This window comes from Gossypium hirsutum, chromosome A13 (genome assembly GCF_007990345.1).
Source record: "Gossypium hirsutum isolate 1008001.06 chromosome A13, Gossypium_hirsutum_v2.1, whole genome shotgun sequence".
NCBI classification, from domain to species: domain Eukaryota; kingdom Viridiplantae; phylum Streptophyta; class Magnoliopsida; order Malvales; family Malvaceae; genus Gossypium; species Gossypium hirsutum.
The window spans coordinates 111055210-111196271 of NC_053436.1; the positions used below are offsets into that span (position 1 = coordinate 111055210).

The 141062-nt window shown below is 30.8% G+C and overlaps 19 protein-coding genes, 1 long non-coding RNA gene and 1 other non-coding gene across 28 annotated transcripts; 10 read left to right on the top strand and 11 right to left on the bottom strand.

The window, feature by feature from the left end:
• Positions 1–963: 963 nt before the first annotated feature.
• LOC107932118 (40S ribosomal protein S15a-1) lies at positions 964–3423 on the top strand. 2 transcript variants are annotated; one of them, XM_016864098.2, is made up of 4 exons: positions 964–1117; positions 1873–2023; positions 2123–2283; positions 3182–3423. In XM_016864098.2, the coding sequence occupies exons 2-4, from the start codon at positions 1891–1893 to the stop codon at positions 3278–3280; spliced, it is 393 nt and encodes a 130-aa protein (XP_016719587.2). In that variant the 5' UTR covers positions 964–1117; positions 1873–1890; the 3' UTR covers positions 3281–3423. The 2 variants fall into 2 exon arrangements, with proteins under 2 accessions (XP_016719587.2, XP_040941888.1); XM_041085954.1 differs by having other exon boundaries at positions 1008–1117; positions 1870–2023.
• Positions 3424–4393: 970 nt separating this feature from the next.
• LOC121212690 (ras-related protein RABE1c) lies at positions 4394–7694 on the top strand. Its single transcript, XM_041085955.1, has 9 exons — positions 4394–4567; positions 4661–4782; positions 5285–5357; positions 5451–5551; positions 6441–6506; positions 6666–6763; positions 6960–7022; positions 7108–7200; positions 7279–7694. Exons 2-9 carry the CDS (start codon positions 4710–4712, stop codon positions 7357–7359), a joined length of 648 nt encoding a protein of 215 aa, XP_040941889.1. The 5' UTR covers positions 4394–4567; positions 4661–4709; the 3' UTR covers positions 7360–7694.
• A 2801-nt stretch (positions 7695–10495) lies between these two features.
• Positions 10496–11232, bottom strand: LOC107931921 (zinc finger protein ZAT12). The gene has a single exon (XM_016863917.2). The coding sequence runs from the start codon at positions 11138–11140 to the stop codon at positions 10631–10633; it is 510 nt and encodes a 169-aa protein (XP_016719406.2). The 5' UTR covers positions 11141–11232; the 3' UTR covers positions 10496–10630.
• A 10239-nt stretch (positions 11233–21471) lies between these two features.
• Positions 21472–23523, top strand: LOC121212691 (transcription factor MYB59). Its single transcript, XM_041085956.1, has 3 exons — positions 21472–21929; positions 22089–22218; positions 22819–23523. The coding sequence occupies exons 1-3, from the start codon at positions 21806–21808 to the stop codon at positions 23315–23317; spliced, it is 753 nt and encodes a 250-aa protein (XP_040941890.1). The 5' UTR covers positions 21472–21805; the 3' UTR covers positions 23318–23523.
• A 2846-nt stretch (positions 23524–26369) lies between these two features.
• Positions 26370–28208, bottom strand: LOC121212692 (probable aquaporin TIP1-2). Its single transcript, XM_041085958.1, has 3 exons — positions 27890–28208; positions 27539–27789; positions 26370–26940 (listed from the first exon to the last, which is right to left on the bottom strand). Exons 1-3 carry the CDS (start codon positions 28020–28022, stop codon positions 26566–26568), a joined length of 759 nt encoding a protein of 252 aa, XP_040941892.1. The 5' UTR covers positions 28023–28208; the 3' UTR covers positions 26370–26565.
• A 20799-nt stretch (positions 28209–49007) lies between these two features.
• LOC107931698 (uncharacterized) lies at positions 49008–50479 on the top strand. The gene is made up of 2 exons (XM_016863663.2): positions 49008–49199; positions 49519–50479. The coding sequence occupies exons 1-2, from the start codon at positions 49164–49166 to the stop codon at positions 50251–50253; spliced, it is 771 nt and encodes a 256-aa protein (XP_016719152.2). The 5' UTR covers positions 49008–49163; the 3' UTR covers positions 50254–50479.
• A 294-nt stretch (positions 50480–50773) lies between these two features.
• On the bottom strand, positions 50774–53355 carry LOC107948927 (uncharacterized). The gene is made up of 3 exons (XR_005907930.1): positions 53287–53355; positions 53035–53196; positions 50774–51827 (listed from the first exon to the last, which is right to left on the bottom strand). It is a non-coding gene; the product is annotated as an uncharacterized lncRNA (long non-coding RNA).
• An 870-nt stretch (positions 53356–54225) lies between these two features.
• Positions 54226–56227, top strand: LOC107931607 (pentatricopeptide repeat-containing protein At1g07740, mitochondrial). Its single transcript, XM_016863577.2, has one exon. The coding sequence runs from the start codon at positions 54362–54364 to the stop codon at positions 55757–55759; it is 1398 nt and encodes a 465-aa protein (XP_016719066.2). The 5' UTR covers positions 54226–54361; the 3' UTR covers positions 55760–56227.
• Positions 56228–57855: 1628 nt separating this feature from the next.
• LOC121212693 (probable NOT transcription complex subunit VIP2) lies at positions 57856–63242 on the bottom strand. 3 transcript variants are annotated; one of them, XM_041085961.1, is made up of 15 exons: positions 62987–63240; positions 62135–62245; positions 61505–61613; positions 61250–61428; positions 60689–61070; positions 60350–60360; positions 60148–60193; positions 59960–60055; positions 59601–59689; positions 59256–59441; positions 58624–59046; positions 58495–58547; positions 58362–58403; positions 58133–58277; positions 57856–58030 (listed from the first exon to the last, which is right to left on the bottom strand). In XM_041085961.1, the coding sequence occupies exons 2-15, from the start codon at positions 62150–62152 to the stop codon at positions 57971–57973; spliced, it is 1839 nt and encodes a 612-aa protein (XP_040941895.1). In that variant the 5' UTR covers positions 62153–62245; positions 62987–63240; the 3' UTR covers positions 57856–57970. The 3 variants fall into 3 exon arrangements, with proteins under 3 accessions (XP_040941895.1, XP_040941893.1, XP_040941894.1); XM_041085959.1 differs by having other exon boundaries at positions 60148–60360; positions 62987–63242; XM_041085960.1 differs by having other exon boundaries at positions 59331–59441; positions 60148–60360; positions 62987–63239.
• On the top strand, positions 61505–61585 carry LOC121213011 (small nucleolar RNA snoR35). Its single transcript, XR_005908380.1, has one exon. It is a non-coding gene; the product is annotated as a small nucleolar RNA snoR35 (small nucleolar RNA).
• Positions 63243–64609: 1367 nt separating the features above from the next.
• On the bottom strand, positions 64610–65463 carry LOC107931332 (histone H4). Its single transcript, XM_016863238.2, has one exon. The coding sequence runs from the start codon at positions 65153–65155 to the stop codon at positions 64844–64846; it is 312 nt and encodes a 103-aa protein (XP_016718727.1). The 5' UTR covers positions 65156–65463; the 3' UTR covers positions 64610–64843.
• A 947-nt stretch (positions 65464–66410) lies between these two features.
• LOC121212694 (probable serine/threonine-protein kinase PBL5) lies at positions 66411–69472 on the bottom strand. The gene is made up of 5 exons (XM_041085963.1): positions 69149–69472; positions 68466–68710; positions 68147–68336; positions 67669–68060; positions 66411–67120 (listed from the first exon to the last, which is right to left on the bottom strand). The coding sequence occupies exons 1-5, from the start codon at positions 69279–69281 to the stop codon at positions 66821–66823; spliced, it is 1260 nt and encodes a 419-aa protein (XP_040941897.1). The 5' UTR covers positions 69282–69472; the 3' UTR covers positions 66411–66820.
• Positions 69473–83107: 13635 nt separating this feature from the next.
• On the bottom strand, positions 83108–90493 carry LOC121212695 (uncharacterized). Of its 2 annotated transcripts, none has more exons than XM_041085964.1 (14): positions 90339–90493; positions 89604–89702; positions 89317–89444; positions 89070–89223; positions 88873–88982; positions 88559–88642; positions 88414–88462; positions 88213–88304; positions 87413–87545; positions 87061–87143; positions 85464–86986; positions 84995–85102; positions 84170–84909; positions 83108–83689 (listed from the first exon to the last, which is right to left on the bottom strand). In XM_041085964.1, exons 2-13 carry the CDS (start codon positions 89694–89696, stop codon positions 84347–84349), a joined length of 3120 nt encoding a protein of 1039 aa, XP_040941898.1. In that variant the 5' UTR covers positions 89697–89702; positions 90339–90493; the 3' UTR covers positions 83108–83689; positions 84170–84346. The 2 variants fall into 2 exon arrangements, with proteins under 2 accessions (XP_040941898.1, XP_040941899.1); XM_041085965.1 differs by having other exon boundaries at positions 83108–83711.
• A 4819-nt stretch (positions 90494–95312) lies between these two features.
• LOC121212696 (L-ascorbate peroxidase 2, cytosolic) lies at positions 95313–98849 on the top strand. The gene is made up of 10 exons (XM_041085966.1): positions 95313–95465; positions 95552–95681; positions 95780–95954; positions 96071–96136; positions 97108–97156; positions 97344–97429; positions 97538–97617; positions 98003–98105; positions 98328–98386; positions 98565–98849. Exons 2-10 carry the CDS (start codon positions 95554–95556, stop codon positions 98578–98580), a joined length of 762 nt encoding a protein of 253 aa, XP_040941900.1. The 5' UTR covers positions 95313–95465; positions 95552–95553; the 3' UTR covers positions 98581–98849.
• A 7865-nt stretch (positions 98850–106714) lies between these two features.
• On the bottom strand, positions 106715–112487 carry LOC107936065 (serrate RNA effector molecule). The gene is made up of 13 exons (XM_041085967.1): positions 111919–112487; positions 111021–111133; positions 110222–110279; positions 109986–110060; positions 109830–109904; positions 109706–109753; positions 109471–109539; positions 108587–109384; positions 108447–108495; positions 108072–108349; positions 107814–107993; positions 107168–107303; positions 106715–107080 (listed from the first exon to the last, which is right to left on the bottom strand). The coding sequence occupies exons 1-12, from the start codon at positions 112329–112331 to the stop codon at positions 107243–107245; spliced, it is 2217 nt and encodes a 738-aa protein (XP_040941901.1). The 5' UTR covers positions 112332–112487; the 3' UTR covers positions 106715–107080; positions 107168–107242.
• Positions 112488–115916: 3429 nt separating this feature from the next.
• Positions 115917–119349, bottom strand: LOC107931022 (protein ETHYLENE INSENSITIVE 3). The gene is made up of 2 exons (XM_016862833.2): positions 119097–119349; positions 115917–118238 (listed from the first exon to the last, which is right to left on the bottom strand). The coding sequence occupies exon 2, from the start codon at positions 118092–118094 to the stop codon at positions 116304–116306; it is 1791 nt and encodes a 596-aa protein (XP_016718322.1). The 5' UTR covers positions 118095–118238; positions 119097–119349; the 3' UTR covers positions 115917–116303.
• Positions 119350–121762: 2413 nt separating this feature from the next.
• LOC107930733 (ABSCISIC ACID-INSENSITIVE 5-like protein 2) lies at positions 121763–123960 on the top strand. 4 transcript variants are annotated; one of them, XM_016862482.2, is made up of 4 exons: positions 121763–122015; positions 122465–123304; positions 123401–123472; positions 123584–123960. In XM_016862482.2, the coding sequence occupies exons 2-4, from the start codon at positions 122540–122542 to the stop codon at positions 123659–123661; spliced, it is 915 nt and encodes a 304-aa protein (XP_016717971.1). In that variant the 5' UTR covers positions 121763–122015; positions 122465–122539; the 3' UTR covers positions 123662–123960. The 4 variants fall into 4 exon arrangements, with proteins under 4 accessions (XP_016717971.1, XP_016718043.1, XP_040941902.1 ...); XM_016862554.2 differs by having other exon boundaries at positions 121779–122015; positions 122510–123304; XM_016862622.2 differs by having other exon boundaries at positions 121795–122015; positions 122487–123304.
• LOC107930928 (oligoribonuclease) lies at positions 123927–125993 on the bottom strand. The gene is made up of 8 exons (XM_041085969.1): positions 125739–125993; positions 125451–125567; positions 125236–125312; positions 124914–124995; positions 124753–124808; positions 124517–124603; positions 124293–124383; positions 123927–124181 (listed from the first exon to the last, which is right to left on the bottom strand). The coding sequence occupies exons 1-8, from the start codon at positions 125854–125856 to the stop codon at positions 124060–124062; spliced, it is 750 nt and encodes a 249-aa protein (XP_040941903.1). The 5' UTR covers positions 125857–125993; the 3' UTR covers positions 123927–124059.
• A 1395-nt stretch (positions 125994–127388) lies between these two features.
• LOC107930504 (yrdC domain-containing protein, mitochondrial) lies at positions 127389–130088 on the top strand. Its single transcript, XM_016862200.2, has 5 exons — positions 127389–127541; positions 127809–128043; positions 129159–129334; positions 129434–129725; positions 129815–130088. The coding sequence occupies exons 1-5, from the start codon at positions 127478–127480 to the stop codon at positions 129870–129872; spliced, it is 825 nt and encodes a 274-aa protein (XP_016717689.1). The 5' UTR covers positions 127389–127477; the 3' UTR covers positions 129873–130088.
• A 918-nt stretch (positions 130089–131006) lies between these two features.
• Positions 131007–131824, bottom strand: LOC107930650 (60S ribosomal protein L12-3). The gene has a single exon (XM_016862380.2). It carries the CDS (start codon positions 131694–131696, stop codon positions 131196–131198), a length of 501 nt encoding a protein of 166 aa, XP_016717869.1. The 5' UTR covers positions 131697–131824; the 3' UTR covers positions 131007–131195.
• A 1400-nt stretch (positions 131825–133224) lies between these two features.
• LOC107930409 (uncharacterized) lies at positions 133225–134302 on the top strand. The gene has a single exon (XM_016862107.2). It carries the CDS (start codon positions 133357–133359, stop codon positions 133861–133863), a length of 507 nt encoding a protein of 168 aa, XP_016717596.1. The 5' UTR covers positions 133225–133356; the 3' UTR covers positions 133864–134302.
• Positions 134303–141062: the final 6760 nt, after the last annotated feature.

A 141062-nucleotide genomic window follows, 5' to 3' on the forward strand; every position in this document is an offset into this window, starting at 1 on the left:
TGAGATAATACCATTTATTGCTCAAATTGTTGGAAGTGATACCGATTGCCCCTATAGTCTCATATATTATTTTTTAGTAGGTCTACCAAGTGGTCTCCTCTTATTAGTGAACTTGATATCAAGCCTAAGGGTGTTCAAAATTCGATTAAAACCAGATCAATTGACTGAACCGATCTAATTCGATTAATTGATCGGTTAACTAATCCAATTCGATCGAAGGTTGGTTAATGAATTTTTGGAAGTTCAGTTATCGGTTAATTCGATTCAAAGTCGAGTAATTAACTGGACTTAATAATTAATAATATAAATTACATGTAGTTTAAATTCGGTTTATTCGGTTAATTACTCGATTTAACATTATCAACTTATTTTTGTATATATGTTTTATACCAGTTTTAACAAAAAAAAACATATAAATTTCGGTTAATTCGGTTAACCGACTGAATTAATCGAAATATTTCAATTTTGTTATTTTTCTAAAAAAAAATTCGATTCAATTACCAATTGAAAGATTAAAATTTTTTAATTAATTCGATTAACCAATTTATTAACCGTTCAAACACTTCTAATCGATTCTATTCATTCTTCCATACCACCTAACAACCACTTTTAGTGTGTGTTTTTTATCAATAAACGCTAACCCACAAACTACTTTAAGGGCTCCCCATGTCAGCCTTATTGTTGAATTCTAAAATTTCAAGGCTTTTTATTTGATAAGATATAAAAGGGTTAATATAAAATTTGGCCATTGAATTTAATAATTAAGTTTATTTAGTCTTTAAAATTAGATTTTGTTAAGATTTAATAATGTAACACAATTTTAAAATGCTAATCAAAATTTTACATTTTTCTGAATTTAGGGACCAAAAGGGACCTAATTGTCAAATTTAAATTACCAAAGTGGATACTAAAGTTAAAATAGACCCTGTGTAAAATGGATGGATGGACAATTAAATCCGATCCATTGGGCATTTTCCGGCCCAAGGGGCTTTTTTCGTAATTGCGAACTCAAAGCTTTAGTGAGCCCTTAAAAAGCCGAAAAATCCCTAGCTCTCCTTTACGTATCTCAACACGTCTTTGAGCAAAACCCTTAAGCTGCCGCCATTTTTGCTTTCAGGTAAACATTCATGTTACTCTCAAATTTAGATCCGAATTAGTTCTTCAAGCTTCATCGTTGTTATTAAATTGATACCTATTCTGATATGTAACTTTTGTATTGACTTTTTTATTCATTCCTGTACGTTTGATTTTAATAAATCATAAATTTATACGTTTATTTGTAATTTATCTTGCCATTTTGTATGTTATTGATCTATTGCATGCGAGAATGAAATTGAAAGAATTTTTGAGAATATAGGTAAGTCTAGAAATCGATCGGTTCTATATGTTATGAATGGCATATAAGGCTAGCATAAAGTGACGTAGAATAGTTGTTAATTTCCTGCAAAAAGATATGGATTTTGGTTGTAACTGTGTTTTTCCTTTACTGCTTGAATAAGATTTTGGGATAGTGGGGAATCAATGTTTGCTTGAAAGATAATGCAAGTAACTAATGCTTTATTTATCCAAGCTGTGCTTTGGGAACATATATTTGAAGGTTTTGGTTTGGATTTCATTCGGTATGAAATTCTGAGAAAGTTACGCATACAATATATGTAAATTAGTTAAAAATTGATATGACTATACATGTGAAAGAGGAAAAATTTTCAAATTCACTATTAAATAGGAACCGAATGAGTTTATGAAATTGAGAGATAATTATGAAGATTACATTTATACATGCTTTTGAAATCCAGTTCGATGATTATTTAGTGTATGTTTAACTGTAAATGCTTATTTGTTATATATTTATGTTCATTGTAAAATCAGCAGCAGCTTGCATTTGAAAAGATGGTGAGGGTCAGTGTTTTAAACGATGCACTTAAGAGCATGTACAATGCGGAGAAGAGGGGCAAACGACAGGTCATGATTAGGCCTTCCTCGAAAGTGATCATCAAGTTCCTTTTGGTTATGCAGAAGCACGGTTTGTTGACTATATGCTCTGAATGCTTATTTAGTAAAGCATGAGTTACTTCCTCATAACTATATATGTTTACTCTTCTTTTTTCTATTGCCATTGCAGGTTACATCGGAGAATTTGAGTATGTTGATGACCACAGGTCTGGCAAAATTGTGGTTGAACTTAACGGGAGGCTCAACAAGTGTGGGGTGATTAGTCCTCGTTTTGATGTCGGAGTCAAAGAGATTGAGGGTTGGACTGCTAGGCTACTTCCTTCTAGACAAGTAAGCTAAAAATTGTTTTGATGTTTATTCATTGTGTATTATTAGTTATGCTTTGGTAAGAGCAATAAATTTCCATCTTAAGAAAGGAAGTAAATACATTTGACGGTGCTTAAATTTTCAGTTTTGCCAGTGAGAACTAAATTTCTATTTATAGTAATAAAATTATATAATAGGCAGTAATTGACAACTTTATTTAGCATTATTTATCTTGTTTTGTGTCATGTTGAGTGGTATGTCCTGTCCTATTTACTCATGGTCCAGGTATGGGTGTAATTGAGCTAAGCTGAGCTCAAGATATAAGAAGCTCGAATTTGACTTGTAATTTGAGGCTCAAAGTTCGGGTTAATCTCGATCCAGTTTTGGTTTCCTTTTTAAAGCTCAAGCTTGATTTGAGAAGAAGATTGATTTGCCCAAGCTTGATTCGAGAAAAAGTTTTGGTCACTTGTATTTGTTGCACTTGATAACTTGAGGAACTTTTTCCTACTTGATCTCTGAACTTTTTTTTGGACCATTAGTGTCTAAACTTGACAACTTTTCCCAATTTGATCCTTGAACTTGGATTCTAATAAGTTGTGACAAGTTCAAGCTTGATTTGAGTAAAAGGATTGAATTGCTTAAGCTTGGTTTGATTAAATCAAGTATTCGGTCACTCGTATGTTGCACTTGATAACTTGAGCAACTTTTTCCATCTTGGTCTCTAAACATTTTTTTGTTCCATTAGTTTCCTAAATTTGACAATTTTTCCCAATTTGATCCTTGACCTTGGATTCCATTAAGTTGTGACAAGTTCAAGGACCACAGTGGGAAATTTTGCCAGGTTCGGTACTAAATGTTCATATATTCCAACTAAGAATGCTATCTTATGGTATTTGTGTGTAAATGTTTTTGTTTATTGCAGTTTGGATATATTGTGCTAACCACATCTGCTGGCATCATGGACCATGAAGAAGCTAGAAGAAAGAATGTTGGTGGGAAAGTACTTGGTTTTTTCTACTGAGTCAAATTTTTGATATTTTTCTTTTTTTAATTTCACTCGATGTAGAACTTGGTACTTTACTACAATTTTAATTTTGTATTGGGAATTATAATTAAGTTTTTGGTTATAATGTTTGAGATTATGAATTGTTGGTTTGCCTTAAATTCTTTTTTAAACTTTTCTTTCTCTTTTCCCTTTTCTTCTTTCTCTTTTTCTTATTTTTTCTTCTTCTTCCAAGTAAAAAGAAAATAAATAAAAAAGAAATTGTTGAAAAAAATAGGGAATAGTGAAATTTGACGTAAATTTTTGTATGAAATGATGGTATGACGTGTTATATTAGTTTTTTATTACATTGCAGTTAACGAGTTAATAATATTAGTTATTGTAACTTTTTAAAAATTTTAGATCAATATGTGTTCAATTAAGTTATTTATTTTAAAATTTTTAGAATTTAATCGGTGGTTAGTTGATTAGTTGTACAGTTTGATTAAGTAAGTTGTAAAAAAATTATAAAAAACAAAAATAAAAAAATTGGTTAAATTGTATTGATTTTTTAATTTAGTCCATATTGGTTCATTAATTAACCGAATCGATACAAAACATTATGATTTACCTTTATATTTAATTTTATGGTTCAGTTCATATTCTTTTGCTTAAATTCATTAAACTAACTTTTGCTGTTTCTAAAATATTAAGTGAAAATATGCATATTATAATGTTATATCAAATTATTATTTTTATCCATTACTCACACACATAAAAGCTTCACCAATAAATTTAATTGTTGTTGTTTGTGTTAATATCGAAATTTTAAAATTCCAAAAGTATAAAGACTAAAAATGATCTAATTAAAAAATATGAACTAAATTTATAATTTTTGTATAGTAAATGACTAATAGCAGAATTTAATTAATTAGATCTAACAGCTATTATTTGTTTCAGGCTGAAATTTTTATTTGTTTTGACAGTGAAATTTTAAATTTTAAAAATTATAAAGACTAAAATTACTTATTTCGAAAAGTATAAATTAAAGTTGACCAAATTAAAGAATTAAATTTACAACTTATCCATAGTACAGGGACTAATAGGAGAATTTGACTAAAATAAAAAGGGTACGAAGTAATGAAGAGAGAGCGGGATACTGCGCATATTTCATCTTTACGATTAAAAAATGAAGAAAACAATCGTAAAATAGATAAAAAAAAAAATTGCAAATTATAATCGCAATGGCCTTTTAAGATTTGACTTTTTGGAGACCCCTCTTTCGTTCAAGTTTTTCAAAAGATCTTCATCTCAATCTCCGATCCGGTAATTATTTTTAACTTATTTAATTTAATTACGTGGATTCAATTTGTAAATGTGAACTTTTTCGATTCTGATTTTTTTAAATTATGTATTCAGATTCGAGAGGTTTTTCATTGTTTTTTTTTTTTGGTGAAATTCGTCGTCAATGGCTGCTCCACCAGCAAGAGCTAGAGCTGATTATGATTACCTCATAAAACTTCTTTTGATCGGCGACAGCGGTTTGTTGATCTCTAAAACCTGCTGAATTTTCTTAACCCTCTTGTTTAAGATTTGTTTTCCAGCATTTACGCGAAACGAGTTGCGATGCAAGTGAATTTAGTTCAAATATTTATTTCTAAGATTTGTATTTTTTTAATGAGATTAATTTAATAGGTTTTGAGAGCCAAAAGAACGTTGAAGAAGCAAAATTTTGGGAGCATTTATTGGTTAATTTAATTGTCTGTAGGTTTTACTAAATATGATTAAGTATAGGAGTGGCAATTAGCTCAATCTACTTTAATTTTGGTAAATTATGGTAATTTCAAGCTGATAATTTGATGATTTCGTAATTTTTAATTAGTCTGCATTCTAGATTTGGCCCTAAAATATATTTCATTTTCAATAAATGTTTTGTTTACTAGTTTTGTTTTTACGTTAAAATTTTGATGCCTTCATAATTTGATATGCATTGGAAGCTTTGCTCGAAGGACTTCATTGGTTTCTGTTATTTTACAAATGTAGGTGTTGGTAAGAGTTGCCTTCTTTTGCGGTTCTCGGATGGTTCCTTCACTACCAGTTTTATCACCACCATTGGGTGCGGATTTTTTCAAATGGAACCCATGTTTGTTGTTTATTCTATCTAGATGAGGTTTCCCAACTTTAATGATGTATTTCTTCCATTTTGCAGTATTGATTTTAAGATAAGAACCATTGAGCTTGATGGTAAGCGAATTAAGCTCCAAATTTGGGATACAGCTGGGCAGGAGAGGTTTCGGACAATCACGACTGGTGAGTACAGGGAAAAATTTGTTACGGTGTCAAACTTATGAAATGATTAACAAACTTACGAAATGATTAAAGCATTGTGATCCTATGTGATTGGTAATGCATTGCATTATGACTGAGAAATTACCTCGAACAGTTCCATCGACAGCCGTTTACTGCCTTGACCTGTGGTTTTTATTAGCCTTCCATGTATGGTATACTCTTTGGTTAGCTTTCATTTTCCCGGTATTTTAAATTAGAGAGGCTGCTAAAAAGGTTGCCTTATAAGCATGGCCATTTCAAGCGTGAATGCAAATGGTTACAGGGCTACTGCCTGGAAACCTGTTCTAACTTCATGTGAGCTTTTTCACCATTGTATGCTATGCAACTTTGGGTAAAAGTATCATGGAGACCTTTATACTAAGAGTAAGATTGAATTTTACCCCCTTTACTAAAAAAATAAGCAAATTAGTCCCAATACATTAGTCCCAATCCATTTCTACTATTAAAAAGTGGCATAGCTAACAGAATAACTAGACAGTTACATATGACGTATATCTCATGTCGATGTACAAGAACCAGTTTTTAACAGTAGAAATAGATAGAACTTTTAACAGAAAGACCAATTTGCTCTTTGGTCCAAATTGGTCTAACGTAGAGGGATTAATTTTCCTATCTTTTGAGTAGAAGAAACAAAATGCGATCTAACTCTTAATACAAGTGCCTCGATAGTACATTTACCTGTAACTTTGCCATCTGGGCATATCTGTTTCAAAATGTAAATTTCTCTTATCAACTTGATATTCGGTGACCTAAATCTTCTTTGGTCCAGACTTGAAAATCAATATATCCCATATTTTGCTGTCCTCCAAACGGTCTCCCTTTATACATCTCTTTCTTGTTCTTTCAACAGCTTATTATCGTGGAGCCATGGGAATCTTGCTCGTATATGATGTCACAGATGAATCATCCTTCAACAGTAAATCCCTTGTTTTCTTGCTTTCTGATTCTATTTCTTTGTTGTTTCACCGTACTTTTTAACTTGCTTTTCATAGTTGGTTTTCTTGTTTGTTAGTCTCGATTTATTCATCTTTTAAAGATTCAGGCTACACTTAATGAGTGGCATCTCTCCTTGCAGATATTAGGAATTGGATTCGGAACATCGAGCAGCATGCATCGGATAATGTTAACAAGATATTGGTAGGGAACAAGGCAGACATGGATGAAAGCAAAAGGGTATGCAGCTCCCAACAAGATTTCAATCGATAATGTCTGTGATTCTATACTCATTTAGTATGCTTGCTTTTTGCCGAGAATCCAAAACAAAGTTTTCTATTATTCAAAACCACTGATTCTAAACCTCCTCTCCTTTCATTTTATGAATGTATGCATTGATTTTCTGATCTTACTCTACATTCTTCTCCTTTCTAAGGCTGTGCCTACCTCAAAGGGACAAGCACTCGCTGATGAGTACGGAATCAAATTTTTTGAAACCGTAAGCAATGCTTGCCAATTCTGATTGCTTTTCGAATTCAAGATTTACTGTGTTTATGTATTCTAAAAGAAACCGTGTCAAGCAGAGTGCAAAGACAAATCTAAATGTGGAGGAAGTTTTCTTTTCGATAGCGAAGGACATAAAGCAAAGACTCGCTGATAGTGACACTAAGGCTGAGGTATTCAAATTGCTCTTATGATTATAAAACCGTACCTATTTTGCAATTACTTGAAAAACGTTTTCCTATCATTTACAGCCTTCGACGATCAAGATCAATCAACCTGACGCTGCAGGCGGAGCTGGTCAAGCTGCACAAAAATTGGGATGTTGCGGTTAAACCTAAGATGACCAAATTCGGTTAAAAAAGGGGTAAATATTTGATCTTAGACTTCCATTAAAACAAAAAGGAAAAAAAGGGGAGGAGGTGAAGAAACTAATCTCATTGACTGCATGATGGGTGCTTGTGTTTTACTTCATGTTTTAGTGTGTGAAATATAGTATTTTCCTATAATTTGATAGTTTTTCTTATTGGTAAAGTCACAAAGCTGTTTAAAATGTGACAATAGGTATGTAATTTCAATATTTGCAATTTTTTTAGCTTTCTTCTTGAACTTCCCTTGATTATGGATACGATCCTCGAACATCAAATTTTAAGCTCGAGACATAAGCGAACTACTTGAGTTCTAGCTTAATTATTAAGCTTGTTTATAAATATTTGCACTTAAGCTCGATTAAGTTTGTTCATATTCAAACTTGAGTTTGATTGAACAATTTTTAAACTCGAGCTTTGGCTCAAGACATAATCGAGCTACTTAAGTTCAAGTTTGATTAAATTCATTCATATTCAAGTTTGAGCATTTTCATACTTAAAAAGTTTTTTTTTATTTAATAAGAGTTAAAGTGTAATTTTATAATATAAAAATATTTTTAAATGGAAACCTAGATTAGGTTGGTGAGTAGTTCTGATCGAGTATATCGATAGCTTAAGTTTAATTAGATAATTACTAAATTAGATTAATTTTTTTTTAAAGTTAATCGAATTCAAATAATTTACTAACACTCTAAATCATTACTCGAGAATACTCTTATATATTACTAGATATTACTAGATTTAGCTCTATATAAAAGAAGTCATAAATTATCAAGGCTATAAAGCTATTTGACATTGAGTTGGAGGATAAATTATGTATGGGTTATTTTTAAATTTATTTTTGCGTAAATATTTTTATTTAGGTCTTTTTTCAGAATTATTATGATTTGACTTCAGATATATTTGGACCAATTCAATTGTACTATATAATACTTAAGTCTAGTTATAATCGATTTGGATATACATTACTTGTAATTACATTTATAAACTTAAAAATCTTAAACTAAAAATAATTACATTTAAAAAGCATAATATATCATTAAGTATCCAACCTAGACAGCTTTTTTCTTATGCGGTACTTACATTTCTTTTTTTCAATGTGATACTTATATTTGTCAAAAGTTATACATTTTAGTTCTCAAATGTAACGATGTTGACTTTTTAGTGTTTAATTCAAGTTTTGAGGTTGTTTTGATAGAGTTAATTGCTACTATTAATAGATTTTATTTTCATAATTTTATTAATAGAATAAACCTAGTATTGATTTTGAATTTCTTTATGGTTAATTTGTTGAACACAATATGATGGATGTGATTTTTTTTCCCGATTTTTAAGGTTGATTTGATGAAAGTTAATTATTAATATTATTAGTTAATTGTAAATTTTCATTCAATCAATCCTAAAATTCAAATTAAACACTAAAAACTCAATATTGTTAATTACCTTTAGCTACAAAAATGTATTACTTTCGAAAAATACAAGTACCACATTGAAAAAAAAACATAGTACCACATTGAAAAAAAAAATAGGTTCAATATTTAAAAAAAAAAGTGTCAGACTATCAATGAGGCATTGGCAATGTTGGTAAAGATTAAGGTCTTGGACCTCACCGTATGCATATATTCTGGTTTAAGTTTTACCACGTGTGGGCTCTATTTGAATATATTTCGGTTATTAGTTCATTCTCTTGTGCATGTAATAGTTTGATTATGGTCATAATTGTATGAATTTATTGATTATAATTGTAATTTCATTTATGCATTGTACGAATGTAATGATTATAATTGTAATTTTATTTATGCATTGTATTAGTTCAGTCTAATTATAATTATCCAAATGTATTACTTGTAATTGTAAATTGTACTTGTACATAAAAAATATATATCAAATTCATACACCAAATAATATTGTGTTTAAGGGTGTAATTGAGTCAAGCCGAAACCGAATACTAAAAACCTCGAGTTCTACTCAATAATTAAGCTCATGACTAATAAAATGTATTAAGGGCGATAGTATAATTTAGTAATATAAAAAATTAAAATACATATTAAAAATGAGAATCCCGATAAAGCAAACAAGCGGTTCAACTTGAGTATTATTAAGCTCAAATTTAGCTTGATTGATAGCCGAAGCTTAGCTTAAAAATTACAAAACCAGATTCAATTTTTTTACGAATCAAAATTTTATAACTTACGAGCATTGGTGTCTCATTTACATTCCGAATTGTATTAAGCAAATTCCAACCTACTTTTTAGCTTGTTCAACCGATCCGTACCAATTCTGGATTTAATGTCATTTTTCGGACTGGTGTCTTAGATTCTCGATCCAACTAGTCCAATTAATTGATCCGTTCCCGTTCAAACATCATTGCATACACCAAATATTAAACAATGATTTTAGAATCGAATCTATAATTGAACCTGTCATACCATCGATTTATTAATTTAACCAATTCAATTAATCTAATTAAAAATAAAAATTCAATTAATCCATCTCTACATATTTATAATATAAATAATCTGAACGGTATTGATCAAATTCAAACATAATTCATATTAATCCAATTTCAAACCTACTAACTACATGAATAGATGGTGTGCTACTCCCGCTATCTTATTTACACATTGTTGTTGTCACCTAATTTCAACCACCCCAACACACACACAATACCACGTCTTAAGTTACTTTATTGTAAGACCACACGTTTTCCTTTCAAGGTGGTATCTCTGCATTTTTTCTCATAAAATATGTCTTCACAAAATTCCTTTTGTTGAGGCTCACCGGTTTATATATTGTTGTTAAAAAGCTTCATAAATATTTTCTCGATAATTTATACTTTTCTTATCAGTGTATGAACAGTTATTTCTTTGAGCATAAGGTTTAGGTTCGACTTCTATAAAAAAATAAAATGGAGCACCTACCATCGTGTCTTTATAGACAAGAGCTACGAGATCACCCCTTTCATTATAGGATGACGGAAAGATAGTGCCAATCCAACCTTCTTTTTCATGCTTTTCCGAGAGGTGCAGATAAGATTTTCTTTTTTTAAAAACAAATTTAAATTGTTAAAAATTTAAGAATTAAGACAATTATAAAGAAAATATATCAATAGCAAAATGGTTTCTTTACAAAGGTATAAATATATATTCCTCTATAAACTAATATAAAAAGAATCAATCATGTTTATAATATGAACCCCATGATTTACACAATCAAAAAACAAATGAAACAAATGTTCCTATATGAACAAATGAACAACCGGCGGCATCCGTGGCGGCGCCGCGGCCTTCTCTAACTTCAAGTCCAAATCAATTCCACAAGGCGCCAATTTCAGATCAAGGCACAAACCACCATCATTATCAGCGTCATCGCCGTTCAATTTCTCCGTCACCGGCCGAGTCACCACCATTCCTTCATTCGAAACAACTCTATGTTTCCTCATATGACCTCCAAGAGCTTGACCGATCGGAAATTCGAGTCCACAAATCGAACACTCATGTGTTTTAGGCTTTTTAGGTGAAACCGGTAGATCCACGTCCGTAAACCTCGGTTTTTTGTGGCTAGCACGGTGGCCGCCGAGTGCTTGAAAAGATGAAAACCGTTTATCACACGTCTTGCATGCAAAAACTCCACGCTGATGAATAGTATTATGCTTTGGTGGATCGATTTGGCCAACTTTTGATAATAACATCAAACAATTCACCATTGCCATAGCTTCGATTTCTCTATCTTCTCTGTCTCTCTTCATTGTAAAAAAAACCCCTGAAAATCACTGATAAACCCTAAACCTGTGCTTTTTATTTAAACCCTAAAACTGGAAATTGGATGGTTTTTGAGGGTGATGGGTTTGTATGTGTATTTATAGGTAGGAGTTGGGTAGTGTGGTGCGTTAAAATGACGGATTTGTCGAAGCGATACTTGGTGGTTAAGGAAGTAAACGTGTTGGGTAATATTTGTAGATATGTAGATATTTGAAGGGTGAAATTGGAAGTTTATATGAGCCGTCATTTCAGCACGTTTGCGTCACCGCGTAGCGGAGCAAAAGTTGAGAAGCAGTCGAGAGAGGCAACTCAGAAGGAGCTGACAAATTCTAGACACTTTGACTTTAATTACTGTTTTCAGTGTTCACTTTCACCTCCCACCCGCGCCTTTCGCGCGTGTTACACTTTCCTTTATTTTTTCCTTAATGGCTTAATTTGAGCTCAATTTTGAGATATAACTAACGTACTCAGTGTAAAATTAAATTTGTTTATCAAATTTTATAAATTAATAATATAAATTAATAATATAAAAAATTAAATATATATAATGAGAAGGTTAGTAAGGCTTCTATATTCAACTTGAGATTACTAAGCTTAAATTTGACTTGATAATTATCAATTTGAGTTCAAGTTTTTTAAATCAAACTCAAATAGTTTGTGAGCACCAGTTTCTCGTTTGCACTTCCAAAATTACGTAACAATTTAATCATTGAATTATAACTGAAAACGATCTAGACTAAAATTCACGCTTGCACAATTGCACATGATAGAGATGGAAAGCCACACATGCTTAATTACATGTGATGAAACTTGAACTTGTATGCAGCAAGGCCTAAGGTACTAGCCTTTACCAAGAATGTCGATATTTTAATGGGTAAAATACATTAGTAGTCACCTAACTATGAAAAGTTACAAAATGATCATTCAATTATTAGTAAATTTATTTTTTCATCATCAAACTATGAAAAAAATACAAAATGATCACTTAACTATTCAAATTTGTCTTTTCTGAAAATAGAAACACCCAGGAATCAAGATAGTTGGGTATTAAAAAAAAAGATAAAATTAAATAATTAATTAATTATTTTATAAATTTTAATAGTTAAATAACCAAAAAAATTATTAATAATTGAATGATAAAAAAATATACTAATAATATTACTAACATGGTTTACCCTATTTTATTTCAAAAGTTAGAGTAGGACCCACGTAATCCATGGCGCGTGGGTGGTGTTGAACCAAATCCGGTGTGTGTTTTATGTGAAAGCACAGCAAAGAATTACTTAAGGCAAAATAAATAAATAAATAAATAGTTAGTTAATTAATTAATTAAGAGATAGGGACAGAAATTAGACTAGTAGTAGTAGTGGTTGTTCATTGTTGTACTCCAAAAAGGCTTATTACTTATTAGTAAATCAACGCGGTCTTCAATGGCGACTTTCCTATTTTCACACCTCTTTTTGCTTTTTTTCCTTTTTATTTTCTCCTTTTTTGGATTCTAGAATTTGACGCGTATATTATTATATTGATTTTAGTATTTATTTTATACACTATCAAGATCGTACATTTGAAAAATAAATAAATAAATGAATTCAAACAGTTGAATTAAAACTAAAGAAACTAAAATTTTAAAAAGTACCAAATATTTATTTTTTTAAAATTTAAAATTTTGATTAATCGAGTTGAAACGATTATATATAATGAATTTTATTTTTGACTCTTTTACAAAAAGTTTTTATTATTTTAAAATAGACAGTATAATTTTTGGTCATTGAATTTGACAGTTAGATCTATTTTGGTGCATGTATTTTTTTTATTACTTTGGCATTGAAATTTGGCAACTAAACTCGTTTTGATCCATGAACTTGAAAAATATAAAAGTTCAATGATGTTACACTCTAAGATCATACCACATCATCACCTGAAAATTTCCTAATTCTTCGATGGATTGCCCTGCAATAATACCTACAACTTCTCCCAGTTCAACCAGGTTATCATGTGTGGGGCTCCAACCATGACATAATCGATAAATCTAATATGTACTCCTACAAGTAAAGAGAGTTCGAATAGATATTGATTGTGTTTGAAAAGCTCTAAATCAATCGGCATGCCCAAGCCCAAGTCTAGTATATTTATTTCAATTGGCAATGCACCACGAACCCAAATATATATTGTCCTCTAATACACGACCAATTAATGTTTGGATAAAAATTCTTTTTGGAAACGTCATCTTTTGAGGACTCACAAAAATCCCTCGGGTGTGGTGCCACAATCAGTTCTACGTACAAAAGTGTGTTGAACTACTTCAACAAGTCTGCGTGTAATATATCCAGCATCTGATGTTTGTACAACAATATCCACAACCCTTTTTCAAGCTCCGTAGCAAGAAATGATATGTTCTGTTAAAGACGGTCATTCGTGTAAATTGCTTTGAATGGGTAAATCGATAATTTATCATTGGGAATCAATGTTCAAATAACCAGACCAGTAGTTGAACCGCTCAGACCACTTATTTTTTATTCAATCGGTTTGATCGACTCAACGATAAAACCAAGGATAACTAAAAAAATCAAAAAAAAATTTGTTAAACAGGTTCAACTATTGATTTTTGTTTCGATTTTTTATTTCTGAATAATTTTTCATTCAATAGATTCAATCCTTTTTTTTAGACCAATATACCAATAATTACTCAATTCATATTTTAAAAACACTAATCACATTATCAAATCTCCACAAAATCCGCAAAACAAAAACCAAAATAATTAATTGCTGAGGTAAGGAGCAATAATATAAGAGTAAGTGTAAACACGAGCTATTTCCTGTGCCGGCAAAAAGCCGAAAACCCAATATGCCATTCAGTCAACCAAACAATAATTACGGAAACAAATAAATAAAAGGTTTTCTTAACTTTACAGGTGATAAAATTCCACTCAACCGCTTCTGGATCAGTTGAATCAAATTTATTCGCCCATTTTTTTTGAATTTATTTATTGTTAATATTATTTTTATTATTATTACAAATTTCAACTTTCAAACTACATTATGTAACGTACGTAGTTTATCCAAATTATAGAACCTTCGTTATCTAGAATTTTAATCTAAACAAATATACATAAAGTAGCTGAGAAAATTAAACATTGCTTTTTTTTTCTTCAAAGATATAGATTTTCCTCTCATGAAAGTGATCTTTTGGATGATTCTCAAACCAAACCATATATTATGGTTTATATTTTATTGTGTAACTCTATTGATGAGTTTTGTTCGAGTTTAATATATTAGATTTATTTAAGATAAATATAATAGATTCGAGTTTAAATTTGTTGGGGATTGACTCGTATATATAACGAAATAGAAAAATAGAAACTATCAAATATATAAATTTTACGTGGAAAATTCTTTCGAAGAGGATAAAAATTACAGACAAATGACGCTTCGTCTATAAACTAAATGAGTAAACAAATAATAGTATAATATGGAGAAAATAAACATAAATGTACTAAGTATACGAACCCAAACCCCGAAAATAAAGTCTTAACTCTTATAAAGTTCTCTCAAAAGGGGTACAAAATTCTCTCTACAGTTACCACGAAAACTCTAACCAAAATTCATCTACAAATACATCTTGTCGTTCCCAAAAAGAAAGTCTTGTAGTACTACATCTTTAATTGCCTTTCAAAACAAGGATACAATGCTCGTTTAAATAAGTTAAAATTAAAGGGCTAAAACGATTAAAATATCACTGAAGTAATTAGAGTTCGACCGGGAAAAGGAGCCCTTTTTTGCTGTAAAATCTCGATTGTATTACTTGAAGAATATGTCACATCGTATTGACACAACGTCCCATGCATACTTGTCACAGCGTCGCCCTCTCCGTCAATTGGAGAACTCGTTGCATTGTGCCTATGTCGCCACTATCTTTGTTAAGTGCCTGCAAACTTTTCGATAAATACAAGGCACACCCCACAAAAGTAATTAATAATTAAAATGGTTAAATTATGCTATAAATCCATTTATTTTTCGTATATTTAGAATTTATTTATAATATTATCATATTAAAATCAGTCTATTTATTTCTTATATTTAAAAATGCAAGTCTAATTGTTAAATAGTTAAAACTCTTTTGTTAAATTTAGGTCTATTACAACATATTTTTTTTTTTGTTATATAACTACATTCCAGAATGCCACACAAACATAATAAAGGAGTTTTAATAGAGTTAACAATTGACATAAATTTTAAAATTTTTTAAAAAATAAAATAACTAAATTTCTAGAAATAAAAAAAAACTAAAGCTCGAAGGATATTTTAAACCTTGTAAATTTTTAAATTCAATTGTAAAATTCTCATCTATTACATAAAAAATTAGTAATTTATTGTTTTTAAAGCTTAACGCATCATTTGGGATTTGAATTTGATAAAAAACTTTCTAATGCGGTATATGTATTATTATTTTTGGTCTAACGTGGTACCTATATTTGACAAAAAATTATACATTTTGATACTTGAAGTTAACGATGTTATCTTTTTAGTGTATAATTTGGGTTTTTATGGTTGACATGATGAGAAAAGTCAAAGTAAAGGAAACGTGAGAAAAGAAAGAGTCGTGACAATAATGAAATATGTTAAATTTATAAAAGGTAAAATAGGAACATCAAGTTAAAAGTATATTACAAGCAAGACTAAATAGCCCATTCAATGGGGGTGTCTTCGGATGGCTATTACATCCTGTCTCGGAATAGAGCTCTCATTTCATTTGGCCTGAAATCTATTATTACAACAAACAAAATAGTGGTTTTTTGTGGGCCCATTGAATAGAACTAGAATGCATGGACTATTACATCTAACCGAACATGTTTTAGTAATTTAAATTTAATCAAATCAACTCTAAAATTTGAATACCTTTGATATTAAAATGTATAACTTTTATCAGTACCACATTGAAAAAAATATCAAACTCAGGTATCAAATAATACAATAAACCTATTTTTAAATAGTAAAATGAATTAGTGGGTCAATTTTGCCGTCCAACGGGCCCAAGTATTTGGACTTGGTAATCAATTACATGGCACCCATAACTATGCCGCTCTAATAGATTCTGGACCGTTCCTTAAAAAGGGAATGTTTCAAACAAAGTGTACACGTTTACGATCATGGCTCGGGTCAAATCGAATTCGGGTTGTGTTTATATACAACATCAATAAGTTAAATAGTTATTCAAGTCTAATTTAAAATGTAAGTTTAAATTCATTCGTATTTATAAATAGTTAACGTAAATAGAATTAGACTTACTCATATTATTTTCAATTTAAAAAAAAAATAAAAAATATTTATTTTATACAAATTTTCTGTTGTTATTTTTTTTTATGATCAAAATATTCTTCATATCTGTTTCACGGTCTATAAAGACTAAATTTTTTGGGGGTTTTTGATTAAGATTTAAAGGTGGTGTTGGGGAGTGGGCTAGCAAGGGTCTGCCCCTCTTAAAATGTGAAATTACACTTTTGATATTTTAAAATTAGCATATGGTAAAATTACACATTAGCCTCTAAAAATAATAAAATTTTAATTTAATTTTTTAAAAAATTATAAAAGTGTAAATTTTAAAATAGTGAAATTACATTTTGTCTCTCATATGTAACTTAATTCCGCTCAAAAAAATTATTTTCACCCTTGTTCGTGATTTTTCTTATCCCTCTAAAAAATATCATTTTTAGGGCTTGAACTCGCCTATTATTAAAATTTTAAACATAAATAACTAATCAAATCAAATCAAATCCTTATATACATATGTGTGGGTCAAGATGTAATATAAAAATATATAATACAATAATCTGTATATATAAAATAGCTTATCAAATCATACCCTTATATACAGAGAAATTTTTACGAGAGTGAAATTTGAATTTTATATTTTTACGAGAGTTAAAATATAATTTTACTATCATATTATCTTATGTTTTTATAGGTTTTAAAATTAAATTAAAATTTTAATATTTTAAAGGGGTCAAACTAATTTTATAAATTTTAGAGGGACTAAAGTATAAAATTTTTATTTTAAAGGATTAGGCTACTGATTAGGTACAAGTCCACGAGGAGTATATTTAATTTAAAATTGTTGTATATTTCTTAAAATCGTGCCTTCGTATTTATATCTAAATATTATTTATAAGCAAATTAAACATTTTATATCGTGAATTTTATCAATGAAGACATGCTCCACTACTATCACCACTATCACCAACATGCTTAAGTTGATGTAATAACCTTATCAAAAGACTTTATTTTCTTACAAATAGATTAGATTTTATAGTTTGTGAGAGCCCTACTTGGGATATAACCATAATATTTGAACCTAACACGGAAATTTTGAAGGTCATATTTAAACTAAATTCAAAAATTAATTTGATTAATCGAAATTTAAATTTAACCCGATTCGATTTGATTATAAAATGTTAATAAATTGAACCCGTTCAACTTATCTCGACAATAACTTAAAAAAATGTCTCGCACCTAAAATAGTTCGAACTAAGAATAACTTGAACTTGAGTGTCAAACACAAATAATATACTTGAGATAATCTAAGCCCAAAATGACTTGAACTGGAATATTCAACTACTAAACTCGAAATTTATGAACATGAGATGACCTAAAATTTTTAAATTTCGAATTGATTGACCTAAATTAACCTAGCTTAAAATCAGCTCAACCTGCCGATTGACGAACCTAGAAAACTTTAATCTGATTTCACTTTCACTCAAAGTTAAATTTATAAAAGTTTTAACATAATTAAAAAATTAATATAAAAATACCAACAAAAGCCTTGGTTTAATCGTAAAGTTGAAGAATGGGAAATTTTAAGATGTTAAACACGAGTTTTATTGTAGAAATCCTATCGAAATATATTTTTATTTTAATATGATTGTGATTTGTAATGATTGATTATTGGAACTAAATATATAAAAATATAAAAGGAATATTCCATTATTCTATTTAGATTCAAATCATTGTGAAAAAGTTTAAAATGAAATATCAACCAAAACCTAATAAAATTGGGTAATATGAAGGTGTAACTAATGCCTTCATATATTTTAAAATAGGGTAAAAGTAACGAGTTAAATAAAAGTTTAAAAGAGTTAATTGTACTATATATTTTTATATTTTAAAATATTTTAATTACATCCTTAAACTATTGATATTATATTAATTAAGTCCTCCCATTATTAAAATCATTAATTTAACAATTAAATGACACGTCAAATCGTATATAACATAATTTAAAATATTTTTTTAAAGAAAAATAAATTCGAAAAAAGAGAGAGAGCGTACGGTAAAGCTCTTGTAAAAGCTACAAAAATCTCAAAACTAATTTTTCCGCAATATTCATTTAAAAAAATCATTTTAAATTATGCCATATGAGATATAATGTCTAATTTAACGGTTAAATTAACGATTTTAGTAACAGAAAGACCTTGTTAATATAATCTCGATAGTTTAAGATGTAATTAGAAGATGTTTAAATTTATGGACTAATTTAAAATGAAAATTGTAATTTGAGGATGTGTATATGATTAACTCAATTTAAAATAATAAAAAAAATCCTTCATATCGATGTCTAAAGATACAAATGAATCAAACTTTAAAATTAAATATTAAATAAAACATTCTAATTTAAGTATAAAATCATGATGAGGACAAGATCTGTCTTCCTATTATTAGTACCTAATTAGTGTTTAATTAATTTGTTTTATAAATAAGGACAAAATGTTGGTGCTAATTTGTTTTATAAATAAGGACAAAATGTTTGAACTTTCCACAGTGCCACCAGTATATATTAAAATCTAGATTAGTAGATTAATTAATCCACATATTAAAATGAGACAGTGTGATCTAAGAAAATTTAATTAATTTTTAAAAAAAAATCTTATCTTTCGAATTATTTTATACTATCATGCCCATTTTCTCAGATGCCAAACACTTCTTGCAGGGGGTTTGTTGTGCTGCTTATAACTAAACAAATTAGATCAAATTACAACACTCTGCACAACTTTTTCTCGGGAAAATATATTAAAAAAATGACATAAAATGTGCCATTAGATTGTTTCAATTTTTTTTTAAAAAAATCAAAAGGATTTAAATAAAAATATTAGACTTAAAAAATATAATTAAGTAAAAAAATAGGGGTTAAACTCGGGTTTTAATAGTAAAAATTAAAGCTTAATTCTACTCATCTTGTTTTTAAAATTTAAAATAAATATTAAATAAAATATAAGCAAGAAGAGACAATCAAGAATTCTAAATATGAACAGTAAAACATATATAAAAATATAAAAAAAAATATAATTAATAAATATTAAATAAAAACATAAACTGATCAAAATATATTTGGATAATCATTTACAAATATGAATGAATTTATACATGATATTAATATTATGCATAGACCGAATTCATATTTGTCCTAACTCATATACACCTTTGATTTGAAACAAATATAAAAAATATATATGTATTAATACATTTTTTTAAAATGTATCATTCTTGAGATTTGACTTAAATTAAAGGGATATGAATTTTATAGTGGAGTGACCATAATTTTAGTGGTTTCCACATCATTAATGGTTAAATTATTCTTTATTTTGTTTTAAGTTTAATCTTAGACCATTCTCACTCCACTGCAACGGGCTCTTAATTAAATAACACAAAAAAATGTATTTAGTTATATAAAAATATATTTATAATTAAATTAAAATATCAATTAATAGACGTTCAATATTTTTTAATACACGATAAACGTCACACGTGATTTGTCTTCTCAGACACTCAACGACACTCTCGTTCTGTGAACTCATAATCTCTTTAGGTCGTTCCATAAACATGCTATTTGGGCTAGTTAGTTCAAGAATAGAATCACTCTATGAACCTATTAGAACTCTCGGTAGATCAGGATGAAGTCAGAAAATTTTGATAAGAGTTAAAATGTAATTTTACCATTGTATTAACTAATATCTTTATATATTTTTAAAGGACTAAATTAAAATCTTATAATTTTTAAGGGTTAAAGTATAATTTTACCATTACTAATTTATAATTTTATACATTATAAAAGATAAAAAAATAAAATTTTCAATTTTTGGAAAAACCGATCACCACTATTAACAGAGTTGAGAAACAAAACCCTTAAAAAAATAATATCGAACATATTGAAAATTGTACATAATGTAAGGGTCCCTCTCAACAATATTAAAATTAATTTATATAAAATATGTAATACTTTAAATACAATAATAATATGGAGAAAAAGTAGTATGAACACAATTTTATCAATTTCCTTCCATTTTTCTTTTCTATAAAATTAAGAACTTTGCAATACCCTAACTACTAAAGCACACCTAATGCCATGCTTAGTTGTCCCCAAAATCTTATTTAAATTAGATTAAAATTATAAATATCTAAATGAATTAATTGATTTTTAATATATAGTGTGACAAACAAGAACAAAGTAGAATATTGATATTTATATTTATCTATATTATATTTAAGCATTTTATTAAATTAGTGTCGCCATTTAATCACGTCATTAATTCAATCGTGAAATTATAAAAATTCCTTTTCAAATTATAATTAATATTATTATGGTGATGTTTTTATCTTTTCATACTTTTATATCATCTTCAAACAAAACGATTAAAAATTATAAATCTAAATATCAAACACGTTTTCAATAATATTAGGATGCAAGATAACGAATTTGCAAGTTTCCTAAAAAGAATTTTTCACCCACATAGTGAATATGACAAAATTTAATATATTAATCAAACATTTAACAATAATTTTTTTTTAATAATAAGATCCAACTCCCTCTTCCTAAAGAGTTACTTTGACATCAAAAGAGTGCCTTCACATATTCCATGCTTTTTGAAGACTTTTTTCCTATACTTTGCTTTTATTTTTCATAGGTACTCGTAAATGTAAAGATGGTGGGATCGATCACTAAATAACAATTTTAATATATATTTAAAATTTATTTTTGAGTTTTATTAGTTTGGGTCATATTTGATGAGCTTAGGCTAATAACTTATGTCAAAAAAAAAAATAAAAAAATAAATCTGATCTGAACCATTTTAAATAGTTCTTATTCTTGATTCAATAACATTTTTGAATGGTTTATTTAAAATTAGATTTAATATTTTTATCTAAACTAATATACTTTTTTGAGTTTTGATTCAATAGATTTAATTTTAGTAAGATTGATTCTACCTAATTTTAAAATCGAATTGAATTGGGCAAACTTTTCCAACGTTATTTTTCCATTTAGGAAACTTCACTCAACATTATTTAAAATCCAAGCAACATACTTTACTCAAAAGAGAAATCTAGTAACTTCCATTGCCATATTCCCCTACATCCAACCAAATAAACTCCTCAACTATTAACCAAAGCCCAAAAAGATTACAACCATAGATAAAATTAATTTTATTATAGTGCCTAATGACATCACTTCATGCTAAGCTTCCTATCACAAAGATGACCATCCCCACACATGAAAACCATACAATATATCATTCATATATATATATGTGAGTAGTGTAAGGCCTAAATCACCACATCAAATAGAGAAAAAAGAGAAAAAAAAAAGTGGGAAGATAACAAAAATGGAAATGGTGAAAGATGAAAGCTGCAGAAAAGGTCCATGGACAGAAAAAGAAGACATGGTTTTGGTGAACTTTGTGCACTTATTTGGGGACCGGCGATGGGATTTTATTGCCAAAGTTTCAGGTTTGATTTGAAGGTGTGGAGGGAGAACAAAAATTGATACCATATAATATAGGTAGGATTATATATATTTTGAAGCTTTTTTGTAGTTCTTTAATGGAGGTTTTTAGCTTTTAACCATATGAATATATGTGTATGTTGTGTTTTTGTTTTGTTTTGTAGGGTTGAACCGAACAGGGAAGAGTTGTAGGCTAAGATGGGTTAATTATTTGCACCCTGGTCTTAAAAGAGGGAAGATGACACCCCAAGAAGAAAAGCTCGTGCTTGAACTTCATGCTAAATGGGGCAATAGGTATAATTTGGTTTATTTCTGGTTTTAGTCCTTCAAATATGTTAAAATTTGGGATTTTATCTCGTTTTGTTTTGATTATGATGTTATTAGTAGGTTTTAGTTCTTCTACGATGAAAATTTGATCCCTTTTTGTTTTAATTTTACATAATTTGTTTTTATATTTTTTATGATGGTATTAGTAGGTTTAAATAGATAATATCATAATATTAACTATTCAATTTAATCTCCTTTTAGTCTCTTTGTTGAATAGAAAATTTCTATTTTGACCCCTCTTAAATGTTAAAAATATAATTTAAGCCATTTTGAGACAAAAAAATTAGTTTTGGTCCCCTAATTAAAAAAAATTCTCGCCCCCCATCATACAATTCTTGGCTTCACCCTTGAATTCCACACAAGCTAGACTGTAATAGCAACAACTAATGGTATTATTAGTTTAGAGCTATTAATAACATTATAAAATTAGAAAGATCAAATTATGTCAAATTAAATTAAAAAAGATTAAATCTCAAATTGCAACATCATATAGGGAGTAAAGAACAATTATACCTTATTGTTTCTCTTTGGGAAATTCTGGGTTCTGACCAGGGCTTATAATTGCAGGTGGTCGAGAATTGCTAGGAGATTACCAGGGCGTACGGACAACGAGATCAAGAACTATTGGAGAACTCATATGAGAAAAATGGCTCTAGAAAAGAAGCGATCCACGTCACCATCATCATCATCATCATCGACTGTCACTAGAGTCGATTCATTACCATCATCAGGTACTGGGAAGGTAAGTTTTTATGACACCGGTGGTCCAAAAATGGCGGTTTTCGATGATGTTAAGGGATACTCCATGGATGAAATATGGAAAGACATTGATATGTCTGAAGGAAACACAACGAAACTGCCTTCGTCTGAAAATTACAGTGAACAAGGTTGTTGTAATCACTTTTCTTGCCCTTCAATGGCTTCTTCTCCTCCATGGGATTTCAGTTGGGATTATTCATTGTGGAAGATGGATGATGATGATGAAGAAGAAGAAGAAGAAGAGAGAAAGGTGTTCATTGCAACAACTAATAATCAATTATTCAATTTATTTGTTCATAAACCCTAATAATTAAACCTCTAAAAAATGGGGTTCTCTCTAAGCTTATATATATATCATTGTTGTAGTTCATTTCCTAGTGTTTTTGTGTGTGTGGTTTAAGTCCTCATAGAGGAAAAAAGAGAGAGAGAGAATCCTTTGTTAAAAATCTCCCTTTGAGGTGATCACTTGTATAATTTTCATATGGATTCAATATGAATCACTAGTTTAATTTAGCTTTTTAGGTTCTAGTTGTTTTAATGTTGATGTTTTCGGGTCCAATTATTAATACGACTAAGTACAAGTTCATATCATTTTAATATTCTACTCACTTTAGGTTTAAATCATTTCGAGTCATTTTTAAAATCAGGGTTATTAATCAGAGGCAAATTTGAGAGAGGTCTAATGGAAATTTTGCCTTTTAGTCCCCTCATCAATATTATCGTTAGAAGTTAATATATGGTAAAATTGTACTTTCCTCAAATGAAAAATTTTCTGCTTAATCCCTTAAAAAAATTATTAAACTATAAGCTCATACATAATGAAATTATACTTTTAACCTCCCAAAATATATAATTTAATTCCAATCCTCCTTAAAAAACTTTCATTTCGCCTTTGTTACTAAATTTTTATAATCAAATTGATTTAAATTAAATTTGAATTCAAGCTGATTGGACAGATTTCAGAGTCGAGTCAAAACTCATAGATATAATTATGCTTAAAGAAGTTCTTGGTATAGAAAAAAAGAAGGTTGGATTCTTGATAGTTAGTTAAAGGTATGTACCATTGGTGAAGCTTCAATCATATAGTTCTAGTGAGAATTGATTCATTATAGCAAATAAAGAAAAAAAGAAAGAAAAAGGCAACCATTAGTGGATAGTGAAGTAAATGGGACAGGGTATGGTCACTAAAAAGCAAGTTAAAACAAGCATCAATTTGTAGGGTGCTTCCACCAATGTGGTAGAGCTTATGCTTTATGACTTGTGGTCCTTATTGTATTGCTATCATATATATAATGTATATATTCTTTATATTTATATTAATATTCCAGGTATTTTCGAAGATGAGTATAATATAAAGTAAAAAAAAAATTAAATATATACTTATGTTGAATATATATTCATAACAAAATTTCATCTAAATTCGAGTAACATAGTTGTAATCTACAATCATATGGTAAGTTATGTAAAAAGATAAATGAAACCTAGAAGCTCATGATATTAATTCAATCGTACACTTAAATATAATACAATATATATATATTATAACCAAAGTTAGTGGCATGTGACTTTTTATTCATAACTATTGGTATTTCTGACTCATTTTTAGTTGAATAAAGAAAAGCTTGAAAGTGTTATCAATTTGGTAGAGATATTAAGTGGACACAAGAAAGTAATACCTATGAAGGGCCACTATCATATTTCAACTAGTAGGACAACGACAAGTAATTTTATTTTTAAGATATTTTTTTTTATGTTCGTTATACGGTTTATAAAAATTATTTTTTTAAGTTTATAATTGTCATTTTCAATAATATTATCTCGAGAATTTAAACTTAAATTTTTTTAAAATTTTTTTCTTTAAAGTGTAATATATTGTAACATTACAAATAAATTTAACTAGTGACATGCCAATCATATAACAGGTATTCTGCACTAAATCTAGATCAAATGACAAAGTGGAATAAATTCAATAAAATCACCCCCACCCAAGGATTGAGGATACTTTTCAAAAGATTCTAGTTCTAATGCTTTTAAGTTTAAATATGATTTTTTTTATTTTTGAAAAAATATTCATTTTGTGGAGTATGTCTCGTATTTTGAATGAAACAAAGTCGACGTCTAGATAAGAAAGAGTCCGCATCCCAACGACACGACATACCATGTCCCGACGAGAAGAACCCATCGTTCCGACGAGCCAAACATGACGTCACGATGTGGCAACATGTTTCCCACTTAACCGGATTTCTTCTTCTAGTTAAATTCTGTTGTCTTTTCCTAGTATAGTTCTAATTATTCTAGAGATATGTTTTAGTTATATTTCTACATGAATTTCAGCCTATAAATACGCCTTTTAGCAACCCTAGATAGTTTAGAATAACTACAACAAAATTAAAAGAAAATTTATGAGAATTTTGGGAAAACTTTGTATTTCAAATTCGGAGTTTATTTGTTTCTCTATCTTGTACTCCTATTTCAATTTTTGTTATTTTTAGTGAAACTTTTTTTGAATATTTTTTCACCTAAATATTTATATCAAATTTTATCGATTTTCGTTCATTGCATAATTCGAATTCCAACAACACATTTGATATATATTTGGATGTTGCTATAAAGAAGTTGGCAGGTACCGTGATCACTTAATACTTTTATGGTCTAAAAAAGGAATATTTTTATTTGGCCCTCTCTAAATTTCTTATATAGCCTTAATTAGCCTCTCTATTTTAAAAAAGGAAAATTTATGTTTACCCCCCAAGAATTTTAAATTTTTTTTCTCTAAATACTAGCATTTTCTTAGAATAAAGTAAATACATATTTGATCCTTTTAAATTTTTATTTTGATCTGTGGGAAAATCTATAATTTGATATAATTAATACACTTAACCTTATACTCATACGAAAGAAAAATGAAACTAAACAAGTACAATGTTTTACTTTTAATACAAACTATAATTTGGATTATTTGAATAGTTAGGACCTTATGTAAATAAAGGTTAATATAGTATTTGATATTTAAGTTTGGCTTTAATATTCAATTTGGTACCTGAGTTTTTTTCAATTTGATATTGAGTTTGGGCCTAATGTTCAATTTAATACCTAAGCTTTTCTTTTGTCCCAATTAAGTACTTATATTTTTTTACTAAAACACATGTAAAATATTCATTCAGTCGTATGAAGTCATTCAATCTCGGTACCAAATCGAATATTGAAACTAAACTCATATATCAAATCGCATATTAACTCTATAAATATATAAAAGTTATAGTGGCATTGGCACTATAAACTATTAAACCTAATATGTTTTGTTTTTGTTTTTTTAATTATCAAAAGTAAATTAAATGCATTTTTTGAACAATTTCAAATGACTTAACAAAAACAAGAAGTTCATACCAATCAACAATTAAGCGAAAAAATACAAACAACTTGGAATTAAAAAAAGAAGCAGCAGCCAATAAACAATAATTAAAAGAAAAAAAAAACCAAATCGACCCACCCAAATTTCAACCCATTTTAATTGAAAACCACATAAGGACCTAAAAGAAAGTACTCCAAAATATTTTAAAAATCTGCACTAGGAACCTCTTCATATGTACTTGGGGCAATAAAGAAAACCTCGTATACAATGGCTGCAATGGCTGAGCCAATGAACGGACCAAGCCAATAGACCCAATGGTTGTCCCACGTCCAACTAACCACGGCCGGACCGAATGAGACCGCGGGGTTCATGGACGCACCGTCGAAGGCACCACCGGCTAAGATATTGGCACCCACGATGAAACCGATGGCAATGGGTGCAATGATGCCGATGTTGCCCTTCTTCGGGTCGACCGCTGTGGCGTAAACAGTGTAAACCAGGCCGAAGGTCATCACTATCTCGAAAACGACTGCGTTCCATGCTCCTACCCCGGATGATAAGGAAAATGCCGATGTTGTCTGCATCGTAACATGTCCGAAAAACAATTGAAATTTTTGTTAAACCGTGAAATGAAATTTTTTTTTCTAGGTCTACTATGCTAAAACTAGGTCCTTAGTCCACTTAATTTGATATGATTCAATACTTCTATTATTTATAATGCTTAAAGTAGTTGACGTGATTTAAAGGGAAAATAAATCCAATCATCATGCTAACCAAATGCTAAAAATCGAGATTTAATATTTCTACTTTAATTTAGCATAATTTAATCTTTCTATTTTTATAATACTATTAGATGGTCCAAATTTATAGCATTATATAATTTCTGTTGTTAAGATTATGTGATTCTTTTTACTGTTATTCGGTTAAAATGTCAGAATTACATGAAAATTTAATCAATCACATTCAACCGATAATACATATAAATTGAAAGTTTACGATTTATTTTTTCTTTTTAAAAATTTCACATTATTACTTTAACAACAACACTAACTTGTTATCGAATTAGATATACTAATTAACATAATAAAAGCATAAAGACAAAATTACGTCAAATTATAATAAAATTAAATCATAGAGGGACTAAAATTAGAGTTAGACCCTTTTTTGTAAACTTACCATTCCACCGGTTGAGAACTTGAGAAGGAAGCAAGCAACGACAGATCCAAGCAACTGAGCTATCCAATACAAAATACTCCTCACCAATGTAATGTGGCCACCCACGAAAGCACCGAACGTGACGGCGGGGTTTACGTGTCCGCCGGAAATGTTAGCCCCGATCGAAACCGCCACAAACAACGCCAAGGCGTGAGCCAATGCCGCAGCTACTAAACCCGCCGGTGTCGAGGAGCCATCGTCGGTCAACTTGTCTAAAAAAATCATACCGATAATGATACATACAAAATGCAACAAAAAAAATATATCAACTATGACATTTTTATCGATATAAAAAAAGTGTATGATACGTACTGAAAGCCATGCCCGAGCCTTCACCGGCGAAAACAAAAATAAGCACTGAAATGAACTCGGCTAAAGCAGCCTTGAGTGCATCAGCTTGGCCGGCTTCGGCCGGAGACCCGACTGCGATTCGAGAAATCGGCATTTTATTTTTATCAAAATAAAGTATTATCGAACTTTAAATTTTTTGCTTGCGTTATATCTCTTTTTGGTTGCTTCAGCTTTGTTACTGGTAGTGTTATATATATAGGGGGGTCTAATCAGTTTAATGCAACGAGTATGAACCGGGACGAACCGGGATATAAACCGGAGCAACCATTCTTTTGGTGACAATCACGCATGTAAATTGTTCGTTGAGGTAAGAATGGTAGGCGAAGGTCTCCAAATGGCTCACGTTTTGACACGCGGATGGTTGGTGTGGATTTGGATGGCCAATCAGAGGGTGGAGAATTTTTTGGATCACCGACTAACAGTGTGGCAGTGGGTCCCCCACCTCCCCGTGATGGTTTTAGCTTGGCCGTCACCGACCATTGAGTGTGGTCCATTCATTTCGGTCCGGCTCAAATTTAACTTAAATGATTTTTATTATGTATCTAAATTTAATTATAAAGATATTTTAATATTGATATTAAATTTTATTATTATTATTTTAAAATAATTAAACAAGTTATTTGGGTTGGTTAAGGTGAGTAGACTCGATTTCGAATTTTGAAAATTTTTAAAATCGACTTATGATTTAATTTAAGTCGTCAAGACTTTTATTCATACTTTGTTATAAATATTTCATTTAATTTTTATAAAAATTTAACCCTAGTATATAGCTTTTAAAAATATATTTTAGTAAAAATAACGTATTTTTCATTTCTATTTTATGGTCCATAAAGATTAACTTGTTCGAGATTCATAGATACCCCTCCCAATAATATTACCTCCAGAGTTTCAACTTTTAAATTATTTTTCTATTGTTTTTCAAAAAAATTAGATTTGCTTAAATCTAAGACTAAATTACAATAACATGACTTTATATATATATATATTAGTGTCATGAGTGAACTTGGCATAATTTCGGTAAATAAAATTACTAAAAAACTATCTTTTATTAAAGTAATAAATAAAATTATAATGGTATTTTTGCCTTTTCATATTTTATATAAAACAACTACAAGAACAAATGCATAGGAATTGAATCTAAGATTAATTAATTAATGTCTAAATTTTCATTTATATATGTTATAATAAATGTCGATAATGACAATAGAATAATCACAAAACAATAAGAAAAGAAAAATAAGAACACATACAAATTTTACGTGTGCAAACCCTTTCATGAAAAAACCACGAATACAAGAGAAAAAATTCACTAATGTTGAAAAACAAATGATACAAGAAGAGTTTTACTACATTTATTTAAGAGTTGAAAAACTTGTTCTAATCAAAGTTAAATAGTAGAAGTATAATTCTATACAGTCTCAACTTGTGCGGTATGGTTTGTACCGCGGAGGCTTCCTTAACCTTTCACCCCCACGAATCCCCTTATTTTATCACTGTATTTATTTTTTCAACAAGTATTAGAATTCGAATGATATAAACTCTAACAATATATATTTTTTAAATTATGACATAATCTAGTGTATATTTATATAATTTAATCTTAATATTTTTCTATTAATTGTTTTAATTAGGCTTCTTAATTATTAAAAGGGATTAGTTAAAAATAACTTATTAAAACTAATTGAAAAATAAGTAGGTACTAGTGGAAATGTGGGGTTGAGGATTTAAAATGGAATAAATAAATCATGAGTGGTTATTACATCAATATTTTTCCCACTCCAAGTAATATAATAGTTATATATTCAATAATTTTAAATTTTAATGTTCAAGATTATTGGTTTGTTATATCTTGCCCAATAATATAATTGAATCAATTTGCTATTTATTTAAACCATTGGATGCCATCACAATGTCAAAAATATATTAATAATTAAATGTGCATAAAAATATGTTTAAAATTATTTAATTTTAAATTGAGTTGATTGGGTTGGGTTAAGGATAAAAAATCATTCCTCGAGCTTGGTCCACGGATCAAGCTGGATAGATCATATGGCCCATAAATAGGTTTATTCAAAAAACTTAAATTAAATAATTTTGACATAACATAAAATACATGTAGAATAATGTAATCAGCACAACATGAATGGACGACATAATTAATAAATAAGTTTAATTTATCTATTATATTTTGTATGAAGTGTAGATGAATAAATTTTAAAAAATTTCGTCAACAGCTTTGATAGAATGTTATATGTTTTTGTATAATATAGTAGAAAATACATAAAAAAGTTAATATTGTATCATCGAGGGGAGGTTAATTTCAATGGGAGAAGTTTGCAGAATGTCATTCGTCGAGAACCGACAAATCCCTCAATGAATCAATGTTGTTCTTGGTGGGGGATTTTGTTTTCGAACTTTACCAAAAACTCAAGGCTTGAAGAGATGATGGGTTTACACAACTAAAATGCCTTGCTAACGCTTCAAATGAGGCATAAGTGTAAGTTGAGTACCACTTGGGCAATTTACTGTTCTTTCGAACATTCTAGCTCTCGATAAGATTAAAAGATAAAATTTCATCAAAGACAATATTGATCCATTAAAGGGTCTATCAGCTCTCAACAAACAGCATTTTACAAATTTCTTCTTGCAAAATTGACCCTCAACGCTTATAATTAGATTATTTTAAAAAATAATTAAATCAATGGTAGATAAAAAGAAAGTTGACTATGAAAATTGGGCTTCTATTTTAATGTGGTACAGTAATTTTGGAATAAAGCCCAATTACTCATTCTTTTGATTGCCAAAAGGCCCAATGATTTTTAGTTATCGAAATTATAACGTTCATATATTTTTTGGGGAAGAAAATCAAAAGAAATCTCTTATGATGAAAATTTTTAAATAATTTAAGTGATATTATTTTTAATAATATATTATTATTTAATTTGTAATTAAAAATAGTAGTAGAAATTATTACAAGCTATCGTTTTGATTAGTTTTATTGAAAGATTAAGTTATCCGTTTAAGCTTTGAGGTTGGTTTAATATTTTAAAATATTTGAATAAAAATATCAAATCTAAAAAATTAGTATGAGTAAAAAATTGAACCCATTTAAAATAAGAGTTATGTTCGAATTTTATTGTTCAAAGTCTGAACTCAATCTAACTCAATTTATTTCCGATTTTATAAAATGTGTTAAGTGCTTTGTATTTAGAAATTTAATAAAAAGAAATATACATATAATGGTAGTAATATATATAATTACAAATAATAAATAAAAAATAATATGCACTAACTAAATACAGATTGGACTAACTATTTATTAATATAAACGAGTTTAGACAAAATTTAAAGTTCATGTTTTGAATCAGGTTAGATTTAAGTAAATGATGTACTAAGTTCAAGTTTATGTATAATATTAATACTTTTTTTTTTGTTCAAGCCGCCTAGCTAAACTTTGAACCTAAATTTTGTTTAAACTCACCAAGTTAGCAGGACGATGCCAAAGGGTAGATCGGGGCTTGCCCCCTCCACAAAATTAGGGGTGTTCAATTGGTTAACCGACCCGAAATAACATTAACCGAATTAACCGACCCTTCAAAATTTTTAACCGTTAACCGAACCGAAATTTTTTCGGTTAATTTGGTCAGTTAACCGAATTAACCGAAAATTATATATTTCTTTTATTTTTGGCTAAAATAAGTATAAAATTAACCGAATTAACCGAATTAACTGAATTATTTGTATAAAATTATATGTTTTTAATTTTTATTTTTATTTTTAGATTTTTATTTTTATTTATTAAATTATTTGTAATTTTTATGATTAGGTTGGGTTGGGTACTTGGGTTAATCTATATTAGATTGGGTATTTGGGTTTATGTTGAATTGGGTTTAAATAAATAGTGGGTTATTTATATATTATAAATTTATTTATTAATATTTTCGGTTAAACCGAAAATATTCGGTTAACCGACCGGTTTCGAACCGAATTAACCGTTAACCAAAAAATTAAAAAATTATTAACCGATCCCGACTGAATTAATCCAGTTAACCGACCGATTAACCGAATTTGGTCCGTTAACCAAATTTTTTCGGTTTTACCCGAATTTTGCGCACCCCTACACAAAATGACAAATTATTATTTTAATCCCTTTAAAATTTTAAATTATAAGCTAGTTTAATGGAAAAAATACACTTTGGCCCTCCAAAGATGAAAAAAATTTCTAATTTAATTCCTTTAGAATTCTAAAATAACAAATATTTATAAAGATAAAATTATACTTTAATTTCTTTAAAATTTTATAATTTAACTTTAGCCACCCAAAGAACTTCTAGCTTTATCCCTACAAACTCAACTCGAACTTTGAATGTTAAAACTCAAACTTAACTTATATTTTAAATAAATTATTTTTTAAACCTCGTAATTTATCCAAAATCTCCGTAGTCCAAAAAATTTTCAAACTTAAATAAATAACACAATACTCAACTCATAAACAAACTTGCCTCCGGTTGCCTTCACATTTTAGTCAAAGGAAAGAACGCGTCTTAAAAGGGAAAAAGAATCATAATTCATTGCAATAATTTTGTTTGAAAGGCAAAAGATGAAACATTGGTTAATGACTTTCGTTGACCTAAAGATATCCCACCGCATCTAACACTTTGATAATATTAAATTTATCCATCAATATTTACATATTTTATTAATTTAACGTATATTTTTAACTAAATTTAGCTCTTAATTTTAAAAAAATTAATTTAAATAAAAAAAGTCAAATTATAGCTTTATTAACGAAAATACTGATTAAAATGTTAAACTTTTAATCATAACAACTTGCATAGTGATTTACATGTAAATATGACACAATAACATCATTAAAAATTAATATTTTAATCAATATTTCTATTAAAAAATAATTTAATTTTTTTAATAAATTAATAATTAAATTTAATTAAAAATAAGGATTAAATTAATAAAAAATATCAACATTAAAACTAAATTTGACATTATACTATCCCACTCGCATCTAACTTTTTCTTTCATAATGAGATCCAAAAAGATATTCTTTTTGTCTTTCTTTATAAAAAATAATAATTACTTAAATTTTATCTTTCACTTTCACCTCGTCTCATGCAAGCTATATACGTTTACTTTGAATTCCACATTTCTCATGTCATTTTCAAGTCATTAGAAAACAATGGGGAGACAATAATCCTCTCTCTTTTATGATTTTTTCAAGTTAGGAATAGTATTTTAGGAATAGTGTTTGGGTAAAGTACTCCCAATAATGATGGGTTAGATAGATTTTGATTCGTATATTTTGGATTAGACTGATCTTGAACAAATATTAAAGCTTACTATTATAAGGTTGAGTAAGAAAAATTGAAAATCGATTTGAATTGAAGTAGACGGATTATAGAATGTAAGTTAAAAAATCATAATTATTCGAAATTGAATTGAATTCTATTTTTCTATTTAATTTATAATTAATTTTAATTGTTTATGATATAAAAATAAACATTTTATATTTGAAATAGTGAAAATAAGTTAAAAGGTTCTATAAAAAAACACTTTTTAAAAAATATATCATATAAAAGTATTTGAGTATTTTTTATTTAATTAAAAAATTATTTTTTTAAGAAATATTTATGAAAAAGATACTTTGAAAATTTGCCAAATAATATCTAAAAGCTGAAAAATAAAAATTATTTTTTTCAAAATAAGTCTAAAAATCCAAGATCAAAATTTAATATCGAAAAAAAATAAGAAACAAATCAAATTACTATGGACAAATTGATAATTTTAAAAAACTCAATTAAACTAAACTGATATCACCTCTGTGTACTAATATTATACATAGCTCAGCATGAATCAACCCGACTTAACCTATGAATACTTTTAGGAAATAAGAATGATGTGCCAAATGGTAGTTGGTAGGGACTTCGGACTCCCCTAAAATGGAAAAAATTTCATTAAGATTTTCTAATTTTTTTAAAAATTTAAATTAGCATATGTAAAATTACACTTTAGCCCTCATTAAAAATGATAAAATTTTGATTTAACCCTTTAAAAATTACAAAGTTATAGGCTATTAAAATGGTGAAATTTTATTTTTACTACCGTAAAAATTACAGTTTGATTTTGCCCCCTAAAAGAATTCTTAGCTTTGCCCCTAGATTTAAGTCTTAGCTCGATTGGCATCGTTGCCAGTGCAGGAGGTCGTGGTTCGAGTGTACTAAAACGCATTATCATCCTATTTAAGAGTTAGAAGAGGGACTACAGGTAATTCTATGCATTGTGTCGTAAAGAGCATATAGTATAAGAATTTATAATGAGATTAATATAAAAATATATATTATAATTACTTATCATTAAGATTAATAAAAGTTTCCACCTTTCTATGAAGTAAATACTAATTTTTATTTTATTTAAAAGCTTATATTAAGAAAAATACCAATAGAAGACCAATGGGTATATTCTTATTGGATATCTTTCAGTCCAACCATAGTCACCAATATACTTTATATTTAGTTAAATCTGTAATGGAATTGGAATGTTCTTTGTGTTGACCAAATAGTGTTATTTAATTCCTCAGAAAATGTTATAAATTTGTCCTTTTTATTTATTTATTGTATTGTATGATATTAAAAAAAATGAAATTTAAGAACATCATGTGATAGTCTAATGGTCTAATGGTTAAGGGTGTTTATAGTTTTAAGTGTGGCTTAAGTTCGAGCCGTGCTAGTTGTGTTAGTTGTTTAGACTTTGCTATGTTATTCTAATTTATAAAAAAATGAGATTTGAATTTTAAATTTATTACATATAATTTTTTTAAAGGTATTGTGAGAGTTAATTGAACTAAAATTAGGTTCAAATTTGAGAATAGTAACTTTTTGGTACACTACTAAAATAGTCATTTTTTTGTTACCTCATTTTAGTCATTTATGTTTGAAATGTTACATTTTAGTCACTTTTATTATCGCGTTGTAACATTTTAATCATTTATGTTTGAAATGTTACATTTTAGTCACTTTTATTATTGCGTTGTAACATTTTAGTCACTGAGCGTTAATTTTCGTTAACGGTGTAATGATAAGCTGATGTGGCACATTAAATCATTATTTCAAACAAAAAAATTAGGCTAATTTATACAACTTGTTGACACCATTTTTTTTGGATGAAAACGGGGTCGACTTGGATTTTAAAAAAGAATGAAAACGGGAGTCGCCACCAATCCTTTTTTGACGAGGTGTGATCGGGTCACCTCAAAAAGTGGTTGTTTTTAATAAATGATTTAATTTTATTTAAACAACGATTTTGGTCTACGAAATTCAGAAAAATGAGTTCGGGAGTCGGTTACGCACGAGGAAGGATTAGCACCCTCGATACGCCCAAAATTGGTACCTAGTTGATTAATTAGTGTCTTAGTGTCGAAAATTGAAAATTTGAGGAGTTTTAAAAATACGATCCTTAAAAGAAACTCTGATAACGTGAATTGAAATATAAGATTCTCTTGTTCCGAAGGAATATCACATCCAGCACGTTAGGACACGATACTCTAAACCATCGAAACCAAGATCACCTTATAGTTTAATGAAACCACACTTTGAAGCTTTAAGAGGATATTTGGCTATTTAGTCGAACGAGAAATCGAAACTCAGCACGTTAGGGCACGTTTTCTCGATTTTCCAAACGCGAAATATTGCCTTATTTAGAAAAATTTCCTTTTGATGCTTGGTGTTAATGCTTGACAAAACAATAACGAATACGACAAGGTAAGCAAAGTAAAGTGAGTAACAACAATACAATAGGCAAAAATGAAATGACGAGGCGATTACATAAACAAAGCATACAAATAAATAAATAGAACTAACATTTTAGAAAAAGCACAAGTGTACATGGATAAATAAACAAACACCAAATAACAATGATGACGATAAATACAATTATGTAAAAATGTATATACATGTATAATTTTTAGCCATAAAATAAGAAACGCATATAAATTATAGAATATGAAAACATAGATAAATATATACATATATAAAAAAATCGGTAAGTATTATAAAAATAAAAATGTAAATATGTGTTTATATATATTTACAAATTGTGATAATATAAAATATATGTATGTGAATTATAAAATATGTGAAGTATACAAAAAGCATTTTTAAGAATATAAAGAATATATATAAGTATGTATATGATGTAAAATATGCATAAATATATGTAAGTATATAAAAATTATGAAATATGAAAAATATATTTAAGTATGTATAAGTACGTATATATACATATATGAATTAAGATGTATGTATTTATGCTTATACCTATGTATACATAAAAATATGAGATATAAAAATATAAAAAGTATATTTATAATAAATGAAAAGTATGTACGTAAATATATTATAAAAATGTATCAACAATTTGAAATTATGAATATTAAAATATTTTAATATAAATAATATATAAGATGATGACATATATATTTAGCGATATTAAGAATCCATATAACATACGTAGAACATATATAGTATATGCATACCTTAGAAATGATAAGAATGATAATAAAACTATTTTCTACACTACATAAATACATACACATATATATATAAACAACAGTATATACAATATAATATTAGAAAAATATATATAATAATGTAAAATATAACTAATAATAATAAAATATATACAATGATAATATATATAAAAGATATATGTATATATAATTATATAATATAATATTAAAATATAATAATACGACATAAAAAAACATGACACAAATAAAGTATAGTATTAAGGACACATATATAATACATGAAGAATATACATAATACTAAAATATTTAGGTAATATATGCGTATATTAAAAACTAGTAATAATATTACCGAGGTATATACAAATTTGTCAAGTATATATACGTATTATAAATATATAGATATATAACAAAACATAAACTAATAAAAAAAATAAAAAAAATAATAATAATGATAACATTGGAATATAAAAGAAACAAACATAAGATTAATAAAATATTAGAATAAAAATGAAATAAAAATATTAAATATGAAAATATATATATGTATACACGTACATAATAAAAATATATACTAATACATAATAATAATACTAATACTAATAATACTAATAATATAAAAATAACAAAGATATTTAATAAAGATATAAAAATAAACGAAAAAAAGGACTAAAATTGAATTAAAAACGAAGTTGTGGGGCAAATGTGAAAGGAAATGAAGAGAAATGGGCTTATTTGAGCGCGCACAAAACATAGGGGGACCGAAACAACAATTATTCCATTCCATTAAAACGCAGCACATTAGCGGGGACTAAATCAAAAAGCGCGAGAAATTATGGGGCCAAATTGGAAAAAAGAAAATGACTTAATTGCAAAACCCTGAAAAATCGGAAGGGCTGCGCGCATAAATATCCCATTCAAATGAGAACACGCGGATCCTCTAGCGGGTCGGGTCGGATGGGTCGAGCATGGTTAAAACGACGTCGTTTTGGGGCTTAAGTGTAGCCCCCAAAACGACGTCGTTTTGGAGGGCTATATAAGGCCTAAACTAACCAAAAAATCATTTGGGGAGAAGGAAAGAAAAAAAAAAGAGAGAGGGAAGAGAGAAGGGAGAGAGAAGGGAGGGGGGAAGGAAAATCCGGCCAGGGGGGGCCGGTCACCGGACGGCCACCGGAGGCTCGCCGGCGCCGGCGCCGGCCACCGTAAAAAAAATATTTTTTATTTTATTTTTATTTTTATTGTTTATATTATATTGTTATTTTTTATATTTTTTAGTATATATATATGGGAAAATAGAACAAAAGACAAAACAAGAATAGATTCACAACCACCTTAGGTTTCCGGTTCTGATTTTTTTGACTTGTTGATTTACTGATTTTTGGGTGTTCGAATCTCTGCCTTTCGATGTTAAGATTGTAGTATTTCGGATATCAATTGTTTGCTTTTGGTTAAGAAATTGAAAGAGAGAAGAAGAAAAAAAAAAGAAAAAAAAAGGGTCCCCTCAAAATACAACCGATTCTTCCCTTTGAAATCTCCAAAAAAAAACATCCAAATCCTCCCTCCGTTTACAATGACCATAGGGCTTTTATATAGCCCAAAATCCAAAAAAAAATACAAAGAATTTCATTTTTTGGTGTTTTTCTTTGCTGTCCTTTTTTGTCTTCTTTTGCAGGCATAGAGTGGTGGAGGCAAGTGGTGGCAAAGTTGGTGGTGACAGAGGCGGCAGCTGTAAAAGAGGACCTTAGGTGCGCCGCACCTAGGGTTAGGGTTACCTTTCTCTCTTTTCTTTATTTTCTGATTTGGGCTGAATTTTTTTATTGGGTTTGTGATTTTGGGCCTGTTGTATTTGGTTTGTTGGGTTTGGGTTGGTTATTGGGCTGATTGGGCTAGTGTGTTATTGGGTAGGTTAGTGAGGTTTTTGGGTTGTATTGGGTTTGGTTTAATTTTGTGATGGGTTGGGCAAATATTGGGCTATACACAACTGATCCTCATATTTTTTTTCGTTTTGAGCAATTTAAATTTTTTCTTTTATATTCTTTTACCTTTCCTTTTTTTTCTTTTTTCATTCTCTTCTGATTCTCCCTCTATTTTCCTCTCTTTTCCATTTCTTCTAAAGTAATTTTTCTATGTTTTTCATTTGTTAAAACTAGTTTTTATACTTTTATTTTTTAAAATAATTTAATTTTTTTGAGTGAGGCGAGTTTGTGGACTAATTTTAACAATTGGAAAACATAAAAAAAATTACATTAAAAGAAATGAAGAAGGGAGGGAAATAGAGGGAGAAGCAAAAGATAATGGAAAAAGAAAGAAATAAAAAGTTAAAAGAACATAAAAGAAAAAAATTGCTCAAAATAAAAAAATATAAGGATCAATTGTAAAATTCAACTTAAAATTTTCGTTTGAAATGATGATTTAACGTGCCACGTTTTACCGTTACATTGTTAATGATAATTAACGGCTCAATAACTAAAATGTTACAATGCGATAACGTAACTAACTAAAACATAACATATCAAACATAAATGATTAAAATTTAACCAGAAGCAAAAAAAAAAGATTATTTTGATTGTTTAACCATAACTTTTTAAAGTTAAAATTATATCAATAAATCCAATCAAAATGTTGAACTAAATAGTTAAATTAATTAATCAAGATAAATCCGGAGAAGAACCCACACGTAAATTTAAGGCGAAATCAGAAATTTTGCATGGGGTTCTTAAAATTTTGAAGGAAATGTCTTAAATAATTGTATTCAGTTATTCAAATAATTAAAAGATTTAAATTGAATGGTTAGTAATTAAGAGGGATCACTAATGAAAATTTCCCACTAGACCAAGGGATCAAGGTCCCCGACCTCTTGATTTTGTCTATGCATGACTCGAATTTAAGCCCTTAAAATCTCCCAACCTCAACATTGTCAAAATAATAATAATAATAATAATAAATTCTTTTTTAGAAAATGAAATATTTGGCAAATTAAAGAAAATCGGCCTTCGGTCTTTGGCTTTGCTTTGAAAAGTTAAAATAGTTCCAAACCATGATGGTGCACGAGGTTGGCTGATTTCTGACGCAGTGTTGGAAATTTCAGAAATTTCGAAGTTCCTTGTTTTCTTTTGGGGAGAATTAAGGATTTGTTGTCAGGGAAAGTGGGACTAAGACTTCGATTAGCATCACTTTTTTAAAATAATTTTGGTTCAAAAAAATTTTTGAGTAGAAGTTAAAAAAAAATTATTTTTATTTTTGACTAAAAAGATTTTTTTTGTAAAATATTTTTTTGTCCTTAAAAGTATTTTAAAAAAGTTTAAAAGCATCTTATTTAATATTATTTTATTTCAAAAATATCTTTTGTCTTAAAGTGTTTCTTAGAAGCAATACTAAACTGGTCCTAAATATCATATAACTATATGTAATTCAAATGCTACAAATCAATGATGAAGGTAAAGCGTCAAGAAGTGGTGTTGATCTCTGAAAAATAGTATATTTATTATTTAACTCATTAAAATTTTATAAATTTATATATTAGTATAATGATAAAATTATACTTTGACCCATTTAAAAAATTATGATTCATCTTTGGCTTAGAGTTATCCATGGGCTGGGTAATCCGACTAGGCCTGAAGGTCTGCGAAAATTGAGAGGGTTTGGACAAAAATATAAGCCTAAAATATGAGCTTGGATAAAAAACGAGGTCGACTCGAAAATTGGTAAGCTTTTTTTGGCCCAAGCCTGACTTTGGATACCTTAACAAAGTATCGGTACCTTTCACAAAAGTATAAATACCCTGCCTCGTATTGTTACCGTTTTAAGGTTTGATGTTTTGAAAATTAAAGAAAAATTGTCTGAGTATAGATACCCTCCCCAACGTATCGATCCCTTGTAACAAGTATTGATACATTTCTTGTTGTATCGATACTATAGGCTTTAATACGGGCAGAGTAGGTTCAGGCCTGGGTTTAGCATATATAACTTGGGTCGGGCTTGAGCAAAAATTTAAGCCCATTTTCGGGGCAAGCCAGGCTCAGGTCTACCAATTAAGCCTAGAATTTTGTTAGGGCTCGACTCGGTCTGACCTATGGACAAGTCTATTTTGGCTCCTATTAGAATGATTTTCTGATTTCATCCTCGCTTCAAATAGAGTATAAATCACAAATAATACATGTACAATCAACTTGAACTAAAATCAGAAAAATACGAAGCGTAATAGATTGAAAATTGAAATATGTCTGGACCTAGATTAAAAAATATATATATAATCTACACAAGACTTAAATTGAGATTAATCTAAAAGAGAACACACAAAATTCAGGCTAAGAAGTCAACTTTTGCCTACCCTACCAACGTAATTGTGTATTTAGTTTCATTTTTCTTCTTAGAAACCATTGTGATTTCAAGTAAACGTTGATTTATTTTTTTTCCACTAACCTCACCAACAAGGTATCCTTTGTACTATCATCTTCTTTTGTTCTCTTTAATTTGTCAAACAACTTTTTAAAGTTTTTTTTTGTGGGAAATCTTAGTGTAAAACACTTTTTTTTAATCATTTTGAGTTTAGATTTGTTTGAGATTTTCTATTTAGAGTTGATTTTAGAATTGAAATCATTTCGATTTTTAGTTGGCTGTGTTTGTTGGAACAAAGTCAGGAATATTTTTCTAGAAAGATTGATATTAAGTTATATATTTTTATAAGTGTTAAAATGTAATTTCACCACTTTTATAATTTCTTGGAAGATTAAAACATAATTTATAATTTATAAATTTTAAAAGCACTAAAACATAATTGTCCCATTTAAGGGAGTCGGGCTCCGACCTTCCCTCTCGCACATTAGTGTCATCATCCCTCCACATTCAAGCTAGATTTGAAATTTGAATTAATCCAATTAAAATTTTTGAATTTAAATCGGTAAAAATACTATGAAGGCACTTATGTTAGATGTTAGGTTATATTTTACCTATTTTACTGATAAAATAAGTAAATTAGTTCTTGTACGTTAAATGAAAAAATAAATTTATCATTTCAGTTAAATTTAAATCTATTTATATTATTAAAAATTAACATGGTTAACAGACATGTACCTTATTTCAACACATACTAATTTTTAATAATAAAATTAGATGAATAAAATTTCTAATAAAATGATCAGTTTATTTTTTGATCTCATGTATATATATATAAACAAATTCATATATTTTAAAATATATATAAATATAATTTAACGATATTATCGTAAATTTAGATCAAAGTTGATAGGGGTCTATACCCTATTGAACCAAGACAAATGCGGTTTGTGGACGGCAATTGAGGGCTGCAGCACTTTGGGCAGGGCCAACACACACAAGTCAAGTTTCATTGGTATGAAAACCTGAGGCACGTGCGACCTACCAATGGTTCTAAAGCCAAGTGTAAGGTAAACAATGGCACGAATGCTCGTTGTGTACGGTTTTTTCTTCATTTGTTCTACAGGTGTCGCGACGATCATGGCTCGCACATGATTACATGACCGGTACCCCCCCCATGTGCTGATTTGCACACGGTTGTTCCAAAAAACCCCCACCTTTTTATACGGAAAATAGACTTTTTTTTTCTCTTGTAATATGACATACAACATCATTTGGCTTAGCAAGCATTATGAAGCATATCGATCTAATTATAGTTGTTGAAATTTGAATTTTTTTAATTTGGTATAAATTTGCTATTATTTTTATAATGTTCTTAGTAGATAATGATAAAGCAATATTTAACCTTTGATTAATTAAAAATAATTTTTTAAAAATTATAAAAAATTATATTTTTTAAAAAAATCTAAAAAATATATAAAAAATTTTAAAAAATATATTGAATATTAATTTTGGGACATAAATTAATTAATTAATGATTTAAGTTTATCCTATTAAAATATTTATTTTATTTTACTTTAAAAAGGTTTTCAAATACGTATGGTTTCAAATTTATGTGCTTTAACATAGAATTAATTATGATGTAATAAGATTTTAATTTGACATGTTTAATTTTTTAGTTTAACTCGAACAATTTTACTCGATTCGACTCAAATTTTATTTCACTAGCCTCGATTCAAAAAAATTTCAAATCAAGTCAGGATGATAAAATATGATTCGTCAACTCAATTAACTCGAAATTTTTTCACTCGATTCAGTCGAACAATCACCCCCACTCGAACCCACATCCTCATATATTAACAACAATATTCATGCCATTCGAGCTAAGACTCAATCGATAATTTTTTTTACAACACTCATTTATTTTACACATTGTGGATATATTAATTAAAAAGAAAAACTAATAAGATATTCCCTATAGAAACTACAAAATTTCTAGAATGCGTGTTGACTTAAAAATAAAAACGTATCTGGAAATCCAAAATTTAAGTCACTAACTTTTTTGGGTGCTTCGCAGTACCAATTTACAAAATTTTTAAAAAAAAGAGGACCAGTTAATCATACTATTTTTAAAAATAATAATAAAACTAATTAGTTTTCTATTGGACAAAACATATGAACAAAAGTTAAGGAATAAAGTTGGGATATTATTATTAATAAATTGCCATTATTCGGTGATAGATTGATAGTCATTGAATTTTCGAGGTTTCCACATGATTGGGTCGACAGGTAAATTGGTTACCCGTTAGGACTAAAAAGAAAAAATATACTAATAGTAGTAGTAAAAGGGATAAATAGTAAAAGAGGGAGTTGGTCTCCACTTTATTGGACCGTTCTTCATTTAATTTTATATCATATATATATATAGGCCACTATTACCTCTCACAGGTTAAGCATTTAGGGTTTAATGCATTGCAATTTTTTTCCTTATCTTACGGCTTTTGCTTTTGTTATCCAAGTATAATTATAGCTTATTATATGCTAATTATTTTATATTACTCACTCAATACTTAAATAAAATAAAATAGCACTAAGTCATGTTACATTTTTAAGAGGAAAATTTGAAGTTGAACATTAAAAATAATATTATCGAGTGAGATAGTCATGAATCCTAAAACGATTAATATTTTAGTTTAAAAAATTAAAATGATAAATATTCAGGTTAACTGTCAGTGCAGTGGTAAATAATTAGTGTTGCTTAAATCTTTGTTGACATTAAGGGCGAAAGTAGGGAAAAAAATTAAGGGAGACAAAAGATAATTTCATTATTATACTAATTTAAAATTGTAAATTTTTTCAAAGCGACCATAGAACAAAATTTACCATTTTGTGTTGCGTAAATGAAAGGTATAGTTTCTTTCGCATTATATAAATATTATGTGACACGCACGACAGGTGAAATATTTTATGGAAACAAATATTTTTAAAAAATTATTTAATAATAATTATAAGTGAAGCAATAAAAAATTTGTATATAAATATTAATAAACATGTATTTAATTATTGGATTTGTGATTTTTAGTTGTTTTATTTAATAAATATATAAAAACATTATTATAATAAATTTAGCTATCATTTAAATGAAATGATATATTAATTTTTTTAATTGAGTTGGTACGTAGTTAACTCGTGACACTAATTTGATCGGATTTTTTTAATAATTATAAATTTTTAGAATTTTATATATCTTATTTTTATTTTATTTTTTGGTATTATGAAAATCATAGATTGGAGATAAAAAAATTCAAAATTCAAATATTTTTATATCAATTTTAAAAAAATGATTGCATAAACTAATGGAAAAGTCTAATTTGATTTTTAATTCAATTTATAAAGTCTCGTTTTGAGTAAAGCAAAATCTTTTGTTGACTTTTAGTTAATTAGTTAACTGATATATTTTATTTTTATTCACTTAATTATAAAAAATTTATGGTTTGATGCTAATTTTTATGATTTTTTCCTCATCCAATTATTAGATTTTGATGTGGTAATGTCGTGTTATTTATTAAATGTCTAACCGTACATTTTATGTAAAAAAAATAATTTTTAAGTATATTAATTAGTTAAAACGTAGTTTTATCATTTTATTAAGGGATAAATCTTAAAATTATACATGAATTTTGATTTGATTCAATTTTTGTAAATTATTAACACAATTATTGATATAATATCATTTTATGTTTATATATTGCATAATAATAATTATATTTATCTAATATAAAAATAAATTGATGCATTTATTTCTTTAAATGTGTATGATTACATCAAAATTAAAGTTTCAAGTATACATTTGAATCTCTATTAAAGTTTCACGTGTATAATTACTTCAAATTAAAGTTCATTTATAATTTTGAGATTTATCTCTTTTACTAATTAATATATAATTTCATAACTTTTAAATGGGGTAAACTATAAATTATTATATTTGGAAGCTAAAAGTAGATTATAATTTTTTAAGAGAAAATTGTAATTCTAGTTTATATTAACTTAATATTTTATAGTTTTAAAAGGACTAAACTATAAATTTATCATTTTGGGACAACCTTGACATTCATCCCGTAAGATATTTATTTAAATTCTGTATTCATATTTAAATTCGTATAAAAATTAAAAGTATGACACACAACATTGTCACCTTGTTATATTATATGATTTAGATGATAATGGTTATGTTTTAATTTAATTGGTATGAGTATTGTTGTGAATGTAGGAGGACGTGGGTTTGAGTGCGTTGGAGCGTATTATCCTCTCACTTATAGGTTGGGAAGAAGCTATGGATAGTTCTAGACATTATGTCAAAACGAGCAGATATTATTAGAATCTATAAAAATTATTAAAAAAAATTTACAATTGAATTGCTAAAATAATAATATAAAAACTAAAATTGCTTCATTAATCAAGAAGTTTTAATAACAAAAAATTCAAATTTATTAACCCAAGTTAGAAGATCACACCAAGGGTCAACTCATAACTCACACAAGTGACCAATTAATAAAGTTTAAGATTAAAGAATGAACTGAAAGTTCAAAACACAATCTCTCATACACTTTCACAAGTCATTAGGTTCATTGTATTAAGGATATACCTAATTTATTTATTTATTTATGCATTTTTTAAATATTTTGCATCTTTGTCTTAAACCAAGTGTAATTTAAAATTCATCATACCTCTTGTCTTCTTTTCAAATAAATAAATATATAAAATCTAAGTAATCCACATAAATAATATGAGAAGGGAGAATGGCTTAAATTTATTGTCCATTAACTTGAACCTCGTGAAGCTATCACTAAAACAGTGACGTTAAAGTAAATTAAAAATAATAATTATTTTATTAAATTATTAGTAAGTTTATGTTTTAGTCACTCTATTTTAAAAAGTTACAAAATGGTCACTATCAAAAGGTTTCATTTAAGTCACTTGGACGTTAAGTTTTTTTTTTAAAGTCCGACTAGCGAGTTCAAAGCGATTATTCAATGATCAGTATGGTTTCAAAGCGATTATTCAATGATCAGTATGGTTGATTAATACCTATCAACGAGTAGAAGAACATACCTTAAATCCAAGTTGATCTGATAGCCAGTGTCAGATATCGAATAAGAAAACTATTTGGATTTTGATTCACAATTTGTGACGTTTAAAACTGTTTTATTATACTTTTAATTAGTACAACCAGTGCAAAAAAAAAAGGCTATATAGCAACGTTTTTAACAGCTTAGTAACTTAAAATGAAATATTTTGAATTATTTAATAATTATTTTATAACTTTTTAAAATTAAATGACTAAAACATAAATTTACTAATATTTTAGTCACTTCTAAGTGACTTATGGCTAGTGGTTTTTTAGGGTATGGTGGTTTTGTACCTCAGTAAGTTTTCTTTTTACAAAGAAAGAAAACAGCAGCAGATTGAGTCCATACTACGACAGTCATCAAGCAAAATGATGAAAACCTCCTCCGGCGGAACAGAAAAAATCTGCAACCCGATACTTGGATTAAAAGCCAATGCAGGCATACCATCCGGCAGCCTATTACCCTCCACGAACACATGTGCAACCCTTACCTCCCATTGTCTTTGCAGTACTTCAGTAATTGAGCGTAGGATATCATGATGATGGATTACCTGAACACCGCTGCAGAGAAACTGAACAAGTTCAAGACAATCCACTTCAAGAATCACCTTTCTCATCCCCATATCCCAAGCTTCACACGGTCCATCAAAAAATAAAAAATAAAAAAAAATATTTCCTAAAAAAAATTGAGATGACATGTGAAAGAGTGCCGAAAACCTCTTTGTCATAATATGTGGATTTTCCTAAAAATAAAAAATAAAAAAAATAAATGGTGAAGTCATCAATGCATGTTCATTGACTGTAGAAACTAGGGTTCTCTTTTATGAGCTTGGATTTGCTTTTTTTGTACTTTAAACATAACAAAGAGAATAAAGAATATACACAAGGATTTGTGCCCTATTGCCATGATTTAGGTTAGAGTTAGATTGGAGTTTTTTTTTATATTTTTGAATTATTTAAAATAATTCGATTCAATTTTCAATTTTTAGGTTTTTTTGTATTTTTTTATGAAATTTTGAATATTATTTAAAAAATTCAAAATTTTTATTTAATATTTAAAAATAATAATTTTGTATTAATTTTTTGAAAATTATTTTTATATAGTATTTTAACTTATTTAACTAAAGTATAGTATAAAATTAATTATGCTCAATTTAGGTAACCGTAATTTTTAAACTTGTGAATCAATCTACTCAAAACACTATTATTCAATTTTTTATTTTTTAATTTTTTCCTATACCCTAAAATGGATCACTAGTTGATTTTGTATCGAGTTAATATATATTTTAGAATTTTGCGATTCATATTATTTGGGTTTATTAGTCGAATTTTTAAATATGATAATATCAAGTATAAATCATTTTAAATTACAAAATTCAAGTTATTTTAAATTTGGACTTACTTTTTTATTTAAATTAAGTTGGATCGAATCTGGATTAGAATTTTAAATCTCTCTTGGGTTTTTTTATTGAATCAAGTTGTAATTTTTTTTTAAGTCTAAACTTGAGTTTAATTGAATTTATATAAAGAATTTATCCACAACCGACCCTTCAACAGATATAATCATAATAAACTAAAAAAGGTAACAAAGAATCCTAATAAGATAAGAATGATCTAAAAAAAGGTAAGTAGTTATTTATTCTAAAATTAAGGGTAATATTAAGGAGTCAAAGATATTATTATCTCCATAATTTTAGCTATAAATTAGCAAAATATTCAAAATGATCCTTCTTTTCCTTTTAAATAAAGGTTTCTTCAAATATAGTGGTAAATCCTTTTGGAAATCATAAAATCCTAGTTTAAATAAAAATAAAAATTAAATAATTTTAAGGAGGATAATGTATTTCAACGCACTCAAACCTATATTCTCCTACATCGAAGATAATATTCCGAACAAAATAAAAGCAATTATAAAGTTTTCAGTTTCCTTGGGCAGTTCACAATGCAATCTAAGGACACTATCTCTAAGTAGATAATATAAAATAAATTGAGAAGCTTTTGAATCATCATTAATGGAAGAATATTTTTAAAAGAAAAATCAAGAAAAGTAGGCTTTAACCCATGTTCACATTATATCATATAAACTAAAAATATATTCAACTCATATTTTCCTCTCTTCTTTTATATTCGTGTTGTAATAAAACAACAACAATAGTATATCCCATCATAAACTCATTTGAGCTGTAAAAGATCATATTCATAATTTTGTTTTTTATATTTAAAAGTTTGAAGCATAAAAAAATAATGGGTAAATAAAATATTTTAAATTTAACTATAAGTATTTAAGAAGAATTTTATTGATGAAATTTATGAATATAATTTTAAAAATTATAATCTAAATTTAAAAAAAAAAAGAACACTAGAAGATATATCTTCATTAGTTTACCATAGTTTTAATAAAGTATTTAGAATTGGTGCTGAAAATAATGAAATTATTAAAAATGGGAAAATAAAAATTTATTTTATTACTTAAATTAGTGTTCTTAATAATAATAATAATAATAATAATAATAGGCACCGTTTCTGATGATTATTTAATGCTTCTTTGCTTTCACATAAACAAGGGCAAAACCGCGTTAACTTGAAAATAAATTTCCTTATATAAAATGCAATACAGAAGGAAAATCTTAATCATTGACCAACCCTTTAGAGGTAACTAAACTGAAAATAAAACAATAATAGTAATAATAATGTTTAATCATTGATCCCTAAACTATACCACTTTTCACAAGTAGGTACAAAAACCCTTTTTTACTCAAAAAGTGTAGGACATCAAATAAGAACAAGAAATGTGTAATATTCTTATTGGTTGGTATTGATGAAATTGATGTTATAGGTACTACTATAGACTTAAATGAAAACAATGTTAAAGTTTGAAGGCCAACTTTGTATTTAAACCTAATAATATTATAAAAGGAAAGAAAGAGAAATTCAATTTAAGAAAGAGACAAGAGTCCTGAAATAGTGGGAAGAGTTTAATGTAAAAATAAAAAAAGAAATGGGAATCTCATCAAAGTCTCTATATATATAAACATATATTTTTGGTAATTTGAAAAGTTTAAAGCTTTCCTTATTTCTATTTCATTGTGTGAGTGAGAAAAATAAATTCCTTTTTTATTTCTTGAGTTTATTTGTCTTTGTTCTATAAAATGAGAGACTAAAACATTCTTTGTTAACTACTCTCATAATTTTATTTTATTTTTTTTCACTCCTTTGCTTCATTGAAGAAAAAAAAAATGGAAGAATTGAGTTCATCATGGAATTATCAAGAGGTAAGTTTTTTTTAAATTTTTTTTTAATAATTCTTATTTCTATTCAAAGGTGTAATCTGGGTTTTTCTCATTATTCATATTTCAGTTCTTTTTTTTATCTAAATTCTTAATGTTTTTCATGATAATTTTTTTTGTATTAAGTAATAATTTCAAGTTTAAAATTCTGGGTGTTTCTTGTTTATTAAAAAAATTACTTTTTTAATGTATATTTTTGCTAAAAATGTTTATTCTTGTATGCACCATGCAATGCATCTTTTTGGGTTATTTCATGTTATAGTGTCAATGGTTAGTCACTATGTTCTATTTTTTTAATGAACAGGATTTTGATGAACTGAACTTGAAGCTTCAATACACAATAATGGAGCTTGAAACTGTCAAAATGGATGCAATTGAACAAACAAGGAAACACAATGAAGAAACAAAGCATTTGCTCAACCTTTTAGAACTTGCTTACAAAGAAAGAGATGAAGCCAAAAATCAATTACAAAATTTGATCAACAAATTAATACCCAGTTCTCAATTTGAAAACCCCATTTTTTTAACACCAAAACCCAACTCAACAAGCATCACTGAGTCAAACAGCTTATCAGACCCGTACCACCATCACAACAACCACAACCATGGCGATTCCTTCATTGACACAGTCACTTCACCTGATTTTTCAACCATTAAAATGGGTTTTTTGAACCAAACCAATGTGCCAAGTATTACCACTGTTGATGGCCTTACAAAAGGTAAAATTTTGCCTCAAAAAGGTAAGCTTTTACAGGCTGTAATGGAAGCTGGTCCTTTACTCGAAACACTACTTGTTGCTGGTTCTTTGCCTAATTGGAGGAACCCTCCACCTTTACAAGCTCTGAAATTCCCTACTGTTTCAATCAATGGTTGCACCAAATTAGCATCCCGAGACTATCCAAATAGAGCCGATATGGTTCAAAAAAGGTTTAACCATAGTTCACCATCTGTTTTAAACTTTGTAAGTTCAGGTTTTAGTGGTTCACAAGTGTTGAATACAAGTGGTGCTGTGAAGAGACAAAAGGTTACTATGACTTGATGAAATAAAGTTTTTTTTTTGTTTTGTGTAAAGATTTTTTGAGAATGATTTATAGTGTAAATTGGATACACCTTTTGTTTTTAGGTTTTAATTTTAATTGTGTAGCATAGTTATTTAAAATTGTTTTTTAATTTTTGGGTTATTGATTTTTTTTTCATACCAACATTGTGAGTGATGTTTTGGACAAGTAAATGGTCTTATAATGAATGGACTATGATCCAAGTAACATTATTTTTTTAGGTAAGTTTATGCTATGATTTGTTTTAATATTGAAAGCTTGAAATTTTAAAATATAGAGATTAATGCTCGAATTTGAAAACATGAACTAAAAATCAATTCACTACACAAGCGAAATATAAGAACTTATAGTAGAATTTGATCTTGTCAATTTACTATTTTCACTAATTTAACAGTATTTTCACAAATTTAACAGCTGTTTTCTTGGACTTTTGAAATTAAAAAATATTAGGATTAAGATTATTCCAAAGTTTATTTATCATTGCAAATGTGAGCTTCAAATACAATCTACTAATGCTATCAAAAAGTTAATACCCTCAATGTTCTTTAACTAGTGTCATGGCAGAAAAAAATTACAGCTACATATCACAAAGAATCCATTTTTGTAACCAAATTTGTTAACATCCATGCATTTGATCATTTTATACAAATATAAAAAAAAGTAACAAGGAAAAGATCGAATCAGGGTTACTGCCGACTAGCTTAGTTGATTTTGATTTTGTTTGCCACGTCTAAGGCATCGTAATCGGGAGTTAACCAGGTACGCCTTCTTTATAACATGAGGCGTGAATTACGAGAAAAAAAAAACACATCGTATGTATAAAGAGATGATATGAAGGTGACAACACATGGTCTCGAATAATAAGCAATCTGATAACAAGCCTACAAGGACCATATGACAAAAGGTTGTCCAGTTAATGTTTGCACAATCCATTTGTATGCAAACTTATGCAGAAACGATTGTACCACACCATTGTACATCCTGAGCTATAAAGTAAATGCAATTAGCTCGTGGAGCAAGGACAAATAAAAAGGTTACCTGATCAAGGTATTCACTTTCTTGGCCTGAATATCATACATCTTCTTGACAGCATCCTTGATCTTCTTCTTGTCAGCACAAATGTCACGATGAAAACCAATGTGTTATTATCTTCAATCTTCTTCATTGCGGACTCGGTTGTGAGAGGAAACTTGAGAATCTGATAATGATCAAGCTTGTTCCTTGGTGGGGCAATAATGCAAGGATACTTGGGGTTCCTATCTTCCTTTAAAGTCCTTGGCGTGTGAAATGTAACTTTGGTTCAATCTTCTTCGGCTTAGTTTAGCATTGTTTCTCAAAAGTGCTTTTGGGCCAAAAAGCACTTTTCAGCAAAGGCTAAATTTTCCTGCTTCTGCTTTTGGCTAAAAAAGTGCTTTTGCTAAGCATTTTTTGTCCCAAAAGTGCTTCTTAGAAGCAATGCTAAACTGACCCTTAGCCTTTTTCTTAAAAGTAGGTCCGGATTTCACCACTTTTGCAGCCTTCAAGGCTTGTGCCTTTGGATTTGCCTTCTTCTCGACTGCAAAATATGCAACAAAGATGATATGAACACCATAATCACAATTGATTGTATTCAAGAATAACTTAAACCATGCAACTCCAATACCACTTACGACACAAAATGGACTAAACAAAGTCCAACGAACCACCTCTGATGACATATTCAAAGACAGCAATAATTATACATCGACATTTGTAAATGAATTGAGAAAACCATGAATGTAAACAATAACGATAATAATTAAAAACCCAAAGATACAATCCTACAAACCGATAGCAACTATGCTAAGAATATATCGCTATGCTTAAAAAAAAAACTAGTTTCAAATCAATATAATTAACAAGAAGACATAACAATTATTGTTATCACAATAGATTGTATTCAGGAAGAAACTAAAGCCAAGCAACTCAAATATCATTGCAACAACCATTGCTTAACAAAATCAATTAAATGAGTTCCAATTAACCACCTCTAACGATTCCAAGAGGGCAATAGTAACGCAAATAAACCCCAACCAAATTCATAAAAGAATTGAGTAAACTAAGAATGCAAACAATAACCACTATGGTTAATAACCACCACTAAGCTAAGAATATAAACTTTAAACTCAATGCATTTAGATTGAGAGATATCACTAAGTTTATATCACTTCCAATAAAACTAGATACAGATCAATATAATTACTGAGGAGAACGTATGAACACTATTATCATAAAAGATTCAATCAGGTTAGAAACTTAAGCCATGTGACCCCAATACAATGCAAACACCATTCCCTACAGAAATCACTTCAAATAAGTTCCAATTAACCACCTCTAATGACATATTCCAAGAGGGTGGTAATAGTTACACGTATTATACCCAAACCAAATTCATAAAGGAATTGAACAAACCACGAATGCAAACAATAACCATAGCAACCTAAAGATACAATACTACAAACTATATAACAACTAAGCTAAGAATACAAAACTTAAGCCATGCGACTCCAATACCATTGGAAACACCATTGCCTACGGAAATTACTTAAAATAAGTTCCGATTAACCGCCTCCAATGACATATTCGAAGAGGGTGCTAATAGTTAGCCGTACAAACCCAAACCAAGTTCATAAAAGAATTGAAACAAACCATTAATGCAAACAATAACCAGAGCAACCCAAAGATAAAATGCTATAAACTATATAACAACTAAACTAAGAATATAAAAGTTAAAACTTCAATACATTTAGCTTGAGTGACATCACTAAGTTCATCACTTCCAATAAAACTAGTTAATCAAATAAAATGGGGACCAATCCAGCATCCCAAACTCCAAAGCTATGAAATGAGAAGTCATGTTGCCTTTTGGAGCCATTGGTTGCTGCTGCCTCAAACTCTTCTAAACCCTAAACCAATGAAATTAAATACAAAAAATAGCTTAAAATACTTTAATAAAGTCGAATTTACTTCAAAAAAGAGAGAGGGAACAGAGATACCTGCTGATGGATCCGTTCTTGAGTTTGACTGGGAAGAGGCAAAAAGCAAAACAGGGTTTTATATAATGTAATTTTTGAAGCTATTCTAATGTCCAATGGGCTCAGAAGGGTTTTTCTTATTCTTTGGGCCAAGATATACGAAAACTGAGCTTACCTTTTCAAAATCTAAACTTGAGATTAAGGCCTGGGACCTTAAAGACTTGGGTTTGAGTCGTAAGTACGATGTGTGAGTCTCTTTTTTATCATGTTTGAGTTTCTTTGGATTAGTTTAACTTTTGATTGGTTTTTACTTCATTGTATTGGTTGATTTTATATTGTAGTTTGTTAGACATGTATATATCTTGTACTTGTAATTGTATTATTTTGTATTAGTGAAATTTTCAGAAAATTTTAAGTACGAAAAAAATCCCAACTAAACGTGGCCAATCTCGACCCATTCACAACTTAGGCTTTATTTAACATTTTTTTGTCTAATTTTCTTCTCTTTTTTTTTTACAATAAAAGCAATGCTATACAATTACTAGAAAGCTAATAATTGGTTTGAACCGTAATGTAATGAATGGTTGAATTTTGATTTGATTTTAATGAATATGATTTGATTATTACTTAAATTTATCTGGTTCGATTCGATTTTCGATTTAATTATTATCCAAATTAAATTTTATTTTATTTTATATTTGATTAATAATTAATTTTAAGTATATGAATTATTCTAAGGTGCACTGCCATAAAAATATTCCGTCCATCACAATATACATGTTAGCATAATGAGTTAGGGTGGATTTTTCTTTAAAAAAAATGTCATCGGCATTTTAACTAAACTAATAAATGGTGTTAATTATTTTTATTAATTAATAATATTATAAAATAGAGACTAAATCATAATAAATTTGAGTATATAGGCTAAATGGTAAATTTAAAACATAATTGAGGGATCAAAAAAGAATTTTACCCTCCGATCCCTCTCCTCTCTATTATAAGTCCTCCCAAAATTTTCCCGCTTCGTTCTCAGCCATTTTATAACACATCTTCTCACAGTTTTCTCGGTAGGAATAAAAAACATCGTTTTTCGGCCATGATCCATTCCATATCGAAACCCATAAACCAAATACAACGAAATCTAATAAACCATTTCGTTAAAATCCACGAACATTCTAAAGATTACCATAGTTTTGGTGCCAAGAGACCAAAGACCCAAACAAACCATGAAAACCCTCAAAAAAGACGCCCAAAAAGGTCACCCCCTTTTGTTGCAGCTATGAGAGGCATACATGACCCGGATGAAGCTTTGTCACTTTTCCATGAATATTATCAAATGGGTTATAAGCATGATTACCCTTCATTTTCTTCTCTTATTTATAAGCTCGCAAAGTCTCGAAATTTCGAAGCTGTTGAAACCCTTCTTGGCGTGTTACAAAATCTCAACATTCCTTGTAAAGAAACCCTTTTTTGTGCTTTGTTTCAGCATTATGGAAAAGCCCATTTGAGTGGAAAAGCTGTTGAGCTTTTCCGTAAAATGCCTTGTTTTAACTGCGTTTGTACGGTTCAGTCTTTGAATTCGGTTCTTAATGTTCTCGTCGATAACGATAGGTTTGGTGATGCAAAGGAGATATTTGATAAGTCTAAAGAAATGGGTTTTCGTCCGAATACGGTGACATTCAACGTGATGATCAAAGGGTTGTTGAACGGGGCAGAGTTTGATGAAGCATGCAATATGTTCGATGAAATGCTTGAAAGAAACGTGGAACCTAGTGTTGTCACTTATAATAGTTTTATAAGTTTTTTGTGTAAAAAGGGTGAGGTGGAAAAGGCTAAAAAACTATTTGAAGATATGGTTAAGAAAGGGAAGTATCCAAATGCTGTGACTTATGCTTTGTTAATGGAAGGTTTGTGTTCTTTAGGTGAATATAAAGAAGCTAAAAAATTGATGTTTGATATGGAATATAAAGGTTGTAAAACGAAGGTTATTAACTTTGGTGTTTTGATGAGTTACCTTGGAAAAAAAGGGGAAATTGAGGAAGCTAAATCATTGCTTAGTGAAATGAAGAAAAGGAGGTTTAAAGCCGATGTAGTGATTTATAACATATTGGTGAATTATCTTTGCAAAGAAAGCAAAGTTCAAGAAGCTTATAAAGTTCTGATTGATATGCAAGTTAAAGGTTGTGAGCCAAATGCAGCTACATATAGGATGATGGTTGATGGGTTTTGTAATGTTGGGGATTTTGAAGGTGCTTTGAAGGTTTTGAATGTGATGTTGAAGAGTCGGCATTGTCCGCGGTCAGAAACTTTTTGCCGGTTGGCTGCGGGGTTATTACAGTGTGGGAAAGTTGATGATGCTTGCTTTGTTTTGGAGGAGATGGAGAAGAGAAAAATAAGCCTTGATTTAGAGGTTTGGGGAGATTTGATAAGGGATGCTTATAGTGGTGTTGGTGATACTAATGAACACTTAACACAAATTATCTTGGGTAATTAGTGATTTAGTTAACTCATAATAAATGTTTTGAGGGTGGATTCGAAACTGCGAGCACGGATTTTTATCCTTAGGCGACAACTCTTATTACTCGGGGAATGAGGAATGCAAGCTCTTAAACAGACAAGGGTCGGATTAGTTTATTACAATAATATCCTACTAATGGTGAAATAGATCAAAATTGTGCAGGGATTCAACCAAGGTAGGCTGCTAATGGAGGACACAAGGAAATCGGTGAAATGTGCATCAAAAGTGATTCTCTTTGTCTTTTGCTATGCAACCAAACAAATAAAACTCATAACAAATGCAAGATCCCCCCCCCAACACTATTTGTTGTTGCATTGATCTGAATTAAGGTATTAAATTTTTATAAGCTTGATATCATTTTACATTTACTCAAGTTCAAGTTCAAGTGTCTTACGAATTTATTTAGATCTTTGCCAATGTATAAAGATGATATTTTAAAAGTCATATCCGTACTCATGCCCAAATATATGTATTGAACATAAGTATTTTAATTAAAGATGATTCTTAATAGCTTGTATGCTTAAAATTCATTTTAGCTCTTATTATTAATTAAAATGTAAAGTCTTCAACAGTTGCCGGTGAAAAACATTTAATGTCTTTTTTCATCCTTATCTACTAAGATTTGGATATCTTCCAATATCTACTTAGATTTAAATGTTTTTCGAATATGAATATATATCGGACATAGAACCCCCCCCCAAAAAAAAAGCAGCATAGCAATAAATGTCTTTTTATCATGAAGCCTAGATAGATGACTATAGATTAGAAGAGACAAGAAAATAACTTGAAAGCTGCCCCCAATTAAAGTTCAATACTCTTCACAACTTTGGGTTGTACTTCATTCAACGCTAGTTTATGTTTATCACAACTATCTTGTACTATTGCTCTTTCGCTTTCTCTTGTACTGTATACTGTATATATCTATCATCTTCGTGTTTTTTTTTTTTGGCAGCAATAGTTGAAAACGGAACAAAAAACAAAAAACCGAAACCTAAGTTCTATTTTTTATTTACTTTTTTATGTTATAAAAATAAATATTTTATATTTAAACCAATGAAAATAATTTAAAAGTTTGAAATTTTAGAGTTTAATAAAAATATTTATAAAAAGGATTGAAATTTTATCAAATAATATATAAAAGTCATAAAACATAACTCATATTGCCAAAATAAATTAAAAATTTCGAACCAATACCACCCCTCCTTTTCGAAATTATTAACTTACGTGGGGACGAAAGGGAACTGAAGTATGATGTTTAAATTATGTTGTTGAATAATCAAGATTTTGCCTTTCTTTTATAAATTATCGCAGGGTTTTTATCAGTATTTAAAATCAAATCAATGGTCAAATCAGTTAGATCATCGAGCCTCCAATCCGATTAAAATATAATTAAAAATTCGAAAAACATTTTTTTTAAAAACCAATTCAACCGGTTTTTTAACCGATCCATACCGATTCCCAATCCAATGCTATTTTTTGGATTGATATCTCGACCAGTTTGATCCAAACATCATTGGTTTTAATTGCTTTAATCATGATCTAAAAGATTAAAAGTTGTCATTCGTACTTAATGTAGTACTAAGTATGAGCCAAAAAGAACCATTTCATACAATACCGGGATCTAAAACTACTAATGCTAATAACATGGAAAAAGGAACATTCAATATTCCTATCAAGAATCGAATTATTTAGACCAAGTCTATTTCAAGTTTAGGTCAATTTTAAGTACAAGTAATTTTCATTATTATTATTGAAATCATATATCAAATCCAAGTCTAGAACAGCTAACTCAAATATGCGTGAAAGTACCTGGTAAGTCCCTTTATTATAAAGATTGGATTAGATTAATCCCTCAAGATCAATTTGCAAAATATTTACATTTACTGTCCCTGATAAAATTTGATTCATTTCAATACTACCTAAACTGATTCATTTAATAGTAGAGGGGCTAATTTGATAAGAGAAGGATCTGCCAAGTACTTTCACCCTAGAATATGTCATGCCCTAGGCTTGCAAATCATATCGTTGAACTTTCTAAAGATAACAAAAGAGGCTACTATAATGGCTGCTCATTGCCAAAAAAAGAAATGGAATATACTGAAAATTGCTAAATCCGAAAAAACAGCAACAGCTAATGAATGACTTACATACTTGTGCTTTACAATGGTAAATGGGAATAAGAACTTGTTAATGTTGAGGTAATGCTGGTCTTTTTTCCAACATCTCGTAATGAACAACGAAATTATCCTGAATTCAAAATAACACGGTCAGCAACTGGGGCATCGTGAATAAAACGGTTAAAAAAAGAAACAACATGAATAATTCGGTAGGAAATAGAGTGGTTTCAACCTTGCGGACTGTTTCAAATGATATCGGATCAAAACAGTGATAAGAACCTCTCTCGTACGTGTTCGTCTTCACTAGTGGCTCCACATTGGGAACCCTTATGAACCAACACCAGTGCTCCTTGTGGTAAAACCAGCCTCTATTGTAACTGCCAAGAACAGGTTTTAATGAAGTTCAGAGAAAATAATAATGCATAAAGATTTTGAGACAATTCGTTCGGTAGAGAGCATACAGTTCATTTGCAGCGTATAATTGAGCTTCATCTTTTGGCATGCTGCATTAGGAACAGAGACAAAAAGAATGGCTAAGAATAAGATCTTCAAAAATCTAATTGATAAGCAAACAGGGGTTGAACAAAAACATACCTGTAAAATATATAGAACAATGTGTCCACAGTGAACTTTGAAAAATAACCTTGCTGCATGCACCGAAAAGAAATCAGAACTATGGCATCAAGCAGATTAGCGAAGCACAAAAAGAGAAAAACGGCTCACGTGTAAAGGAGGTGGTTGCTTAGCGTAATAACATTGTGGCACAGTGAACTCCGGGTCACCCTTAGCTGGTTCATCAGACCATGGAGAACCAAATGTCTTGTAAAGATTTTCCGATGAATTCAAATTTAACCCGAGTGTAGTCAGATCAATTCCGAGAGCAAGGGAAGTCAGATCAAGATCATTCATCCTTAGCACGCTTTGCAACCCAAGTAATCCATAGGGGTCATGATTAGACTGCGCAGCCTGCATTGGCTTCATCCCAGGTTCACTAAATGATTGATTGACTGCTGACATCTGTTGCAGACGGAGCTGGGACTGGTTTTGATGCTGCTGGTATTGCTGTATGAGCTGGTCATAACCCATACCAGAAACCGAATTCGAGGAATTTAGAGGCCTTAGCCCAATCCCAGGTGGTCCACTGGTCTGAACCAAAGATGAAAGTGGATGTTAGAAGTAATTCTTTGTAACATCTACCAAATAGAGGAAACATAGATGGGCAAGTCAAATGCACAAATGAATGTCCAACATAGGAAGTCAAACTGATTTGACCAACAATATATATTTCATTCTACTCTCTGAAAGCCCCTTAGTTACGTTTGCAAAAAACCATTTACAGCACCAGACTACCACACCTGCGAGTGGTAGCTCGAATGTGAAGATGGGAAAATATCAGAGCCATGTAAATGGAGAAGATCTTGGTTGTTTACAGGTGAAAAGGAGACTCCACTGCTACTGGCTGATGGCACATGTTGCTGTTGCTGCTGCGGGCGATGAGAAGAATAGGATCCACCCAAGTTAAATCCTGCAGGCCTCCCCATCTGTTCAGATTTGCATAATTAAGATGATAATCTACTTCTTCAGAAAGTGATGAAAAAGAAATAATAATTCACAAAGCATGCAATTATTTATAAATAAATATGGAAAGGAAAATACATCAAGATTTTTCAGTTCCGTAAAGGTAGTGACTAGAGACTCACAGAGAAGTGCTGAGATTGCATCATTAACATGGTATTGTCATGAAGTTGATCTTTCTGGTGCAAATCCATTCCATAGTCAGCATTACCACCTGTACAATATATCAAATAATAAGGCCAACCTCCTAAAGACCATAAAACAAATAACAACATCATAAGCAGGAAATGTAAGCTGTTAAATGCAACGATAAGACTGCATTCAGTAGACAGCTAATATACTAGAATGTCTGGAAAATTAAGTACCGACATAAAGCTGGATTAAAACAGAACATAAGAATGAGAGAGGAATATAGCATTGAATTCTGCCAACCAGATAATAAAAATGCACTGTATCAAAACCAGGTCAGAAAATATCCACGCACCTCTAAATCCTGGTAAAGCAGGGAAATCTTCATTTTGAATGCTGAACTCTTGGTTTTGTTGGACAATGGGACTAGGACCTTGTTTTCGTAATGAGCCTTAAAATGTTTAACTTCAAACGTTAAAACTTCAGCAGCAGAAAAAGACAAATGAAGGATGAAAGAATCAAAAAGCATCTTTGTGCAGTTACCCAATTGTCCCTGAGGCCCTCCAGCAGAACTAGGACGACTTGTCAACTGAGGGAAATCATTGTTTATGTCAAAAGGGGAATTGTCAGTAGAGTTCACATCATTCAACATTCCCATAGAGCTAAGATTGTTCACAGCTTGAACATGGCTCTGGGAAAGGGGACCACCAGCAGATGGATAAGAATTGCCCAACATTGAAATTACCTGAGGAGATCCTGAATCCAGAAAGGGTCATTCGTGGGGAACAAAATTATGGCTAAACAAGTAAATCCACATAACATAATATTCCATCGTATAAAATTAATAATCCAAACATTAAAAAATTGAAACATATATCCAGGATCAGCTAAGAATAAGAATCAAGTTAACTTCTAACGATCATAAGTTAGAAGAGACTGAAGAGCGGCTATGAAGAGTAGTGCAAGAAACAAAGTCAGAAACTCATCACAAAAAATATAAATAAATAGATGGTAGATTAGCAAATAAAATTTGACCATTGTAACCAGCAGCACACATAAATAGTGATTGTTCAGAGTAACATACCTTGAGGAAGCACACCACTCATCAACCTATTCTGACCCTGCATGCTTAAACTTCCAGATCCACTATTGGCACTTAAGTTCAGGCGAGAAGCAAGACCAGGCACGGATAATCCTCCACCCGAGCTTATGCTCCTCCCAATGTTGCCCCCACCAACCATGTTTCCCATAGAACTAGTTATCCTAGGACCTGAATTTCCCAAAATTGGGGATACTCCCAATCCTGGAACAGCATTGCGGTTACCAATCGCAGCAGATGTTGGGAGAATTCCAGGTATAGAACCACCAACTCCATTTGTGTTACTACTAAATCCAGGGTTTCCTACAACACTAATACCTCCTCTATTGGTTACTCCTGAATGCCCATGGGAACTGCCATGAGATAACTGCAAAATAGTATCAATAAGAAAATGAAGTGCATATTACAAGAATCTTATTCCCATCCTATAATTTTTTTCATGTGTGATTGTCCTAAATAAAAGCTTGGAGGGAAGAGAAAACATGTATGGTTTCTATTGCTGAAACCAAAAATGTCACATTATATACACTAGGAATATTAAACTACCTGAGAAAGAGCAACAGGGAGATTATTTGAGGCGAATCTTCCACCAGATAGGTTCCCAGTAGGTTGTTGAACCCCACCAGTTGGAACATTACTTAAAGTCGAGTTTCTTGATGTGAGAGTACCAGGCATGTTGGGAACATTAAAGCTACCATGAATACCATGAAGGCCCTGAATAGTGCCTGCAAAATCAAAAAATAGACTAGCATGAATCCAGAAGTAAATAGATGAGCCAGATATCCAGCAAAATCTACCCACCAGTGTGATGGAAACCAGGGGAGGCTGCACCAGACTGACCAGAGAAAGATGTAGCGAAAGAACGTCCGCTGCTGTCTGGAATATTTGATGCTGATCCGTTGACAGAAGACTGCAACCAGATACACATTATAATTTCTAGACAATAGATAGATATGTGATGCAAACAACCAACCCAGAAAAGATTACAGATAACAGAAATGATTGAGATTCATATTTGATTTTGAGTTTCAAGCTTTCAGTTAAAAAGATAATGGACCATAAAAGGAAGAAGATATCTAAAGGTTCCACCATTTATGAACTAGGAAGAAAAACTGACATTTCAAACCAATCTACTTTTAGTGGAGTAGAAATGATCTATAATCACCATATTTATACTAAATTCAAAAAATCAGCATGGCAGAACATGTTGAAATCAACAAACAAGTACACAGTGACAAACATATATAAGCAATGGACCCAATATGATGCATCTACAAATGACAATAAGTGATACTAGTTAGCTTCTGCACAAAGAACTAAAACTTAACCTACAGAAGCCACATTCTTCATTTAGACAAAGAAATAAGTTCACCTACAGAATAATGTTCTAAAAGACAACTCCAAATAAGTATTCAGTTGAAATAACAATACATTAAGTAATCCCGACATTGCACAAGTGTCAGTAGATCATGCAAAATATCATTCCTTGTTGAAAAAGCAGCCTTCAACGTCTTGAGTACAAGCTGCTAGAGTGACTATAGCCTGGAAAGGACAACAAAAAAGGTGGCAATGAGTGAAACCAAATCCAATGTTACAGTGAGAAAAGATGTCCATATAACATTCTATATATCATATATGACATTAAAACAACCCACGTTTGACACTTTCAACTTTGAAATAATAACAGTAAACGCAATTTAAAACACTTTCACCATTCATTCCTCAAATTAAGTGATAACAACGTGTTAAAAAGGAAGGAAAAAAAAAACACTATTACATACATTCGAAACAAATTTTGGCCTCTGAAGCTTCCTCTGTATTTCTCTCTATTGAAATTTGCAATTAGAAAAACAAAAGACTTCTTTGAGCTAGAAATCATCACTTTCCAAATAACATCAGTGTATCCACATTTTTAAAGGAACTAAACCCTAAATACTTTTAATAATTAATGAACCTATACTACTATCCAGGTCAGTTCAGTTGAGTTTATCGAAAGAACGGTTTCCACATTTTTCCAAAGGTTACTTTCTCAGTAGTCAAACAACGGCTTACAAGCAGTCTCCACTTTCAGATAAAATTCTTAAAAATAACTATTCCAAAGAAAATAAAAAGCGAAATTCACACACACACACACACACAAAAAAAAGAACTAATCTAAATCTTCCCTAATAAAAACGAACCAAAACAACAACAATAATAATTAGATGTACTCGGTGCGATTTGAGATCGAATCTTGGCGAAGCCAAGATCGGGTCACAACTCACAAGAAGTGTGAAGAATTACCTGCAAGGTAGATCAACGGCCGTGAAAGATCTTAAAATTTTCCTTTCTTTTTTCTCCTTAGATTTTTAATGGAAATTCCGTGAGCTGAGTCAAAGGACCGAGTTGTGGTTGCCTTTTTGTTTGGGTCCGTTCTTGATTTTGTTTTTGCCCTAAATCGAATAAAAATGTACTTCTTTTAAGAAAAAAAAAAAAACAGAAAAGATAGCAGAAGGGGAAATGAAAAATAATAAGGCAACCTTTTTTCTCTTTTTTCTTCTCAAAATGAGTGCCTTTTTAGATTGATAAGAATAAAAGACGAAAGCAATATTTTATAACTTGATCCTTTAAATTTTTATTTTGTTTTACATTAGTCTCAAAATTCATAAACTTTTTAAATTTAATCTCTTAATTTTTTATTCCTTTAATATGTGATGGTATAGGTCGCATCCTCATTTAAAATTTAAAAATATATAATCTAAAAAAACATAAATTATTAAAAATTTTAGTTTTTTAAAGTTTTTCAAATAATTAAGTGATAAAATTTAAGAGTATTGCATCTTTAAGCTTTAACAACATTTAAGTTCAAGAATTAAATTAAAATGATGGAATAAATTTCGAGATTAATGTAGAACAAAAAAATTGTATATTAAATTAAAAAATCATCTATTTTGTAGCATAATAACCTTTTCAGCTCTTCAATTATACAAAATATTTCACCTCAACTCTCGTCTTTTTTCACAATCTTTTAATTTTTATCTAGTTACTCAGAAAATAGTTAACGATTAAGAATTTTGACGTAGATATACAGAAGCACGGTATGTTTACTTGTGATTGGTATAATAAAAGTTGTAACGGTGAGATTAAAAACTATAACGTTAGACAAAAAAGTAAGTCGAACGCACCACACTGTACCTCATCACCCATTCGAACTCATTCATATAAACAATTATTAAAATTTTTAATTTAATTTTTTTTATCTTGATAGGTTCAAATTGAAATTTGGATGTATAGTGAAAAAGAAATTATTTGGAGGGGTAACTTATAAATTCAAGTTTATGTAATTATTTCTTTAAATCTGAATTTATTTTAGAAAAATTTCATAAAATTTTATTATATTCACTCTTGAAATGAGCTGTATTAAAGTTAATAAGGGTAAATTTACATTTTAAGTCACTTAATTTCGCATTAACTTTTTATATGAGTCATAATATTCATTTCGAGTATAATCATCAATTTTGAATTAATTTACATTTTGTTTTTATTATTTTAATAATTAAAAAATTCTCGATAATATTTTACTTTATAATTTATTAGTATTTAATTACAATTCTATTTATAATTACTTCTAAAATTATATTCCACGAATTATAAAATTATAATTTTTTATAATTTATAAAATTATTTCAAGAAAGCATATTTACTTATTCAGATAGAACACAATAATTTATCACAAATTTCTAAAAGAAAAAACTGGAAATTGAATAAAAAATATTAAATCTAAATTCTATAACAAAAAAATAAGTACATAAAGATCTTAGAAATTAACCAAGTCAACTAAACAAGTTAAAACAAAATGTTAGATAAACGCCCCTTAAAACATTTCAAATAGTAAACTGCTTTTATAATAACTTGTAGAATAAAAAATCAACAGCAATTTAACTCAAAATTTCATTAAAATCTGTAATCCAATACAAGAATCACAAATCATAAACGAAAGCATACAGTACGCAATGTCTAATTTCTAATAATCACTAATTACAAAACCCTAACGCTGATACTACGCTCAAACATTCTTGACCGTAAGACTTCAAATCCCCCCACCACCATCGCCACCGCCATCGCAGCCAACTTCTGCAATCCTGAACAGTAAACACCAATCTAGCCGCCGAAACCGTACAAAGTCCTACCCTGCCTCTTGAGGGCATAAACGACATCCATGGCGGTCACCGTCTTTCTCCTGGCGTGCTCAGTGTAGGTCACGGCGTCGCGGATCACGTTCTCCAAGAAGATCTTCAACACTCCACGGGTTTCCTCGTAGATCAAGCCACTGATACGCTTGACACCTCCCCTACGAGCTAGACGCCGGATCGCCGGTTTCGTGATTCCCTGGATGTTATCACGGAGGACCTTGCGGTGGCGCTTTGCTCCGCCCTTGCCTAACCCCTTGCCTCCCTTTCCTCTTCCTGACATATTTTTCAAATATCGATAGAACAGAACGAATATTCAAAATTTTGAAAAATTTCCGATTTAAATTTCCGTGGAAGAAATGAAATGGTGGGGGAGTATTTATATGGGAAGTGGAGGGGAGCTAAGATGGTAGGTTATCCGTGTGAAATGATTAAAGATGGATTTAGGCCGTTGATTATTTGGAATGGAGGGTTGAGATGAGAAGAACTATGGGCGCGGATCGGCGACGTGGATTAATTTAGCGGTTAATTTGTGTTTCTTTTTGTAAGTTGAAAAGTGGGAAATTAGTTTTTGGTGCGGAAACTAGGCGCGCCATGATTTAGCCATTGTCAATTTCACGGGCATTTAATGAAGCCGTTTAAATATTTTGGCCCAATAATTGTCTTTTTTTTTTTTTAAACTTGTTTCAATGCTCTTATTATTATTACCTCCCTAATATTTTTTTAAAAAAAATTCACTTCTAATGTTACAATCAAACAAATACAGATCCTAAACTAATAGAATTGAATTATTACAATATAAACAAATTAATAAACAAAAAAATCTAGATAAAATCAACTAAATTAAACTAAACACACACATGTTGAAGCCACTCATATAATTACAAATGATAGATTTTAAACTTAAAATAACATGTCTTCCGAAAGTACCATATCTTACCATAAATCCATAATCACGTCAAAAAGACTTATACCAACTACGACAACTTTACTCTTTGTTACAAAGACAGTAACAATTTCAAGCTCTAGTGTTCTCATAGTCTTTTATCACTTCTTCAATTGTTAATTTTTTTTTAAATTTAGAATATAATTGATGAAATTTGTAAGTATCAGCGAATTAAATTTTGTTATTAGACCAACAGAACAAACTCTTAAGGTGAGTTTGGATGGGCGGTGCGTTTAGCCGTGGTTAGTGTAAAAACAGCAGTGGCGGTGAGATTAGATACTGTAGCGTGAGACAAAAAGTAAGCTAAACGCATCGTACCGCATCCAATCGCCTATCCAAACTAAGCCTTAGTTAGATTTCAGTAGGACAGTTAATGAAAAATAACTAAAATATTTAATTTTGACGAAAACAAAAAAATTTATTAAAATTGCCAAATAAAGAGTAAACGAAAAATTTCCTCAAAAACCAATCCCTATCATCATCGCCCTGGATAATAACTCAACATTGGTACCAATTTAATAGAAAATATTCTAAATTTGGATAAATCTAATAGCCAATATATTATCTTAATGAAGACAAATTAACGCAAACATTGGTACCAATTCAATAGTAAATATTCTAAATTTGGACAAATCTAATAGCCGATATATTGTCTTAATGAAGACAAATTAACGCAAACATTCATGTAAGAGCTTTTTGCTTCCATTAACATATAATCTCTTTTTCTTTTTCTTTTTTTCTTTTTTTCTTTTTTTGTTGCTATTATTATGTAAAAGTGGTTCCTACAATGAAAGCATCTAACATACAAGAACCCCCAACTCACATGTACACCAACACGGGAGGGATGAAAAAGAGGGAAGAAAATCTCTGTATGCCAAGATTTTTACGGGTCGGAACCACGCCGGTTATCTTCTTCGACCCAAAAATCGATAACCATGCACCATATTAACATCACAGTACCTTTTATTTGCTGCATAATTTCCGATTTTCAGTCCTTTAAGCTCAGTCACTATTAAGTTCATGTTCTGCAACTGGTTTTTTGTCATCGTCTCCGTTTGTTGCCGCTGATGATTTGCTCTTTCGGGAGCTTTGGACAGGATTGTCCGGGTCGTATTTCTGGGAAGCTAAGTAATTCAGAGCCATAACGACGTCAGTTATTGCCGGCCGCATGTTGGGTTGCTCTTGAACGCACATTGCAGCAATGGCAAGTGCTTGGTAGAGACCTCGGACCGGATATTGACCTTGTAGTAAAGGGTCGACCATTCGAGAAAAGTTTCTTCGGTCTTTGAACATGGGACGTGCCTGCGGGTAAATAAACGTTGGATAAGAATTTATGAAACTGATCCAAGTGACTACTTGCCATACATTCATCACAACATTCATAACACAAACAGTCGGCAGTTATTAAAGTATTTCCGTATTAAACGAAGATAACAAAACTGCAACCACATTCATTGCTAGTTAAACAGACCCAATATGATACAGTTCAGGGGAGCCGACAGACCCCTCAACGGTGGAGGTATTGTGTCCAAGGTGTTTATGCTCAGTTTTAACCCGGGGTTTTTGTCTCTCGATTCCGAGGAGAGCCCAACCAGGTTCATGGAGTTTAGGGAACGCTTCACCACCAAGGAAATGTGAGCATTTGGACTTCGTCGGGCTCTCATTGAAATCAGGAGAAATATCCCGGGGATAAAACATTCATGACACAAACAGCCTACGGCTATTACAGTATTTCCATATAAACCGAAGATAACAAAACAGCAACCATATTCATTACAAGTTAAATCGACTATCCCGATATATCGAAACATCAATGAGCAATGATAAAAACAGAATAAACATTGTCTTACCCATGCAACGAGATTTTGCTCTGAGCGATCTCTTGTCTCGTCAATCGCTTTCCTACCGGTAATTAGTTCCAAGAGGACAACCCCAAAGCTGTAAATATCCGACTTAAATGTCAGCTGTCCGGTCATTGCATAATCCGGTGCACAGTAACCGTATGTACCCATAACCCTAGTAGAAACATGAGTCTTATCGCCAATGGGACCAACTTTAGCCAAACCAAAATCGGATAGCTTCGGATGATACCCCTCACCGAGCAATATATTTGAGCATTTCAAGTCCCGGTATATAACAGGGGGCTTCATTTTTTCATGCAAATACTCTAAACCCCTTGCTGCACCAGCAGCTATTTTCATTCTCGTGTTCCAATCAAGTGGCTTTCGGCTAGCCGGAAGTTCTACAACCAATTAAAGTGATTTTAGTTACTGTAAATGGATGAAAAAAAGGAAATCAACAGGGAAACAGAAGAGCGAATTTAGTTACCGTATAAATGATTCTCCAATGACCCTAACGGCATGTACTCGTAAACAAGTAATCTTTGATCACCCTCTGCACAAAAACCTATCAATTTAACAAGATTCGGGTGCTCAGCCATGCTTAATGTTAATACTTCAACGACGAATTCTCTAATTCCCTGAGCACCATTACGATCGAGTTGCTTGATCGCGACAACCTACATAACAAATCAAACAAACCCGGAAAAAGTAAGCCACCAAATTCATCGATGAACGACACGGTTCGCATTGCCAGAATCGATTTAACAACATTAACAACAATTATATGAACAAAGGCTTATACTAACTTGACTGGTTTTGTCCAAGAATCCTTTGTAAACTTTCCCGAAGCCGCCTTCGCCCAAAAAACAATCTGACCGGAAGTTTCCGGTCGCGGTCGCAAGTTCCTCGAATGTAAATGACTGTGCCAAGTTGTTAGCTTTGCCATCCTTTGAAATCTCATCATTCAAATTGAAATTCTTTACATCAATTGATAATTGATCTCCTTTCTTAGCTACTACCTCTTCATTTGTAACAGTCACTTTCAATTCATCTTTTTAACCAAAAAAAATCACGAAAAAAAAGGTTAAAAAAACTCACAAAAAAGGACAAATCGAAACACCCCGTATAGTTTCTTTTGTGGTATTGTAGAATGGATGGTTTCAATCGAATCATGCAAACAAACAAAATTGCATAACATGTTAAAGAAAAATACTGTACAAAATTTCACTGAAAAGTAAAAAACAATTCACTCGAATAATAGCATAAAAGATCAAAAACAAATAGATAAAAGTTTAAACCCGGTTTCCAATTATAAAAAAAGTTAAACCCCAAAGTGATTAATGTGACAATCAAATAGGAAAAGAAAAACGCAGTTCGATCAACGAAAAATAAAGTTAAAATCAAACCATGATCAAACGCAATGCAATTCATTTTCACCCACCCAAATATTTTTTTTTAAATCGTAGAAGTTGAGAATAAAATTCAATACCTGAACCGGTTTGTGTTTGAGCATGGGGTTTACTTTTGTTGCTACTGCTATCATTTTTGTTGTTGATGATGATCTTCTTTGTTGGTTTCTCTGATCCTTTGCTTGAATTCCCAGAAAAACAAAAACAACCCATACTCAAATAATCAATTTTTTGAAAAAACAATAATTATTAAACCTCTCTTCCCCCTTTTTTTTCCTTCACTTTCTCGGCTGTAGAGAGAAAATTTTCCAAGCCCGAGAAAATTACCAGGCAAGCAGAAATGAAAAGAGAAAGTAAACAAACACACACAAAAGAAAGCACAAAGCAAACGAAAATATAAAATAAAAATAAAAAAACAATTTAATTTTTTTAGCGTTTTTATAAAATATTAATACATTTATATATCAATAATATTAGGTGGTATTCAGGCGAAAAGCGACTCATGGAAACTCGGTAAAGCTTAAACTCACAGGAGTGCTCCACGTCATTCACAACGGGGATTTTTTGGTCAAATCATGTGGGACGAACCGTGCACTCATTTTTGTCGGTTTCCTGTTTTCAAAAACAACGCCGATTTGCTTACGTGGCGTAATCTAATTGCCCTACAGTGATCCGATATCGGGCCGGTCATTGCAACAGATCTTTGTCCTTTTGTATAGTGGAAACACACAAATTTTCTTTTTCAATTTCTTTATTTTGTTTCGGTCTAAATTTTGTTTTAGTCCCTGTATTATACTGAAATTGGAGATTTGATCTTTTTCATTAATTTGTCAAATTTAATATTTACTTTTTAATACTTTAGAAATGATAAAATTAGAAGTTAATATAAATTAAAATTATAGTTGATCCCTAAAATGAAAAATATATATATTTTAAAAAAATGATGAAATCATAAGTTAATATATAATAAAATTACATTTTGATCCTCTAAAAAATTATAATTTAATTTCAATCCCTAAAAGAAATTTTATCTTCGCCCTTAATACCAGGCCTTCGCAATATTGATAAAGGCAAAGAGACCTTGGAGCTTAAGCACTTAGGTTCGAACCCCATCATAATGCAAATGCTATTCATGGGTTTTTCCTTATATCTTATTAAAAGTTTTATCTCGTGTGGGTCTTATCCAATTTTATTCTAGTATAAATTTAGATATATTTTGATTTTCAATCCAGAACGCTTTGTCAAGTGAACCAGATATGTATTATTGTTATTTATATTTGTACCGGTGATTTTATAATTGTGCTTCTAATCTTAAAAAAATGATGACATCAAACGAAAACGATTTATTTATGTAAATCTAAAATTTCAGTATAATAGAAGGACTAATACTAAAATTTGACCTTTTATTTTATTTTGTTGGATGGCACCGTAGGGTGACGTATTCATCGCAGACAGCCTTTAATCACCGTCGATTTTTTTTTTTTAAGGTCAAACGTTTTAGTGAGAGCCACATAGACTGCGGGACCCACTGACACACGCGTTTATTAATATTTACAAAAATAAATAAAAACGTTTTCTTTTTTGTAATAACAGCTGAACGGTGATCCACGCGTTTCTTGAAAAGAAGAATTAAGATGGGTCATCACGCCATACAAAGTCAACGGTCTTCATTAAATATAGGCCGATGGGCGTGATTATATTTTTGGGGGGGGGGGTTTAAAGTAGGTTTAAACACAGCATATCACCGCCGGAAATAAATAACTTTTTTACTGTCAGTAAACGCGTTGGAATTTGGTTAAATCCCGATTGGGAAGGCAAGTTCGAGCCTCCATGAACTTTCGTTTTCCCTTTTTTTTACTCTTTAAAAAAAATGAATTTCTCATTTATATGGTCCTTTTTTCTAAATTTTTTACCGCGGTGAATATTTATTGATCATGAATGCATACATCTTTCATGCATCACATGAAGTGTGAAACAAAAAAAAAAAGTAAATAATTTTGTTGAGGGTTCACCAGTCATTCGACATAGTTTTTTTTCTTCACTCAATTATAAAAAAGTTACAAAATATCACAAATTATTAGTAATTTTATTTTTTGGTTATCCGATTATGAAAAATTATAAATTAAGTACGAGTATCAAAGTGAAAACTGCAAATATCAATGTGAACCTACTTGCTAAGTTCAGGAGCCAATATCTATATTATCTTATATTTAAATAAAATTGTTAATTTTTTAAAATTCATTACTTTTTAGTTTTATCTAATGACGATGTATTGTATTGTTATTTACCGATTAAGCATAAAACTCATGCATTGCAGAACATAAAATTTATTCCTAATTATTAAATGTGATTGTTAATAGTATATCTTAATAATTATAGCCAAAATCAATTAGAGATGAATAATTGATTAAGTCGATTGTTTCATTCGATTTTTCCCATACGTCATACGTGTTAATCAATCTAATCGAATCAACTTAACATTGATGGTTGAATTAGTATAATTATAAAATTCATTAATTTACAATATATGTTAGAATTAATAATCAAACTATACATAAACCTACACCATAATAAATTTTAAAAAAATCTAAATTTTAAATAAATAAAATTAAGAAATCTCAACTCTACAATTAAATATGTATTTTTTTAAGTAAGCTTAAATTTTTTGTATTATCGATTGATTATAATATTTGTACATGTAATCTTCAAGATGATTAGTACTTTACGTTATATAGATTTATATGATTCTTCGCATTATAAAACTTATCCACATTTATGGTTTGGAATTTATTATAATCTAGAAACAAAAAAATCAATAAAAAATTAATTAATAAATTCTAAAAAATAAACACTTAAAATCATATGCAACTAATGTAACATTAAAAACTAGTATTAGTCGAACCTCGTGTGCTGGTCTGATGATCAACTTGTTCATTATCCCAGTAGCAATTTGGAGTCAAATCGCACTAGTCGTGTTGCTATTAGTACTTTACTCTATTATATTCACTTAAAAAATAATATTAACCGTTTAAGTGCTATAAGAATAATTAGAATAATTTATATTTTATTCATCCACATATTTTATTTTATTATTTTTAACATTTTCATTGTATTATATTAAATAAATTATTAGATTAATCTCCTTTAAAAAAATCTAAAACGCCACTAATCAATATATAAGATAGTTTATATTTAAAATAATGAGTATCAAATCAACAAAGTGGTTAGTTTGATGGGTGGACTACCCTATAATAAATTATTTTTAAATAGTTTGAAAAATAAAAAAAATAACTATATATTTTTCGTGGGTGTTCAAAAAATACAATCAAATAACAACAATAATAATAGGCATGGGCGGTGCACTAAGATTTATTATATTTAATAAATTATTTTTATTAATTGGTCTAGAAAGTTCCACCAATTCAAAGCCATTAGTTTTTATCAAAAGACAAATGTAAGGGTATGATTGATAAGAAAATATATGTAGATGTACACTTGGCAAAATGCCCCAAAAGCAAGAAGAAAGGGATTCAAAATTTTGTTTTTATATGGTTTTGGGATATTTATTTAATAGTCCTTTTAATGTAGTTCTTAATTAAACCTAAAAGTTGATGTGTGAGATATTTGACTGATTGAGACGGACAATTAAAGATACATTTTTGTGTGAACTTAAATTAAGGACAAAAAATATTGAATGTTTGTTTCTATTAAGGACAAAATTACTTAAAATTTTATATAGAGGTGAATCAAATATTTTTAAAAATATATATTATGTAAAAGATTTAATTTTTGGATAATTATTTTATAATTAGATCAATTTCACCTGATTTATTATTTATTAAATTAAAAATATTTTTTTAAGATTAATTATAAAATATATTAATATGAGAATAACTTTTTTTTGGTAGAAAAAATAGAGTCAATTACAATCAAATAGAGACAAATATTAGAATTAGATAGTATAGAAATATTATCGGATCTAATCAACAACTTTAGTAGGGGCAACATGAAACACACGAGGCTCAAGCGGAAACTCTTTCATTAAACCTGGCAGAATATGGGGGGCAAAATTTGTTTCTCCTAAAATTTGCTTAATGACCACTTGTCAACCATGCCTGCATAATTCTTTGATACGTAATATCACATCTCTATTAGCTTGTAGCCCCTGTGAATACCTTTAATATCCTGAGCACAGTCAGTCTCAATAATAACCTCGTTCCAATTAAAATCCCATGCAAGGAGAAGGTTATCATAAATAGCCTAAAGTTCAGCTTGTTCAACGCTGCATCTTCCAATATTTCTCCCAATCCCCCAAAGCCACCTACCATGTTCATCTCTTGCCACTGTTGTCGAAGATGCAAGACCCGAAGACGGATTGCGAGCACCATCAACATTTATTTTGAAAGAACCAATAAGTGGTGGAATCCACCTATAAATTCCACGTCGATTACTCATAGATTCATTAGATCTGCTAGGCTTCAATTTAATATAAATAATCCAACACCATGCGGATTATATAATATTGACAATATCAGAAGAAATCCGTTAGAAAATCTTAAGATTCATTTGTTTCCAAAGCTTCCAACATATAATACAAAAGCTTCCAAAAAAATATTCTAAATGAATAGTAAATTTAAGATTAATATAAAAGTTTCAAGGTACAACCGATTTAACTTATGAATTTTATCGTGCTTTGTATTTATTTTATTTTATTTTAAAATTATTTAAATATATATTTATGATTATACTGAATTTTTATTTATAAACTCTGAATTTTTTTTTAACATTCTTTAAAAAAATTTAAATGAAAACATTACAATATTTTCTACTTCTAAAACAAATAAATAAAATAAAATGACTTTTGCCATAGGTGAAATAAGAAAAAAAAAGCCATTTATTTTTATTATAATCCAAATACCAAATGGTAGCCGAAAGTGTTCACTTGTTGCTTTTTTTTTTCCTTTTTTTTTTAACTTTGCATCAATAATTGTGCTTTACTTTATCAAATTTTATTTTCTTTCTTTTTTTTTGGGGGGTCCAAATTGAAAGTGTTTTCCTTTTTCGTCCCTAATTTCAGTGAATACAAATGTCAAAATGAATTAAATTTACGAACACAATACTCGTAGCCTAACGTATCGTTTGGGCAGTGATTTAAAATCTTTAAAGTTATCCAAAGAAGGGAATTTAAGGCTGTGTCAGTGTCTTTCATCGTCATACTGTTAATTTCTTTTGCAAGGAAAGCATGAAAATGAAGGCACAGACACACAATTTGTCGTGCAAGAAAAAAACGGTGGTTGTTGATCCCCCATTTATTATATAGTACAATTGAATATTTGAATAATTACTAGTGACGAAGCTAGTAATTATGTGACGAGCTCGAAATAAAATTAAAAAAATTTGTATTAGAATGACTTAAAGTTGTAATTTTCATCTTTGAAATTATTTAATTTATTTATTTTCTATTTAAAACAAGCTAAAAAGATTAAATTAAACTATTTACATTTATAAGTTATTAAATTAGGAATTAATCCATTCAGTCATGGGAGCCAAGGTCCCTGCCTACTCCCTTTTAGTACGCCTTTGATATTACAAATATAAAATCAAATTAATACAAAATGTAAACGGTTAGAAAATCGATATGTAACCGGACAAATTCCTTGCGTTGGCAGGACTCAAACTTAACTATTCAATGACTGAAGACCTCGACTTTTATCAATAATGTCAATGGTTCATTAGCAACCCGAAGTTTAAACAAGGGTTAATGTACCATTTTGGTATTTGAAATTTTTTTATTTTAAATTGGTACTTAAATTTAGTTTCAATGTTCAATTTGGTACCCAGGCAAAATAACATCATATAGCGTAATAAATATTTAACATGTTGCTCTAGTAAAAAATATAGGTACTTAATTGAGACAAAAGAAAAATTCGGGTATCAAATTGAATATTGAAGTCAAACTTAAGTACTTGTATAAGACAATGAAAACTCAAGCATTAGTTTGAAAATTTTAGGTACCAAATGGAGCATTGGACCCAACCTCAAATACCAAAAAACTTATGTATCAAATTGAACATTAAAACTCAATATAAGTACCAAATGGTATATTAGCTCTTTAAATAACTATGATAATACAATGCAAGTACTTTTTTTCTTTTAATATAGGATAATATTTGTGCCAAAAAAAAAACTAAAAGCCTAGGTAAATGTACAATAAAAGTCTTGTATTAAGAGTTAGATTATATATATATTACTTAAAAACCGATAAATTAGTCCCTGTATAATAGATTAAAGAGCAAACTGATCATCTGTTTTAAAATTTTCATCGATTTTTACTATTAAAAACTAGTGTGATTAACGGAATAATCAAATAGTTACATGTGATGTGCTATTTTAGTATTGAATCTAACGTATAAAGATTAATTTATTTATTTTTTTTAATAGAGTGGACAAAATACAACACAACTCCAAGAATATTGATGGCTATAAAAAATTATAAATCATGCACCCTTCATTGTTAAAACCTAAAGATACATTATACAATATATTCTACCTACCAAAGTTTCTATTCTTTTTTGGGTAAACTACAAAAATAGTCATTTTTATTTGTTTCAAATTATATTTAGTCACTTATATTTGAAATGTTACGTTTTAGTGACTTACATTATCGTTTTGTTACGAAGTGATTACTCTATCATTAAGCTCCATTACCTTCCTAACGACAGTCATACATGGCAATCCAAATGGGTTTTCAATGTTAACTTGGATGTTCTACGTGGCAATCTAAATTAAATTTATTTAATTAAAAATTTATTTTCATCTTAGCAATTGGACATCCAATTTGGCATATAAAACCCATTTGGACTGTCACGTAGGATTGTTGTTAAGGAGGTAACAAAGTTTAATGATAGAATGACCACTTCGTAACAAAACGATAATATAAGTAACTAAAACGTAACATTTCAAATATAAATAATTAAAATATAATCTAAAGCAAATAAAAATAATTATTTTTTACAATTTACCCTTATTTTTTTATCCTTATATTTTTACGAACAGATTTAAAGCTACTAAAAAAAACTTCTCCAAATAAAACATATGATTTAAAAAATAAAAATAGAAAAGACTGCGCGAAATTCAAAGCACAAAAATAAACAATATTTATTAAATAATGGCAGCTGCGAAATGTGTAAGAAACAGGTAAAAGAGGGAAGAACACAGATGGTTTGGTTTGAAGTTTCTTTTGAGTGAATATAATTTATTAATTTATTTCAGCCATTGATATATTCAAGTTGGTGAAGGTGGTGTCATTTTCTGTCCCTCGACATGTTTTTTCTGTAATGATTATTTAAGGAGAACCAACATTCCCGTAGGCCTATCTCCTTTGACCTTTTTATTTATTTTTTTTTTCCATTTTTTGGCGTGATAAATTTGTAGTCTTTAGTATATCCATAGCTGAATGGTGTCGGTGATGGTGATCTCCAGCAGGCAATTTGAATTTATATAGCCGTCTATTTTTATTCCAACCTTTGAATTTTGATTAATTAATTCGAATCAAAATCGGGATTAAAAGAAAAAAAATTAAACTCGAAAAATTTAAATTAAAAAACAAGTTTTATTGGGGCAGTTTTGACTCTTTCATAGCAAGACTCCTCGGTATATCTAATATTATCTTGGTTGGAGAGACATTTTGTTCAACATGATGGGTAGTGATACGAGCTATAAAATTCAGATAATCACATGCAAATCCATATACGAAATCAAGATTAATGACATGACATTTGAGCATATGAATAAATGAAGGCAAGCTACAAAAGACAGTGATAACACCACGAACTGCAAACTCGATATGTATAATAGTATGTGCCTCATAGTGATCATCGACGAGGAGATGGTTGGACCATATTATTTAATGTAAATCAGTGTCCTTTTTAACTCGTAAGCAATGTAAACATCATCGAACTTTTCCTTCTCTGGTAGTAGCATAATGTTCTTGATTTTGACAATTCGTAAAAATATTAACTTAATATTTAATCTTGATTTTCACTCGCACTCTTTATTTTTCGTGAAATATTCATATCAAATATATTCTTATATATGTCATTTAAGTTTAAGTTGAATTACATTATCACGATCCATGTGAAAAATGAACTTGATCTTATGGCAAATACTTTACCAATTTTGTTTTATTGCAACCTCTTCCTTTGTCAATAAATATGTTAAAATCTGCCAATAATTCTTGTAATATCCGTAAGTTGATAATTTAATCATTGTACTTTTAGATTTAGTTGATTTTAATCTTGTTCTCTTTGAAATTTAAAATTTTAATTTTGGCCTAAATTGTAGTAACCAAAATTATTCAACTATTAGTCCTATATTATGTATAAAATTATAGATTTAGTCCATGGTCTTTAATCTAATCATTCACGTAATTTTCAAAACTTGAAATCTTAGTTTTGTTATGTTAAAATTTTCTGTTCCCAAACTCTTATATGATAAACATAATATTATATTTGAAATGTTATATCGGCTTGTTATATTCACATATACTCACAAAATTTCACTGTTACCGTTTTGTGTCAATGAATTTAATGGTTATCGTTTCGAGTCAGGACTAAAATTTCAAGACTCGAATAGTATAGAGACTAAATCCACAACTTATGTATAGCATGGGACTAAAAAGTAGAATTTGGCTTAATGTGTTCAATTGTTACTATTTGTACTTGGACTAAAATTTTAAAATTCAAACAATATAGGGATTAAAAATGACCAATTTGATAAATTGGAGTATAGAGACCAAATTCATGACTTGCAGATAATACAGGGACTAATAGCATAATTTAAAAAATTCTAAATTAATTTCACTTCAAAATGCAAATAAATCCATTTAAATATGTAGAGTAAGATTAAACTGGGCTGCATTTGATCATATGGAATCCACAAAATCAATAGGTGGGCTACCAAAAGAAGAACAAATTTGGGCTTAGGCAAAACCCAAATATTTCTAAAACTCATCAATCTTGGACTAACCAATTAAAAAATAGATTTCAGAAATAGTAAATATACCATTGAAATTAGATATGTTCACTTGTACAATTTTAATGATTTGCGCAAAATTTTAGAAGATTTGGATAAAAATATAAAGCTTGAAAATTGAGTATTGACAAAAAACAATGTAAGCCATTTTATATTATGAGTTTGGCTTGAGTTTACACATTCAAAGTTTGAGTAAAACCCGATTTTTTAGTTTGTAATATATTATAAGGATAACGTAATTTCAGTCCTGAACTTGGTAACTAGGTCCACTTTGATACTTGAACTTGTCAGCTTGATTTATTTTGATCCGTGAACTTGAATGATATAAAGGTTTGATAATGTGGCACTATGAGATTGTACCATGTCATCACCTCAAAATAAAAAATTATTTTCCAATATCATGCCATGAATAACTAGGATTTCCAAAAGAATATACCATTCGTTTGATGATAAATAAAAAGGAATATCGAAAATTCGACTAGTTAAAGCCGAAACAACTACTTTCAAAGTAACGGAAAGAAAAACAACGACCAGAGTAGGAGAGTCTGAATCGAAAAATAGGATTCATCACTTATTTTTCTCATTCAAAATCGTGAATGAAACTTTAATCTCGCACAACTCATAAATGGTAAAACAATTTATATAAATTTTTAAGTGATAACGTGTGCAAACTTAAAGTGTCACATATAGTGTTCTAATAATCGGATAAGTGGTTGAACCAATTGGATCACCAATTCTCGAATCAATTGTTTTGATAGGTTCAACTACTAGAACAATACTAAATAAATAAATAAATAATATTATTTATTAAACCTGTTCAACCTATTCAACTACTAGTTTTTGTCACAGTTTATATTTTTACCAGTTCGAGTAGTTCTCGATTAAATATGTTCAATTATTTTTGTTCGGATCGGTACTATTCTCTATCCAATCGGTCTGACCGACTAATCCAGACATGTTTCAAGAACACTGGTCACGTCATCAAATAAAGACGAAATCCAAGTTTAATAACCAAAATAGATCTAGTTTTCAAGTTTAGGTACCAAAGTGAACAAAAAATAAAATACAGGTACCAAACTGGACCTAGTTGCCAAGTTAGTTTTTATTTTTATTTTTATCCATATATTATATTGTGTTATTTTTATATATTGTGTAATCTAGAACACGTAAAAAAATAAATCTAGAGTAATATATAAAACTATAATGTAGAATCCAAGTCCTATGTCAGGTGTTCATCTTCCTCGAGAATAGTCTGGGTTTGAACCTTCCTTATACAAAATTTTTTTAAAAAATGAAATATATATAATTACTAAATATTTAATATATTACAAAAATTAATGCGGGTGAACCTAAATTGACTTGATTTAGCCATTTACAAATATGAGTAGTCTTAGGCAAAGTTTTAAGTCCATATCTTGGTTGAGTCGGGCTTAGGTAACTATAAAAGTATATTAATATCATGCTCAAACCCGACCCAAAATCGACTTGACCTGTCTATAAACACCTCTATTTCAAATTTGATGAAATTAAAAGTTAATATAATGATAAAATTGTATTTTAACCCTTTAAAAATGTAAAATTTATTATTCATCCTCTAAAATAATTTTCTTGTACAACTCTTCCTTAATTTATCAATTAAAATTGAAGAAATGTTTAGAGAGGGGAAATTTATTAACAAATATTCAATAATTTTATTTAAAAAATACTTTAATTAATTGAACAGTAATATGTTGATGACTTTGCAAAATTGGTTTGACTTTTTAGTTGATTTCAACGAAGACTTGAATGCTTAAAAAAAATTTAAAAAATAAGAAAAAGCCAACCCTACAAATAATCCAAATAGTAATTAAATAAATAACAGTCTTTGTAAATTATTTTCCTTCTATATTATTTTCACTTTGCTTAGTGAGAAAGCAAATATTTAAATGTCTAGAAGGATGGATTTCATCACTAATATCTTTGGGAAAAAATTAACAGAAAAATGAAATAAAAAATATTAAAATATTTTTTGAGGTTTTTTTTAAAAGTTAAAAACCGATATATCTCTAACATAATATTCCGATCTAATTTAAAATTTTTATATCTATTTTTACCAAAATAGAATATTATTTTAGTGATAGAGAAAATATTAATTTAAAATTTTATTATGATATGTTTCAAACTAATATTATATATAAAAGTATTTTGATAATTATTTCGGGACAAGACAGTTTTTTTCTTCAAGAAATTGGTCCGATGCAACTAATTGAATAATTAAACCTGGTTTGGAACCTGATAAAAAATCCCCTATCAAATATAAATATTTAAATAAAATTAGATTATTGTATTCTCGAGATATGAGTAAAGAAATTTATGTAATAAGTTTATAAAAATATTGGTGTGAGTATTCGGTACACTAGTAGTGTATTTTTTTTTATTCCACAGACAGTTTTAAAAATTAATATGTTTTCTTTTTGAAAAATATTTATTTTAAAATATTTATCATATCTTTATAAGACACTTGTCAACCCTGTGACTCTATTTTATTTTATTTATGCTTTACTTTTCTTTTATATATATATTATGCTAAATATTAATATTAATATAAATATAAATATTTTATTTTAAAATATTTTACTATACCAAATAATTTCCTAAAAATTTGATATAAAACCCAAATATGCATTTGGTTGAAATTGTAAAGTATGAGAGTAAATATATACTTTTAATATTGCTTGAAGGAGTCAATGAAAAGTGCTATTTTTTTTTTCATCTTGGACCAGAAATAGAAGTCTTGAAAAGGAGAATAAAATATTGAAGTAAAATGCAATATATATATATATATAAAGGAAAAGTAAAGCATAATCATATTAATATTAATGAGAAAGTTTCTTCTGTAATTAAATATAGTATAATTGGATAGTGTAAATGATAAATTTGGGTGTATGAAGTTAGCTTACTGATTCGGGTTTTAGTTTGTCTGTATTTTCAGTCTGTTTGTTGTTTTAATGTCTTTTTTTATTAATAGATTTCGTTTTTTTCCTAAAAGAAGAACATTAATATTAATAAATAGGTGCATATAAAAGGTTAAATTAGAGGGAAATTACGTATTTAAATGTGCTAGAATATGTATTACTTTTATTATTGTAATAGCAACAATATTAATTGAGTTAAAACTCAATCAATATATAATAATATATTTAAATCATTACAAATAAAATTAATCACTATAAATCACAAAACTAACCTAACATAGATAAAAAAAAATACATTGAATAAAGCTTACATATGACAAGATTTAAACTAGAATACTATCTATAAAAGTACTATAGAGTTCTATATATTAGGAGTCAAATTATATTTTGTCCCTTCTAGTAAAAAAATAAGTAATTTAATCATTGTACGTTAGATGAAATAGCAAATTGATCATTTTTCTTAAAAAATTCATCAATTTTGTACTATTAAAAATTGGTTAGACCGACGGAGTAATCAGACAGTGAGGCATGACGTACCATGTGTACATCATATTGATATATAAGGATCAATTTTTAATAAAATGACTGATTTCTCTTTAATCTAACGTACAACAACTAATTTACTCATTTTCGAGTAAAAAATACAAAATATAATCTTCCCTTATTCAACGCTTAAATCAATTCACCAAAAAATGATCAACAAATGCTAACTTTAAATTCTAACACTGAAAAGACACCAAAATCCCCTATAGCAAAAAGTTCATAATGAAAAGTCAACTCAGTGAGTCGAACGATCCATCTGACTTGTATTCTTTAGGAGTTCCGAGTTGTGGTGTTGTTGAGCTTGAACTAAGGCCACCACCATTTTCTCTCCTCGTCTTCTTCATCCTAGAATCCATGGACAAAATTTTCATAGAATATTTAAAGAAGCCTTTGATTATATTGATCTTAATTTGGCCTCTTTTTGGTGGCAAACTTTGTTGGGTCATCTTTGAAGAAACAGGGGAAAAACAGAGGAAACAAGTTTATCGTAATGAAAAAAAAAAAAAAGGGATTTTGATTTTGTTTTGGGTTTTTTATTTAGTTTTGTGAAGATAAAAATTTTAAAAAAATGAAGTGGGCATTGATTCAAAATAATTAAGGAAACAAAAGGGGTTTAAAGATGAGGATTCTGAAGAGGAAAAAAAACAGAGGGTAAATTTCGATAAGGAATGGAGAGAGTGGGTGGAATATATAGTGATGGAAGTGTTGAATACAATTACGTCGGTCATTCATTTGCTTCCTCAGTAAGATACAATGGAAAAAATAAAATATATATATATGAATTATTGAGGAGGACAGTAATTTTGTTCACAGAAAATTTTGTCAAGTTCCACGTTGCTATACCTCATAAATTGGGAAAAGAGAGTACATCTCAATAGAGTTTAAATCTCAGTTATTTAGATTCAAAATACTGGGCTAACCCGTGGTTTCTCGGCTTAATCTTTTAACAATTGATTTAATGTGAAATAAAAATAATTAAAGGTGTTCATGGATTAAATTAAGACTTGTTTGATTGTTTAAAAAATAATAAAATTTTATTTAAAATTAATTATAAATTATATATATATTTAATATATACATATTCGTTTTACAGTTCATATTTAAAGTTTATAATTCTAAATTCTAAAGTTCATATTTAAAGTTTATAGTTCTAAAGTTTACTTGTGTTGTGTGAGCCTTCCATGGTCCATGAAACCATTTACATGAGGACCATAGGTTGTCACATGTTTAATATATAAAAATATATTAAAAAGATGGGTTTGATTCGCAAGTTGTTTTAATTGAGTATTATAGTGTTTGTTATAAGGTTCAATCGATAGTTTGACGACTTATATGAGCTTCAACTCAACTCAATAATTTTCTGAATATACTCGGAAGAGCCGAAAATAACATCTCTTTGATGACAGCCAATGATAAAAAAAGTTAATAGATATACAAACAAATATTCTTTATAAGTATATATTCAAACTACAAAATAACATCAAAATGTAAACGAATGAAAAAACCCACTATAATAACCGCATAAATTTGCATTTCCAACAATTGTAAAAACAAAAGCACAAATATGCCTTACAAAAATGTTCACACTTCACAATTGGGGGGTTGAAATGTTTGTACAAGAGATCCAGGATTTCTATTATTTTATTATTATACTATACCATAAAAAAAACATGACATCATCTTAGACCTGGCTAGTATAATAATCCGAAAAGTGAACACTATTATTACTTCCCTTCAAAAGTAGCTCTTCTTGTACTTTGCATAACGAAACACTACCAAACAAAAAATGTAGTTTTAGAGGCTTTAACGGGGGCCAGCTCAGACACCACAGTAAATCCATCTCTGAAACACAAACAATATGCTAATTCTATATACACCATCAATCAAATTCATTGGTTCTAGAACAAAAAAAGTAAAACTGGGTTCCAGTCGGAGCATGAGCAACCACCATATTTTTACTTTCGGGGTGTGTATTGATCAGCATAGGGGGAGAACCAACCTGGCAGTTAGTTGATAAGATTGTATACCGCAGGCACTCTGCGGTGCAATCAAATTATATCAAGCAATAGCCGTTGCAGAAGCTCAGTTCGCCTGCAAAAATATTCAAGGAAACCTGGACCTATATTAACACATGATATAAACAGTTCAAACATTCAAAACATGCATGCGTAAGGTAAGAGTACCATGAATACCCCTATATTAGAAATCAAATTACATTTTGCCCTCTTTACTAAATATACGAGCAAATTAGGCTATGTATGCTACATTAAAGAGTAAACTAATCTTTTTTGTTAAAATATTGCTAGCGTGATTGACAAAATAACTAAATAGTTCCATATAACGTGCCTCGTGTACCTCATTCTGCCATATAGGGACCAATTTTTACCAGTAAAAATTAATGGAATTTTTAACAGAAGTATCAGTTTACTTTTTAATCCAATGTATAATGCCTAATTTGCTATTTTTTTTTTACTAAGGGGGCCAAATGCAACTTGACTCCCAATACAAGGGCCTCTATGATACTTTTTCCGCATAAGGAAATATCTACAACTATTTCTAGTTCAATGTTACCTGCTCCTTTGCAGTCACCGTTTATTCACCTAAGTTGTTGGGAGTTTTTGATTCTTCATGAGGCTGCTAAAGGGGACCACTTACAAGTCAACATATGCTATCCTCAACATGAGGCCAATATTGCATGAAGTTGCTCTTTTAGCAAAGCATTGTCAAAAAAGAGTATTCTGACAACAATTAAATCCCGAATGTTCTGTTATACAGATCACCCATCCTGTACTTTGAATCTTCATAACCAGAATAAAACTTGTTAAATCCCAATCTCTCGTTTCTGAGGAGCTCAGCGATGGCAGCACTGTTTCCACCTTGGACCTCATTCCATCCATCCCAATGAAGACCATTTGACATATGTGAATTCCTCGACTGTTGGAGAGGCAACTGTGCATATGGGGATATATTGTTCACTTGTGATTGAGCCATTAGCCTAGAAGAAAGTCCATAAGAGTCATTAAGTGAAGAAAAGCTATCCCCGACGTCGTGTCTTAGGTTCTGATGAGGAGAAAGAGATCTCTGCATCAGTAGCTGAACTCTGGCTTCATTTTCGTAGGGACTTAACTGTGGAGGAAAATTTGATCTAATATCTAAGCCTGAATTGTTGAGCCCTCCTTGATGTCTACCCTTACCAACTGCCAAAATTGCTGGATCCATAAATTCTACATCCTCGGCACCACCAAAACCACCACTAACTGGAGCCAGATACGAATTTCGTAACAGGGATGAAGAGTCCGTCAAGTGATTTCCTGAAAAAGAAAAAATCGGTTGGCATCAATTTGCAGGCAATGAAACACCTAAAGAGTGCAAGCCAAAAATTAAAAGGGAACCTACCGGGTGTGTCAAAACTGTGGTCTACTCTCTCATGAGAAGAAAAGCCTGGAGGTGGAGCCCTGCTAGGAACAGAGAATCCAGGTGGGGCTGACACTTGAGCTCTTGAAACTGCCATTAACCGTTGAAAAAAGGATCAGTATAAACTTAATCGACAAAAAACTTCAACAAAATGCTAAGTACAGACAGAAAAGTTGAACCAAGTCGATTGGGGGTACTTTGAAGTCATAAAAAACAAATTTCGGATGAAGATGAAGAAAAAACTGTTCATACAAAATAATAAAACATAGAAAACACATCAATTTATAACAAACTAATTTATCTTCAATGATGTTAAAGATGGCATAATGAGCATGCTTCTTGCGTGATTAGAATTGCAAGAAACCAGATACCACTTAACATTCTGACAGCAAGTGTAATACGTAGCAGCATTGAACTATGAGAGGAGCAGAGTAAATTCCTAGAAACTCACCAGAAAGCTTATTAGAAGAGAAAAGTGAAGGACTGCCAGTAAACTTCTCATATTCATCAAAACTACTTGGAGAAAACCCATTAGAAATTCCAAATGCATTCAGATCGAGATCCCTGCTTTCAGCAAAATCTTGGCTAGAAATGTGGTTCTGTGGCATTTGCCTAAAAACACTAAATGAGGACTCAACACCAAAAGGATGATAACTAGAATCTTCCTGTCTTGCAAATAAGAATCTGGACTGACTGCTATTCAGAGCCTTCCCTGAGCTAGATAATTTGAGAGAATTGGGCTGCTGCTGGTCAGTGTCACCCAACAGTTTAGCCAAGTTCTGAGGTGAAGGAAGGGACTCATCCCATGTATCAAAATCTAATGACAATATGTTTGAAATTATGCTGTTCTCTCCTGTATCTTTGGAAGTGTTGCTCTCAGCATTACCAAGGAATCTTCCCATCTGTTTCCCTTTCTCTTGATTTGAAACCAGAAGGTTGCCTTCAGTGGTAATACCAGAACCAATACTACTACTTATGTACTTCTGAGGGTATCCATTTGATAAAGATGAAACACTTGATCCATGAAGATGTAAACTAGCACTAACTTGATTATCTACAAAGAAAGCATCCGCATTCGAACTAACAGCACCACAAGCATCGCCATTTTGGAAAGAATGGGACCTAGAAAGATTTGATAAATGCAGTGAAATTGGTGAATTAGGCATATAATTTGAACGGCTAATAACTTCTGGATCCTTGAGTCTTTGATTATCAAAAGACAATATGTCTTCCTCAATTTCAGAACTTGAACTTGCCACTGCTTGAGTTTGAGTAACAATTCTCCAATCAGACTGCTCTTTCGAAACAGACACCCTATCAGGAGATGTTGCAGATCTCCCAGGGGATGTGGAACTTAAAGGTTCCCGGTAGTGCTCAGTACAACATTGTTGTAACCCCTGACTGCTAGAAGAACTGTTTGATCCATGATCGGAAGCTGAACTGCTAGGTCTAACTACATTTAAATGTCCATTCGCGACATTCCTATCTGAGGTCAAGGATGCAACATCAGAGCACAAGCTCTGTATCTCCCCATCAGTAGAGGACATACTCCTTCCTTTCTCACTGGAGGAAGTAAAAGACTTCCCACCATGGTCAAAGATGGAGCTTGTAACAGTTGATAGTGTATAAGTGCTCGGGTCATTATAACTGGATGCTGGAGGACAAGATATCTGGCTGCTTAATGCTTTAGAAGTAGGAACTCCATCAGGTGAAGAAGGTTCCTCTGGAGCAGTAGTTCGAGAATCTGAAACAGTATTTTGCTCTAAAGAATCAGGTTTACCCTTCAAATACATAACATCAATCTCCTCAGACGGGTTCTTTTTAGCATCATCATGTAATGCAAAAGGCCGATTTGTGCTCATTACTGCAGATAGAAATGGTAACGTGCTGCTAACTGTATCAGATTTTTGCTTAGAAGGTCCATTTGAACATGTTAAACTGGCCGATTGTGGCTGATTTAAAGCACGCATTCCCCTGCCAGAACATTCAGACTTTTAGCACCACAAAAAAAAAGTGACAAAGTGTAAGAGAACACCAAAAAGACATACCATGAAGCTCCAGCAGGAAGACCAACAGATCTACCAGTGCTTCCATTTGAGGTAGAATCTTTTTGACTGCTCAATACCATATTCTGTACCATATACAAAATCACAACCTAAGTCAGGCGCAGAAGCCAAGCATACATGTTGCTTTAACCCATACCCATACCCATACCCATCTCCACCCACCCTACTGTTTGAAAAAATTATTCTTTCAATCACCCAAGATAAAAACATTCGCACTACTAACACGTGGAGAAGAAGTGCTAGCAAGTAGAGCACAATTTAGCAATTTTCCTAAATTAATAGGTAATAATATAACTAGCTGTTTTTGTTTGGGAATAGAATGACATCAACTTACATTAGGAGCATTTTTAGAAATGGGTTTTGCTGTAGAAGCAGAACTGTTGGGGCAATAATCATCCACCGGGGGAGGTAACATAGTCCCAGCACGCCGTTGCATATTGTTTGTTGGACCAGTTATTTGTTGAACCCTACTCATTTAAACAACTTAGTTTTTTTATTCAACCAAGAGAAGAAAAAACGAAAAAGCTCAAGGAGAACACGGAAAGCATGCTAAGAATTGGAATGTTGCAATAAAAAGTTAAAAGTAGATTCAACAGATCCAAATTTTAATTTGAAACTCAGATTTAGATAGAAAGGATTGTAGTAGTTGACCCATTTTTATAGAGTGAAAAAAAGAGAGAACCATTAAAATCACAAAAGAAATGTTGAGAATCCAGGAAACAGCAATGAAAAGAAAGATAGTCCTTTTGAAACGTTATCTCAATAATGAGATAATCCAAGAGACAAAAAAATAAAAGGTCCCAAAAAGCCCTTTGCAGGAGTAAGCTTTCCAGTAATTAACGGCATTCTACCTTCATTTACTACTTGCATATGAGATAGATAGCACTCTTTGGAATGGGCAGGCTACTATATCACTATATATTCATATGACGGCTCTAATTAGCCTTTCTAACAAAAGAACAATGTGTTATAGCTGATGCATACATGCATTTATTTGAAATAGAAAGCATCTTCAAATTGGTTTCCTTTATCTCACAAATGTTACATGCAAGCTCAACAGAAATGAACTAAATAAAGAAAATAAAAGAAAGAGATGACAGCTATAACGGAGTAGCTAACTCAAAATGAATATACCTTGTGTATGCTGATATAATCTCATCTTTTGTGAAACTATCCTCTTGAGAACCAATCTCGTGCAAATATAGACAATCAGGATTGCTGCAAGGCTGAAAACCAACCCAAAATTATTCAATTACATTTGATATATTAGTTTCTAAATAATAAATAGAATTTTCAACTCAAAGAAAAATGAACAGAAAACACTTCTAAATATACCATATTTCTCAGCCATGCATGACAATACTTTGTTGTACCAAAGCATGCCCTGAAATATATATTCCAAATATTTGAGATGATAACCAAGAACAGCTATGCATCCAACCATTAACAAAAGAAAAACTCCAGAAGAAAGTTCCCATACTTTAATGGTTTGCCATCCAAGACAAACACATGTACAGATTGGATACAACGAACAGCTTCCTCCTCTTTTGAGTAAGTAATATATCTGTAAACAATGAAAACAAATGTAAGTTGAAAATGAAAAATACTAATAACAGATAACCATCAAAAAGGCAGGAAGACAAAAAATTTTAATATAATAAATAGATTTTCTTCCTTTCTGAAGAAATCTAAATATATGAAATAAAATGCTTCTACTAAAGATTTAGCAAGCAAAATAATAATGTCTTAACATTTGAAAAACTATAACCTAATACAAGATATTTCTGCACTTACACACTACATGTATTGTTTGGAAATTGCTGGATGGTACCAGCAGCAGTCCTAGACATGGATACTTTTAGAACTTTACCATATTGACCAAAATATTCTCGGCGTTGGAGAAGCTGCAAAAAAGGTATACTGGTTTAGTCTTCATAAAAGCATAACAGTTAGATAGAAATGCACACACAATGGATAGAATGAGAGTGTACGTCTTCATCTGCCAGATTAAGCGGTAGCCCAACTATGTAAACAAGATTCCTTTGGATGACTCGCACATTGCTCAGTTGCTTCCTTCCTTCAGATGATTTAGTCTTTGCCTTTTGTGACTTCGTTTTTCTCCCCGAATTAATTTCAGCAACCAACCTGCTCAAATAGAGGGAAAAAACCTATTTGTATGAGACAGGAAAAGCAAACATTTCAATACTTTTACAAGAATAAGATGTGTGGGAGCTTGACCTCTCACAGTTAGCTGCCATCCCTACAATTTTTTCTTTATCATAAGCGCTACGACACGCTGGGCACCTCCCCTCAGTCTTATCCTTCTCAGCCATATCCATTATATGATGCCAACACCAAACACATATCTGCCACGAAGATCAATAGAGATTAGACCAATGATGGACATTAAATCTCCACCTTTTTCCCACATTCTCACTTTTTGTTTTATTTTTTATTTCTTGTTCGTGATTTGAATTGCCAAACAAATGTAAGAAAGAAAATGAAAAGAGTAAACTGCTTCAGACCTCGTAACCACATTTGCAAGGCTTGAGCTGCTGATCGGTCAAATCCATCTCCTCTGCGCAAAGGGGGCAGGTCCTTTCTCCTGCGTCACTCATGATTTCCTGAACCCCCAAAACAAATAAACAATCACATAACCAAAAAATAATAATAATAGTAAAGCAATACTTTAAGAGACGGCATCAGTGAAACCTCAATTAAAATACCAAAGTAATTAATACTTTTTTTCTTCTTCACATTCCATTTTATCATTACATTACTATTACAATGATCGAAACCCTAAAAAATACCAATCTAAATACACAAAAAACAGTACCAAAATCAAAATCTCAACCTTCATTCAGGTAAACCGCAAATCAAACACTAGAAATCCTCATTTCCTACTTTAAAAATATAAACCTTTTCAAGAAAACAAAAATACAATCATAAAAATATATCTCGATCGGTTAGTAAATCAATCAATACAGTGAATCCACCTAATCAAATATTCCAACAAAATCAACAATCGAAATTCCCAATCCAATACCCAATCAATAATTACCTATATGGAATACAACATAATCAATAAAAAATAAACAGACAAACAAAAAAAGATCAATCGAGACTTTGCAAAATTCAGAATGAGGAACATAAATCAGGGATCTTAAAGAAGAAGAACAAGGAAAAAAAAAGAACATCGAATGGCGTAATTGGAAATTTAGGGTTTGAGATTAAGATATAGTGATACAGAGATAACTTACAGTTAAAAGGTTGAGGGATCGAAAAGATGACGATTCTGTGAAGATGAGATTGAACGATGAACAACAATAACAAAAGACGAAACACGACAAGGAAATGCGAAATGAAAAAAAATATTAAAAGAAAAGGAGAGCCTTTAAAAAGAGGGGGTTCTTTTTGGTTCTTCGGATGATGGCTTTTTTGGCTACTTACAACTGTCTTTTGGGTTAATTTAATCGCGAGTCCTTAAATTATGACCTATATTTTAAATTAGTCTAAAATTCAAATATTTAATTGGGTCTTTGAAGTGTTATCATTATATCAAGTTACCTATTTGCTTAGATGTTAAATATTAGCTAATGGCTTGCTGATTGAGTCTTAACTCAATTGGTATGAGTATTATTATCAATGCAGGATGATGTGGGTTCAAGTACGTTAAAATACATTATCTTTTTATCTATAGGTTGGGGAGAGGCTATGTATATTTCTAGAAATTGTGTGAAAAAACCTATAATGAATTCTTTTAAAAAAAAGAAGTTAGTGGCTTTGGTCATCTCAAAAATGATAGATTCATTATTTATCCCCTTAAATTTTACGAAATTTCATGTTAATATGATAATAAATTTGTATTTTGACCTCTTCCAATAATTTATAATTTATCCTTGGTCCTCTAAAGAAATTTTTTGATTTCGTCCCTGACTCAAATCTCATGTGGAGTATATTTAAAACACGTATATTAAATTGTCAATATACGTACCTACTAAAAAGAAAATGCAATTAGAGTAAGGAGGCCTTGGCACCCCATTTTGTTTTTTAATTTCTCATTTGGCCATTCAATTTTTTTAATAATTTGATTAGGCCTTCAAAAATTTTGGAAATTTTTATTAGGACCATCAAATTTTTTAAATTTATAATTAAATCTCTTACAAATTTTAAAAATCTCATTAACCCCGCAATTTTTGAAATTTGAATTAAAACTTGAAATTAAAAAAAAATAGTAAGCCTAAAAAATTTAATGGCAAGACCCACCGCTAGTATCTATAACATAAATAACTTAATCTAATATGTTAGAAAAAGAAATAATCACACTATAATTTATTAACACTATATTGTTTAGTATATCAGATCCAAGCTATACATATGGTATGTAGACATTTATAATATAATTTGATTGATATAATTTTGATACCTTTTATTTGTATGATTTAGGTATCTTTCATGTTTGTTTTACAGTTTATAAAGATTAATCCTTTCAAGATTCATTGCTTCCCCTAATAATGTCATCTCCAGGTTTTGAATCTGAGTTCTCTCACCAAGAGTGTAATGTGCCTAACATTTGTTGGGATCAATTAAAATATTTTTGAAGTTTAAGGATCAAATTATAATTCAAGCGATAGTTTTGGGACGTTGGTTCAATTAAACTTTTTTTTCCTTTCAATTCGGATTAGCATGGGTCCCTCTCTTGGAACGGGGTTTGGTCGTGATTTTTCCGATGTGCGCCGCGTGGGTATAAATTCCAATGGATGGTTCGGATTAATCCTAAGACATCCCTTTGGAAACCACTGGATCGTAGTCCACGGCCCACCATGACATTTGCTGGTATTGCCGCAAGTGGGACCCACTTAGAGGAAATTTTACTTTATTATTTAAAAAAATATATCAAAAAAAATTTATTAATTTTTCAATTTTAATGTTTTAAGCATTATAAATAGTATTAAAATTCGAGAAGTTCTTGATTATTGGCCACATTTCATTTTCTATGTGTTGTGATGACACTCGTTGATTTGCAAGCATCAACGCATTAAAAATTTTAATTAATTAAGCAATGGCTAATATACTAAGTAGGCCCATCAAAATTTTGTCACTTTATTAAATAATCCCTCATATTTTTATAATCCTCAACTAAATCCTTAAACTTTAATTTGTCCCCAAATAAAACACCAAAAATATTTGAATACAACAATATTCCATGGGAAATAAAAACTAAATTAGAAACAAATCAAATCATCGGGCTTATTTGGGTGAAAAAAAAAGTGTAGGGGCTTGTTTTACATGGTAAATGACTTGAAGGACTCGTTTAATAGTTTAGACTTTAGCAAATTATATCAAAGTCAGTATTAAAACGTTGATAAAACATCTATACTTCCCCACCCATTGATTTGTTGGACCATCACATGGCTTTGTATGGTTTACAAAAAATAAATATTGTGTTGGCTTGTTTCGTTGAAAATAATTTTCGGAAAATAAATTTTGAAAAATGACTTACTTTTCTGGTGACTGGATGAATATGTATAAAATATTTTTTATTGAAAATATTTTATAAAAACTATTTTCAATGATCATGCATATATTTGAGATTTTCTTATCTTTTCATTATTTAATTGATTTTTTTATCGATAAATCTATATTTTACATTGTTCTTTGTAAAACAAACACGACATAAATATTTTTGTTATAAAACATTACAAATTCTTTTTAACAATCGAAATTTATTTTATAATAAAAAATAATTTGTAATAATTAATGTCATTATAAACTTAATAATAAATAATACTTAATTAAAACTTAATTTAAATTACACATATTACATATATGAGAGTATATAATGACATATTAGAATTGTAAGGGATATGTGAAGCTAAACATTATTTAAACAAATACTCATATTTTTATATTAGGTTAAAATATGTCATAAGTTCTTTTACTATTGGTAAATTCAAAATTTAGCTCATGTACTTTTATTTTTGGATTAGTCATACTTTGTAGATATCAAAATTCAGATTCAATTGTTAACATTATTAAAAATGTTTTGTTAAATTCATATTCATTATGACGTCATATTTTAGTTACATGAATACCGAATATTTTTAATTTAAAAATGTGACATAGCAAAATTAACAAAAAAATTTAACAATTTTAACAATTGAACTTGATTTTCAAATCTTGAAAGTAGAGGGACTAAATTCTAAATTTGTGAATAGTAGTTAGACTTATGGCATATTTTAATCTTTTTACTACAAAATATTTATTATTAATATATTTATAATTGTAATAAATATTTATTATTAAAATATTAATATTGAATAATTTTTAATAATATATGAACAACATTATTTAAAATTATTATTTTTAAAATTTATTATTAAAATAAGATTGAAATATTAAATAATTTATAAAAATAATAAATTATACTAATAAATTATTATATGATTAAATATAGATATTTGAATATGTATGTTTAATAATATTGAAAATTATAATATTTTATATTAATATTTTATTAATTTTAAATAATTTTAAAAATAAAATAAAAAATTATTAATATAATAATATCAAGCTTGCTTTAATTTAATTTTTATATAAAAATAAAATCACCCATAAATAGAGCTGATCATGTGCTGGGCGGCCCGGCCCGGCCCGAAGGCCCGCCCGAAAAATGGGAGGGTTTGGGTAAAAATATAGGCCCGAAAAATGGGCTTGGGCAAAAAAAGGGGGCCCGTTTAGAAAACGGGCCGGGCCTCGGGTAAGAGTTTTTTGGCCCGGGCCTGGCCCGGCCCGGCCCGAATTATATATTAATATATATTTTTTATTTTATTTTTAATTATTTTAAATTTTTAATATAACTATTTTTTATTATATTATTAATTTGTGTATTGTTTTAAGAATTGTTTTAGTATTATTTTTATTTGTTTTAATATTTGTTTTTATGTTTTTAAATATATTTGATTTATTATATTTTTAAATTTTTTTATTTAATGAAATAAAAAAAATTAATATGGGCCGGGCCGGGCTCGGGCTTAGTAATTTTATTTCGGGCCGGGCTTGGGCAAAATTTTAGGCCCGTATTTCGGGCCAGGTAGGGCCCAGCCCTAGTAGACAGGCCTAAAAATTTGTATGGGCCCGGACTGAACCCGGCCCGGCCCATGATCACCTCTACCCATAAATGAGTTGTTTTTTGAAAAATGATTTATATTTTTTAAAAGGATAAATTATTTTACAGGAAAAATAACAAGATATTTATTTTCTATTAATCAAATTATTTTTTACTAAAAAAATAAAAAATTATTTTTTAAAAATTATTTTCAATGAAACAAAGTGAATCATAATATTGAAAAAATTACAAAACATAATATTTGATCACACTTCACCGGTCCAAAGGTCACTGTACATAAGCAATATATTTAATATTTAAGCTATAAATTGGTTAATTTTAATTTTACACTTTTAACATAAAATATTGATTTAAATCCACAATAGATTTAAAAACAAAAATTCAAGACACGAAATTTTTTAAAATTTTATTTTTATCGTTTCAACCAACCAAGCTTCATTAAATTTTTTTCCATAATATTTAGATTAACTTATTTTCAACCAAGCTTAATTTTTCGATATGCTATTATTGTATTTGATTTAAAATTATTAGACATAAATTTTATAATAAATTGCGTTGACGAGGTCATAATTTCTTTTAACGGATGAGGTAATTATTTCTATATTAAGACTTGAACTTTTTTTCTTTTTAAATTAATCGTTGAACTTAGTAATTTTTCGCATATCGAGGCATGAACTTGACATTTGTTTTATATTAAAGCTTAAACTTTAGGATTTTCAAAAAAATATCAAGGATTATGACAAAAAAAAGTTTAAGCCCAAATGTAGGAATAATTGTCAAGTTCGGGGTTTAACTTAATAAAAAAAATCAAATATTAATGTGAAAATAGTTGTCAAATTTATTTTATTTTATTTATTAAATCTCCTTTCCTTGTTAGAAGGGTAAACCTGTCATTTCAATATTCCAGACAAAATCACCTTTTTATTTTCTTAAAAAACCTTTTTCCAATTTTAGCGGGCAATCCCGCCTTTTTGGTAACATATCAAAACCTAATATCCGATTTTCTCCAATAAAAAAGATTGACTATGTTATTTTCCCCACCAAAAAAATAACAAATTTTAAACCGCCAATCATAGCCGTACATCATAAAATTTAAACCGAAATCAAAGCCGTCATTCCCAAAACAATAATCAAACGGCTAAAAACAGTTCACTATTGCTTATATATATTCCACCCCCTTTGTCACACTGCTATCGTGCTCAGCTCGTGTCAACTGGTTCATTTGCTTGCACGCTGCATTGCTTCATTTTAGAAAAAGGTTCATTTTCAAATCTGAATTTTGAATATGAATTGTGATTTTCGTTTTTGATTTTTTCTCCATTAATTTGAATGTGATATTCGTAGAAATGGAGGTTATGCCTAAAAGTTATCCGGTCGTGAGCGAGGATTACAAGAAAGCCATTGAAAAGGCGAGGAGGAAGCTCAGAGGTCTCATCGCTGAGAAGAATTGTGCTCCGATCATGCTCCGTTTAGCGTAAGCTTTTCTTTTTATCATCCGTCGTTTATTTTTGAAATGTTTCGGTTGTGAGATCGGCGATGTTGATTGATCGGATCGGCAATGGTTGTGGACAGGTGGCACTCAGCTGGAACTTTTGATTGGAAGACCAATACCGGAGGTCCTTTCGGTACCGTGAAGCATCCCGCTGAGCTTGCACACAAGGCTAACACCGGTCTCGATATTGCCATCAATCTTCTCGAGCCGATCAAAGAGCAGCTTCCTATCATCTCTTACGCTGACTTTTATCAGGTATTTAATTTGTAATTTTTTAAATCTAATGTGTATGTGTTTTCTTTCAGGTTTAAGCATTTCATGTTTGTTTTGAGCGGTTTTGACCCATTTTTATATTTTGGAGTCTCTTGTAGCTTGCCGGCGTCGTCGCTGTTGAGGTCACCGGTGGACCTGAAATTCCGTTCCATCCCGGAAGACCGGTCAGTCATGATTTCTACTTCGTCCTTGAATGAAAATTTAAGATACATTATTTGATTTTAATAGAAATTAGTGTATTGTTTTTTGCTTATAGAAATTTCTTCAATATTTAAAATTTAAATTAGTAATTCTGTTTAAAAATTTTAATTTGTTTATTATATGTGTATTACTATTTAAATTCAAATGCTAATTAAATAAATTATCTGTAGCCGCTGGTTATTTGAATTTTATAACATAAATAATTTATTTAAATAAAAATCTAAAAAAGTAAAGCTTATCATAGTGGATTTGGATATTTAATTTTATTATTTGTAAAAATAAAATAAATTCAAATAATAAATAGTCTATCATTAATATCCTTGTAAAAAATATTCAAAATATCCTATTATTTGTAAAATGGGTTTCAAATCTGTTATGAATAACAATTTGAATATTATCCGAATTGTATATTTGTATTTACATCAAAATGCAAGTTTACAAAGTTTTTTTCTCTATCTAAAATGGCTAAAGATATAATATAAGTAAATTTCATTTGAGTTATTGAAATGTAATGGATGTTTGTATTAAATTTGGTAAAAGTATTTCGGAGACCTTTAAATTAGGGGTGAGATTAAATTTTGTTCCTTTTATTAAAAAAATATACAAGTTAGTCATTGTACGCATAAAATAGTAAATCGATCATTTCTTTGAAAACTTTACCAATTTCTTTTAAATTTGGCAATGATGTTGTGTATCACATATACTTTTTGTTGATATATACTTTTATATTTTTTTGTATACTATTTATAGCACTTTTTTAACCCACAAATAAATAGAAAGACAATGCACATTTCAACGTATTTGAATTCACGTCCAAATAAAAGAAACAAAATTCAATTCAATTTCTAATATAAATACTTCGTACTTTTACCTATTAAATTTGTGTTCTGCCCTGTAATTGCTTACAATCTTTTCTTTTCCCTAATAAATGCAGGACAAGGAGGAAGTACCACCTGAGGGCCGTCTTCCTAGTACTGACAAGGGTCAGTGCATACCATCCGAGTGAAATGTCAAATATAAGCAACTGTGCAACACGGATTTGTTAATTTTCTTTTAAAATTTATTTTGAAATCAATATTTAAATATACATGGTGTATGATTTAAATAAAAGAAAGTTTGAAGTATTGTTTGTGATAATTTTGTTTTAATCTGTTGATGAAAATTTTGTAGGAGCGGATCATTTAAGGGAGGTCTTTATTAATCAAATGGGTTTTACCGATAAGGACATCGTTGCCCTTTCTGGTGCCCATACCCTGGTCTGTTTATAAATTCGAAATTCCCTTTGGTTTTCTTTAAGTTCGGGAGAATTGTTTGCCTCTTATCCATTTAAATATGGTATACATTTGCTTTGCTTTTTGATACAGGGAAGGTGCCATAAGGACCGGTCTGGATTTGAGGGAGCATGGACTACCAACCCACTTATCTTCGATAATTCTTATTTCAAGTGAGTTTTAACTTTTACGAGTTATAAATATTTAATTTGAATTGGTCATATAAAAGTATTGAAAAAAACAGTTGCAATATATGTATGTAGTATTCACACTTGAATTCAAGTAAATTATAATCTCTATAAAGAATTGTTTATAGTAAATCTTAAATAGTTTGTTTGTTTGTTAATTCTAGCTTAACCTAGTTTAAATTAAGTAAATTCAAATTACTTTTGTTGGGTTAAATTTTAAATTTGGATTATTATTATTTTTATTGGGTCAATTATGGTTTCTTATCTTTTCAAATTAAGGCTAATTTAATTGTAACTAAATCAAATTAATTACTAATTTTACAAATTGAATTAAGTTGATGCTAATTGGATAAGTACTTTTTTGTAATAGGGAGCTATTATCCGGAACGGGGGCAGATATTATGCAGCTGCCATCCGACAAAGTTCTCGTCTCTGACCCAGTGTTCCGTCCATTCGTTGAGAAATATGCTGCTGTACGTAAACTTTTTTTTCCCTTGCCAATTCAATGTTTATTTCTTTTTTAAAGTTATAATACATTCAATTATTACAACTAAAAAGTTGACACATTTTATGTAAGGTAGAAGTGGACTTGAGATCTCAAAGATTTGGGCGTTTCAACTCTATTGTTATCATTAAGTCAAGACACAAGTTTTCAATGTTGTTTAATTTTGGCCATTTGTTTCATCAATTGGCAGGATGAGGATGAATTCTTTGCTGATTACGCTAATGCTCACTTAAGGCTCTCTGAGCTAGGGTAATAATCCTTCCATTCAACCCTATTTCAATTATCTTTTATCATTAAAATACTCATATTCGACACATATTCTAAGTATTTAATAACCGAATTCAAGTGACAAAAATTCACCTTTGATTTCAATCTGTAACTTTAAAATGTAGTGATGGAAGTATTTTTTTTATATTGGTCTTTGCAGATTTGCTGATGACTAAACAAAAGCAGTTTGGTTCACAGAGTAGGAACGAGAGCAACCAACATTTGCCTCCCAAAAATACATTCGTTTTTTTTTTTAAATATAAATTCTCGAACGAAACATAATTGCTAGGCAGTTGTTGCTCGAATAGCCTCTAGGATGGTTTTCATGGTGTTTTCTTTTTGGTAATAATAAAAAAAAGTGTTCGGAATGATTTCCGATGAGAGTAAGCTTTTTCTTTCTTTATTTTTTTTTATCTTAGATAAATAACATGTAATTTCTTCAAAATGCATTTTTTAAAAAAAAGTTTATTGTTAATGATTTGATTATTGGTTTAATAATACTATGAATTATGTTAGTTTTTAATAATTTTTTTTAATAAATGAATCAATTTACTTTTTAATTTAATGTATAAAGATTAATTTATTTATTTTTTTAAGTAAAATCTAATTTGATTTTTAATACAAGTACTTTCATAGTAATTTATCATACTAATTAAAATATGAGTTCATTGTCAAATTCCTCAACAAGGAAGATTACTCTAATGTTATCAAGAACGGTCCCCGGTTTGTTGGAGGCCAATTCCTGATAGTGAAAACCGAACTTCCGTGCCTCGACGGCTACTTTATCCTCAGTGGCGGTTTGGCTAAGCTTCTCCGACAGATTAGTCGTAGCATTTGTCCACTTCTTCGTATTCGATTGTCACAGGTTAGAAGGGGAAAGAGGACTTTATGCCAGATTTTGTGTCCAGTTAGATATGGAGAAGCCATTGCCAAAGTCCATTACTGTCGACTGTTTTCATCAGTCCATTTGCTACGAGGGCATCAGCCAACTTTGTTCCCATTGTGGGCGTCTTGATCATTCATGTTGGGCATGTCCTACAAATATTGCTAAAAATCTCCATCGATCAGCCATCTCCTTCTCCCGGCTCTGGTTACTCCATCGGCTTCTCCAGAGGAGTATGGTTCAACGAAAGAAGCCGCCCAAAAAGCAAACATCCCCACCAGCGGCTGCCGCCTCTGCTAAAGCTGTTGAAAAGTTGCCTTTCTCGAGAGCAGAGGTATGCTTTTTCAAAGGAGACTTCTGCAAATAAATTGTGGGTGGCACTTGAAGAAAAAATTTTGAAGAAAAACAGTCAAAATGGTGGGAGGTGCAATTGGCACCGAAAGAAGAAAGTAAAAAGTGGTTGGCAAGTTGAGTTTAAAGTTGAATGGTATAATTGCAATTTTGGTCCCTAATTTTTTAGGCCATTTGCAAGTTAGTCCCTGAACCTCAACTATAAATAGGCCTAACCATTTCTCATTTCAACCATCCCAACCAATATTTCTCTCTTAGTTTTCTCTTTTCTCCCATTTGAGAATTCTTAAGGAATTTTATTTGTTTGTAATACTTTGGAGATAGTAAAGTTATCATCTGGTGTTAGTGCCCGAGGACGTAGGTATAATTTACCGAACCTCGTTAAATCTCTTGTGTTCTTTCTTGTCCTATTTTTCTTTCAATATTTGAGGGTATAATAGTAGTATTTAATTGTGCTATTAAATTACTATAGAAGGGATATTCTGTCTAAGGAAAGACTTGGTATTTAAGAGATCCATGTGATCCACCTCTCTTCCCTGGGAATTGAACTTTGTGTGATTTTTTAGTACAATAATTTACACGCTTCCGACCCTATTGGAACAACAAGTGGTATCAAGAGCCGAAGGTTAATCGTAGTATGCTCTGTGGTTGCAGTTTAAACTGATCTTCCACATCAGAAAAGATTTCCTTAGGTATATTGAAAGATTATGGAGAAAACGGTCGGTGTAGGAGCCTCAACATCGTCCATGTGGACAAGACCGACAATTGCAAATGCAAGATTGGCCGTGGAGATCTTTGATGGCACGGGCCATTTTGGTATGTGGCAAAGTAAGGTTCTAGATGCCCTTTTTCAACAGGGTCTAGACATTGCCATTGATGAAGAGAAACCAGATGATGTACAGGAGAAAGATTGGAAGGCGATCAATCGGTTGGCATGTGGCACAATTTGATCATGCCTTTCTCGAGAGCAGAGGTATGCTTTTTCAAAGGAGACTTCTGCAAATAAGTTGTGGGTGGCACTTGAAGAAAATTTTTTGAAGAAAAATAGTCAAAATAAGCTCCACTTGAAGAAAAGACTGTTTCGCTTCACATACGTCCCAAGTACCACAATGAATGATCACATCACCAAATTTAATCAGTTAGTCACTGATTTGCTGAATATGGATGAGACATTCAAAGATGAAGATTTGGCTTTGATGCTGTTGGGGTCACTTCCTGAGGAGTTTGAGTTCCTAGAAACTACTCTACTTCATGGCAGGAGTGATATATCTCTGAGCGAAGTCTGTGCGGCCTTATACAGTTATGAACAGAGAAAGAAGGACAAACAGAAAAACTCAATCAGAGATACAGAAGCTTTAGTAGTCCGAGGTCGTTCATACACTCGGAAGAAAACTCAAAAGGGGAGATCAAAGTCAAAGTCCAGACTCGGGAAAGATGAATGTGCTTTTTGTCATGAGAAAGGCCACTGGAAGAAAAATTGTCCAAAGCTGAAGAATAAGGGAAAAGCTGCTGTAGATGCTTGTGTTGCTAAGCATGATACTAGTGACTCTGAACTATCACTGGTTGCATCATCATCGTCGTTCCATTCAGATGAGTGGATATTGGATTCGGGTTGTACCTATCATATGTCCCCTAACCGGGAGTGGTTCTCTGATTTAGTAGAACTAAATAGATGAGTTGTTTATATGGGCAATGACAATGCCTGTAAAACTGTTGGGATAGGTTCAATCCAATTAAAGAATCAAGATGGATCAACCAGAGTTCTGACTGATGTTCGGTACGTGCCCAGTTTGAAGAAAAATCTCATCTCATTGGGAGCCTTGGAATCCAATGGTTCAGTTGTTACTATGAGAGATGGGATTTTGAAAGTGACATCTGGCGCACTTGTGATATTGAAGGGCATCAGGAAAAATAACTTGTATTACTACCAAGGTAGTACAGTTATTGGAGCAGTCGCTGCAGCTTCCGGTAACAAACACTTGGACTCAATGCAGTTGTGGCATATGAAGTTGGGACATGCCAGCGAAAAATCCTTGCAAATTCTGGCAAAGCAAGGATTGTTGAAAGGTGCAAAGGCTTGCAAATTAAAATTTTGTGAGCACTGTGTTCTGGGAAAGCAAAAGAGAGTGAAATTCGGCACTGCTATCCATAATACAAAAGGTATTTTGGAATATATTCACTCAGATGTGTGGGGGCCTTCCAAAACACCTTCGTTGGGAGGAAAACACTACTTTGTTACTTTTGTTGATGACTTTTCCAGAAGAGTTTGGGTGTATACCATGAAAACTAAAGATGAAGTGCTTGGAGTTTTTCTTAAATGGAAAACTATGATCGAAAACCAGACTGGCAAGAAAATCAAGCGGCTTAGGACGGACAATGGAGGGGAATATAAAAGTGATCCGTTCTTCGATGTGTGCCAAGAGTATGGTATTGTTCGACACTTCACAGTTAGGGATACACCACAGCAGAATGGATTGGCAGAGCGTATGAATCGAACATTGCTGGAGAAAGTTCGATGTATGTTGTCCAATGCTGGGTTGGGCAAGCAATTTTGGGCTGAGGCTGTGACATACGCTGGCCATCTTGTTAATCGTTTGCCATCATCTGCATTAGAAAGAAAAACTCCTATGGAGGTATGGTCTGGAAAACCGGCTACAGATTATGATTTCTTACATGTGTTTGGATCCATTGCATATTACCATGTGAAGGAGTCAAAGTTAGATCCGAGGGCAAAGAAAGCTCTCTTTATGGGAATCACTTCTGGAGTGAAGGGATTTCGTCTTTGGTGCTTAAGCACAAAGAAAATGATCTGTAGCAGAGATGTTATCTTTGATGAATCTGCCACATTGAAAAAGGTAGCAGATAAAGATATTCAGACGAGCAATACTCCACAGCAGGTGGAGTGTACTCCAAAACAGGTGGAGTTTGAGCAGATGGGGATTTGCCCAGTTAATAAGTCTAATTCTCCAGCCACAATGGAGGAATTAGAGGTTGAAGAGGTTCTGACCCAAGAACCACTAAGTACACCAGAACCAATTGCAGTTGCAAGGCCACGGAGAGAAATTCGTAAACCTGCTCGATTTACTGATATGGTGGCCTACGCCCTTCCCGTTGTTGATGATATTCCTATCACTTATCAAGAAGCAATGCAAAGCTTAGAAAGTGATAAATGGAAAAGCGCCTTGGATGAAGAAATGCAGTCTCTCCGGAAGAACAATACTTGGGAGTTGGCGCAATTACCGAAAGATAAAAGGGCAATCGGATGCAAGTGGGTATTCGCAAAGAAAGATGGATCTCCTAGCAAGAAGGATATTCGCTACAAGGCAAGATTGGTAGTTAAAGGCTACGCTCAGAAGGAGGGAATTGACTACAATGATGTATTTTCCCCTGTTGTGAAGCATTCCTCCATTAGAATTTTGTTGGCCTTGGTAGCACAGTTGAATTTGGAGCTAGCTCAACTTGATGTTAAGACGGCTTTCTTGCATGGTGAGTTAGAAGAGGAGATCTATATGACTCAGCCCGAAGGATACACAGATGCTGGTGGTAGAAATTGGGTTTGTAAGTTGAACAAATCGCTATATGGATTGAAGCAATCCCCGAGGCAGTGGTACAAGCGATTTGATAGCTTTATGAGAAGGCAGAAGTACACAAGAAGCAAATATGACAATTGTGTATATTTGCAGAAGCTGCATGACGGATCTTTCATTTATCTACTCTTGTATGTTGATGATATGTTAATCGCTTCGAAGAGCCAAAATGAGATAGATAAGCTGAAGGCTCAGTTGAATCAAGAGTTCGAGATGAAAGATCTAGGTGAGGCCAAGAAGATTCTCGGCATGGAGATAAGTAGAGATAGACCGAGAGGCAAGCTCTGTTTAAATCAGAAGCAATATCTGAAAAAGGTATTACAATGTTTTGGTGTAAATGAAAACACAAAACATGTAAGTACCCCACTTGCTTCTCATTTGAAACTTAGTGCTCAATTATCTCCGAAGACTGAAGATGAAAGAGAATATATGGCGAAAGTCCCATATGCTAATGCAGTTGGGAGTTTGATGTATGCGATGGTGTGTACGAGGCCTGACATTTCACAAGCTGTTGGAGTTGTGAGCAGGTATATGCATGATCCTGGAAAAGGACATTGGCAAGCTGTGAAATGGATTCTACGGTATCTTCGAAAAACCGTAGATGTTGGTTTAATTTTTGAACAGGATGAAGCACTTGGTCAGTTTGTAGTTGGATATGTTGATTCCGACTTTGCTGGTGATTTAGATAACGTCGTTCAACTACGGGGTATCTGTTTACTCTTGCGAAAGCCCCAGTGAGTTGGAAGTTTACCTTACAGTCTACAGTAGCTGTGTCTACTACAGAGGCAGAATATATGGCAGTTACAGAAGCTATTAAGGAGGCTATTTGGCTTAATGGATTATTAAAAGACTTGGGAGTTGTTCAAAGTCACATTAGTCTATATTGTGACAGTCAGAGTGCTATTCATTTAGTGAAAAATCAAGTCTATCATTCAAGAACCAAGCATATCGACGTAAGATATCACTTTGTGCGGGAAGTCTTTGAAAAAGGAAAAATTCTACTTCAAAAGATTCCGACAGCAGATAATCCCGCAGATATGATGACCAAGGTGGTAACAACAATCAAGTTTAATCATTGTTTGAACTTGATTAACATACTGAGAATTTGAGCACCTTTAGGTGTATGGCGCTCGAGAGCGCATTTGGAGGCACTACAAAAGATAGCTTTATCAAATTTGAGGAGTTGAAGGAAGTGTGTGAAGATGTGATTATCTTAATCAAATCTTCAAGGTGGAGATTGTTGAAAAGTCAAAAATGGTGGGAGGTGCAATTGGCACCGAAAGAAGAAAGTAAAAAGTGGTTGGCAAGTTGAGTTTAAAGTTGAATGGTATAATTGCAATTTTGGTCCCTAATTTTTTAGGCCATTTGCAAGTTATCATCTGGTGTTAGTGCCCGAGGACGTAGGTATAATTTACCGAACCTCGTTAAATCTCTTGTGTTCTTTCTTGTCCTATTTTTCTTTCAATATTTGAGGGTATAATAGTAGTATTTAATTGTGCTATTAAATTACTATAGAAGGGATATTCTGTCTAAGGAAAGACTTGGTATTTAAGAGATCCATGTGATCCACATCTCTTCCCTGGGAATTGAACTTTGTGTGATTTTTTAGTACAATAATTTACACGCTTCCGACCCTATTGGAACAACAAAAGCTTCTTCTTCCACTAAAGGTGTCAAGATACCACATAGGGAAAATACATCTTGTTGCTAAATGCTTTTATTCTAGACCAAAGATTCCATGGTATCTCCTTTTCATTTATCTTCTCAGGAATATCGGGCTAGCTAGAAATCTAGTAGTTTTTGGAAAACCTTCCATTTTACATTCTGTTCTCAATCGCTCCTTTGTGAGCGCTGCAACCTCGACAAACATTCGCATTCATTCTCTTCCAAACTTCACCGCTGTTAGATGGCAGCCCTCTGATCGAGGTTTGATTAAATTAAATTGTGACAGCTCATCCATAGGAAACCCCGGGTTCGCTGGTGCGGGAACTCTCCTTAGAGATCATGATGGCCTTTGGGTCGCTGGTTGTTATCGTTTTCTGGATTTTACATCAAATATGACAGCAGAGCTTTGGGCTCTTCGCGACGGTTTATCATTAGCATCATCTCTTAATGTTGATTCTTTAATTGTTGAAGTGGATGCTATAGCATTTATTTCTCTGATTTCTGTTGACGAATGCACAAAACTTTCACTCAGATCTTTGGTTGTGGATTGCAGGACTATATCCGCGACCTTCCGCCGTAGTCGGTTGGTCCATGTTTTCAGAGAGAGCAATCGTTGTGCAGACGCGTTGGCACGCAAAGGCAGCAACCCAACTTTTCTCTAAAATTTATTGTCTCGGGACTAATCGCTTGCCTTTGTTACATTTACTTTGGACTTCCTAGTTTTATGCTTAGTTTTATTAATGCCAATAAGGCAGGACTTGCTATGTACCGAACTTGTTTCTAAATTTCTTTTATGAATGAATGTTCCTTTATTTACCAAATGAAAAAGCACAATGGACCGAAAGTAACTTTCTGAGTTCGGTCAATATACATTAGAAGCATTAATAATTCATGTATTATGTTCAGTTTTTAACCCTAATGGTTATTCCCCAAGAATTTGTATTGCAACTTAAGGCTTAAAAAAGACTTCTATGGCACCAAATGGTGTTGATGATCATGACAGTATCATCGACACTTGATTTCTTTCATGTTGATAGGGATTTGATGGCATTACAAATTGATATCCGCAAAGTGTAGAAGGTTAAGAATCAATATTATCTTCAATACGATCCCTACGTTTTCATTGAGAAGTCAATTACAATCGATCAAACTCAACTCGCATATGGTATGACCTCCACTAGATAAGAATAACGTCCATCACTAGGGAAAAAACCTAAAACCCTGTCCAATATTAACCAGGGGATTACTTAAGCAATCCTTCTAGAAAAGTATACAAGTGTTATTAAAGTTATTTGAATTAGACTAAATTAACCGAATCAAAAACTAATTAGGATATCGATCCAAAGAAAAATTTTGAACCAATTAACTCAAAAACCAATTTAAAAAAACAATTAAACCAATTGAACCAAATTTTTAATATTTTGTTTTTTTTTAAAAATTATTTATTTATTTAACCAAACTAAATTAACAGATTAGATTTGACCACCAAAAAATCTTATTATTATCTCTGAAGTTTTGATAACACCATTCCTTTATACATACCTTAAGTAGTATAAGGTAGAGGTGAGTTCAACTCTCTTTGATTGGGTTTTATGAATTTTTTATACCACCAATCATAATTTGATTCAATTTGGTTTGATTTTCAATTTCTCATAGTAATTGTAGCTTTGAGGTTTTGGAGTTAATTTTGACAAAAAATGAATTTTATTTTACAACTTTGGATTTCAATCCTTTTCATAAAAAAATATAATTTTTCTAAGAAAATAAAAATATATAATTTGACATTATTTAGTAGAATAAGATAGAGTCAACTGAAAACTGAAATTGGTTGACAACCAAGCAAGATCCATTTTATTATATAAAGTAAAAATGCTCCCATGTTTTAAACACTAAGAAGAATTTTTTAAAAAAGCAAAAAACAAATGAAGGGCAGCTTATATGAAACCTATTCACTAAAAGTTCAACATTTTACAGCAAATACAAATTTTGTTAAAAAGAAAAAAAGAACAAAAAAAAAACCATTATATGCCCCACTCTTCCATGTTCATTCGTAATCATCTCTTTTGAAATTAGTTAAGTGGGACCAAAAATACAAAACAAAGTTCACAGGCACTTACATATATTTTTTAGGGAAATCACAGCAGGAGAATTGCCCTTCATCATAAATTGAAAGCAGAGCTATGCGTGCACCTGGTAAGATTTTTAAGAAATTTTCAAGTTTTTAACGAGTTGGTATAAGGTCAAACGTTCAGAGAATGTAAACAAAAAGGATTTGACCTTGGATTGTTCGATGAATAGCTTGCTGCCTTCCTCAAATATGTTTTGGTTGTGTGGTCTTTTCATTTCTTGTACCTACAAGCTCCGGTAGTCTATGACTGTTACTTCGTCTTCGGGTGCGTCTAGGTCTTGATAACTGTGTGACAAAAAACGGGGTGAGCTTTAATAAGATGGCTTTAGAAGAGAAACACGATATTCAGTTAGGCAATCAAATTTTACGAGGGGCAAAGTGGGGCAAGTGGAATGGGGGAATAGATTTCAAAGGCAAAGGAATGGTTAATGACATGCATTGTCACAAAATTTATGAACATGAAGCAAACTATGTTGTTGAAATCAGTCTGGACCAGCCGGTACACTAGTCCAAAGCAAGGGAAAGAACCGGTTGACATGCAAACTGGTATAAACCGGAATAATAATAATAAACAGTTGAGCTGGAGGTTGAACAGGGTTTTATAATTTTTTATGAACAATAATAATTTATTTAATTAAACCAGTCTGGGAACCAATGGCCTGACCAATTCGATGACCAGTCCGGTTCCGAAAACGTTGGTACTCAAGCAAACCTGTAATTAAGGTTAAGCTCTGCAAGTAACGTAGCTGCAGCTCATCTGTATGATTTTAAAAACAGTCTCTCAAGCAAGCTTACCTTCGTAAACGCCGAGGATCCTGACGGAAGCCAGGAGGCAAAAGAAATGGGGCCGGTCCACTTAAATTAGGTCCAGGACGTCCACTTCTACTATTGCCTTCGAAAGGAAGCGGACCACCCTGCTCTCTGAACACCTGCATTGCGAGTTCAGGTGGAGCTGGAACAAAAGGTCCCAATGGACTGCAAATACAGAAGTATAAGCTCTCAAGGAAATAATAAACAAACTATAGCTACTTGCAGAACAGCATTAAGACCTACCCAGCACCGGGAACAGGCATCAATACTGGTGGAGGTGCCATATCTGAAGAAAATGGAGTTGCAACATGCATCCCTTGTCCACCAAATGACTCAAACATTAGATCATCACGGTTCCCCCCTTCGGGACCCTCGTTGTTGGATGGCAAATCACTTGATTGAGGGTTCTCAGACCTATCATATCTATCACTTCCATTTGCTCGATTATCACGTTCTCTACGTGAGCCACGCTCATCTTTCAAGCAGTTTTCCAACATTTTACGTCTCAGAGGCTTGTCTTTCTGCAAGAAGAAAAAAGTAAGATAAAGGGAAGCAAATATGAGGATATAAAGCTGTAGGAGCAACCATAACATCAAAACAACAGCAGTTGTAGCATACCGGTACAGATTGTTGCATAACAGGTGTCCCACCAGGTGCACCTGGATCACTGTGAATGGCAACAATGTATATCTTATATGAGTGTCCTTAAAATAAAGATATCTACAAACAACAATATGCTGCATGTAAGACCGACTTACTTCATGTAGTTCTGGAAATAAAGCTCTTCACGCATTTTAGACGTTAGCTCCATCACAAGCTCTGGATGTTTGAGTTTAAGATGCTTGTGCACAAACTCTGCAGCATGAAAGAGCTTTGTGCAACCCTTGGCACCACAGCCATACTTCCAACCATACTTTTCATCCCTGATTTTCCGGACAAAAGGATCCAAAGCTTCAACAGCAGCAGCATCTAGTTTCTCCTTAGCCGTCATTAATTCTAAAGGATCTTGACCCTTCAACCTCTCTTGCCAGCGTGTGTCCAGGTTTTTCTCCCACTCAGATCCATTGATAGTCACATCAGAACCCTTTCCCTCCTCTCTCACATGCCTAAGTCCCTTGGCTTCGCTCGTTTCAATCAGTCCATAATAATCCAAGCCATGGACACGCCACAAGTAAGTTATAAGAGTATCCAGAAGCTCAACACCTTCCAGGCCTTTCACAGAAGTCAAGCCACGTACAATAATCACAGGGCCAGTCGAACTACCATGAGATTTATCTCTAGTTATTTGGTTGTCAGGTCCACTAAGAATATTTTCACTGATTCCTTTTTCAGAGTCCAGTTTACGCATTAGGCTCTGTGCTTGTTCAATATCAATCGAAATTCTTCTGGGATCAGAACTTGTGGGGTGAGCCTTTGGAGCTGCAGAAAGATCAGTTTCTTTAGCAGGTTCCCTCGCGTTTCGCTTTCTTTTGCCACCAATGTCTGCTTCATCTTCAGAATTAGGATCACTGGTCTGTTCTGATTTCTTTGATGACAAAGAATTGACAGCAGGACTTCTGCATCACCAATATAAGTTATTGGACAACAGCTGGGAAATAACTTGCATGCATGCAAGTATGAAGAAACATTATGCGAATCTTACAAGTCCAATGTTCCACTCTGCAGATCCAGCAAAAAGTCCTTGGCAACTTTACGGGCAAACTCATTTCTCCTAAAATGGAAATGTTGAAAACAAAATAAAACATGAAATTTAAGTAGTGAATCCAACAATAATGCAATAAAATGACACCATGCTACAACATGCTGGCTGAGGGGATCCATCAGCTTTGTAACAAATTCATGAACTGAAACCTCAAGAAATATGCAATTAAACTAACCTTTCAATAACAGTGACTAAGTTTGTTGGATGATATTTGTCTTTCAACCTACATATATACGCAAGTCTAATTAGAACAGTGAGGTGAATGGAGAGGGAGGAATTCAGTAAACAAAAGGAACTACCAGTCCTCATTTTTGTGAGCATCAAAAAAGGCTCGTTTCTGGGTAGATATATACTCTGACTTGTATTCTTGATACCTACACAGTCAAAAACCACAGTTTCAGCAGCAAATCTCAAACAAGGTAAAACAAAACCACGACATTATTCCTCATCTATACCTGCGCTCAGCTTCAGCTGGTACTATATCATCCTCAAGCTCTTGAATGAATTGCTTGTATGACATCAATCCTTCTCTGAAAATTTACCCAACAATCAACAATAATTGATAAGAACAGTCTTGAAATCACCTTAATTAAAAGAGAGCTCCAATGTTGCTAGGCTTGCCAGCAATGCAATGAAAAGTAATTCAAACCTCATCTAACACATGAATCCTTAAATGAGATGGAAAGCTAACCTTTGTGTACTCCCCGAACTGGAAGCATCAATGTAACAACCTCGGCCAGAATCCCAATCTGCAAAAGCAATATTATTTGGCAAACTAGAAACACAGCATAAATAGAAAAGATTGATAAAAAGTTTGTTGGTGGGGCAGTATACAGTAATGCATCATCACCCTATGGAATTTTCAAAGGAACACGCCTACTCATTGTAGTGATATCATCAACTGCAATTATGCATCATTTAATAGATGCCCGAATTTACTACCATCATATGCATCTTGATACTTTCCAAAATGATGCTACTATCTAAAAAGGGCCGAAAAAGGAAACCTGGATGCAAAAAACTAATTTCTAGTTTTATCCCAGTATTAATCTCTGATTATCATAATTCATTGCATGAAAAATGAGCTACTCCTAATCAGCAGGAATTTGATTGGTTCAAAAATGAAAAAATAGGTGGAACTGAACTCTTTACAGAAGTAAATTTTAAAATCTGGCCACAAGAAATGTGAGTCTATAACTGTAATTTAATAGAACCAAATTAATCCCAATACATTTGGAGTATCAGTCCATGTCAAAAGATGAGATAGGATTTTACGCTGGCTGTCACAGGCCTACTGCAACCCTCCTCCTTTATCCGGGCTTGGGACCGGCAATGCAAGCACAGGCGGAGTTTAAGCATATCAATAATAAAAGAGAAAAAGAAGGCAAATACAAAGGTGAAACTAGAAGTGCTTCAATAATTCTTCCAGGTGAAAGAATTGAAGTTTGAGGAAATTTGAAATTAGCTAAGCAATTTCAAGAGAAGCTCACCTTGATAGCCACCAGTTGAGCGACCAAAGTATCGGCCAGGAGGCCTTTCTTCAGGGTGACCGGTCCTTCCCATCATCTCGCGATCATATCCACCACCATAGTCATACCCAAACCTGCAGCATCAAAATTTATTTACAGCATGAGCAAAATCTGAATATAAGCAAATCTGCCAAGTGAAAGGCTCAAATCATATATGATCTATAATAATAAATGAACAAAATATGAAACATAAATTAAATCCAGTGTCTAAATAATGATTCATGCAGTCATGTAGAGAAGAGACAGGAAATATAGCAATATGAGAACCGAACGAATCATCCATTCTCAAGTGACATCATAGAAAATAAAACATCAGCTTCAAATACTCAAAGGCAGTCCAGAATTTGGCAAAATCATGTGGCTTTTGGTAATAGGAAAGGAAAGTCCCCTAGTTCCTTGACAAACAAGGGGCCCTTGAACAAGGGGCCCTTGAAATATGTAAGGACTATGACTATCTAGCAGGAAATGATGTGAAGACTTGAACGATCCATATGCAAATTTCTCAAGCAAACCATCATAAACACTTGCATGCCCTTCAATGACCATAAAAATGCTACCCCTAGCATCCTGCAAAATTACTTACATAGTGGGTCAAATTCAGTCTCCTATATTTATGGTTCTTTTACAGGGCCAACAGTAACCAGTAGGTAGCAATTCATGCAGACTCTTTCAGTTAACGAACTTCTAGATTAAATCAAGTAAGCAAAATACCAAGTCTATCAAATCAGAAATAATTCATAGCATTAAGCACACCAAAAAAATCGATAGTTCAAATGCATATAGCTAGTTAATCTGCAACAACATACATTTTGATTTTAATAACAAAAATGAATCTAAAAATAAATAAGTAAAGCATTACCTTCTACCTCCAGGTCCAAATCCTCCTCTAGGGCTCCCTCTCCTCCCTCTGTAGCCTCCGTCCTCCCGCCTAGACCTCTTATAAGGTGGTGACCTCCGTGGCGGAGGCGAGTGTCTCCTATCCCTGTAAAACGGCGGAGGAGGAGGGCTAATACTATTGCGTCGCTTGTAATCTCTCTCCCTGGTAAGTGGAGGTGGAGGAGATCGGTTGCGATCGTAGAAGTCGCGGTCCCGCCGCTCACGAGAGTCTCGTTCTCGGCGTCGAGGTGGAGGCGGCGATGGCGGAGATGAGTTTGGATCGTCAGATAACGGAGGCTGTCTGTTATTATTATTGTTATTATCATTGTCTTTACGGTCGCCTCCGCCACGGCGGTCGTCGAGGGAATCAGCCGGCATGTTTATGACGTCGGCCATGGGTGATGGGGGCAGCAAAACGGAACCCTAGAAGGATAAAATAGAGGTAAGAAAATGAAAAAAAAAAAAGTTTTATTTCATTTTTTCGCGGGGACTGAGGATCGAAAGCACAAAGTGAGGGAAAAATTTTGCACGGAGTAAAAATTGGGTAAATTTAGATTTAATCACTTACGTATGATTTAAATTATATTTTGGTCTTTAAGCTTTAAAATATTATAATATGGTTGTTAACATTATTAATTCATTATTATATTTTAAATGGAAATTTTAGTTCAATTTGAACAATTAATTTTTTTTATTGATTTAATTTTTTTAAAACTTCTTTTTTTTTATATTTTCATATAATGTGTATCAGTACTATTACTTGATATTATATTAGTATTGTTACCATAAATTAAAAACAACCATATTATTATTCACCAAAAAAAACATATTATTTGATGATAGGTGGAATAGAAGTTGATTGTAGTGTAAAAGTACTACGAGAGTTTTATATTAAGAGTCGGATTATATTTTATTCTCTTTACTAAAAAATGGGTCTATTAGTCATTATAAATTGGATCAATGAGCAATTTGGTCCTTTTATTAACAATTTAATTCATTTTTACTGTTAAAAACTGGTGTTTGTACATTAGCACTGGGTATACGTGCACGTCATATGTAATAATTTACTTTTTAATCTAATGCATACAATTTTTTAAATCTTACCACACTTTTACTTAATTGTAGTATATTAAGTTTTGATATAATTAATATGGAATGAAATAATGCATTTAAAAGATAATTAAGTATTAAATTTTTGAAAAAAATTAATTATTATAAAATAATGATGAAATCGTAATTTTAGTCATTATAAGGTAACACGTACTTAAATTTTTAAAAATAAAGTAAAGATATGACATCACATTAATTTTGTGTTGCATGCAGTAATAAAAAACTTACAATTTCTTTCTCTTTTACAGTGAAGTATTTTTTAATGAAATAGTTTTGAATTTAATAGTTTTATTTTTCAATCTCCGACGTTGACCGTCAAAATGACTTTAATCTAAAATATATTCTTCTGCTATCAATGGATATTAATCTACCATACCGATCATCGAATTGTCGCTTAAAGCTCGCTAACTAGACTTCTTTTTAAAAATAACTTAATAACCCAATGACTTTAAAAAAGAAACTTTTAAATAGTTCAGTTACTTAAATGGGAACTTTTCAATAATTCAGTCACCATTTTGTGACTCTTTAAAGTTAAGTGATTAAAATGTAAACTTACTAATAATTTAATAACTTTAGGCGTAATTTACCCATTCCAATTTAATATAAATTTCAAGTGATGAAATCTTATAAAATCTTATTTATCGTCAATTAAATTCCAATTTAAGGAACAAAAGTACAACCTTAATATTAAAATTGGAACATTGCTTATATTTATTGAAAAAATAAAAACCTTTGAATAATTATAAAAAAGTCGGTAGCTTTGATAAGCAAAATCCCTTTTTTTTTTAATTTAATCAAAAGAAGTCAAAAGATTTAGACTTTAAACTAAAGATTAAAGCTTTAGAAAATGGAAATGTCAAATTAATATTAAATTGAAACCTTTTTTTTTTTAATATTCATTTGATGACAGCTAAAACAGATTATGTATATGAAATAACTTTATCATTTATCCTATGTGATCTAATTACATATTTTAATATCAAATTAATATTAAAATAAAAAAATTTTAATCCGCATCAAAACAACATATTCAGTCAAGAAATATGTACTAAAATACCTCTTATTCCTCTGTCTTTATATCACATATAAATATGCACTCCAAGTAAGCCTGAGTATAGCAACAAATAAGAAATTTTCTCTGAGTTTTAATATTGCCCAAGCTAACTCTTACTTTCAAGTTCTCACAGTCCTATGAATGAAGCAAAGGTGCAAAATTGATTGCCAAACCTTCATTGAAAAACTGTACTAAAAGAAAATGTGATCACGTCTCTCTGCAGTATTCATACAAAAAAAATAAGTATTAATCGAAATTCCAAAAGCAAGCAACCGAAAATTCTGTTTGGTTGCTTGATTGTTATGAAAAGTAATGAAATAATTTGGGTTTTTGTTTTGGTAGAAATTTAAGAAAAAAATTGCGGATTTGTGCATATGGTGATATTATATAATAAATGATTCAAATGTTGATAATGATAATATCGAAGAAATTTTTATGTTGCAAATAAAATAAAATAAAATAATATTTTGAACTAATTACAAAGAAATTTTTAGCTTTAATCAAAAGCAAAAAGAATATAATTCAGCAATTTGTTTGTGTGGATTAACAGAATTTTCAATGACAGTGACCAATTCAAATAATTATTTTAATTAGAATAATTAAATAGATAAAATAAGATTTTAAAATGACCCTAGGTGAAATTTACCCTTAATTTCAAATAACTCATTTCGAATCACAAATTCGCAATATTTACCATATATTTTTTTTAAAATTTCAATTACGTCTTTCTTTAGATAAAAAATGTAAACTCAGCAATGAAAGCAACACCACACCAAACCAAGTGTCGTTCTTATCTTTTCGTTACCTTTTCCCCCTATTTTTTTTTCTTTTTTCCCTACAGATTTTAATAGATTTACTAATTCGTAAATCCATATTATTAACTACTTAAACATAAATATAATATAAATTATTAATTAATTAAATGTTATTTAGATTTTTTTTGACATATTAAACATATTATTCTTATATATCATATATATTTTAAATTGTTTTTATAATTTATAAATTATTAACTGACATAACATATAAGATAAATAGTATTATGTTAGCATGAAGTACAAATGAACTGTTACACGAATTGTTATACCAACATCATTAAAAAAATTAATTTTTTAGTTAAAATTTTAGTTAAAGGAAAACAATTTGACTTTTTTTGAAATATTAATAGTTTAATTTAGCTTTGAAAAAAATTAAATTGACAAAATATGTAAATATTGATAATTAAATTTATTTTTATCCTAATTAGATTAACATCCTATTATATTAGCCTAGTTTTTTTAAAGAATATACTAAATTAAAAAATTATTTAGATAAATTTGCAAAAATTAGAGAAAAATACTACCATAACGGTTACCAAGTTTAGTATGACATTAAGGGTCTCTTTAGTTGAATGTTTACTTCAAGTGTGGTACATTTAATTTTTTTTATCTTATACTATAATATCGTTTTAATATCTAATGGTATTACTAATGCTAAGCATAAATAAATATAGCGTTTATTTAAAGGACCCTAACACTTGTTGTTATTTTAATGACACATGTCACACTCTTATGAAAAGGACATGTGAGGATATCATGAAAAAGTAAAACGCGGCAATTTTAGTTTCTTTTTCCTCGAAAAATTACGTGTCAATATGATAATAAACCCAACACCTAACAGATTTTTTCTTTAATAATTTGTCACGCTTCGATGAATCCTTAAAAGTGGGCCGTTACATGCCAGTTGTCACTACATACTAAGGCAAACTCAAGGAGACCGAGTCAACCGAGTCATTTCCGCCATCAACGGCGGTGCATGAAAGTACACACACGTGGGAATGGTCCTACAACTACAAGATTTGCATTAAAAACACACAAAACAACAGTTCCAATACAAATATGTACCCCCCCCATGACTTCATTACAAGACAAAACAACACTCATTATCAGATTCCTACCCCAACATGTAATAATAATGGTAGAAAACTGATAAAAAAACAGTGAGAATGAAAGAACAAAAAACCAGACACCTAACTTATTTATAAGACAAAGTCACGTTCTATGTATAAAATCTGTTCCCCATATATGATAAACCTGCTAAAACTTGTTAAAACTTCTATTACTACACGGACAAGCTTGAAAAAATACGATAACCATGAAACACACGACACGGGGCTCAGTAGGGTTGAGTCGGGTACGGTTTCAGTTTCAGCCTTGAGATTGTTACTAGAACCAGATTGAGACATCTTGTTTTGGCATGGCGTCCATTCCATCAGCTTGGAGATCATCATTGTAATCGAATGAAGACAAATCGAATGGAGAGCCGAACATCAGTTTGAAACCGTTGTTGTTGTTGTTGTAGGTGGTCTCGAATGGAGAATTCGAGGTCTTCAACCGGTCGAATTGAGCTTCCCCTTGTGGTAAAATCTGGTTATTAGCGGGTATGTTGGACTCATTGAAGAAGGAAAGGCCTTGACCACGGAAGAACTCGTCCTGTTGCTGTTGGGTTTTCGGCTGAAGAAGATTTTGACCTTCCGTAACTGGATTTTTAATGGGACTCGCATTCTTGTTGGCTTGAACATTGTTGTCGTATATCGACATGAGGTTACTGATCATTTTCTGTCCATCTTCTGGAAATCCGAGTCCTGATAGATCGAATGGTGTCGAGACAGAAGTAGTAGACGGTGCTGCCGGCTTCAGTTGCGCAAATGGTGGAGGGAAAATGACCGGTTTCACGTCGTTTATGTTAAAATTCGAACCACCAAACTGTGCAGACGAGTTTCTATGTGGACAAGTTAGTTGATGATTGTCCCTGGCAGTCCGGTCATGAAAACCCAATTGGAGTTCACTATAAGGACATTGGAGGAACTCACAAGTGTAGATCTTGTGTTCGATGTTTATATCGTCAGACGGTTTCCTCTTTTGTAAGAAATCCAAATTAACAGGAAAAGATGGTTGTTGGATGACCCTATTCAGATTCCCAGGTTTGCACTCTTGCACATCAAAGATAGGCTCATCTACGACCCCTTCTATATCGTACTCATTGCAGTCATTTATAACCAACGATCCACTTCCGCCACTTGAGGACAAAGGTGGGCAAGAATCGGGATAAAGCTCTCGAGCCAATGCTTCCTCCTGGTTAATGATAGCGAGCCAAGTTGCGCTTTCTTTTGCAGTCATCTTGTCCTGTAAGCACTTAGACTGTCGTACGAGCTTTCGGATCTTCGCAATATCAGGTGAGATATGCTTGATTACGGCTGTAAGAACCCCGACTTTCCAAGCCTTTTTCAAATCATGGGGTTTCTTATAAGAAGGAGGGCCTTGATCTTTGGGTAACCCGAGTTGCGGCCACCATTCCTCGGTTCCCGTAGGCCACCACGGCGGAGGAACACCTTTCTCTAAAGGAAACCGCCTCTGAGGTGGATCGCAGTGTTGCATCAGTGCAGATAAAAGAGAACCAAGAGTTGTATCTTGAAGTTCTTGTAAAGTGTGCGGTGTAGGACCGATCAAGTTACACCCATCATTGTTCCCGGGAATCGAATTATCCGCCTGGTACTTCGCAATAGCAGCAGGACCATTACGATCAAACCTCACTTTATCCTTCCACCATTCTCGAAGGTTGTCTGATGCCCCAGTTACCGGCTTTCCCTTTTCCGGAATAATCCCATATACAAAACCTTGAGCCTTACACACTTCCATCATCTTCAACATGTACTTCAATATCCCATCTTGCGCCCTCGACATCTTCTTCCTCCTTGCTTGTTCTTGCGACTGGCGTTGTTTGGCTGTATCAACCCCGTCCTTTCCCTTACTCTGATCTTTAAGCCGTTTCAATCGCATTTTGTCCCTCCACACCCTCCTCTCAAGTTCATCAACATCGACCTCTTCATCACTATAATCGTCATCAACTAGTGCATCCATTTCGACCTGTGAAGCAGCCGTCACATCCTTTTCCCCGAAAGAAGCACCAAAGAAATCCATATCCCCACAAATCCCCATCTCCTCAAACATCATCATCGTTCCAATACAGGACTCAGAACAAATCCGAAACTCGAGGAAATCTCCGAAATCAAACTGAAGCTTTGAGTTTCTACTAGTATCTGTTACAACTTAGAACTGATATAACCTCAAATCATCCAATAACCAAAGGACTCCATTAACCTGTATATACATATAAAACATTAAAGCATTAACATAAATCAAAGACAAGTTCCGTTTTAGCCGTTACTCGGAATTCCAGTGTAAATGTCGGAAATGAGTATACCAACAAGGATATATCCATATCCGATAACGGAAAAAACAGTCAGAGTAACACAGACCATAGCTCCTAAACCCTAAACAAAGTTCAGCTTTCTCCGCCGTCTATGTTACACGGAATCCGGTGTAAACGTCGGAAATGAGTATACCAACACGTATATATCTATATACGGAAAAATAAGAGTCGGAGTAACATAAACCATAGCTCATATACCCTAAACATTAAATACAATAAAATTTAGGGGGAAAAGGGATCATCAGATAAAATTCAGATCTCAAAATGATTAATTAAACGAAAAAGATTAAGTTGAATCGATATTACAGAAACTAAGCTTAAAATTGATTTGATCTGATACAACAAGGATATCAACTTTCTCATATCAACTTTATCAATCATTATTAAAAGCTATGATTAAAAAAAGTAAAAAAACTCCGAAGAGAATCAAAATTTAATTAAAAGAAGTACCGAAATTGATAATCAAAACTTCTTTTTCAATTAATAACATGATACAATAAACAAAGCAATAAAAAACAGCCAATTAAAAAAAACTCAAATCAGAAAATTAGCAGGGAATAAAAAAGAAAAACAAACCCACATCAGAAAACAATAAGAAGAACCGACAAATAGAATATCAAAAATTCAATGAATTAAAAAAGAAAACCCATATCAGAAAATTAGTGGAAGAAAAACTGAAAGACAGTACTGAAAAATCAAGTCATCTACAAGGATCCATTAAAAAAACCCAGTCCAAAAAGACTTACCAGAAGGGAAAAAGAAGCTCAAAGACGCCATTTAGGCAACACTAAGAAGACTATGAGAAGAACAAAAGCATAGACACAGAGAGAGAATAATGGATGAATAAAGATAATAATTGGAGAAAAAGGGGAAGGGGGGTGGCTGCTTTAGCTTGCTTCCCCTGTTGATGATTTTGAAAGACAAAGAGATGGAAAGTGGGAGAAACTATTGGGGATTCGTATATAAAATAAAATAATTATTAGTATGTAATAGGATCGAAGTTTGGAGGGGTAAAGGGACATTGGACTAAATAGTGGTGAAGACGGAAAGTGTTTAGTTTAAGGAAGAATATAAGATTTACTCCTTAATTTGACAATTGTTTTCATTTTGGTCTATACTGGTTTTGGCATTTGGCAGTATTTCTCAATTTGGTCCTTGAACTTGAATTTTATTATGGTATGCTGATGTGGCACTAATTAGATTGTGTCAAGCCATCACTTGATTTATTTAAATTTTTTAAAAATTTAATTTAGGTGATGTGTAGTATAATCTCAGTGCCATGTTATCTTGAATGATATGCAATCAAAGGTTCAGGGACTAATTTGAAAAAAATTTGTCAACTTCTGGGATTAATATTGACCAAAAAAATTTAGGGACTAAGTTAGAAAATGTTGTGAAGTTAAAGGACTAAATGTTGCTTTATCTCTTAATTAATAAAAAAGTTAAAAGAATCGGAAAGAAGAAACTGGAGTGAAAAACGAGAAGAAACTAAAAGGTTTAATTCTTTGTCAGTCCCTTTACTTTTTATATAGTTAAAATTTAGTCTCCTTTACTTTTAATTTCAAAATTTTAGTCCTCAATTTTTTTGATTTAATAATTAAAGCTCAATTGATAGCATCATCATAGGAATCACTTTAAATTGAATTATGTATCATTTTAAAATTAAAAAAAAATTGAAATATTGACTTCCACTTTACTTCTAACAGTATTGAAGAATCTTAAAACCCTAAGTTTAGAATCGAAAACCTTACAATCCCTAATTCAACATTTTTATTTGTTTATTTAGTCTTACACGCGTATAATGGTCATATGAGTAACTGTTTTTTTTACGTAATCTAATTTATCAAACTCCTTTAACAGTATTACCAATTAAACTTTAAATATTAAATTAAGAGATTAGATGAACTAAATTCATAGGATTAAAAATTAAAAAAACTAAACTTTAAATGTATAAAAGGTACAAGGAGTAAGAGAGCAATTAAACCGAAAGTAAATTAAGAGGTCAGATTAACCCAATCTAATTCTTGATGTAGACGTTTTTTTCTAAAATAATTTAATAGACAAAAAATAATAGCAGAGTGGGGACCAAGTAGGTCTTGGTTAATGGAAAGCATTAAATTAAGGCATGGAGGTAGGCATTGGTCTTCATCCAATGTTTTCTTCCTTTATTACAGGAGTCTCTACCATTTTTCTAATTTTATTTTTTTTATTCTTTTTAATCATGTTTACAACTAATTTGAATAATTTTAATTATTTTATTGAAAACAATTGTGAATTCTCTTAATTCCTACAATAATTTTTGGAATTCAATTTAACAATCCATGTGCTTATTATTTTAAATTTTTTAAAGGATTAAATTAAAATTTTACTATTTTAAGAGGTTAATATATAATTTTACTATTTAAATAACTTATAATTTTAGAAATGTAAAGGGACTAGAATGATATTTTTTTCATTTTGGGGCCGAAGCCTCTGTCCACCCTACCCTCCATTTGTGCCATCTCAGATGGAATAGGTTTACACGTATTTAAACTTAATTGATATGATATTTCAATATTCATTTAAAACATTTGTAATTTTGAATAAATTTAAAATATGAATTGTAGGATTCAACATGTTTAATACAAATGACTGAAAAGAAGTCAAAGATCACCATGTTGTGAAAACGATGTAAGATAACTGAAATTAATAAGTGCGTAAAATGACATATTAGTGTTCGTAAACTATTCGTATTTAATTTAGAAAAATAAATTTAATTTGATAATTTTTTTAGTAAAGTTCAAACTATCGATTGTCCTAAACTAGAACTTTAGTAATACTCAATTTTAATAATTTGTGAGATTTAATGAGCTTTTTATTTTTAATATGTATTTTAAATATTTTATTATGAAATTGCATTTCTACCTTTAATATTACGGGTAAAGTACACTAGTAGTAATTAACTATTAATAAATTTTATTTTTAGTTACTTAACTATAAAAAATCACAAAAAGATCACCCAATATTCAATATTCTCTTTTTTGGTCATCAATTGATTATAGTAACAACTTTTAAATTTGACATAATAGTAATTTTAACTCTCAACATTTATACAATGTATCAATTTAGTCTTGATCTTAAAAAGTCTAACAATTAGCATTTATAAATTTTGTAATTTGATTTTTTTTACTTTTTTAATCCTTTCATCTAAAAAACTAAAAAATAATTATCAACTAAATTTGATTAAAAATATATAAAAAAATTTAAAAATAAAAAAATCTAACATAATAAATTTCATATATTCTCGTTATTTTAAAATTAACCCTAAATTTCATAAAAAAAACAAAAAAACAAATTACATTATATATAATTATTAAAAATTAAGTTTTCAAAATCAACACTAAATTAATATAATTTATAAATACTAAACATCAAAATAACTATTATTCCAATTTAAAAAGTTAGTATAATCTTCCAAGCCAACGCAAATGAAAAAACCGAAGAATCCTTTAAAACACACAAAAGAAACCCTAAAAACGCTCCGATTCCCAGAAAACCGAAATGAAAAGGGACCAATCGCACTTAATATTTCAATAATACGTGGAGTTTTTATGTAACAACAGCTTAGCAAAATTTAAAAAAGAAAAATCCCCCCTTCTGTCTCGATCCAGGATCAGAATTTCCAGGTAATAACATAAGAATTTTCATGGGTATTTATTTGTTTTAATTTTAATTGATTACTACTAGTATTTTTTTTTCGAATTTTTAACAGTTAACCTGATTGCTTCAACAGTAAATTTCGATTCATCATCTTTAATTTTCTTTTTTCTTCTTGATTAATGGGTTTTTAAAAGGATTTTCGGGTTTTAAATTTTCTGGTAATTTTGTAAACTTGCTTTTTTGGGTTTAAGCTGTGAAAAGAAACAAGGTTGAACAGGTAAAACCTAAAGAAAATTAGACAATTAATAATAAGAAGGGGGTGTAAATGTTGGGGAAATGAATAAAAATGAGAAGTTTTTTATTGTACTGGCTTATTTGATGTGAATTTCACTTTTTTCTTTCATTTTGGGAATTATTCTATTTTAGGGTTTTTTAGGGATTTTGGTTGTTACTAAATTACATTGAAATTTTTCAGCTGAAAGGTTTTATGGTATTAGGGGTAATTTTTGGGTTTCGGCAGTTTGTATTGATAGGGTTTTGAGAGTTAAGAATGGGGATTCAAACTATGGGATCCCAAAGCAATGGACAACAGTCTCTTTTACAGCCATCTCCATTGGTGAGGCAGAATTCATGGTATAGTCTTACTCTTAATGAAGTTGAAAACCAATTAGGGAACTTGGGGAAGCCTTTAGGTAGTATTAACCTTGATGAGCTTCTTGATAATGTATGGAGTACCGAGTTGAATCCGCCGTTAGGGATGAATAATTCCGAAAGCATTTCGTCATCTTCTTCATCTCTTCATCGTCAAGCTAGCTTAACCTTGGCTAGAGCTTTGAGTGGTAAGACGGTAGATCAAGTGTGGAGTGAGATACAACAAGGTCAAAAGAGGAGGAACGGTGAGGGGATGAAGGATCAAGAAAGAGAAGCAAAGCTTGGCGAAACCACATTGGAGGATTTTTTGGTACAAGCAGGGCTTTTTGTTGCTGAAACATCGTTGGATCCTACAATGGAATTTGATAATACCCGTCAGCAAAGTTTGCCACACCAATTCAGATTGTCACCTACACCATCTATTGGTACATTATCGGATACACCTATGACGGGGCAGAAACGAGATGTATTTGAGAAGAGTATTGAGAGTTTGCCACAGCAATTTGGGTTGTCACCTACCCCATCTATTGGTACGTTATCGGATACACCTATGACGGGACGGAAAAGAGATGCTCAAGATGCATTTGAGAAGAGTATCGAGAGGAGGTTAAGGAGAAAGATTAAGAACAGGGAATCTGCTGCACGATCACGAGCTAGGAAGCAGGCAAGGGTTTAAACATGTTTTTTGGCTAATTGATATCGTTTAAACTATTTTTTCCTTTTGATTTTATACAGCCATGATCTTTTGGTTTTTGCATAGGCTTACCACAATGAGCTGGTTAACAAGGTTTCACGATTAGAAGAGGATAATCTAAAGCTCAAAAGAGAGAAGGTATACAATCTTTGCTTGACATTTCTCTGACTCAACATCCACACCTGAAACATGTTTTTCAGATACTCGAATTTGTGAATTTCATGTTTATTTACTTCTTTATTCTTGCAGGAATTTGATACAAAATCTCAGTGTGAAACATCTGAAACAAGGTATCAGCTTAGAAGAACAAGTTCCGCCTCTTTTTAACTCGTGTTTTCCGCTGTTTTAAGCTCTCTAGTTGGCTTGTTGACAGAGCTTCGTTGTGAATTCGTTCCAAGGGTTTGGCATTCTGTACATTTATGATTATCATGTGTTGGTTTTTACCTTCCTCTGCAAAACCGCCATGTTTATATGTGTTAGGTTTATATTTATTCGGCTGAACGACAAGTAAATCGGTGTTGATTAGGCTATAATCCTACCTTTAAAGTAGAAAAAGCTTGGGGAAAAAGAAATGTTGTGCAAACATTGACTATGGGAATGCAATAATATTTGCTTTAAACCCTGCATAATGAGAATTCATGTGCCAAAATTACAAACAACTAGTTCAAATGATCCATTTGTTCTCAAGAAAGAGTAGCATTTGCATGACTTTGTCAGTCTTTTGTTCACTTCTTCTTCGATTTTGCTTTAAATATCGTCTCTTTGAAGTACTTGAGTTCTAATATGCTCTCCTTGATATCATCCATGGCTCTGTGTTTCTTTTCTTTGAGAGGGGCATTCTCTTGATCTGCATGAGAGCAATGACCATTATTGACATGTGTGATTCGATTCAGGTAGCTAATTTGCGTGTTTATGCACATTCACATGTAAATAAATTGTAGTAACGGGCTGGATGTACCTTTAGGATACCAGCGCATGCAAAGGGCCCTGATGCTGCTCACGTCGACAACTACATGAGAGAAAAGACTGGCTAAATCGGGCATGTATTTCTGCAACAAAGGAACCAGACATGAACAGTTAATAAGATCTAACCCTTTGCTATGTTCTTGTCTAAGCAACCCTAAACCCGACTCCATGTGATCAGGTTAAAATGAAACTGATATAACTTTAACTTATTATTACCTTTAAGAAAAGAAAGTCCATGTAAATAGAATTTCCAGCTATATGAGGTCTGTATGTACCAACATTTCTCTTCACAAATTCAATGACCTGCATTATCGGAAAAACATAAACCGCAAAACGAAAAAACAAACCCCGATAAAAGAGTTGCCTCCAAAACTAGAAGTCGGATAACGGAGATTCTTAGAGAACTAAGTTACTAAACCTAATCAAAGTATACCACTTAATGAATAACTGACCTGTTTTTCAGCTTCTCTTTCACTAACTGTACTTTCAAGCACTTTCTGTGTCAATCCTAGAATAATTTTAAGGTTGTTAGCGATGGTTCTGGATCTATAGATACAATTAAAAAGCAGAAAGATGCTGCCAATAACAAAACACAATTTATCGTGTCACATACCACTAGCTCCGTGATGATTTTGACACCATTCCCCCATTCTATCTAAACATTCTTTAGATTGATGGATAACCAGATCAGGACCCTGTAAGATCAAATATACCGAATTACAACTTAGGAATGGTGGAATTCCATACGGGGCCTTTTCCTGCACATTAGCCTACCTTCCCCCTCCCCCCCCCCCCGGCACCCACCATTGTTCTATTGATTTAGTCATAAATGAACTTGAGGAAATCCTTTTGACGACTTTACGAATAACGGGAAATACATGCTCGAGCATGCAAAGCTCTTCGAGATCTTATAATCAACAAACTTTATGCTTTACCTCCACTGATTTGGTGAGCTTGCCATCGGTGATTATACAAGCTATCTCTAGGATCCTATCAACTTCAATGTCTAAACCTGCATTGCACACCATATGTAAACAAACATGAATTTAATAATGCATACCGCCAAGATCCCTGTCGCGTTTACGGGTATCGGGCATGGGTACGTCGAGAAAAATGAAGTGTACGGTTAAATATTTTGCTATATGCTTACCAGTCATTTCCATGTCAATCCATACAAGAGGTAACTTGTAGTTCTCTGAAAGCAACGATGAATCCGCTTCACTCTGTTTATCTTCAATTGAACCCTTTTCATTACTTTTGCTCTTACCTTTATCAGATTTCAATAAACTCTAAATTAGATATTAAAGGCTTCCATTTTCCATACAATCAATAAGCTTTTGAGTAAAATTACAGTGAAACCCAGAGTTGAAATGATTTAAAGAAATTAAATATGTTTACACAGTGATTAATTAAACAAGCCATAAACTAAAGACAGTACCTGGGTCATTGAAAGAGAGTAGGGTGGCCGACCCTGAAATTGTGGAAGCGGTGGATAGCGGAAGATGGTCGTCGACGTCAATCTCCAGCACTGAAAACGCATTTGAGAGGCCGTCCATTCTATTTAGGCTTTCAAGCAATCTGAGACTGGTTTACCGATTTGAAAACGGTTTTCCGGCGTCGGACTGAGGTTTCAGTTGAGACCGGAAAATGAAAAATGGTAAATGCAATCGATGATTCGTTTTCCTTTCAAGGTAAATATTAAACCAAATTCCAAAGTATATTTATTAATGGATAAAATAACATTTAGTCCCTATATTTGTCAACTTTTTCGACTTGATCCTTGAACTTTTCTAAGTTACTACATTGGACCCACAAAAGATTGTCAAGTTGAAAAGCAAAAAATCTTGCATCATATTTAAATTGTCCTATTAGTGAACATACACGTATTTACAATTTATTTTAAGTAATTTAAACTTTCCATAATTTTTTCTTTTTGTGTTTTTCTAATAGAAAGAGGTTAGAGCTTTAATTTTTTTTATTTTTTAAATTAGTCTCTTAATTTGACAATTATTCTTACATTAGATTAAAAAAATTATTTATATTAGTCCCTGAACATAATAATTGTTTCCATATTAAGATTTGAACTTTTTTTTCAAATTAATCCCTAATCTTTATATTTAACATTCATTGAGAGAAGCTCGAACGCCTATCCCAAGGGTTGAGGGGCAGCAAACTTAGTTCCCCTCACTATTGTTGTTGCCTCTTGTATTCTACTAGGATTGTACTTTTTTATTAAAATATTATTATTTAATTAATCCTTGTTTAAGTACAATTTTGTACTGTTTCTCTACATTAGTTAGTCTAATTACACAAGTTTTTGAGCGCTGTCGAAAAATAGATTTAAAATAATATTTTTTGGGAAAAGCTAATAGTTTCTAGGTTGGTAGAAGGTTTTATAGCAATTCGAGCTTTGAGGAGACCGTTCGGTATAAAATTGGGAAACGAAAATTTTTATTCTGTGTACTTAATTCGTAAGTAATTTGGGGTTCAAAAATAGTATAGCACAAAAGACCATTTGGTACAAAGCCGAGAAACGATTTAGACATTCTTATACAAAGTACTAGTAATGATTTGATAAATGTTTACTACTTATCACAAGGTTTGGGTTTTAGAAGAAAAAAACTTAAACTTCTGTTGTGCACAAAAACATAATTTTTTAAATTGATATTTCAACAACTTGGACCAAAAACAAGTTCAAGCCCTAATGTAAAAATTGTTGTTAAGTTCAAATCCTAAATAATGATTTAAACCTTATAAAAATAGAGGCAAAGGGATTGTCCATTAATCTAATTCGAGACTGATGCCAACTGAAAACTAAAACAAAAATTCTTGTCACTCTACGAATGGCTCAATCAACAAATTTGAGCTAACATTTAACACTCGAATTATTGTTAAGTTGATGAATCACTTGATTAATGCGATAGTGATACTTTGAAAAACTTGATTAGAAAGCTTTGAAGTTCCGAATTTAAAATCTAATTTGAGGACTTATAGTTGAATTAACCCAACTATTTATTTTGAAGCTTTGACTTTTTTAGTCAATTCAATCACGTGAGAAGCACGTGCCTTTTTTTCCGTTAACTAGGGCAAAACTGTAAACGGTCCGGCATAGATTTACATAAACAGAACTGAAACACTGTACGCTTCAAAAAAAAAAAAAGTCTTTGCCGCATAATTATGAACATTTCCACAAGATTTGGAGCGAAGTTACCTCTTTTAAGCAATCTTGTTCCTATCAGAGGTGCTATTTAATCCACAGTTTAATTGTTAGTCTCTTTCCCATTTTCTCTTATCCTTTTTTCCCAGTTTTCTTCTTTTGTAAAAGTGACCTTGAATTGATGTTCTTCATAATTTGGAGGTTTATTTGAATAATTGACGATGTTTTTTATTCGAAACTTTTTTTTTATCTTGTTTTGATTCAAATGGTTGGATTTCTTTTTATAATTTTCTGTTGCTGTTTCGTTTTAAGCTTAAATATGTATTGAAAGTGTTTGTTGAAATGTCTCAGAGGTGCCTAAGTTGGGGTTCTTGCCGTTTTCGCATCGAAAGAGGGGATTTCGAAGTGGGTTTTCGAAGAAAATGGCTTTGAATGTTGAAAAATTCGATGTTGGTGTCGAGAACCAGTTGGGGTTGATTCGTTCTGCAACGGAATCTAATGCTGATGAAGCCATTGAAGCTCTCAAAGCTGGGAAAGTTATTGCAGTGCCTACTGATACACTATATGGATTTGCTTGTGATGCTTGGTATCTTTCTAGTTTATCTAATTTTTTCATTGTAGTTGCTTTTTACATGTCAAAAGTATGATAGTTTGCATTTTATCGGTGTTATGTGCTTTAACTGTTCTTACTGTTCCATTGAAATCAACTAAAGGATAAAATGAAAAACGAAATCATTGATTCGAATTTTTAGCTTCTTAAGCCTGCATTTATAGTTTGTTAGTTGATCAATGGGAAGGCAGAACGTCTGTACTACTAGTCAGATTGCATTTTTCCTCTGTTATTCAAAAAATGGTCAAATTTATCCCTGTATGTTACATTAAAGAGCAAATCGGTCCTTTCTAATAAAAAGGTCATTTATACTGTTAAAAACTGGCAAAGTTGACAGAATAACTAGATAATTATAAGTGGCATGCCACTAATACATAGAGACCATTTTTTAACAGTAGAAATTGATAGAAATTTTAACAAAAGGACTAATTTGCTCTTTGACGTAATGTACAAGGATTAATTTGCTCATGTTTTGAGTAAAGGGGGCAAATGCAGTCCGACTCTTAGTGCAAGGGCTTCCATGGTATTCTTAACATAGGAAGGCAAATATGCTAGGAATATAGCTAGATTGCACTTATAGCTGTTCTTAGATGTGAAAAATATGCAAAAATGTGAATTTGATTAGTGAGCTATACTTCCAAGTTTATGTGCTTTTTAGCTGTTCTTAATGTTCCATTGAAATGAACAAGAATGTAGGATAAACCAAAAACGAAATCATTGATTCGAATTCTTTTAGCTTCTTAAGCCTGCATTTATAGTTTATGGTAGGGATATAGCTAGATTGCTCCATTCAATCTTATGGTTGAAAGAGAGAAAGAAATTCCGGTTTTATTAATAAAAATTTCAACTGTTGTTGCCGGGTGAAAACATAATGATTTGTTCATATTGTTCTCTTGAGTTATTGGAATTTATCTAAATGTTTCTTGGAGAATCGGTTCTCAATGACGTTATCATATGAAAACCGAGAAGCATTGTTCAATGATTTCCCGATATGAACTTGAAGATAGCCTTTGGTTGTCATTATGTTAGCAAGCTTTAGTTCGATTTATCTAGAGATTTATAAATTTCCTTTAACGGCATCACCCGTGCAGTTCTTCCAAAGCTGTAAATAGGATTTACCACATCAAAGGCCGCAAGCATACCAGTCCTCTTGCGATCTGTGTTGGGGATGTTTCAGACATAGAGCACTTTGCTGTCACAGACCATTTACCTCACGGCTTACTCAATTCTCTCCTGCCGGGACCAGTCACCATTGTACTAGGGAGAGGTTCGTCACCTTTTTTGTGTTTATCAGCTTAGTCTTCACACACACAACATATTTGTCGGCTAAATATGTAATTTTGATTTGCATGTGAATACTTTTTAGGTGAATCTAGCATCCTTGAGAAGTCCTTGAACCCGGGATTAGACAGTATAGGAGTGCGAGTCCCGGACTCTGACTTCATTAGGATCATTGCCCGCGGTTCCGGAAGTGCACTGGCTCTTACTAGTGCTAATCTAAGTGGGCAGCCTAGTAGTGTGAGCATTAAGGACTTCGAGAACCTTTGGGAACACTGTGCATATGTATACGAAGGTGGTGTGCTACCAGCAGGTCGTGCAGGATCGACAGTTGTTGACCTCACTAAGCCGGGAAAGTATCGAATTCTTAGACCTGGAAGGTGCGGATACCATTGAATAGAGTACTTCCATAGTTTTATTTATAATATTGAGAACTCACACATGTTCATATTTTCATTTGTTTATCTAGTGCTAAGGAAGAAACTGTTGCTATCCTCGAAAATTATTCTCTTCTTGAAAAGTGCTGAGCGGTTGAAGTCCAATTTCCGTCGAACATTGTAATTTATGTCTTCTAAACATATTCTTAAGTTCTATTAGATTCCACTTGATGCAATTTCGGATTTCAATTCGAGTAGCTACCGAATAGGACAGTTTGTATAGTCATTACAAATAAGCTTGTATTACATTTTTTCCGGCATATTGTCCGGATTCCGATTATTGAACAACATGGTATGCTTTATTTACTTCACTATCCTTGGCTTAAATTGCTAAATCTTCTCATAAATCCGATATCCGATGTCGTTATCTGAATAATGGAGTTCAACATTATAACTTTGGATGCTCGATAATTGATTACCGAAGAAATCAAACCTCGGCTAGTTAGAGACTGTTCTCTAATGAACAATGCTACAATCTCATTTCAACATCGATGCAAGAGAAAGGAATTTCCTTGTACATGCTATGCATACATCATGCCTTACAGGATGTGACATGGTAACTGTTATGCAAATCGAAATTAAAGAATAAAGCATCAAACCAAGAATCCGAATCCAAAATGGAACATCATGTTACTACAATCAAAAACCATTCAAAAAAATCGACATGTTTAGCATTCATCGTGTTCATCCTTTGGGGGTTACAACACCTAAAGAGTCCAAAAGACAGTCCAAGCTCAAAACACATCATAGCACACTCAAGACGAGGCCGCCCCCATTGAAGCTCAAATTATAACTCGACATGTAGAACTACTCTCTTTATCGTAGTAGTAGTAATGTACATGATCACACAGATAAACTACTCCCTCTATAGAACCTTTACTTGGCCTAAAAGCATCGGAGCACGCCCTAGAGGTACCCCAAGCCTGGAGCTCAAAATGACCTTAAATCGACATACCTAACATATCAAGATCCATGTGAGGCCACCCGTCGAAGCTCCCCTCATAGCTCGACATATTGAAACGGCGGGCATCGGAGGAACCCCGATCACCCGAGTAGCAACCACACACACACAAAAGACACCAACACATCATAAAACCAACATCCAAATAGGCCAATAGCAACACACAATTTACACATACATAAAAATGCAAACCAATGTGAATGAATCCCTAACTATGCAACCATTTTTTTCATATTCATTTGATACTTGCCAAACAGAACCAATAGCAAAACTTCAATTTTCCATTTCATTTTCTTGCTTACCAAACAGAAACACTACCAATAAAAAATTGCATTTTGAAGAGAAAAAAAAACCAGTGAACCCATAACTGTTAAACTCAAAAGATAAAAATATCCGAAAGTTGTTCATATCCTTAAAATTCAACAAAATTTGAAATTAAAAAACAAAATTGCTCACTCCAAAGGAAGATCAACATCGCCATCGTCGATTTCCTGCTGCAAATCCTTAGGGTCTTTACCATCAACGGTACACCCAACTGAAACACACGTGCCCAGAATCTCCTTAACCGTACCTTTCATATCCTTAGCCATTGACCTTGGTCTCATTACCTTAGCGATCTCGATGACGTCGTCGAGGCTAATGTTACCGTTGTGCTTGATGTTCTTGGTCTTCTTCCTATCCCTCTCCGGTTCCTTCAACGCCTTGATTACTAGCGCCGCCGCGGAAGGGACCACCGTGACCTTCGCCTGACGGTTCTGCACCGTGAGCTTGACGGTGATGCGGAGGCCTTTCCATTCCTTGGCCGTTTCTTTGGCGATGTCTTCACCGATCTTTTTGGGGGAAAGACCCAGCGGACCGATCTTCGGGGCTAAGGAACTAGCCGCGCCGACTTCGCCGCCGGTGACGCGGACGAATACGTCGACGACTTGGGTCGGGTCGAACTTGGGCGGCATTGTCGGGCTTGCTCTTAAGAGAAAGGGGCGGCTAGGGTTCTTAAAAATGGAAGCAGAGGAAGTAGAAAAAGACCGAGATTGACAAATATTATAGGTAGGTTTTTCCAGTTTAATAAAACCCGGTTTTATTTCTTGGGCCAAGCAATTGACAAGGTTTTTGGTGATTGGGCTTATTGAAGTTTTAGTGGGAAAAGAGGTTAATTTTGTTAGACATCCCCAAACTATGTCCGAAATTTAAATTGGTCACAAACTTCAGAATTCAAAGTATCAATCAAGTCCCTCTGTCGACATATCTATTGTCTTGGAGGTTAAATGTTAGCTCATAGCTGACATGTATATCTAGCGGTGAAGCGTGGTATTAAGTTTTGAGGTTCTATTAAATTTTTAAAAATTTTGAGGTTGGTATAATGAGGATTTTTAAAATAAGGATCTAATTATAATTTTAAAAAATAGAGGGTTTAGTTAAAAAATTTAAAACTTTTATGAAACTTAATTATTATTTTTTAAATAGAGGTCTAAGTAAAATTTCAAACTTAAAGTGCTTAATTGCAAAATTCTAAATCTTTTAAGTATTCAAGAGCCTCATACGTTTCTTCCCTGTGATAAATCTATTATATGAATAACTAGGATTTGATGAGTTACGAAAATACAATGTAATTGAAATTTTAGTTTTTTTTTTCCTTTTTAACATGTTATATCTAAATTTTTCGAGCATTAAGTATATATTTTTTTCTACAAGCAAGCAACAAGTATATGATTACTTAAATTTTTTATCTAATATTTTCAATATATCCGTCAAATTTAAATTAACATCACCAAATTAATAAGTCGATAGAATAATCTGATTAATATGATATAGAATTTAAAATTTATACATCAAATTAAAATATAATTCATAACTTGAGATATCATACTTGTTTTTGTAACATCAATGTATAAATAAATTTAATTTCACCCAAATTTTATAAACAATGTCTTAAGAGTAAATAAAAATACTATGGAAGCCCTTATATTAGGAAACAACTTGCACTTTTGTCTCCTTTATTTAATAAATGGGTAAATTAGTTATCATATATTAGATTAAATAGTAAATTAGTTATTTTTGTCAAAAAAATTCATAGGGACGGACCTAATGGGTTGGCAGGGACCTCAGCTCCCCTTAACATGATGAATTTTTTAAATTTTAAATTAGTAATGGTAAAATTACACTTTAACCCTCTAAGAATGATAAAAATTTGATTTAATTGTTTAAAAATTATCCATTTGATAAAGTTATATTTTTGAATAATTATTATTTTAAAAAAGTTATTTAAATATTATTATATAAATTAAAAGGGAATAGTTAAGCTTAAGAGGGTATTTTGGTATAATAAAAATACAGATATTTATCGATATATAAAATAAAATGAATATAAAAATCCTAACCCATCTTACACGGCGTTTACTTGAAAATCTCAGGGGCTTTTATGTAATAATGTCGTTAATAATTTAATTTTAAAATTAATCCATTCGGGCTACCCCATTAAGGAACCCAACCTTTTAAAAAGCATATAGAAATGAGCAGAACGCAAGGAGCAAAATCAAAATCAAAATCCCCAAAAATTAGAATTTTGCAAAGAGAAAAAATTATTTTTTTGTTTTTTTTTTGGTTGAAATTTTGATGGCAAGCAACAGAAGCTATTACTCGAGATTTCTATCGAGCGATCAACAACTCCAAGCAATGTTGAGTCGAGACTCGGTGGGATTCGAGTTAGACGAGTCGGACATCTATAACCACACGGTCACGGCACGCTCCGACTCTCCCGAGTTTCGCTCCAGTCGAGTGACGAAAAAGCCGTCAACGAAGCGTGGCGGCGGGGAATCTCGTGTAGGAGGGACACCGGCGTCGCTTCCTGTTAACGTACCGGACTGGTCAAAGATCTTGAGGGAAGAGTATAGGGGAAATCGGAAAAGATCGGAGAGTAATGAAGACGACGATGACGTGGAAGGCGATGATTGGTTGGAAGGAGGTGTTAGGATTCCACCACACGAATTTTTGGCGAAGCAAATGGCGAGGACAAGGATCGCATCGTACTCACTTCATGAAGGTAGAGGAAGGACCTTGAAAGGAAGAGATCTGAGGAGGGTCCGAAATGCAATTTTCGAAAAAACCGGGTTCCAAGACTGAAATTACACCAAAAAAGAGTGAGAATTTTGAATTCTCATTAGAAAAATTTTCCTCGAGTTTTGTTTAATTTTAATTTACTCCTCCTTTTGCAACTCTGATTCGATTCAAGAGATCATTTTCGTTTCGTGTAATTCTAACTTCGAGATCTTTAAGTGGTTTAGCGGAGAAATTTTAGATTCGGGTTTAATTTTCTTTGAGATTTGATTTTTTTTTTTAGAGTATAATTTGTTTTTCTTTTTTAGGGTATTTTGGTAAGAAAATGGGAAAAAATGGGTCTTTATTAATTGGCGGGCCGGCTTAGGTAATGTTGGTGGGGTGGGTAAACAGAAGAAAAGTCTTTTGTATTCTTTTTTTTTTTAGTTTGATTTGTCAAATTTTGTATTAAAAAATAATACTGTAATTCTTTTACTATATTGAATAGAAAAATATACTATGAGTCTATAGATGTAAATAATTTAGTTTTCTACAAAATATATATTAATGATTTATTTTTGCACAAATACTTTATATGAATTACTTAAAATCAAAGCTTAGATAACAATTTTAGGATAATAAATGTTAACACTAGGATTGGTTCAAATTGAATATGGATGGATCAAGATATTTGATAATTGGTTGAGACTTTGCTAAAAGTTTGTTTCGGGATCATCGAGATAAATGAGTTACTAGTTACAGTTTATTTCGTGATCATATAGTTTGGAAATGAGGCATTATTGATAGAAGACAAAAGGCAATCTAACACAAATGGTCAGAGAGCTGTTAGTAAAGATTGGTATGTGAAAGTGATGTTTACTCTACTCATTGTTTACAAGATAGTGTTGGTGTTAGATATAGTTCTTGTTATGGCCAAATGTATTTAGCTTCTTTATCTACCAAACAAACAAAAAAAGAGTATTTGAAGTTTAAATCTTAATATAACCATAGTTGATTTCTTAAAATAAAAGGGATAAACTAATATTTAGTCCCTAATTTTAAATTTAAATTTTGTTTAGATATGATGACATAACATTCTAAAATTGTGTTATCTTGTCATTTCAAGTGATTATGTGACATAATTTTAAAGTGTCACATCATTACTCTTGACCGAAATCTAAATATAAGGACCTAAATGGAAAAAAAATTATCTAGTTTCGAGATTAATATAAACAAAAAATTTTGAAAGACCAAAATGAGAAAAGTTATCAATTTTAAGGATTAAGTGTTATTTTATCCCAAATAAAACTGATTTTCATTTTTTTTTACTCTTCAAATTAAATTTTATTATTGTCCCTCTCAATAATACTATTTTAATAAATTAGATTTGAATTCTCTTTTCAAAAGAGTAATATAATTTACCATTATAATTAATACTTAATAATGTTAGATAAAATGCTAATTCATGGAACAATTAATTTCAACAAAATTCACTGATTTTATTTTTATATAAAAATACAAATTATGGCATAAAAGCATATATATAGTTGGGCAAAAATTTCTATCACATGAAACTTCATGTTTGGGTTAGGAAACAATCCAAGCTACTAAAATCTAATAAATCTTAAATCATGTTAGGCAACATAAAAGGGAAGAGGGTAAAAGTTAACACATATTTCTTTACGTAAGGAATCAGATTGTATTTTTCTTCTGTATTTAATAAATGAATAAAATAATATTTATATGCTAAATTAGAAAGTAAACTAGTCATTTCGTTAAAAATTCCATCCACTTTTCATTCCGTTAAAAATTCCATCTATTTTTAGTATTAAAATTTGGTCTCTTTACATAAATATGAAATACACATGGCACATCACGTGTAGTTATCCGATTATTTCGTCAACCATGTTAATTTTTAATAGTAGAAATTGATGAATTTTTTAACAAAAATTACTAATTTGTTTATTCGTCTAATGTACAATGATTAATTTACTCATTTTTTTCATAAAATGAGTAAAATGATAAAATTATATTGGATGCCCCTATACTAAGAGTTAAATTGCATTTTGCCCATTTTACTGAAAAATTGGCAAATTGCTATTTTTGTTAAAAAGTTCATTCATTTATATCATTAAAAATTAGTGTAACTATTAGAATAACTAAACAATTGCACATGACGTGCCACGTGTACTTCATGTTGACGTACATAGACTAATTTTTAATAATAAAAATTGATTAAATTTTTAACAAAACGACCATTTTACTATTTAATTTAACATATATATATTAATTTATCTATTTTTAGTATATTAAATAAAATATAATTTAATTTTTAACATAAAAATCTCTAATATTTTTATCAAAATAAAATATAATTTAACTCTTAATAAACCGTATTTATACTACTTTTACCGCAATCCAACCTATACTAAAATCATAGTAGGCAAAAAGAAAAGGCAATAATGCAAGTCTTCGTTGAGAAAGCAGCTTTTTTTCTTTATTGGCAGATTGGGAAATTATTAACCGTTAGATTTATTTTTTCTTGGTGTGGGGACAAAGATGATGATGTTTAGTTGACTTGACCATCTCTGTCGTCTAAAAACATCTTGTGGCCACTTGAGGTTTTATGGAAGTAAGTATCACAATAGAGCGAGATGGTTTTTTTACTCGATTTTGATTTATTTTATTTTATTTTATTTTATTTTTATTTTTATTTAAAATTTTAATCATCAATTTTAATTTAGGGATGAGTTTGGATGGGCGGTGCGCTTACTTATTGTTAGTGTCAAAACATCAGTAGCAGTGAGATTAGATACTCTAACAATATTGTAACATGAGATAAAAAAGTAAATTAAACGCACCGTACAATACCTGACCACTTATCTAAACCCGCCCTTAATCTCGAAATAATTTTTTCTTGATCTCATCGTGATATTTTTAATAATATTTTATAATATTTATAAAATTAAACTAAATATATGTTATAAAATTAATGAATTCGAACTAATTATAAAATTAAAATATATGTTATACTTTTTTTATAATTGTTAAATTATAATTAAAAATAAAAAATGAGGTATTTTCATAAATTTATCGTACAGTCAATTTTTTTTTAATTCTGACCTCGGACATTTTAATAAAAAAATTAATCTATCTTATTAAAAATTTTAGATTTATTCATAGAACGGGTTATTCCTTTAAGTTCGAAAGTTTGTTCAAAATTTAAAAAGACATAAGTACAAATATTAAGTCCAAAAAATTAGTTTAAGCAAAAAAATTAGATCTGTTTAAACCATGAGCCAGACTTGAGCTTGAACATTCAAGGCTCGAGCTTGGCCAACTCATTTTTAAGCTTATAATATTTTATATTATATTATTTTTATATAATACGTAATTTATAGTACATTAAAAAATAAACTTATATTAAATATATAATATTACTCTAATTTAAACATTAAAATAATATTAAGATGGCTATACAAAAGTTTAAAAAAATAGAAATAATATGTACGGACCTAAAATGAGTTTAAGTTAATTTTTTACAAATATGAACGAATTTAGGTAAAATTTTAAACTTTTATTTTGAATTTGATCAAACTTAAATAAATATAAAATATATTAATATCATATTTAGATTTAACTTAAATTTAATCTAACCCGACTATACTAAAAACTCGTCTTTTAAAATTAAAAAATGTATTATCGGATAGAGGCGAAACCCATGAATGTTTTTCTTTTGTTGGCGTAGACACGAACCAGTGATACTGTCCCCATCAGTGTGACGGTTTTTGGTGTTATCACAATGCTGTGTGGGTTGGGCTCAAGACAGTTGAGAAATTATTAGAACGAAAATTTTATTTAAGTATTTGCAGAGAATTGGTTAAAGCCCAATGCTGTTCGGTAAAACGACTCGAGTTTTGAATATTAAAATTTAATAGTTAAATTTTTTAAATTAATTTTTAGATTTTAATATGTGTTAAATATTGAAATGGTTAAATTTTGAGTTTAACTTAAATGATCAAAATTTCATATCATTTAAATATGATTCAACTTTTTTTTTTCCGAACGAAGGCAACAAAAAATTATTAGTGGAAATTTAAATTATTATGTTTAAGTTATTGATTGAGTTAATATCGTAAGTTAATCAAATATTAACTCATTTGAAAAATAATTAAGAATTTAATAGATATGATTATGAAAGTGTTTTTATTTTTTATATTAAATAATTTTTTTAAATAACCATACACAGTCAAATTTAACATTAAAAAGATGAATGGTTTCAAAGCTTTAATTTGACTATTTAAAAAAAAACATATGTTTTTTAAATATACTTTATACATTATCTTTTTCGGTCACAACGCGAATGTCTTATAATCTAATAGGTAAATTATAATGATAATCATCTAATTATCGGTAAATTTTTTATCGTTCAATTATGAAAAGTTATAAAATGATCACCTAATTATTTGATTTTGTCTTTTTTGGTCATTATCTATTAAATGGATAACAGAAAAATAATTTGACACCTTTTAAAAATGGTATAACAACGACTTTAACCCTTAATTTTTAGACATTGTGTAATTTAGTCCTTTTTTTTGTAGTTTTGCTTTCCTTTTGCCACCGTTTCACCTAAACAGTTAAATAAATTTATCATCAAATTTTGATTAAAAAATATACCAAAAATGGAAATCTCAATTAAAATTAACCCTCAATGTCACAAAAGAAAAAGAAAAAAAATACTAAATTACACAATGTATAAATGCTCAGTGTTAAATTTTTAGAATCAATATCATTTGACACAATGTGTAAATGTTAAGGATTAAAGTTGTCATTATACCAATTTTAAAAGCTACAAAGTTATCTTTCTATTGGTAATTTAACAATTAGTGACAAAAAAAAAACCGTTGTGATAGTTAAGTGACTACTAATTTAGTTTACCCTAGAAATAACCTAATGGACCAAAAAAAATTACTGATAGTTAAGTAACTTAACTATCAATATAGTTTACCCTAAAAATAACCTAATATATATTTTTTAATATAATGTCTAAAATTACCATAATCCCTCTCTAATCTTAAAGAGGATAAACATGTTTCAACGGACTCGAACCAACATCTTTCTATATTAATAATAATATTAATATCAGAATAAAAACAAATTATTTTGACCCACAAATTGATTCAATTGGAATGGTCCAAAACCTAGAATGTATATATGTTTTAGCAAATGTTGTTTAAAGTTGGGGTTTGGGGTCCTCCACTCTCCAATCTTTTCATCATAATTAGCAATTTATTGAAATTAACAATGCCATCTTTTTTATCCATCATGGTGGGTTAAAAAGGGAAAACTTTATATTGGTGAAAACAACAGAACATGAAAGAGTAAAAAAACATTTCAATAAGAAGTTAACAAAAAAACAAACAAAGCATGAGAGAGTGACAAACGTGGTTAAGTTTTGCTTGCATGGGACCAAATCTCCACTTCAACAACACCAAACCTTCCCAGCCAGCTATCATAAACGAGACCCTAGTGCTGACGAGTTATTTAAGATTTTTTTAAAAAGTGGAATTTAATTATGGGTGAAGTTAAATTTTTTTAGGGATCGAAAAAGAAATTAAGTTGTATATTTTTATAATAGTTAAAATTTAATTTTATCGTTTTAATAGTTTATATATTTGTAAATTTTTGAATAATTAAATCAATATCTTATTGTTTTAGGGTTTAAAGTGTATTTTTATCACTTATTAATTTATTAGTTTTTAAGGGTTAAATTGAAAATTTTATTTTTGGGGCCTCCCCTAAATTCGATTTAGTAATTATTGGGTACCAACCCTCTTGGCATTGTAATACTTGATTCGAGTATATTTTTATATTTTGAAATTATACTTTCACACTTAATATATAGAAAGAACTTGAGTACAAACGAGTTCTAAGTTTGAACACATATAAACTTAACCGAGCTCTAGTTGGAATTGAAATATAAAAATTGATAAACAAATTTAATCAAGCTTAAGTATAAAAATCGATGTTCAATTGCACTCGAGTCGAATGTCAAGCGTAAGCTTATCGCTATTCAAGCTTGGCTCGGCTTAATTGCACTCTAATGTTACATCAGTAATTTTTTTAATTTCCTTCATTAAAAATTAATAAAGTAAAGGAGAGACTTTAATTTAATAATTTTTAATTTTTAATTATATTTTTGTTATATTTATATAGTAGTTAATATAATTTTTTACCATTGAAATATTGAAGTCAGGTTCCATCAAGATCTAATGACGTGACACTTTAAAATTATGCCACATCATTAAAATTTTATATTTTCCAAATTTAGATATCAAAATGGATTTATTGTTAAGCTTCTGTATTAAAGTAGACAAAAAAATGCAAGTACCAAAATGGATCTATGTGTCAAGTTTAATAACAAAAAATTACATTAGCCCCTTTTAAAATCATCATATGAGAAATGTTATTTCAATAAATAAATAAGGTTAAAATATGACATAAGTCCTTATACTTTTATTTTTAGGAATTTAGTCTTTTTACTTACCAGATTTCATCAAGTCTAATTGTTAATATTGTTAAATTTGTTGGTATGACACTTTGATATGAAAAAAAATACTCACTTAGTAGCCATGTAACTAAAAGAGGATGTTGAATTTAACAAAATAATTTTAATAATATTAACAGTTGGAGTTGAATTTTAAAATTTGAAAAGTAGAAGGACTAAATTTTAAAATTATAAAAATACTCACTTATTAGCCATGTAACTTAAAAAAAGATGCTGCAATGAACCTGTATTTAACAAAATAATTTTAATAATATTTCCTAAAATAAAAATACAAGGTCTAAATTCTAATATTATAAAGAGTAGAGGTACTTTTTACAAATTTTATCCATAAATAAAATAGGGAATGGAGGTATTGGATTATAAGGCCGGAGCAGAGACAGGGAAGGGTCCACATGATTGGACTGAAATGGGGCTAAGTGAAGCACTGCCCAAATTATTCCTTTCCCATGATAAAAGCAATGGCTCATGTCTAAAGGAGATACCACCCATTGTCAAATAAACCTCCCCCCCACCCCCCCCCCAAAAAAAAATCATCACTAAAAGCTAAAACTCAATTAAATATTATATTTAAAATAAAAAATTTAACTTAATTTAATTAATTTATATAATTTTTTATTTCAAATAATAATTTAACGTGTACATTCAACTACAGTTAGAGTATTCAAGATTTAGATAATTAAAATGAAAATACTTTAAAATTTTGGTGACAAATTAAGTA

Coding starts and splice junctions, on each gene's coding strand:
- LOC121212690 (XM_041085955.1), top strand. CDS start 4,710: ATGGCTGCTCCACCAGCAAGAGCTAGAGCTGATTATGATTACCTCATA. Junction 5,358..5,450: donor AGTTTTATCACCACCATTGG/GTGCGGATTTTT, acceptor TCCATTTTGCAG/TATTGATTTTAAGATAAGAA. Junction 6,764..6,959: donor ACATGGATGAAAGCAAAAGG/GTATGCAGCTCC, acceptor CTCCTTTCTAAG/GCTGTGCCTACCTCAAAGGG.
- LOC107931698 (XM_016863663.2), top strand. CDS start 49,164: ATGGAAGAATTGAGTTCATCATGGAATTATCAAGAG. Junction 49,200..49,518: donor CATCATGGAATTATCAAGAG/GTAAGTTTTTTT, acceptor TTTAATGAACAG/GATTTTGATGAACTGAACTT.
- LOC121212693 (XM_041085959.1), bottom strand. Junction 58,548..58,623: donor AGCAACCACCTCCTTTACAC/GTGAGCCGTTTT, acceptor CGGTGCATGCAG/CAAGGTTATTTTTCAAAGTT. Junction 58,404..58,494: donor TTGTTCTATATATTTTACAG/GTATGTTTTTGT, acceptor TTCCTAATGCAG/CATGCCAAAAGATGAAGCTC.
- LOC107930650 (XM_016862380.2), bottom strand. CDS start 131,696: ATGCCGCCCAAGTTCGACCCGACCCAAGTCGTCGACGTATTCGTCCGC.
- LOC121212694 (XM_041085963.1), bottom strand. CDS start 69,281: ATGGGTTGTTTTTGTTTTTCTGGGAATTCAAGCAAAGGATCAGAGAAA. Junction 68,337..68,465: donor TCTTGGACAAAACCAGTCAA/GTTAGTATAAGC, acceptor TTTGTTATGTAG/GTTGTCGCGATCAAGCAACT. Junction 67,121..67,668: donor AGCAAAATCTCGTTGCATGG/GTAAGACAATGT, acceptor ATTTACCCGCAG/GCACGTCCCATGTTCAAAGA.
- LOC107930928 (XM_041085969.1), bottom strand. CDS start 125,856: ATGGACGGCCTCTCAAATGCGTTTTCAGTGCTGGAGATTGACGTCGAC. Junction 125,568..125,738: donor ACTCTCTTTCAATGACCCAG/GTACTGTCTTTA, acceptor AATCTGATAAAG/GTAAGAGCAAAAGTAATGAA. Junction 124,182..124,292: donor CATGCGCTGGTATCCTAAAG/GTACATCCAGCC, acceptor GCTCTCATGCAG/ATCAAGAGAATGCCCCTCTC.
- LOC121212696 (XM_041085966.1), top strand. CDS start 95,554: ATGGAGGTTATGCCTAAAAGTTATCCGGTCGTGAGCGAGGATTACAAG. Junction 95,682..95,779: donor CCGATCATGCTCCGTTTAGC/GTAAGCTTTTCT, acceptor GGTTGTGGACAG/GTGGCACTCAGCTGGAACTT. Junction 96,137..97,107: donor CGTTCCATCCCGGAAGACCG/GTCAGTCATGAT, acceptor TAATAAATGCAG/GACAAGGAGGAAGTACCACC.
- LOC107930504 (XM_016862200.2), top strand. CDS start 127,478: ATGAACATTTCCACAAGATTTGGAGCGAAGTTACCTCTTTTAAGCAAT. Junction 127,542..127,808: donor CAATCTTGTTCCTATCAGAG/GTGCTATTTAAT, acceptor GAAATGTCTCAG/AGGTGCCTAAGTTGGGGTTC. Junction 129,726..129,814: donor CGAATTCTTAGACCTGGAAG/GTGCGGATACCA, acceptor TTGTTTATCTAG/TGCTAAGGAAGAAACTGTTG.
- LOC121212692 (XM_041085958.1), bottom strand. CDS start 28,022: ATGCCGATTTCTCGAATCGCAGTCGGGTCTCCGGCCGAAGCCGGCCAA. Junction 27,790..27,889: donor AGGCTCGGGCATGGCTTTCA/GTACGTATCATA, acceptor TGATTTTTTTAG/ACAAGTTGACCGACGATGGC. Junction 26,941..27,538: donor AGTTCTCAACCGGTGGAATG/GTAAGTTTACAA, acceptor GTTACGATGCAG/ACAACATCGGCATTTTCCTT.
- LOC107936065 (XM_041085967.1), bottom strand. CDS start 112,331: ATGGCCGACGTCATAAACATGCCGGCTGATTCCCTCGACGACCGCCGT. Junction 109,754..109,829: donor GCTCACAAAAATGAGGACTG/GTAGTTCCTTTT, acceptor GTATATATGTAG/GTTGAAAGACAAATATCATC. Junction 109,540..109,705: donor TTAGTCACTGTTATTGAAAG/GTTAGTTTAATT, acceptor TTTCCATTTTAG/GAGAAATGAGTTTGCCCGTA.
- LOC107930733 (XM_016862482.2), top strand. CDS start 122,540: ATGGGGATTCAAACTATGGGATCCCAAAGCAATGGACAACAGTCTCTT. Junction 123,305..123,400: donor GATCACGAGCTAGGAAGCAG/GCAAGGGTTTAA, acceptor GTTTTTGCATAG/GCTTACCACAATGAGCTGGT. Junction 123,473..123,583: donor TAAAGCTCAAAAGAGAGAAG/GTATACAATCTT, acceptor TTATTCTTGCAG/GAATTTGATACAAAATCTCA.
- LOC121212691 (XM_041085956.1), top strand. CDS start 21,806: ATGGAAATGGTGAAAGATGAAAGCTGCAGAAAAGGTCCATGGACAGAA. Junction 21,930..22,088: donor TTTTATTGCCAAAGTTTCAG/GTTTGATTTGAA, acceptor TTTGTTTTGTAG/GGTTGAACCGAACAGGGAAG. Junction 22,219..22,818: donor CATGCTAAATGGGGCAATAG/GTATAATTTGGT, acceptor TTATAATTGCAG/GTGGTCGAGAATTGCTAGGA.
- LOC107931332 (XM_016863238.2), bottom strand. CDS start 65,155: ATGTCAGGAAGAGGAAAGGGAGGCAAGGGGTTAGGCAAGGGCGGAGCA.
- LOC107931607 (XM_016863577.2), top strand. CDS start 54,362: ATGATCCATTCCATATCGAAACCCATAAACCAAATACAACGAAATCTA.
- LOC121212695 (XM_041085964.1), bottom strand. CDS start 89,696: ATGAGTGACGCAGGAGAAAGGACCTGCCCCCTTTGCGCAGAGGAGATG. Junction 88,983..89,069: donor TTAATCTGGCAGATGAAGAC/GTACACTCTCAT, acceptor CCTTTTTTGCAG/CTTCTCCAACGCCGAGAATA. Junction 88,643..88,872: donor CCAAACAATACATGTAGTGT/GTAAGTGCAGAA, acceptor CATTGTTTACAG/ATATATTACTTACTCAAAAG.
- LOC107930409 (XM_016862107.2), top strand. CDS start 133,357: ATGGCAAGCAACAGAAGCTATTACTCGAGATTTCTATCGAGCGATCAA.
- LOC107932118 (XM_016864098.2), top strand. CDS start 1,891: ATGGTGAGGGTCAGTGTTTTAAACGATGCACTTAAGAGCATGTACAAT. Junction 2,024..2,122: donor TTTGGTTATGCAGAAGCACG/GTTTGTTGACTA, acceptor TTGCCATTGCAG/GTTACATCGGAGAATTTGAG. Junction 2,284..3,181: donor GGCTACTTCCTTCTAGACAA/GTAAGCTAAAAA, acceptor TGTTTATTGCAG/TTTGGATATATTGTGCTAAC.
- LOC107931921 (XM_016863917.2), bottom strand. CDS start 11,140: ATGAAGAGAGACAGAGAAGATAGAGAAATCGAAGCTATGGCAATGGTG.
- LOC107931022 (XM_016862833.2), bottom strand. CDS start 118,094: ATGATGATGTTTGAGGAGATGGGGATTTGTGGGGATATGGATTTCTTT.